Here is a 114,238-nt window from a genome sequence, read left to right on the forward strand (position 1 = left end):
AGATAGGTAGACAGACAGTTATTTAGCTTTGGTGGTTTCCTTAATAACTAATAGATTATATAAGCAAGAAAAGAGTTAAAGACCTGATTTTGTTTTCGGTTTCAGTAAAGAATATTTTTCCTTACATATGTAATCAGTTCATGAAATTACTAATTTAATTCTCCCATTCTTTGTATCTATTATTTCTCTTACATAAATACAATTAAATTCAAGTACATTATCAAATGTGTAAAACTTTTAATTTCAGAAATTAAGATGCTTTTGGTTTTATGTGGGAATTTTATTTTCTTTGTGTTAAGAATTGTTCTAAGTCTAGTATATTTTATTTTTACTGAATGGTTCTAGATTACTTGACTCTATGAAATTCTGACTTAGAGAATCTTCTAGGTGTCTTATTCAATTACATATAATTGACCTTTAATAGAAGACTTTGTTTTGTCTGGAACTAATACTATGTCATGTTTTTTACTTGTTTAGATCTATGTACTTATAAATTCAACCCAAACTTTCTACCAATTATCTAAAATCTTTTCTCAACATTAAAATGCTTGAAGTATATGATATACAGGAGGTATTCATACTTTGTCATATTTTTTACTTAGTTTTCTATGTGTTTATCATTGATCCAACCCAATTCTACCAATTGTCTAAAATCTCTTAAGACATTAAAACATGATATGCATTATGTTTGATCTTCTTGCACATGACTCTCCTAGATCTTTCTTATTTGCCTTGTACACCTGTATCAGAGTTATCACTTGAGAATCCCCCTTTACTATCTTCCTCAAGAGTCCCTTTAACCTTTCTCTTGTGTTGGATTTGTTGTTTCACGTATACCATTGTTTCCCCTTCTTGGTCCATTTTTGCTTTTCTTTTTCCTGGTTTTGGTGAAATGTATCCCACCAGTAGCTTTATGAGAAAAACTCCGGGAAGTGAATTTTTCTGAGAGCTTATGTGTTTGAAATGTCTTTATTCTACCCTTACACTTCGTAGTTTGGTTGGATATAGGGTTTTAAGTTGTAAAGAATTTACTTGAGAATTTTGAAGGCATTGCTCCATTGTCTTCTTTCCTTTTTATTTTTTTAAAGATTTTATTTATTCATGAGAGACACACACACAGAAAGAGAGAGAGGCAGAGACACAGGCAGAGGGAGAAGCAGGCTCCACGCAGGGAGCCTGACATGGGACTCAATCCCTGGTCTCCAGGATCACGCCCTGGGCTGAAGGTGGCACTAAACCACTGAGCCACCTGGGCTTCTCATCCTTTTTAAGCAAGTTCATTGAAGTGTGATTTACATTTAATAAAAAGCATCTCTTTTGGGGGGACGCCTGAGTGGCTCAGCAGTTGAGCGCTTGCCTTTGGCTCAGGTTGTGATCCCAGGGTCCCGGGATCGAATCCTACATCAAGCTCCTTGCATGGAACCTGCTTCTCCCTCTGCCTCTGTCTCTCTAGCTCGATCTTTCATGAATAAATAAAATCTTTTTTAAAAAATAAAAATCATCTTTTTTTTAAACAATTGCATTACTATCATAAGAATGTACTATAATTTATTTAACTCAACCTCTACTTAGGGGATTTAGGTTTTTAAAAATATATAATAAATAATGCAATGACTAATGCCCACGGGCATGAACTTTGTGCCCTTGCGATAATGCTTGGTTAGTATACATGTTTAGAATTGAGAATGTCCAGACCCACTTGGCTAGCCTTAGAATGTAATTAACTAGACTATCTTGGCTGTGTTCCAAGGCACTGCATCTGATGTTAAACAGTCTTTCAGCCTACTAACTCTGTTAAAGCCAGGATTTCCTGCCTCCTTTTCTGGTTAGTTCATGTGAGCTATGGTAAGGTGCTTTCTCAAGAATAGAAAGATAATGTTCTTTCAGAGCTAAAGAAAGTGTTTGTCGGGGATCCCTGGGTGGCTCAGCAGTTTCACGCCTGCCTTTGGCCCAAGGTGCGATCCTGGAGTCCCGGGATCGAGTCCCGCGTCAGGCTCCCAGCATGGAGCCTGCTTCTCCCTCTGCCTGTGTCTCTGCCTCTCTCTCTATCATAAATAAATAAAAATAAATCTTTAAATTAAAAAAAAGTGTTTGTCAAGCTTTCCAGAGCACTCTCCCTGTTTGACAGTTATACTTTTGATTAGTTCGAAGCCAATTTTCAAACAATTTTTGATTATCTAGCTGGATTAATCAGTTTGCTGTTTAACCATGGAGGCAGGTGAAGTGCATGCAGTGGTGGTGAAGTTGAGTAGATGGAAAATGTATGACCTTGAGATTTAATCTGAGCTCATGCGGTACGCATTTCACCATCATCTTTCCTACTCCCTCTGCCTTTGAATCAAATCCTCACCAAGTAGCTGTAGATCTTCAATCAGAAATAATTCCCAAATGGGGAATTATTACCCCTACTTGGATAAGAGTTGACTGTCATTTTGTTTAAACATGACTTGGGCTTATCCATGACCACTTTTCTCCTTCCCCTCTTATTAGTTCATCGATGTATCCCCAAATGCCTAGGCACAAAGACAGTGTTCAGTTTATCTTTGTAGACAGAATGTTGTTAAAAAGTTTACTGGATATATAGTAATCTTGGTTACTCTGTTAATATAAGCTTTACCTGAGAGATAAGCCACCTTCATTGTTCTGATAAAATCAAATTTCTGAGCCTACAATGCTATAGCATATAGACCATTGACTGTGGTGGATTCACCAACATACATATCTTTATAGGGTTCTTTCCATATTCTTACTACTATCAAATTGATATCCCTTCCTTATCTAGGAATGACACATACATAGTAATAATGAACACTAACATTTACCAAACTCTTACCATGTGCCAGGCACTGTGCTGGTACCTTATATGACCTATCTCATTTTGTTCTCATAGCAACAATTTGTGCAACAAACATTATGAGGTAGGTACAACTCTTTTTGCCATTTTACAGGTAAAAAGTTGGGTTTACCAGCTGGGTAAATTGACCTAAAAGCTATTAACTTTTGTGTTTTGATTTTATCTTTATATTTTATATGGTGGATGCAGCACTTCTTTTGATCAAGGTAACTTTACCAAATGATCATTCAATCCCAAAATGCTACACTTGATGTCGACGTTCATGCTACCAAAGAGGGTAACCCCTAGCCACATAAAGCTATTGAGCATTTGAAATGTGACATCTGAACAGAGATGTGCAGAAAGTAGAACATACACATTGTATTTTGAAGGCTTGGTATAAAAAAAGAATGAAAATTATCTCCAGTTTTATACTGATTATATGGTAAATGATGTTGGACATACTCTTTAGAAAATGTTAAAATTACTTTTTCTTTTCTTTTTTTTTTTTTTACATTTTTAAAAATAATCTCACATCCAACATAAGGCTTGAATTTATGACCTGCAGGTTGGGTTATATACTCTACCGATTGAATTAGCTAGGTGCCCTTTTCTTTTACATTTTCAAATGTGACAGCTAGAAAATTTAAAACTACATATGTGGTTTGCATATGTGGTTCACATACTTCTATTAGACAACGATTGTCTACCATATTTTATATATATTTATACTGGCCAACTCAGCACAAATTTTACTCAGGTTGAATCTGACAAAGAGCTCTGAGCTGAGCGCACCTGGCTAGCTCAGTTGGTATAGCATGAGACTCTTAATTTTAGAGTTGTGAGTTCAAACCCCACGTGGAGTGTAGAGATAGTTAAAAATAACATCTTTAAAAATAAAATGATTCTTGGTAAACTTCAGAGAGAGGCTACAATGTCTGCAATCAGGCTCCTGCACTGGCCACAGGTGCCTAATGACCAGAAACCTCCCTCAGAGCTCCTTTAGGCAGTTTCACTGCAGAAGGCTGTTGGGCAGTGTACCTCTCCATGAATGACTTTCCCATCAGCATCCCTCTGGGCTTTCCAGCTAAGTCCCAGCAGCAAGACAGTTCAACATCCAGTGAGCTATGCTCTACCTTCTGACATCTGGATCTCAACTCCAGAGGTAGGGAGGCCTTTTTCTTTAGCGCTCTATCTCAGCTTCTAAGGGTAGTGCCTGTCCTTGTTTCACTCTTCCTATAGTTGTTTCATTTTTACTGTTCAATCCTTCATTACCCCAATCCCTTACATTAAATGATTCCTGTTCAAATTATTGTGTGGTTCCTGTCTCACTGAAGCCTGATATACCAACTGGTTTTCCTAGATGTTTATATTTTATACTCTGCATGTTGTTATTCATGTAATAAACCACCAGGTTTTGGTACAGCAAGTGAAGTTTTCTTAATTTTGCAAATACTGAAGGCCTTTGCTTGCATCTTACAGATTTTAGCCTAAACTCAAGACATTGAAAAGAAAAAAGACATTGAGAAGAATCCAGAAGGGAGAATGTGTGTGATACTGCCTTTAAATCTATGTATAGTTGGGCACCCAGGTGGCCTGCCTCTCCCTCTGCCTATGTCTCCACCTCTCTCTCATGAATAAATAAAATCTTAAAAAAAAAAAATCTAGCAATAGTTAATCTCACTTTAAAAGCTATCTCCTTAATGCATATGAAATTTATTCAAAATTTTTAAATTGTTCAAAAATTTAACTGCTGAGGATTTTACTCAAATATATTCTCTCACAAGACTTCTAGAAAGGGAGTGGATCAGAAAAGAGCAGATTTGCTCTGATCAAGATTGTTGGAAAAAGGCTTACGGTTACCTTTTAAGTGAGTTAACCTAATGCTAAAATTATGTATGTGAATAGTATCTTAGATCTCTGTACTTTATGACATGTGATTAGCCCTTGGCTGTACATACAGGCCACAAATGAGTCAGGATTCCATTTAATGAAGACAAATTTTCTACAAAAGTCATCTTCCATTTATGCAATATCTTTTTAAAGGAATGCATTCCAACACTCAAGTTGTTGGAATTTTTATTACCGAAAAAAATATATACCTTTAACAAATTATCTGTGCTATAGTTTTCTCCTCTCCAAAATAAAGTCAAATTTGCCATCTCAAGTCTCCTGCAACTGTAAAAGCACAGTGTTCACAGTTTGCCATGATGTGCTCCCTCAAGGTCTATGTTCCCAGAAGTTTCTCTCCCCAGAGCCATCCTTAATTGGACAGTGCTTCTCTCTGAGGCTTCTTGCTTCCTGTCTCCTCTCCTGGGGAGCTGCTGCTTCCCTGAGGGCTGCTCTTCTGTGGCACAGGGACCATAAACCGTTTCTGCCCTGACTATGCCTTCTCCATCCTGAGGTGGCTGCATCTTATGCCACCCTCCCTTCCTCCCATTTGCTTAAGATAGTTACGTTCCTGAAATACCATTGACCACCTGGCATAATATGATATGCTTAACCCTCAGCCACCTATATAACATCTCTACTCTTAACTTAGGGAAGCTGGACCTTTTCCTGATAATTTTACCAGTTGTCTTTTTTTAAAGACCTCCCCTCTAAAGGACTTATTTTCTTTATATAACACTCAGGAGTTCAACAAACCATTGTAAGCATTTTTAAGGGCAAACCAAGTACTTTTTACATTTATTGGATGTTTATTTACAGAGCTCTATAAATATAAATTCTATCAGAATAGGACTTTTCTTGCCTCAGGGAACTACTAAAATTAGGCATATTCCCCACCCCATCCCCCAAGAAAATATCTCCAAAGACCTGGTCATAGCTTTTAGAATCCTGAGATCCTTGATATAAGAGGGATACAAAGGAGAGATTGGCAAAGAAATTCCTTTGAAGAGAGCTTTAAGTATTTAATCCAACCTTCTTGGAAAAGGGGATTGGTACCTTCTAGCTCTAAACCTGGTGAAGGAAACTTCAAAGGAACCACTCAGAGAACTTTGAAATGTGTTTCCTGCAACTGTTTTGGTGGCGTGCCAGGAGAGGCCTGCTGCACTTCAGAATTTGGTCAGGTCAGGAATGTGGCAATGTTTCCTGTGGACCAAATGTGCACCACACAGGGAAGACAGCAGGGGATAGTTTTGGATCCTGCCAATAGGGCCCTCAGGTACAGAGAACCCTATAAGAAAGAGTCTGGATACTAGGGGCAAGGAAGAAGTCACAAAAGACAATTGTGAAGTGAGATGGGAACTACAGGAGAGGGAACTCAGTAGGGCAATCTCCAAAGAGGTATTATAAGAGCCCAAGAGAGTAAAAGTCAGCTTAATCCTCTGCTAGGTCCAGGAGAGGAGTAAAATTGCAGCTTACAAGCCCCAGAGTGTACAGGTAAGCAAAGGGACCATACCTCCTCCTCCACTGCTGGCTTCTAGCCCAAAGGAAGCCCAAGCTGGAAGAAGGGAGTTAAGTCATTTTTGAGTTTTAACTTATTACACAGGATTGGATATTTTACTTATTGAAATAAAACTGTTTTAAAACTAATCACGACTAGAAATTACTGTTTATTATTTGTGAATGCTCTAAAAATATATGGATCAGACCAAGTCTTCATCCTGGGGCACTGGAGCATATTCCCACTGGGTAAAGGACACAAAAATAGTTATGTTTTTATCTCAATCTACATACCATGCCTATTCTACAAACCACTTGCATACACAGGAACCTTTTTTTCATTGAAATTTTCCTTGACAAAACATTGCTCTACCTTACTGTACAAGGAAGCTTTTATTTCACATTTCATTTTAGAGGAAGGGAGGGGCAAAGTGAGAGGAAGAAAGAATCTTAAGCAGGCTCCATGCCCTGTGCAGAGCCCCAAGCAGGGATTGATCTCACTACCCTGAAACCATGATCAGAGCAGAAATCAAGAGTCAAATGTTAAAAAAAAAAAAAAAAAAAAAAGTCAAATGTTGGGGATCCCTGGATGGCTCAGTGGTTTCATGCCTGCCTTTGGTCCTGGAGACCTGGGATTGAGTCCCACATCGGGCTCCCTGCATGGAGCCTGCTTCTTCCTCTGCCTAGGTCTCTGTGTGTCTCTCATGAATAAATAAATAAAATCTTAAAAAAAAAAAAAGTCATGTTTAACCAACTGATCCAAACAAGGCGCCATGCGTTAATTTTAACACTTTTTTAAGTTTTAAGTAATCTCTACAACCAGCATGAGGCTTAGACTCACAATCCCAAGATCAAGTCACATGCTCTACCAACTGAACCAGCCAGTACCCTATTACTTTGCTTTTCTTACATGAATGTACAGTATTACAAAATTTCAACATAAACTAAATTTTGCAACCAAACCAGAACTCAAAAAAGGCAGAATATAATCTCTGCCTGATGACTGTTCTTCTCTTTGTAGGAATGGCTCCTTACCATTTAGCTTTCTTAACCTTTTTTTTTTTTTTGAACCAAGAGTCCCCTACCTCCACATTCTCTATCACATCTTTGTTTTCACAGCACTTAACACTACCTGAAATTGCTTACTTGTTCAGTCACCCTCCAACACACACAAGCCAGCTGAAATCTGTCAGGGCAGTCCTTTTGTCATTTCCCACCTATCTCCTGGACCTGGAAGTGCTTCCAGCACACGGTCACTAAACTGGTATTTGGTTCAGGACAAGGGGCACTCTATTATCAATACAAATGAAAGGAAACTATAGAATTTTCAGGTAACCTTCGCAAAGCATTTTTTTTTAAACTCGTTCCTCATTACCTTATATGTGCTGAATCCTTAGAAAACTGGATTATCAATAGTTTACTGAGATAAACCTTACAAAAGTAAACACCAACCCAAATTATGCCAAAACTGGACATCTTTATTTTTAAAGATTTTATTTACTTGAAAGAGGAAAAGAAAAGTACATGATGGGAGAAGGGGCAGAGGCAGAAACCAGCTCCCTGCTTAGTAGGGAGCTGGATGCAGGGCTCCATCCCTGGACCCAGGGATCATGACCTCAGCCAAAGGTAGACATTCAACCAATTGAGCCACCCAGGCGCCCCTGAAGTCTTTTATAATCTTTATTCTCAAAATACAAAAACAAAAACAACCCTTCATTTTTCTTAACCACAGCCAGGTGATTGCCCCCTCAAATAAAACCTTCTTTGTATGACTCAACCCTGTCCTATTTCATGGGCTAATTCTGCAATCACTGGAATCAACATTAACTTCAACTATGTGTTTTTGTTCCCACTGTACCTCTAACAATGGCCTGGCATATAGCAGGTACATTACCACACACGTTTAACAAATAATGAACTACTCTCTCTAGTCTATGGGTATCTCCCCAAATCTTTCTCGGAGCTATTGTTTTTTTTGTGTGTGTATTTTCAAAGTTTCAACTGTCAAGAATGGTGACTGAAATTCCTCGTCAAGAAATTGCATCCTCTTCTCTCACCATCACTTCCTGTCTGTGTAAATTATCTTCACCATTCTAACCCTTAAAATTGGTTCCCTTTCACAACTCTATGTTTACTACTTCCCATGTAGAGCTCCAGCCCAATATTCTACTCCAACTGTCACCAGGTTTACTCAGTTCTTCCTAAGCACTTCCTCCGGATGTTCCACAGGCATTGCAACAAAACCCAACTTTAGTATTTCCCTCTTGCCTCCATTCTACTCCACTCCATCGCAGAGAAATGTACAAACCACCTCTTTGCCCTAGTCAGAAACCTATCATCCAAGAGTCCTCTTCCAGGCAATATTTTTGTTTATGTTACAGCAAAGGAAGCCTATGTTACAGAAGGAAATTCCAGTGGGGGTTGGGGGAATTGTAGCTTAAAAGCTCACTTTGATTCAAATTTCAGGTATTCTCATTAGAGACCTCCCCAAAGCAGCCAGCCCCACTGCCACTACCGTAAGTCCATGTCCTTATGATTTTCACAAACTGTTTCATATTTCAGAACCTGCTGCCTAATCTTCCAACTTCAAGACTTGTGACATCCACATCACTACTTTCTACATCTTGCTAATGACAACTAATTGTGCCACTGTGGGCTGGAAACCTTCAATGATTTATCATTTACCTTCAGGCGAAAGTCCAAACTCCTTAGCTATGATACTTCAAAACTTTCATGATTTATTCAGCTTGCCCGTCCAGATTCTTGCCAACCCTCCCTTTCTCCTGACAAACCACAGTATGTGATTGAAGGGCCAAGTAGAGCAGCCTGGGTGGCTCAGCGGTTAAGCACCATCTTCAGCACAGGGTGTGATCCTGGAGACCGGGGGGATCCAGTCTCATGTCTGGCTCCCTGCATGGAGCCTGCTTCTCCCTCTGCCTGGGTCTCGGTCTCTCTTTCTCGCTCTGTGTCTCTCATGAATAAATAAAATCTTTTAAAAAAAGATAAAGGGCCAAGTAAACAATACAAGATATGAAGCACTCGATTATTTCTGATCTCCTCTCAGCAACACATTGGTGATACTCATCTGGTCCTGAGTACCCTCTGCCCAATAAATCTCTCAGCTGTTCAGTAGGGCAACTGAGCTACAGGTGGATCAAGTGTACTTTTTACTCTCAATAGAATTAAGTGGGACATCTGCCAGCTTAGGATCCATTGCCCACACCTCAATCAACTCTTAGGACCTCATCAGATGCATCAGACGTGAACTTTCTGCAAACTAGGACTCAACTGAATCCACCCGTTTGCACTCTATTCTGAATGTGCTAACCCAGCCCCATCTCTTTCCCATTGCTTCTCCCTAGGCCTTAAAATCAGTTTAGCTGTTTAGGGTGGGTTCATTTGGCCCATGAGCCTTCTATGATCTGCAGGAATAATTACCATAGCACCAGAGTACTTTTCCAAACTTACTCTGTACTAAAGGCCACAGGCACTGGCAAATGAAGTAAGCTCACCTTACACTCAGTAAACACAGGCCCTTGTTAATGCATCCCTGCCCACCTGCCTCCTTTACCCTTCACACCAATGCTAAGTACAGCTGAATGCTAAGTACAGTTGAACCTTGAACAATGCAGATGTTGGAGCACCAACACCCCACAGTCAAATATCCACATGGAAGTTTCTACTCTTCAAAAACTTAAGTCTACTGTTGACTGTAAAATTTACAGGTTAACAGTTAACACACATTTTGTGTTCTTACAATAAAGCTAGATAAAATGTTAAAATCAGGAAAGTTTCTTATACTGCATTTACTGAAGGACTCGAGTTCAAACCTGTTGTTCAAGGGCCACCTGTGTATTAAAATTGCTGTTTTTGTAGGTCAAAAGCAATTTCATAAACTTTAATTACTAACTTTATGACTATGATAAAAGTAACTTCACTTGACTATGCTCATAAGCCCATGAAAATTACGATTAGCCCTCCAGTTTACAGTGAGCAGAGGCACAGAAGTTAGGAAGACCATACTAACAAATGACAACCAAATTCCAGGAACCAAGCTCTAACAATACATCCCTGAAGTAGGGCTGTTACTCTAGTCTCACAGCCAAAAGCGCTATTTGTTTAGCTCAGCAGCGGCTCCTGCACAAGTGAAGGTAAGCGGTGGTCTCGAGGAGTTAGGAACCGAAGAAAAAAGCAGGCTGTGTGCTGGCACCTAGGTGGCTGTCAGTTAAGCATCCCGCTCAATTTTAGATCAGGTCATAATCTCAGGTCTTGAGATCACTCAGTAGGGCATCTGCTTGATTTTCCCTCTGCCCCTCCTCCTACTCAGACATACCTGTGCTCACACTCTCAAATAAATCAATCTTAAAAAAAAAATCAAACAGGACAGGACTTAGCTTGGGAAAGCATTGTAGGGTGCAATAAAGGTAAGGTTGGCAGGGCACTGAAGATTATGAAGGATTATGAAGATCCTTTACAAGTCACTTTGTGATCAACAGGAAGCTGCAAATTAGTGCTTGGCCACTTTATTTTATGGGAACTGTTCTAACACTTGTGCTCTATCCACTTAATCTCTGTTCTCTCAGCAGTCCAACTATGTTGGCCTCGTCTCCTCACTGCAAAAAACTGGCAATAAATCACCAGAACTGGGAAAGTAAGGTGAAAAATTTCAGAGCCCTTGTAACAGAAAAAAAATAAATAAATGAGGGTTAAAGAAATTCTACTGGGGATCTATTTATTGTCTTTCATCTACAAATGTTTCTATGGCTTTCCTTTACTGTATACTCAATGCACTGTATTTGCAGGATGTCCCACACTTTCTCTTAACCCATCCCACTCGCATTTTTTACTCATAGCTAGCAAGTACTTCAGATACTCACTTAGCTGGCCATCTTAAATTACACACAAGCCTATATGCTAGATACCAAACAAGCATTTGAGACTAGAATGAGTTAAGACCACCTTTCCAAAACAACTCATGCAATTACTATCCTTCATGTTCTCAATGGTACTCCAAACGGTATCACACAGAAATGACGACCACTCCCCCAAATCATTAGACTATAGCAGGTGAATGTTACTAAAAGCAATTATGCTTTACTTACTCTACCATTTTAAAGTTTTACTTAAATCTTTTTCATTTACTCTACGTCCCACATGGGGCTCAAACTCATGACCCAGATATCAAGCTCCTCTGACCCAACCAGGTGCTTGTCTCTAACATCTTTAATACCCATATATAACATGAGCTCTGCTGTGCTAACTCATATTGCATTCTTTTCCCATCATCTTCCAGTGTTGTCTACTTTAAGGAATCCTGGGAATTCTGATTATTTCTTATCTTCTTAAACAGTATCACAACCCAGTTCAAAAAATTAGTGCTCTAGAAGAGTCACTTACCAAGTAAATCTAATATCAAGTTGTCCCATCTCCAATCCTATGGTAATTCACTGATATTACAAGGCTATTAAAAATACCTTAGCACACCAGATACTTTTTAAAACCAGAACGTTTATTTTGACTAATCGTTGAAATCCTTAAGATGAACTGGATGCTGCAACAGCTGCCCTCTTGGGCTTAGGTGTCGTTCCTTCACGGAATCCATGCCTGTATCATGTTAAAAATGAAAACCGTTATTTCAACAATACACACATTTCAAATTTTATTAATACAGAGTTCAATGAGCTTATCTCAGTTAAATGCTGAAATCAGTATCAAATTCATATGTTCAGACATTTATTTTTACAACATCACTGATAAGCTGCAACATTTCATTTACTTCTGCTTCAAGATACCCATTTTAGACATATACTTAACTGCAACTGGAGAAAAAGTCAACCATTTATTTGGTTGTACTGATCACTGGGCCAGTACTTCTCTCCTGCTTGTTAAAAAGACCCATTTGTGAAAATGGGTCCCCAGGCTGTCAGGCAGAGATCCTAAATACTTTCCTTTAGTCAAGGAGCATGTTTAATTGCAAACATTCTCTAAACTGCTTATCTACGCTTTGCATTTATCTCCTTTAATATATATACACACCCTAAGGAGAAAGTTACTGCTATCCCCCTTTTAAAGAGTTGTGAACTGAAGCACCAAAAGGTTTAGTCTGGCTTCAGTTTACACTCTTAAAGTCCTCCTACATGGCACTGACAGTCCCCTGACACTAAGCTCACACTACTGTATGATGCTTTTAAAGTGCAAAGAAGAAAGGTCACTCCAGCATGCAAACACATCTAGGGGTGTCTGTTGTGTTTACAAAGCCCCCAGATACCTTGTGAGGTTTTAAAATGAAAAAGTCTGGAATTGGGGCAAAGGCCAGGGCTTCAACTAAGCATCACATAGGACAGGACAGCCTCCCCAACAAAGAAGTATCTTCGTTGAGATTTAAATGACTGACACCCTCAAAAGGCAGTCTCTCTCCATTTAGGTTGGAGCTGAAATTCTGCATTTCTAACAACTCTAGAGACTTTAACAAGAGAGCAAGATCGCTTTATTTCTATACAAATGCCCCAACTCGGATGGTTTTCTATAGCAGACTTGCCTGAAACCACAAAAGTGAAGGCCGGACCTCAGGCCTCATTCACCACTACTGTCTTGACAAATTTTGCTGCGAGAGTGAGATGTGACCTATCCCTAAAAAACAGCATTAGTTTGGGGTGTCCAGCTCAAACCACACTCTAGACATTTATAGCTTATACTACTGCTCCTTGAGAGATCAACGAAATCTAGATTACCTCATCTGAAGGTTACAGTGGCAGCAGAAAAAAAAAAAAAAAAACTAAAACAAAAACCCCACAACCTTCCAACATGTCATCCCCACCAACCAGGGTAGTATCTTTATTTCACAGCAGATAAACGAGGCTGTTGTTCTCCAAGCTCACAGAACCAGTCAGACGATAGAAACACAAACACTGTACCTGAATCTGCGGTATACAATTTTTAGGTGCCTCATTCGACCGGTCCCAGTGGTATTCCGTCTCTTAGCCTTGGCACTCCAGTTATCTGAAACACAAATTGAGGCAAGGTTCTGATTTGCAACCCCCGCCCCTCCGCACGTACATTTTAGGCCCTGTGGTCAACACACTTGTTAGAGTGCCTTCCGTGTTTCTTCAACCCTCTTCACCCGCACCCAGATGCGCTTCTGCGTTAAGGCCCAACTAATGCCCGAAGCCGTGCCCGCGTTCCTACAACGCCGACGAGCGACGAAGGACACCCAGCCCAACACCTCACACGGTCGGCCTGCAAAGCGCTCCACTTACACTTTCTCTTCCGCTTGGCAGGGTAGCCACACTTGCCGCAGGTGGACTTCTGAAGGTGGTAGGCCTTAGAGCCACAGCGGCGGCACAACGTGTGCGTCTTATTGCGACGCTTTCCGAACGATGACGTCCCCTTCGTCTGCAAAGGGGAGACACAATTTTGAGATCTGGCGCTTTCTATACATCTCCCGACGTTTTCAGGAAAATAGACCACTGATTATAAATGAAAGACAAACAAAAAAAAAAAATTTCTTAAAGACAATCCGGGGCTGACACTGTGGCGGAAGTTCCTAACTTCTTAAAGTGCTACATCAATCAGAGAAACTACCAGCATTTCAGATTATCGAAAGCGTTCTGCAAGGGGTGCTCTATCGTGAAATCCGCTACGTTCTCTGAAGGAGACAGAAAAAATAGACAAGTCGGAGGTAGAAGTAACGAGGCGGTTTCCCTGCCTACCCGACCCCCGGCAACTAAGAGCTCCTCGCCAGGGCCCACCACCAAGGAGTTCCTTTGCGCACAGAGCCAAACGCTCCCAGCCCACGCTTCTCCCTTCAGTTCTCATCCGAGGGCAAGGCTTCTCCAAAGATCAAAAGAACCAAGGGATCTGGAGGGGCTCTTGCTCCACAGCCGTTAGGCTCAGCCTCCCCAGGGAGTTAGGAGCCATTCTTCTGGCTCCTGAGGGCCACCGCGTGCCCCTCTCCTGCCCCCCCCGCTCCCTCCCTCAGGAACCTTGCCGGCCCCCTAAGGATGGCAGGGAACGCGACGCAGAGGACGAGGATGGAAGGCGATCCAGACGAGCATTGGAACCGACTCACCATCTTGTTTCCGCGGCAGACCCCAAAGAGGCCGGAAGAAGAGGCACTTCCGCTATATCGTGCTCAGAAGCTTCCGCCCCAGGGAAGTACTTCCGGCGGGGCGCGGTGCACCGTCCTCAAACGTCCGTAGCGGCACCGTGGGTGGGGCCTAGGGGCGGAGGCGGAGCCAGGCAGGGCCAATAGGGGTTTCGGAGCCCGGCCGGCGGGAGGGCTCACAGCTTCCCGGCGTCGGAGTGGGCGTGTTCCGGCGACCCCCCCCACCCCCACCCCGGGCGGAGAGCAGCCCTGACGCCGGAGCTCGGTCCTGTGTGCTGGCGCTCCGGCCCTCCCGCCGCCTCGCGGGTTTGCGGCCGCCGACTGGCGGGAACCTGGGGATCCCCGAGCCGAGTGCGCGCTTCCGGCGTGTGGTGGAGCGCCGGGCGGGGGCCTGCGACGCGGCCCGGGAGAGGCCCGCTCCTCCAGGGCCCTCCTCCCCGGGCCGCGAGCTTCCGGCGGACGCTGGTTCTCCCGGCGGGGCGGGGCGGCGGCGGCGGCGGCGCGGCCTCGCCGCATCTTAAAGAGAAAGGCGAATAATGGTTTGGTTTGGTTTGGTTTCCTGACTGCAGTAAATTAGAGTCGAATGTTTTTAACTAATTCAATTGTGCAAGGGGTCACACGTGGAGCTTCTAGTTTGCTGCACCCCGATGCGAGGAAATGTGATCCGGCCCCTTTACGGAGGGCCTGGAAGCCTATACGTGAGCCCCTTGTAAATAGATTTTGTTTTAGATGTTATTTTTTTTAAGATTTTACTTATTTATGCATGAGAGAGAGAGGCAGAGACGCAGGCAGAGGGAGCAGCAGGCTCCGTGCGGGGAGCCCGACGTGGGACTCGATCCCGGGACTCCAGGATCATGGCCTGGGCCGAAGGCGGCGCTAAGCCCCTGAGCCGCCCGGGCTGCCCTCTGGTGCCGCTTTATGCCGGCAATTAACGATACTGCACACAAGATCTGTCGAGAAGGCCCACCGCTAGTTTAAGCGCTCTTCACCACGATTAAAACACACCTCACGGTTCCGGTCAGAAGGGAGATGGGCCTCGCTGGGCGGACATCAGGTGTGGGCAGGGCTGCGTTGTTTTCTTGGCGGTTCCGGAAGAGCTGCCGCCTTTTTCGGCTCCTGGAGGCTGTCAGCATGCCTGGCTTGTCGTCTCCTCGCCCCTCCAAGCCAGCAAGCCAGCAGGAGTCTCCTATCACACCCTCTGCCTCCCCCGACTTTTTTTTTTTTAAAAAGATTTTATTTATTCATAGAGAGAGAGAGGCAGAGACACAGGCAGAGGGAGAAGCAGGCTCCATGCAGGGAGCCCGACGTGGGACTAATTTTAAGGCCCTGTTAAGTTCAACCAGGAAGCCATTGGGCTAAGGGGACTAATGCGTTAGGGACCCACTAAGCACACAGGAACCTAGGCCCGAAAATTGTGGGACCCAGGAAATTTAACAAAATCCCCTACCCCTGGACAAGCAGAGCAGGACTGACTCCCTTTTGTGCTGCAGCCGCCTCGTGCCGACCTGCTTAGGGCACTGCCCCGCCCTAGTCAAGCCCAGGGCACACCCTAATCAGAAATGGGCTCAGTGATAGGCCAGTTCAAACGGACACTTTAGGGTAAAATGTAATTCAATCGGCCACCTGCGAGTGTCCGGACCGGCTTGACTGTGCAACTTTCTGCGTATCCCATTGGCCACTGGCCCCTATAAAGCTGCTACGCCTCTTAGTCTCGGGGTCCAAGCCCCTGCTCCCCTGTGTCGGGTACACTTGGACCCAGGCTCGAGCTTGTAAATAAACCCTCGTGTGTTTGCATCGGTGTCGGCTCCTTGGAAAATCAGAACGCTAAGGACAGGGCACCTGACTGGCTCAGCCAGAGGAACATGTGACTCTAGATCTGGGGTAGTGAGTTTGAGCCCCATGTTGGGTGTAGAGATTATTTAAATTAAAAAAAAAAAAAAAAACTTAAAGCCACTAAGGATGAGCAAATTACTAGGCTTAAAGTTACAGCCAATCAATTTTCTTTTTTGGTGCAGCCCCGGTGGATCAGCGGTTCAGCGCCGCCTTCAGCCCAGGGCATGATCCTGGAGACCCGGGATCGAGCCCCACGTTGGGCTCCCTATTAAAAACTCCAGCAAAGATCCAACAGATTGTGGCAAGCTGCCACGCATGCCAGTTAACAAATGCCTCCGCCCGTGGATCTAACCCGGGCACCGGGCTCCGAGGGGACCGCCCAGGAGCCTACTGGGAAGTGGACTTCACTGAGGTGAAACCTGGAAAATACGGGTATAGGTATTTACTAGTGTTAGTGGATACTTTTTCAGGATGGACAGAGGCATGTCCCACCAAACATGAAACAGCACAGACCGTGACCAAGAAACTGCTGGAAGACATCCTTACTGAGGTATGGTTTTCCTGTTAGAATTGGGTCAGACAATGGCCCAGGATTCGTCTCTAAGGTAACACGGGGAGTGGCACTAGTACTTGGGGCAGATTGGAAATTACATTGTGCATATAGGCCCCAGAGCTCAGGACAGGTAGAGAGGATGAACAGAACATTAAAGGAGACCTTAACTAAATTAGCCCTGGAGACTGGCGGGGACTGGGTGACTCTCCTCCCCTTTGCCCTATATAGGGTGAGGAACTCCCTATATAAGATGGGACTGACTCCCTACGAGATCATGTTCGGTCTTCCTCCACCTGTTATCCCCAATTTAAAACCTGAGGTGCTTGCTGAATTTGATGATCACCAACTTCTTTTCTCCCTCCAAATGTTACAACGAACCCATGAGCAGGTGTGGCCTAAGCTGAGGGCCCTCTATGAGACTGGGCCACCCCCAGACCCCCATCGATATCGGCCAGGTGACTGGGTGTACGTGCAGAGATACCAACACCAGACACTTCAACCTCGCTGGAAGGGACCTTACATCGTGATCCTGACCACTCCCACCGCTCTCAAGGTCGACGGGATTACTCCCTGGGTCCACTACACCCACGTCTGGCCAGCTGACCCACACGCCGTTCTCTACGGACTTTGTTCCAGAATGGAAAAGCCAACCGGACAAGGACAATCCCCTAAAGCTAAGACTGCGCCGTTCTCACTTATTTCCCACCTCCAAGACTCTCTAGTCCGAGGTTGTCCTTCAGAATAGAAGGAGATTAGAATTAGCCTTCTTACAACAAAGGGTTGGGGGGGTATGTGCTGCCTTTAAAGAGGTTGTCCTTCAAAATAGAAGGAGATTAGAATTAGCCTTCTTACAACAAAGGGTTGGGGGGGGGTTATGTGCTGCCTTTAATGTAAATAAGAGCGAGAAACAGCAACAAGGTTAGTAAAAATCCTGGTTTAATCATTCCCCTGGCTCACTCTGAGAGCAACCTGGACCCATGATTGGGTCCTGCATAGGATCCTCTGAAAAAGGGGGGAATGTGGGACCCAGAAAATTGAACAAAATCCCCTACCCCTGGACAAGCAGAGCAAGACTGACTCTATTTTGGGCTGCACCTGCCTTGCGCTGACCTGCTTATAACTTAGGGCACTGCCCCGCTCTAGTCAAAGACCAGGGCACACCCTAACCGGAGATCCGACTCAGCGGACCAGCGTGACTGTGCAACTTTCTGCGTATCCCATTGGCCACTGACCCCTATAAAGTTGCTAAGCCTCTTAGTCTCGGGGTCCAAGTCGCTGCTCCGCTGCTTCAGGTATACTTGGACCCAGGCTCGAGCTTGCAAATAAACCCTCGTGTGATTGCAACGGTGTCGCCCCGGCTCCTTGGCGGTTTCTCGGATTGCGATCTTGGGCACAACACCGATTGGAGCCTGCTTCTCCCTCTGCCTGTGTCTCTGCCTCTCTGTGTGTCTCATGAATAAATAAATGAAATATTTTTTTAAAATGCCAGGTTGGGAATGGATCAATTTTTGAAAGAGATGGTATATGCTATTCCTGGGTATTTGCTCTATGACATTTTGCCTTTCAGCAGAGAATAATGGAAACTACATAAATCCTGCATCTGTGATTCTGATGCAACTCAAGTCTCTTTACCAGAACTTGGCACTATTTTTTTTCCACCTACAATAAATGAAATTACTGCTGACTTTACTCTTCAAGACATCAAATAAATTTCTTAGCTGCAAACAAAATTTTTACTCCTGTGTCATTGATTTGATTTGGGGGGTATATTTTCAAATCTGCATCTTCCTGGCTACCCTTCCCCAGCTCCATCCCATTTGCATTTTAAGCTTGTGCAATGCAAATTTTCTGTTACCAAAGAACTGAATTTAAACTTCCTACGATTAAATTTCTTTGCTAAATATCTCATTTAAACTATCCCTTTCCTTCCCATCAACTTTGAAATCCCCCAGGGCAGGGTACTTTTGAGAGGGGAGGGTAGTTAGGGTGGAACAGTGGGGAGGAGATGGGGTTTGAGGAGCTTATGAAAATGACTTACCAACCAAGGTGAATAAAAAACAATTGGCAAACTTGCTGACATTGCCTGTCAAATTGTTATTAGCTGGGATGCATCTCAAAATTCATACTTTTGAGACACGTTTAAAACTCTTACCTAAATTAATTTTTTAAATTAACTTTTAATGCAAGGGTTTTCTTAATCTTTTCAACCTCAGGGACAGCAGAATTGAATTCATTGTTATCCTTGGTTTTTTTGTTTGTTTGTTTGTTTGTTTTTTAATTTTATTTAGGGGATCCCTGGGTGGCTCAGTGGTTTAGCGCCTGCCTTTGGCCCAGGGTGTGATCCTGGAGTCCCAGGATCAGATCCCTCATCGGGCTCCCTACATGGAGCCTGGTGTGTGTGTGGGTGTGGGTGTGTGGGTGTGTGTATGTGTGTGTGTCTCTCTCTCATGAATAAATAAAATCTTTAAATAAATAAATAAAAGCATGTAATACGGTGCTTTTAAAAAAGGGATTTTATTTATTTATTCATGAGAGACACAGAAAGAGGCAGAGAATAGACAGAGGGGAAAGCAGGCTCCCTGCAGGAAGCCTGATGCAGGACTCCATCCCTGGACCCTGGGATCATGAGCTGACCCAAAGGCAGACAATCACTGAGCCCCAGGTGCCCCTATACTTGGTTCCTAATGCATCTTAAGCTTTGGTCCATGCATGGCCTGCCTTTATTTACATATTTAATTATCTTTAATAATATAGTAAGCATCTGTAAATTCATCCCTGGATGATATCCTATATCTTAACTCCATGATCTTACTGTCCTCTCATCCCATCTTATCCCCAGCCTCTCCTGAACTTAGGTAACCATCCTTCTTAATTTCATATTCATTATTTCCTTACTTTTCATTGTACATAATTTTAAAAAGTATTTTATTTTTAAGTATTTTATTTTTACGTTAATTTTTATATCCAACATGGGGCTCAAACTTACAACCCCGAGATCAAGACTGCATGCTCTACTGACTGAGATAGCTAGGAATCCACACTTTTATAATTTTAATGACTGTATACTAAAATGTGTGTGTGCGTGTATTTTAGTTACATTCAATTTTTTAAAAGTGTCATGTGGTACATAATCTTTTGGAACTTAAAGTTTTCCTTTTATATTTTTATGACCATATTTGGGTCACTGAATTTCATTCTTTTTGAGTGGTGTGTACTGTTAGATGTTTACTACATGTAATACTACAGTTTATTCATCCAGTATCTTGTTGATAGTTATTTATATTGTTTTCAAGTTCTTGTGAACTATGTAAATAAAGACCAACTAGGAGTGCTTGGGTGGCTCAGTTGGTTAAGCAAACAACTCTTGGTTTCTGCTCAGGTCATGATCTTGGTGTCTTGGGGTCAACCCTGTGTCAGTCTCCATGCTTAGAGTAGTGTCTGCTTGGAATTCTCCCTCTGCCCCTTCTGCCTATGCACATACTCTCTCTCTCTCAGATAAATAAATAAATCTTAAAAAAAAAAAAAATGACCAACTAGATAACTTTTTAAAAAAATCAGGGGTGCCTGGGTGACTCAGTCAGTTAAGCATCCTACTCTTGATTTCAGCTGAGATCATGATCTCTGGGTCCTGAGATCAAGCTCTGCATAGGGCTTTGTGCTCAGCATGGAATCTGCTTGTCTCCCCTCTTGTATGCACATGTATTCACACTTTGTCTCTTTCTCTCTCTCAAATAAATAAAATACAATCTAAAAAAATAATAATAAAGTCTCTTAATAGAAACAAAAAATGTAAACTATTAAGATATAGTGTGTTTAAAGTAGGAATTATGAATCCCTCCATAATCATACCCCCAGAGATAACCAGTGTTATAATTGAGGTATCTCTCTCCTGACAGTCTTCTTTTTAAAAAAAATATACTTATATATACATTTATATATATATATATATGATACACATTTTAATTTTTTAAACAAAAGCGGGATCTGTAACTTTTTTTTTTTTAAGATTTTAATTTATTTATTCATGAAAGACACAGAAAGAGAGAGGCAGAGACACAGGCAGGGGGAGAAGCAGGCTCCATGCAGGGAGCCCGAAGCGGGACTGGATGCCAGGACCCGGGGATCACACCCAGCCAAAGGCAGATGCTCAACCGCTGAGCCACCCAGGCGCCCCACTTTCTTTTTTTTTTTTTTTCTTTTGGTCTTTCATAACAATATATCATGGATATTAGTAGTTGTCAAAATATATATACTTACTTCATCCTTTTATTTATGTTTTTATTTTTCTTTAAGTAAACTCTATCCCCCACTGTGGGGGTTGAACTCATGACCCTGAGATCAAGAGTCTTATGCTCTACTGAGTGAGCCAGCCAGGCACCCTGCTTCATCCTTTTAAATTGTTCTTTTCTGTTGAGGTATCAACGTTTATTCCACAAGTCCCTAATTTATGGAAATTTTTGTCATTTTAAATTATCTGCTATTATAAACAATGTTATCATGCAGATTCTTGCACATATTATATCTTTGGGCATTTGTCTGATCATTTCCTTAAGATAATTTCCTAGAAGTGAAATTGCTGAGTTAAATGACGTAAATTTGTATTATTATCTATCAGCATTTATTTGTTTATTGCTATGTATTGCCGGATTTCTCTCCAGAAACAGTTAATCAATTCACATTCTTATCACAAATAGAGCTCAGAGCAGAGAATACCTTGTCCAAACTGAAGTTCAAGAGATTCTGGGAGGAATTGACTCAGGCTAATCAAATGAGACAGACTCAGGTCTTCAATAGAGCAGCTCGGTAATCTACAGGGAGCCAGGCTGGGGGTGCTCAGGGTTAGATTCCCCCAATATCTTGGCTTGTTTGTATCCACTCCCTCCAATGCTAGGCATCTTTCATCTCTGCCAAACAGAATTACTCTTTGCTATTTTTTTGAAAAACTTGTATTTGTTTACTATTGGAATGATTTCATAATCCACTTCCTGGTCTAGAGGACACAAGAACAATGGCTGCGGGGAGTGTTCCTTCAGAGATCATAGAAAGGGAACGAAAAAGGTTACTTGAAATCCTCCAAAAAGATTCCGATTCTGTCTTAGATACATTAACCTCTCGGAGGCTGATTTCTGAGGAAGAGTATGAAACTCTGGAGAATATTACAGATCCTCTGAAGAAAAGTCGAAAGTTGTTAATTTTGGTACAGAAAAAGGGAGAGGTGAGCTGTCAGCATTTTCTCAAATGTTTACTTAGTACTTTTCCAGAGTCAGCTACCATTTGGGGCTTACAGCATGGTAAGTTGGATTTCTGTACTTTTCTTGGGGGGATGGGGAGCGTTAGAGGGACAAGGCAGATTTCCTGAAAGAAGAAAATTATTGCCTTTTGTTTTCCTTTGTTTATCTGCTGGAGATAATTTTCATTGAAATTTAATAAAGGGTTAAAGTGTCCAGGATTTTAAAAACAGGGAACTATATATTTTACTGGCTTAGGGGATTGATAATTTTTTGTTGAACCTGTATCCAAAACTCGCAGTTTTGTTTTGTTTTTTGTTTTTTTTTTAGTGCTATAATAACTGCTTATTATTCAGGAAGTAAATTCATGGATATTTAACAACCCCAATCTTGGAGTTAGTATAACCATCTTGGAAATATCAGAAAAATGGTTTTTAGCACATGTACATGGTGGATCAGTAACTTCATTTTTTCTGTGATAAGAGTGCCAGCAGAAACTTACTTTTTTGGAGCAATTAAAATGCTAATTCTTCAACATTTAAAGATAATTCATGTCAGATGAGGAAGTAGTTCCTCCAGAAGGGATTATTTAGCAATTCTGTAGATTACCACTAAAGGTGGGTATAACTCCTTTTTCTAAAAATATAAAAAATACTGAAGATTATTTTAAGAGATATTAGAGAAGTAGAGGCTCAGATAAAAAGATTAATGTTAATGGTCTCTAATGTAGAACACAACCCATATGCATAGAGAAATAGTTATTATTATTTCTAGGACTTGCTATTCCAAATTAGAGCTATTTGCTTCCTGATTACAAATTATTAGGATTAGATTTCATTAGCAATGGTCCTAGGAAATCTGAGTTGGTTTTGGGTCATAGTAAGTCCATAAGTAAGCACTATTCATAGGATACACTTTTTTTTTTAAGATTTTATTTATTTATTAGAGAACACGGGGGGGGGGGGTAGAGGGAGAAGTGGACTCCCCACTGAGCAGGAAGCCTGAGTTGAAGGCAGACACTTAACTGACTCAGCCACTCAGGCACCTGAATTCACATTTTCTGTTTCACTCATGTACTCTGAGTTTGCTATGAAGAACTCAAACTTGTGAGAAAGTTAGAAATGTGATCTGATTTTTTTCCAGTGACAGAATGACAGTTGACTTGTTATTTATGTGGGAGATGCTAGGTATTCTCATCCTCCAGTTTTGAAATAAAGAAGAGAGATGATGCTTTGAGGTTTTGGAAACTCAAGTTATTATAAAATTAATTTTTGTTAATTTGGAAAAATGAACTCCCCCCCAACTTTCTTGTTCTTTTCAGAATTTCTAAAGCATGAGAATATAGAATGTACTCAATCTATAACTGAAAGCAAGAATTCAGAAAACACTTTTTCCTCTAGAGAGAAACAGCCTGAGAGTCCTGAGATCACAGTGTCCTTTACAGAGAAAGAACACCATGATATGGGAATCTCTGAGTCCTTCAGGGACAAGAAGACTAGTCATAAAGGAACTGCTTGGGCCTCCAGGGAAAATGAAAAGGAAGACAACACACCCAAAGTCACATTGCCTGAATATGAGAACACTGAATATGAAATTCCAGCAACTATTGCTTATTTACAGGATGGACAGAACACTGAATATGAAATTTCCAGCAAACCTGAATATGAAATTCCAGCAACTATTGCTTATTTACAGGATGGACAGAGATACGAGGAGCCAGATGATTCATTATACTTAGGAAAAGAGGAATATCTAGAATCTGCTGGATACTCTGAAGATGCAGAGCCCACTGTGGAAGAAGAGGATTATAATGACTCAGAGCACAGTGTTTATGATGGCGAGGAGGATACTGCATATTCAGAAACCGCACACTTCTCAGATGAAGAACAGAGCTATGAAGATTCAGAAACTGGCATGTTATTGGAGGAAGAGGGGGAGGAGGCGGAGGAGGAGGAGAAAAGGATTGAAGGTATGGGAATGATATGTGATAATTAGTTGGCAACAACTTATTTTTTGGGTTTCCATGTCATAATGGGGAGAAGGGGTGAGGAAAGGCACCGATGTCAGCAGAAAAGCAGTTACTCAGAGATTCTTTATGCCTCCCTAACCTGGGAGTTCCTTAGAGGCAGGTATTGACAGAGAGGAATACCCAGGACCTACACAATGGTGGACAGTATACCCAAAAATAAATACTGATTGTCAGCTTATAGGTTTCTACAGTCACCTCCATGGTACGTATAAGTTGCTAACCACTAATTTTAGGTGTTATCTTCTATTGCTCAAATTGAGCCTCTTCTGTCCTATTAGTGCCTTTATGACCAATGAGATATGGAGGTTATAGGCCTAACTACTGAAGTGAAAATCAGAGAGGAGCCTGTGATGAATGGATAAGAGCCCAAAGTAGTGTTACTTGACTTGATCTAGTCATAAATTGTCATCTTGGTAAGGGAAATTAGATCAGTATCTTTAATTGGAATATTTCTGAATGAAAATTCAAAAACCAACAAATGCTTCATTTGGAGAGGTATTGTCCATGAAAATAAATATCACCAAGTACTGAGTAGAAGAGGGAAAGGTAACTATTCTCTCCCATTCAGTTCACATACTGGGGATTCATCATCTGGTCCTAGGTAGGAGAGAGTAATGTCCTCCTCATCACACTTTGTTTTAGTTTGCAAGGGCTGCTGGAGTGAAGTGCCACAAGTGGAGAGCTTCACCAGCAAACAACACAAATGTGTTATCTCAGTTTGGAGGCTAGAAGGGCGACATCAAGGTGTCTACAAGGTTGATTACTTGTGAAGGCTGTCAAGAAGAATCTGTTCCTAGTTTCTGGTGGTTTGCTGGAAATCTTTGGCATTCTTTGGCTCTTAAAAATATTGCTCTTATCCGCCTTCATCTTCACACCATGGTCTCCCTGAATGCATTTCTCTAGGTCCAAATTTTCCCTTTTATAGGACATTAGTCATAATGGATGGGGGCCCACCCTAATGACCTCATCCTTTTTTTTAAAGATTTTTATTTCCTTATTTGACATAGAGAGAGCACTAGCAGGGCATACCAGGCAAAGGGAGAGGGAGAAGCAGAAGCAGGCTCTCCGCTGAATAGAGAGCCTGATGTGGGGCTCCATCCCAGGGTCCCAGGATCATAACCTGAGCTGAAGGCAGACCTTTAACCAACTGAGCTACCCAGGTGCCCCCCTAATAACCTCATCTCAACTAATTTTATCTGCAATGACCCTATTTCCAAATAACATCACATCCTGAGGTACTGGGGTGAGGATTTCAACATATGAATTTGAGGGGTACATAATTTAACTCACAACACTAATCTTGTCCCATCTCTGTATCTTCCCAGTCCATAGTCATTTCTAGGCTTCATTCTTAATTTTTATTTATTTACATATTTCCCATATTGTATAGGGTTGACTTAATTATTATAGTATCATCATTATTCTGCAAAACCCCCTTTTGTCTGTTTATTACATTTTTATTCATTCTCCATTCCTCCATAGGTAACATTCTAATATTATGATGTGTTTCTTGCATGTTACTCTTTAGTTTGTATGATCTTGTTTTCTGTATCAGTTATTTATTGCAATAGTGCTGCATAACAAAGCATATCAAAACAATCAGAGTGTCTGTAGTTGGTTAGGCAGCTCTTATGGTCTTTCCTGGGTTTATTCATGTGTCTCTGGTCAGCTGGCTATAGGCTAGTCTGTCATCTCCTGGCAGACTAGTCTGGACTTATTCTCAGACTAGATGGGGCATATTCTTATGGTGAGGACAGAAGAGTATAAGAGAGAGAAGATGAGAGAGAGGGAGAGAGAGACAGAGAGGAGGAGGTGTAGGCTCAGAACTATCATGCCACCTATATTAGTTTCCTAGGGCTCACCAAAGTACTACAAAGGTACACCAAGGTACACAAAGTACACCAAGGGTGGTTTAGAACAATGGGAAATTTATTGTCTTACAGTTATGGAGGCCAGAGATCTGAAACCAAGGTGTTAGCAGGGTCATACCCTCTCTGCGGGCATTAGGAAAGGAGTTGGTCCAGTCTTATCTCCTTCTTCTCTGGTAGCCTCAGTTATTTCCTGGCTTATAGATGACCATCTAATATGTGTCTTCAAATCATTTTCCCTCTGTGCATGTCTCTGTTTTCAAATTTCCCCTCTTTGTAAGCCTATCAGTCATACTGGATGGGGTCCCAACCTAATGACCTCATGTTAACTTGACCTCTGTAAAGATTTTATTGACACATAAGGTCACATTTTGAGATACTGGGGACTTCAACACAATTTTTGTGTGTGTGGGGGGAAGGGGATAACCACAGTTCAACTCATAACACCATCACTTCTGCCACATTCTGTTGGTCAAAGTATGTCACAAAGACAGTACAAATTCAAGGGCTAGGGAAAAATAGATACCACTTCTTACAAAGTAATATTTCAGAAAGCCAAAACATATCCAGAAAGCCATTAACTGGGGCTATTTTTTTGCAATCAATCTAACACCTTTAGTAAAACACGTCAAAAAAAGTTTCAATAATAATGTAGTTATGATTTACTGTGTAATTCTAATAGCTAACCAATCCAATCTAGTTGACTGGAGACATGTGGCTGTCCTCTGTAATATTTATTTGTCTATACAGTTAAAGACTGAAAAAAAAAAATCCAAACTCATCTGATTTATTTTTTTAAAGGTTTTATTTATTCATTCATGAGAGAGAGAGAGAGAGACTGAGAGACAGAGAGAGAGACAGAGACAGAAGCAGAGACACAGGCAGGGGAGAAGCAGGCTCCATGCAGGGAGTCCGATGCGGGATTCGATCCCAGGACTCCAGGATCATGCCCTGAGCCAAAGGTAGGTGCTAAACTGCTGAGCCACCTGAGGATCCCCCCAAATTCATCTGATTTAAAGGAGAAGAGTCATCATGCTTTTTGTTATGCTAAATTTCATGACAAAAAAAATATCAGTGTCAAATCTGTGTCTCAGGAAGGCTTATGGTGTTGCTCTATGTGCCCTGCACTGTATAAGGTCAACTTGCATATGGACTGTATCAATCTACTCCCTTCACTTCCTCCTTATAGTTGAGTTCATCCAGTGGTAGGAACCCATAGATTTACCATTTCCTGTGCCCTTTCTCTCTTCTTGAGGGCCCAAGTTTTAATGTGATGTTTCCCGTTAGCCTGGGAATTTTATTTATTACTTCTTGTAGTGCAGATCTGCTGGTGGGAAATTCTTTTGGGTTTTGTTTATTGAAAAAATGTCTTTATTTTGCTTTCATTCCAGAAGGATATTTTTGCTAGCTATAGAATTATAGATTGGCCTTTTTTCTGTCTTCAGCACTTTATAGATGCCATTCCTTTGTGTTTTGGCTTCCATTGTTTCTGATGCTAAGTCTGCAGTTTTTTGGTTGTTGTTGTTATTGTTGTTTTATTTATTTTTTATTTTTTATTTTTTTTAAAGATTTTATTTATTTATTCATGAGAGACACACAGAGAGAGGCCGAGACACAGGTAGAGGGAGAAGCAGGCTCCATGCAGGGAGCCCGACGTGGGACTCGATCTTGGGATGAGATTATGCCCTGAGCCAAAGGCAGATGCTCAACCCCTGAGCCACCCAGGCGTCCCTGTTATTGTTGTTTTAAATCATTGTTCCCTGTAATGTCATTTTTATTCTTGCTGATTTCAAGATTTTTTTCTTAAAATTTTTTTAGCAGTTGACTCACATATAATTTTTTTTTTTGTTTTATCTTCCTTGGGGTTTGGAGAGTTTTATGAATCTGTAAAACTTTTATTTTAAACCAAATTTGGAAAATCTTCAGCCACTATTTATCCAAATAGTTCTTTCTGTTCTATTTGCTCCCTTCTCTCTGAGACTACAAGTACATGTATGTTAAAGTTTTTTTTTTTAAATATTTTTATTTTTATTTTTATTTTTTATTTATTTATGATAGTCACAGAGAGAGAGAGAGAGAGAGAGAGAGAGAGGCAGAGACATGGGCAGATGGAGAAGCAGGCTCCATGCACCGGGAGCCCGATGTGGGATTCGATCCCGGGTCTCCAGGATCGCGCCCTGGGCCAAAGGCAGGCGCCAAACCGCTGCGCCACCCAGGGATCCCTATGTTAAAGTTTTTGATATTGTTATGTGGGTTCCTAAGGCTTTATACATTTTTTATTTAATATTTTCCCTCTCTATCCATCAGATTGAATCATTTCAATTGCTAAATCTTTAAGTATACAGACTTACCTTCTGTAATTTCCAATCTGCAGTTAAGTCCCTCTACTGATTTTTAAAAATTTAGATATTGTGATTTTTAGTTCTAGAATTTCTATTTTGTTAATACTTTTTGCTTTATCCTGGAGATTTCTATTTAATCATTCATTATGAACTTATTTTATTTTACATTCTTAAGAGTAGTTAAGGCTTTAAAATTCTTACATGCTAGGGGCACCAAGGTGGCTCAATTGAATGTCCAACTCTTGATTTCAGCTCAGGGATGATCTCAGGGTCATGAGATTGAGCCCTGCATTGGATTCTGTGCTCAGTGGGAAATCTACTGGAGATTCTCTCTCTGTTTCTCTCTCCCTCTACCCAACCCCCCCCCCCGCCGCTCACATATATGGGCTCTCTCTCTTTCTCTCTAAAATAAATAAATCTTTAAAAAATAAAATAAAATTCTTACATACTAAATCCAATATCTGGGTCAGTCTCCATTGATAGAGTATTGGTTATATGTTCTATTTCTTCCTATGTTTGTTAACTTTGGATTGTGTCCTAACTATTGTGTTATCATGACAGGTTGTAGAGACTCTAGATTGTTAAATATCTCCAAAGAGTCTTAATTTTTTTTTTATCTGTTTTAGTTTCCAGTTAACCTAACTGGACTCAAATTCAAAATTTTCTTTTCAGTGGGTGGCAGCTAAAATCTCTGATCATTTTTTTTTTTTGCCTTAGATGGACAATTTTCATGAGTCTTAAATTTATAATAATGTATTGGGTTCTAGATAGTATTGCTTTTTAACTTTTTTCCCTTTTATCCAACTCTGTGCTTATTGACTGTATCATTGTTGCTGTGTATAAAACTTACTTTGTTGCTTCTTGGTGGTATCCCAAATGAGCTCCATAGTAGCCCTGTTATTACCTTGACAATACTAGGCATCTTGGCTTGGGCTGTGTGGGTACTGGTTTTTGTGCTGAAGAAACAGAGGATTGTTGTCCAAAGACAAAATAAGTGATAGGCAAGAGCAGACCTCAACTTCTCACTGTCTCCTCTGGACCTTTTGGTAGCCTCAACTACTCCCTCATCTTCTTACCCCAAAACATATTCCAACCAAGCAACTTTTAGACCACCCAAGGATTTTGTTGAGTTACCTTTGTTAATTCTTAAAATCTATACTTTTTGCTCACTTCTGTTGTTTCTTCCAGCCAATTAAAAAATATATATATATTTATTTTAGAGAGAGAGCACTGGAGGAGGAACAGAGTGAGAGAGAGAATCTCAAGCAGACTCTCCACTGAGCCCAGATCCCAATGCAGGACTCAATCCCACAGTTCTGAGATCACAACCTGAGCCAAAATCAAGAGTCAGATACTTAACCAACTGAGCCAATCAGGCAGCCTTCTTCCAGGTTATTTTTATAGGGGACCCAAGAATCTTATGCTAGTTCGCCATCTACCAGGAATAGAAAATGCTCTCTGGTCTTCCTTCTCTACCAAGCACTGTATCTGTATTCTCAAGAAGTGGTTGGGGGGGGGGAGGTAATATTAGAAAATAGGAGATCGGGAGAAATTAGGTACAACACATAAATTTTGAGAAAAGTTTAATGGAAATAAAATCTTACATTTCTCCAAACTTTAGCAAGAGATGTATTTAAAAAATAATTCAGTATAAACCTAGAAAATTCCTCATACATGTATATCATGAATCACTAACAACGTGTTTCATTGCTGTATATAAACAATCAAAAAATTGGAAAACCTAAGTGATCATCAGTAGACAATGGTTAAGTAAGTAATGGTCCATCTGAATGATGAAATATGATGGATTAGCTAAAATGAATTCAGTCAGTCTGTATATAAACTGATTTAGAAGAATTTGCAAAGTACCATTAAGTGAAAGAAGTTTAAGAATCATTTGTTTAGTATAATATAATTTATGTAAAAATAAAATAGCACCCACTAAACCAAACGATATATTTCTCTATATGCATGCATACTTATATCCTTGCATGTCATAAGGATGGGAAGCAAACATATGTAACATATTGAAATCTGTCAGAAGGAAAGTGGAATTGGCAGAGTGGCAAAAGGGAACTTTCACTTTATTTGTGTTGTTCCATCTTTTTACAATGAAAATGTTAATTATTTATTTACTTAATTTTAAAAGTCCGTGAAAGAAGCTTAGTCTCTGAATGTAACATTCACCGGGTATCTTTTTCCCTACAGAAAGAAAAAAAGTGTTTAAAGATGTCCTGTCATGTTTGAACATGGACAGGAGCAGAAAGCTTTTGCCAGATGTTGTTAAACAATTCTCCTTAGATCGAGGATGTATGTGGACACCTGAGACTCCAGGGGACTTAGCCTGGAATTTCCTGATGAAAGTTCAAGCTCTGGATGTGACAGCCAGAGATGCAATCCTCAGACACAAGGTTCCGGGTGAGGATGGCAAAGAGGAATTGCTGGCTGGAATAGAGAATTTGGAAGTTAGAGACATACAAACCATTAATCCATTGGATGTTCTTTGTGCCTCTATGCTCTGCTCAGACAGCTCTTTGCAGCGTGAAGTCATGTCAAACATGTACCAGTGCCAGTTTGCTCTTCCCCTGCTCCTGCCAGATGCAGAAAACAACAAAAGCATCTTAGTGCTAGGAGCCATGAAGGACATTGTGGAAAAGTGGTCAACACAGTCTTCAGGAGGGCCTAGAGGGGACACAGAAAAGTTTCTGAAGATGCCTGTCCTCTCCTTTGTGCGCCTAGGATACTGTAACTTCTCCAAGTCCAGAATCCTCAACAGACTGCTTGATCCTGCCCAACTGAAATCACACAAAATCTTTTTCCATCAGGATTTTACTGTCCCAGTGCTTCCCCGACAAATCTCTGATGGCCTGGTTGAGATAATGTGGCATTTTCCGGATAGCAATGGTCCAAAGAAAGACCTCAGTTTTTTCCAAAAGCCTGTTGCTCTGGCCAATCTTCGTGGAGACCTAGAAAGTTTTTGGACACAGTTTGGTTTTTTGGTGGAAGTTTCCTCAGCTGTGTTTTTTTTCACTGACTACCTAGGTGAGAAGGAATGGGACTTGCTAATGTTTTTAGGAGAAGCTGCCACTGAAAGATTCTACTTTGTTCTCAGTCCCCAAGCCCAGGAGAGTGAAGAGGTTCAGCTTTTCCAGAGGGTTCTAAATTTGAAGCCATCACAGCTACTCTTTTGGGAGGGGGAAGAAGCTGGAGAGAGAGGAAAGAATATGGAGCATCTTCAAACTGCTCTGCAAGAAGTGATGTCATCTTCACTCAGATGTGTGTCCATGGAGGACATGGGCTCCCTGGCCAGGGAGTTGGGAATCCAGGTAGACCAAGACTTTGAGAACGTTCAGGTAATTCATAGTTGCCCTAGTGAAAACTTGGCTAGAACAGCTAGAGATGAGAGACAACAAAGACACAGTCAACCAGAAAGCTCACCTGAAGCTCCAACTGAGATGCCTGTAAGAGAGCCTGGGGCTAGCTGGAATCTTCAGAATTTCCACCATACCCCAGTATTCTTGCCTCATCTGGAAAATTCCTGTCCTTTACCAACCAGAATTGGAGGTAACTTTAGCCATGTTCCTTTGAAAGCTCCCTGGGTTATGGGCTTCCACTTTGGGTCAGAGCAGAGGTCTAAGTGGTTCCGTCCCTGGCCCTTTCAGAAAATGAGGGCCATGGTCGAGGTGAAAGTTTTAGATTTCAGTACTTCCAACCGCAGAGGTTTTATTCACCTGAAAGATTTATGAAATTTTCAAGAACGGCTTGGAGACATCACATGAATACATTTGAGAGACCACTAAGACCTATGTTTCAGCATGTACAGGCCTGGCCTAAGAGACCACAGACAATGGGAGCTCTTGAAAGATCTGGGGCAGTGGTCTCCCATGTAGGGCACTTCCATTCCCTGGGTTTACAGCTAGTGGGAACAGTTGGGAAGCCACAGCTTAAGCATGCCTACGTCCAGAGGACACAACCAACTAGGGCAACTGGGAAACTTATGAAAACAACATCCCAAAATGAAGGTCTTTACCCTCAGGCCTCTCAACCAGCAGGAGTCATACAAAAGCCTTTAAGATCTGCTTCTCAGAAAGGAGCCAAACTGAAGACACAGGATGGACCTTCAAATCCAGCTTTCCAAATGGGATCCTATCCCAAGTCCAATAGCAAATGTTTATCCAGCTCTCAGTTCCCATCCAACCAGCCCAAGCCATCCCAAGTCAAGCAATCCCAATCTATGCCCTCTCAACCCAAACCCACTCAAGCAAAACCCACTCAGTACCGGCCTTCCCAAGCTAAACCCTCGCAGCCCAGACCCACTCAGCCCCACCCCTTCCAACCCAAACCCACTCAAACAAAACCCACTCAGCCCCAGCCCTCACAAGCTAAACCCTCTCAGCCCAGACCCACTCAGCCAAAGCCCTCCCAACCCAAACCCACTCAGCCCCAACCTTCACAAGCTAAACCTTCTCAGCCCAGACCCACTCAGCCCAAACCATGCCCACCCAAGCCCTCCCAATCTAAACCTTCTCAGCCCAGACCGACTCAACCCAAGTCATGTAGGACCAGTCCTTCACAGGCTAAGACATATAATCCAAGGGCAAGAAAACGTTAGTTTTCATAGTTGTTTCTAGAGAACTATGAGACAAATCCTTCACCCCGGCCATTGCTATCATACATTAACCTAAAGGAGAAAGGCAGTGATGATAAGAGATTATCATCATTAGCATGAAACAGAAAAAAAAAAAAGATATGCACAGCCTAACTGGTATCATTAAAATATCTGTAAGAATTGTGGGGATCCCTGGGTGGCGCAGCGGTTTGGCTCCTGCCTTTGGCCCAGGGTGCGATCCTGGAGACCCGGGATCGAATCCCACGTCGGGCTCCCGGTGCATGGAGCCTGCTTCTCCCTCTGCCTGTGTTTCTGCCTCTCTCTCTCTCTCTCTCTGTGACTATCATAAAATAAAAATAAAATTAAAAAAAAAAAGAATTGTGTTCACCAAAAGGAAAAATATGAAAAGAATTGAGAATAGAATCAAGCAGTAAATAAATTAACTGAATCCAACCTTGAGTATTAGGTAGTATATAACCTGAATTCAAGGAATGGGGCTGTTGAGATTACTCCATAAAATAAGGCTCACGCATCTTCAGTGTTGCAAGAAAAACTAGATGTTGGCTACTCCAGAGGTATCTTGGTCAAAACTTTTTGGTTCAGTATCAGCCACCAAGCAGATAATATTGTTTGTTTGGGATGTTTAAATCATTTTTACTTCTGATGACAGCTCCAATTTGCTTGGATAATGTAACTCATTTGGCCTTTACATGCAGAAATAATGAGCTAAAAACCAATGAAATAAATGATTTTGCACTAACTTGGGTATGATCTGTGAATGTTTTGTATATAAATTATTTGTAATAGTTAAGATAATTTGGCTTATTAAAAAATCTGCTATCCTCATGATTTCAAGTTAAAATATACAATTGAATTTTTAATTTTAGAGTTACAAAGCTTGTAGAAAGCACTGCAATGTTTAAGAGAACTTAAAATTCACAAAATTTACAATTTTACTTTATTAGATTTATTACTATCCTAAACATTTGGCTAAGTTCTGCCAGTTACAAGCATAAGTAAAAGGAATATATTAAACTTAGAATATTTAAGTTTAATTAAGTTTGTAAAAGATACCAAATATTAATAAAAGACCACTTCAAAGATTGATATTAAAATTCACTAGATTTAGAAATTAAATAATAAGATTCATAAGTTGGATTAAGACCTCTGGTTTTTGAACTCATGACTCTTATAAAATTAATACTAGTTTTAAATACTAAAATGGCCCCACATTGTCTTCATTGGGTTAATTTTTTTTTCTTTTTCAAGGATGCCAAGGAAAAAAATCATATTGATAAACAGATGAAAAACAATCTTTGAAAAGGAATAACTAATTTCTGAAAACATTCTCATACTACAATAGGCATCCTTCACTTATGCATGTTTTAAACAAGAAACTATTGAGTATTTAGAGGGTGTTAAATCTTTAAAGTTACTGTAAGGATGAAGAAAGAAAGGACTATGCATGTAGGTTTTTGTCTTTATCTTTTCTTTCTTTCTTTCTTTCTTTCTTTCTTTCTTTCTTTCTTTCTTTCTTTTTTTAGAGATTTATTTATTTATTTATTTATTTATTTATTTATTTATTTATGATAGACATAGAGAGAGAGAGAGAGAGAGAGAGAGAGAGAGAGAGAGGCAGAGACACAGGAGGAGGAAGAAGCAGGCTCCATGCCAGGAGCCCGACGTGGGACTCGATCCCGGGACTCCAGGACCGTGCCCTGGACCAAAGGCAGGTGCTAAACCGCTGAGCCACCCAGGGATCCCCTGTCTTTATCTTTTCAAGAGAAAAAGCATAACTAGTGTTCATAACTACAGAATCTTTGGTGTAAAAGTGGAGTTCCTCAGTGAAAATAATCTTCTTGTTGTTTAAACTTTTTAAATGAGCAATACTTAGTGATATTTTAAAAAACATTTTACTGAATCCTTCTTCAAGATTAGTTCCTGGAGAATTATTTGTCACCAACAGATTCTGTATCAGTCTGGGTCTCAACAATACCCATATGGCACATTCAATTTGGACACTTCGAGGAGAGTTTCATAAAGGAACTATTTTTAAAGGGCTGGACAAGATGTGAAAACAGAGCAAAAGAGAATGCAGTGTCATGGATCTAGTAAAAGTAAGGCACATTGCCCACCCTAAGATCCAAAGGGAGAGAGGGGGTAGTGCTTTCCCTAGTCAGAAGAGCTGTGTGGGAAGGATCTTGGGGCTGGTTGGTTGAGGGGGACAACAGGCTGCAGTGACCTGCAGGGAGCTGCCCAAGAGAGTATGTACTCCACAACTTGGATCCCCAGTGCATCCCCTTGGCCAAAGCCAACCAGAAACCAGAGAACAAGGGGTCCACCTAGGCAGTTTGTGTTGGCCAGTCTTAGGGTTCAAAGCAGGGTAGAAAGTGACTCTGGAGGGGCAAACAGGTGCTGCTTAGCAGATTCCTCCCTTTCCATCTCATTCTTCCTTTTTTCACCTTTCTGCCTTCTCTTGCATTTATTTCTTCAGTAGGAACTGAGAAGACATGGAAAGAGAATGAGAAATCCTGCTATGGTCATGAGATCCTATAAATCTGTTTCCTCTTTATTATAAAACTATAAGCTCATATATAGTTTCAAAAATGCAGAAGTAGGCAAAGAAGAAAATAAAATAAAAATAGTCTGTGATCTCATAACTCAGAATAATTGGTAATGTAGTCCTCTAACTCACTAATAACATTTTCATATATTTTTTCTATGTAAATACATTTACAGGGGCAGCCTGGGTGGCTCAGTGGCTTAGCGCTGCCTTCAGCCCAGGGTGTGATCCTAGAGCCCCGGGATTGAGTCCCTTGTTAGGCTCCCTGCATGGGGCCTACTTCTCCCTCTGCCTGTCTCTCTCTCTCTCTCTCTCTCTCTCTCTCTCTCTGTCTCTCATGAATAAATAAATAAAATATTAAAAAATAAAATATATATATATTTACAGGTATCAATCAGGGTTGAATGCGGCAAAATCAAACACAGTGTTGGGGCAGGTAATATAAACAGTATGAAATATTGGTTTTCCAGATGTCTTAAGAAAGTGTGAATTTAAGACATAAAATATAGTTTAAGGGCATCTTTATGTAATGCACAAGTTTGATTGTTTTAAGTCACACATGCTAAAACTCAGAACCATTTATTTTGTATTATTTACCAAACTGAGTGCATTCAATTTGAACCTGACTTTTTTTTGGTTGGTAGATTGAAGAGTCTACCCAATGACTTAACCTTTTTCAACACCTGAAAGTCCTTTCTTAAACACCTTAAATCAATTTTTATTTTATACAAGACTCCAAATAAAGATTACTTTTTTTTTCAACATTGGAAAAAGCATGTTCTTTGTTGAGATGCTTAAAAGGAGTATAGTTCAATGTGATACAGAGACTGGCATTAGGGGCAAAGCTGCCTCATAAATTGTACTAGCCCCAAAAAACTAGGTTTTACCCACATGCATGGTGACCTTCTGCATTTCCTTACGTCTTAGAATTTTTTATAGTCCCCTTTGTGACTAAGGTATAGGTTTCTTTTTATTTGCTATATAGGGTCCATGTAAGCAAAGTGTCTATTGGGGAGGATAAACATGACACTGACCGCCATGGATTCAGAAATCTGATTTAATGGGTGGCTCTAAGTGGTAATTGGTTAAGAGTAGTTTTCAGAGCTTGTTTGGATAAAGGCTGAGATACTATAGCAAAGGGCAGACAAAAATCTAGTGGCTTAAATAATATGCGAGCTAATTTTTCCTTCCTGTAACAATTCAGCCTGTCTAAGCTGGTGGAGCATCTCTTTTCAGGGTTAATCATGAGCTAAGTTCCTTCCATTTTGTTATTTCATCTCTTTGGACATTGTCCTTTTCTTCACGATTGAAGCCACTCTCTCATTTCCTTGATGCAATCTACAGAACGTGAGGAAAGCCAAATTCCAAAGAGACCAACCTGATTTAGGTTAGAGATGAGTTGGAAATTGCGTGCATCTTTCAATCACACCCCATTGGCTCAAACTTGGTAATATGGCCACATGTAGCTGTAAATGAGGTTGGGAAAGGTAGTCACCAGCTGAGTGGCCATGCATGCATCCAGGAAGAAGGAGAAAAGCAGCATTCTGCCAAAATATCATAGAACTTCAATATCAGAGAGAAGCCCAGAGGATGAAGATAGAGTCACCAGATTCAATCCTAAAATGCACATCAAATATTCATTCCTACCACCTCAATCATAATTTTTTCTCAGTTATTATAAAATATAAATTATTTTAGTGATGGAAAGGGGTAATAATTGCCTGAATTGCAAGGAGAATTTTGAGTGATTTTGCAGTGAAGATTTTTAGATTATATATTCTTTTCTTTTTATATAAATAAAATGTTGCTACTGTGATCTGGGTATTGCCTGGCCCTGAGCCTATATTATGCACAAGGGCCGAAATGTTTTCCATCATTCTATAATAGAAATATAAACTAGACTGTTCCCTAATCCAAGGTGTCAACATTCTATACACCCTATTGGTGAGTTTCCTTAAATTCTGAAACAGTGATTATATAATTTGAGCATGCCTAAAAATCACCAGAGGTGGTTTTTAAGGTTGCATATTATTAAATTTTCCCTTAGAGATTGATAAAGTCTAGGGTAAGCCTAAAGAATGGCTTTTTTTTTTTTTAAATGTCAGGATGCCCACTGACACTGAAGATCCTGAAGATCCTGGGGCCACATTTTGAAAACCCAGATCCCGCCTGGGCTGCAAACCTGTTTATTTGTGCTCAGAGAAAGACATTTTCATGTGGACCAGTAATTCAGTCTGGGATAATTTCCTTGCATTATCATTCTCATTAAAGTCATTATTCATCTCCTGCTGGAAAACTGTGCCCTAAAAAGCTGGTGTAATGAGGTGATAATGAGGTAAAAAGTTTTAGCCATTTAAGATTAGGACTGCTCTTTTCCACCTATAGGTTTCTACATCTAACACTTCCCATTTTGTTGGCAGGTTTTGTAGCTGATTAAATTTAAAAACACATCCTTTTATTTTTCAAACTGTGCTTCTTTCTCTTTTCTCCATGGCTAAGACTTGATTTTTTTTTTCCCCTCTTGAGCCTCAGCCCTTTCTTCCTCTTCCCCAATGTCACTGGTTTACATCATATTATTCTTTCACTAATGGCAGAATGACTTTGCTAGGGATTGATGCAGATGATTTTTGCCTTGGGTCTTACTTTGACACTCCCCTGTCTCTGGGTCTCGCAGGCCAGATCAATTTCTCTGGGTTGGCAAAAGCAGAGAGAAAGGAGAATAGATCAAGATACTGAGATGTTGTATGTGTCCTCCAGAGGGGCCTTTAGCCCTATTCCCCCAGTCATTGGTAAATTCCCCACTTCCACTTCAAGACTCAAGGGTGAGCAATACAACCCAAAGGGAGATTGGAATACTGTGAGCCTTTAATGTCTGTCCCCTTTCCCAAGATAGGACTGGGTTAAGGGATCAGATAAGAGAGAAGCAAATACTGTTAATAAAAAAGTATATTAATTAGTACTTCAAAAAAAATCAGTACTTAAAAAAAAAAAAGGTAAGGAAATTGGTTCTGACTTGATAAAATGCTCAAGACAGGCTCTGTTGTCCTCTCTTGAAACACACCCTGCCCAGGGCTTCCAGCACACCGCTCCTGGCTCTTCTCCAGCCAGTCCTCCTCCTTGCACCTCACTGATCCCCTGCCTGCCTTTAACTGCTGCCTTTCCTCAAGCAGCTCCTGGCATTCTTTTTTTTTTTTTTTAATTTATTTATGATAGAGAGAGAGAGAGAGAGAGAGAGAGAGAGAGAGAGAGAGGCAGAGACACAGGCAGAGGGAGAAGCAGGCTCCATGCACCGGGAGCCCGATGTGGGATTCGATTCCGGGTCTCCAGGATCACACCCCGGGCTGCAGGAGGCGCTAAACCGCTGCGCCACCGGGGCTGCCCTATTATTATTTTTTGGATTGTATTTATTTATTCATGAAAGACATAGACTGAGGGGATCCCTGGGTGGCTCAGCGGTTCAGCGCCTGCCTTTGGCCAGGGCCTGATCCAAGAGTCAGGAGATCGAGTCCCGCATTGGGCTCCCTGCATGGAGCCTGCTTCTCCCTCTGCCTGTGTCTCTGCCTCTCTCTCTATCATGAATAAATACATAAAATCTTTTAAAAAGGAAAGAAGAAAGAAAGAAAGAAAGAAAGAAAGAAAGAAAGAAAGAAAGAAAGAAAGAAAGAAAGAAAGAAAGAAAGAAAGAAAGAAAGAGGCCTAGGCAGAGGGAGAAGCAGGCTCCATGCAGGGGTGGGGAGCACCATGCGGGACTCGATCTTAGGCCCTGAGCCGACCTGGGCCAAAGCCAAAGGCTCAGCCACCGAGCCAGCCCCGCGTCCCTCGACTTACTTTTGGTGCTTTTAAGATAAGGAATGAGACGAACGTTTCTGAAACTAAGAGGAAGACCCGCCAGAGGGTTCTCAGCGGCCTCTTCACTGTGCGCCGCCGCGTTTGGCAGCAGCCGGGTCAGCGCCCCCCGGTGTCGGCCCTGGGCAGCCGGGCCCTCTGCTGCTGCTGAACCCGCCGCCGCTGCTTCCCGCCAGGGACTCGCACCGCAGGGACCCGAGAGCTGGGGGGGAAGGGGGGGTCCCCGGGGGGGGGAGGTCCGGGGGGGGGGACTCCAGCCGCCGCCGCCGTGTGGGCTCTGCGCGCACCTGGCGGAGACTTCAGAACCTCCGCCCCGCCCCCCTCGCCTTCCCGGCGCCCGCCCCCCCCGCCCCGCCCCCGCAACCGGAGCCCCCCCCCCCCGCCCCCAGCTCCGTTCTCCCTTTTGCTTCATAGACTCTTGCGCCCTCGAATCCTATCAGCGTTGTTTCTGGAAGGACTTGCACTGGCACAGTTCTTTAAGAAAAATGTTTCTTCTTTTTTCCAAATGTCTTTTTATTTTCTTTTTTTTTTTTTTGTAATGTCTAGGCGTTCTTGGACACACCGACTCCTCCCCCAAATAAAAATCTTTTTTTTTTTTAAAGATAAGGCTTTTCTTCGTTTCATCCTCCTCCCTTCCTCTCCTCCTCTTTTTCCATCCTTCCTTTTCCTTTTCCTCTTTTTTTTCTGACCGATCTTCCTTTTTTTCTTAAAAAAAATCCAAGATTACATAATATTTTTTAAAAATATTTTATTTATTTATTCATGAGAGACACACAGAGACACAGAGAGAGAGAGAGAGAGGCAGAGACACAGGCAGAGGGAGAAGCAGGCTCCACGCAGGGAGCCCGACGTGGGACTCGATCCAGGGTCTCCAGCATCAGGCCCTGGGCTGAAGGCGGCGCTAAACCCCTGAGCCACCAGGGCTGCCCAAGATTACATAATATTTGGAAAAAATTCAAACATTGTGGAAAATATATGTTGTATGAAGTCCTTCGTAATTCTACCCTCTGGAAAGCAGGACTTCTCAATATTGGTTGCACATTAGAATCATCTAGAGAGATTTTTTTGGTCTGCTGCCAGGCCCATAGCCCACGTCAGAGACACAGCACCCAGATAAGGGGCCTTAGGTAGCTCCAGTATGCAGTCACGGTTGAGAACCACTGCCCCAGGACTTTGCTACTCAAGTGTGGCCTGTGCACCAGTGGCACGAGCAACAGCATTCAGCGGGATCTCGGCTCGGCACCCTCTCTCTGCCGACTGAAACCTTCTCTGCGTTTTAACAAGATCCTTGGTATTTCATAGGCACAATAAAAATAAGAGAAGCGCCTTCTGTAGAGAAATCATTAAAAACAATAAGGAAAACTTTCTCTTTTTTTAATGGTGGCATGAACTCATTATTATAGACTGAGAGGAAAAAGCTTTTATAAAGGGGAAAAAATAGAAAGTGTAACACAGAATGTCATAATGGGTAGGGCAAGGTCCCAGAAGTGGTGGGAGGGATAGAGCTGACAGCCTGTTGGAAAAAGTGAACTTTGAAGAGGAAAGGGAATTTGTCATCTCATGACTCTGGGAAGAATTACAATAGACTTACAAGCAGATTTGAGGGCAGGGCAGCTGCTGCCTCCTGATGGCTTTTCTATTCTATTCTCCTCTAGGAAGAGAAGAGGTCGTCTGCTAAAAATGAATGGGACAAAGAAGACTAACAGCTATTCAACACTCGCTACGTGTCACACAGTATTGTGGGGTTTATTTTTTGTTTTTTATTTTAAAAAAAAAATCTTAAATTTTTTTTTTAAATTTATTTATGATAGTCACAGAGAGGAGAGAGAGAGAGAGAGAGAGAGAGAGAGAGAGAGGCAGAGACAGACACAGGCAGAGGGAGAAGCAGGCTCCATGCACCGGGAGCCTGACGTGGGATTCGATCCCGGGTCTCCAGGATCGCGCCCTGGGCCAAAGGCAGGCGCTAAACCGCTGCGCCACCCAGGGATCCCAGGACATTTATTTTTTAAAGAGAGATCTTCATTTTTATTATTTTTTAAAGATTTTATTTATTTACGTGACAGAGAGAGAAGAGAGAGTGCACAAGCTGGGGGAATAGCAGACAGAGGGAGGAGCAGGCTCCCCTCAGAGCAGGGAACCCAAAGCAAGGCTAGATCCCAGGACCCTGTGACCTGAGCCAAAGGCAGATGTGTAACTGCTTAATCGCCTGAGCCACCCAGGTGTCCCTGGAGAAGGATTTTTAAAAGTACTAAGCATAATGCTCATTGCATTCTTAGTGCCCAGTGTCCTGTCCACAATTATATATATCTATTTTTTTTTATTTATTAATTTATTTATTTATTCATGATAGACACAGAGAGAGGCAAAGACACAGGCAGAGGGAGAAGCAGGCTCCATGCAGGGAGCCCAATGTGGGACTCGAACCCGGGTCTCCAGGATCAGGCCCTGGGCCAAAGGTGGTGCTAAACCGCTGAGCCACCTGGGGCATTTATATTTTTTATCTTAGTTAGCCTGCACAACGGTTTGTGGGATGGGCATTGCTAGATGATTGTATCTACAGGAAACGTAGATTTAGAGAGTAAGGGATTTACCCAAAGGACTATAATTTGAGGCAGGAATCCTGAAATCCCCTGTTGGGTGCCCTTCCCACCCAGTCCCTGTTCCTCTTTCTTCTGTGTGAGGGCTCCTGTCCTCATTCCTTAGAGCCTTGTATTTCATGATCTTGTATTTTAAGGCAAGAAAAAATAAAAATGGGAACAATCATATATTTTCATCGTTGGAAGAAAAAATCCATATATTTTTAGATTTTCCCACTTAAGTAGTTGCGCTACAAAATTTACGAAAAACATCATTATGCTGCCACCTTCTGGATCTTTTGAAAGCTAACACACCCACAACAATACAAAAATTTAAAACCAGTTCTGTCCAGCTCTTTCTAATCCAGGGCTGACATATTAGACTTTGCATAATTAAAATTATTTCTTTAGTGAATTGGAAAATTTTTTTTGGCTAATTGGAAAAATTCTTTAACAATGTAATACCTACCAAATATGGAGGCTAAAGTTAGAAGTCAGTTATTTTTGTTTATAGGGGATGGAAACAAACCTACACAGTTAAAATTTACAAGTAATTCAGGAGCCACTTATTGGCCACTAATTTCAATCTTGTCCAACGATAGCTTTTTAAGAATAATGTTAATAGAGGTGGTGGGTAAAATGGCTATTCTATTGCTGATAGAAGTATAAATTATTACAGTCCTCTGGGAAGACAATTATACTGCTTCTATAAGAAATAAAAATAAAATATCTCTTGGCCCAATGAATTTACTTATGAATTCATCCTACACATATTCTTGTTGATGCATGCAAAGATGTATAAATGTGAAGAATGTACAATCTCACAGTGTTTATAAAGGACTAGAAAAATCCAGAAAACTTAAGTAAATGTGGTAATACACCTGTACAATGTAATTCTGTGAAGTTGGTTGAAAATAATGTTGTAGTTCTAAATATGCTGGCAATAATAACTGATTTTACAAGATATTTTTAAAAGAGGTTTTAAAAAAATATTTAGGCCCAGAACTGGAAGATACTATCAAAATAAGTACTCTTTTCCTATTTTATTTTTTACTAGCAGACATTTATGTAGTAGAATCTACATTTGGTTTTCTGCACCTAGAAGAATGATACACTCAGATCTTTAAGAATGGAACATGAGGCAGTAAAGTATAATCTTAGCTTCATAATCTGATACTATAAATAAGATAAAAATAATTTGAGTGTAAGTTATATTGTGTGGTTTCTACTTAGAAAAAAATTTAAACAAGTGGGAAGAAAATCTTGGTGCTCTGTGAGATCCATGTTATGAGGCTAAATTTATAGTGCAATGTCTTTTTTACTTACTCGTTATTTAATAATAAAATATTAAATAATTATAGTAATCATGGCCGATATTTATTGAGTCTTTTCTATGTGCTGAGTGATTCTCTAAGTGCTTAGCATGAGAGATGTCAGTTGACCCTGTCTAGATTCCGGAAAGACAGTGTAAAGATTACATTCCTTTCTATTTAATAAAATTGTGAGTAAAGAAAACTGAGTGATTTGGCAAAGGTCATATAGCCAGCAAGTGGTCAAATCAGGAATTGAGTCCAAATACTCTGAACTCATATGCAGTGCTCTTTCTATTATACCCAGATGGGTCAAAGGGAAAAAACCAGTGCAAATGCCTGTACTGAAATGCTTGATAACACATAAGAAGTTCTAAGCATGCTGCTGGGCTCATCGTAAGTACTCAGAAAATTACTGACCAACAAAAATACTGTTGTTGTTATTATTTTGTTGATAGGAAATAAGGGTAGGTATTTTTCCAAATGACACTAACAAACATCTTCCTCCACAGCTCTTCCACTGAAAATTCTCAATTGCATTGTAATGTTTTCATGCTAGTGCGCAGTGTGGACCCATGAGGGCGGGAGTTTCGTCTGTTCCGTTTACTGCTACACCCTGAGGCCTTGGGCACAGCTTAGACTAAAATACTCAGCAAATACTTAGTAACTAGATTGGGAAACCAGAAGTTTTTCCTCCTCCTCCTCCTCCTCCTCCTCCTCCTCCTCCTCCTCCTCCTCCTTCTTCTTCTTCTTCTTCTTCTTCTTCTTCTTCTTCTTCATTGTGACATTGTTGGATTACTATAGGTCTGCCATTCTGTATAATTTGTATGCTTTGGAGTAATGCTTCTCGAGTCTAAGTGGTTATGAAACTTCCTCGTTCAACGTATAGGTGCCAGAAAAAAGTAGATCACCAGAAATTTTCATTAAATATTTTTATGCCTTTGACAGAACATGAGAGACTCCTAACTCTGGGAAACGAACAAGGGGTAGTGGAAGGGGAGGTGAGCTGGGTGGTGAGGGGGCACTTGATGGGATGAGCACTGGGTGATATGCTATATGTTGGCAAATTGAACTCCAATTAAAAAAAAAATAAAAAACAACAACAAAAAAAATGTGTGTGCCTTGATGAATGCACCTCCACCGAAGATTTGGTTTGGGCCTCAAGACTGATGATGCCGTGCACATATCGAAAGGGTATAAAAATACATAATGAAGTTTCTGGGGATAGAATACCTCCTGGGTAGGATTCCTAGCTGGCCCAAGAATGGTATGAGAACAGGGAGAGAGGTTGGGTTGGGGTTTTATTGTGATTTAAGGATGAGACTGGGGTAAGATCTCTTCAGAGACACTGCACACACCACTTTCACTGGTATCTCCTTAGCCAGAGGTTAGCATCACGTCCTCGCCTAAATGTAAGGGAGGTTATAAAACTTAGTCTTTATTCCACATCATGTGTCCAGTTCAACATCAGAGTTCTATCACTACATAAGAAGGGGAGAATGAACATAATGGGACCAAAAACACTTTTGGATCCAATTACTGAATGACATTAAGTGGAATACATTAATTGTTTCAAGTCTTTTGTATATAGTTTACTACTCTTATAAATTCTAGTTAGTGTTCTGAAGGTTGCTATTTTTATAACTTACTTATGGGTTTTAATATGTTTCATAGCATACTAGGTAGGCTGGGGAGGTGAAGCTTAATAGAATAGAAAAGGAGGAGGACCTGGGTGACTCAGGTGGTTAAGTCCCCTGATTTCAGGTCAGGTCATGATCTCAGAGTTGTGAGATTGAGCCCCACATCGGGCTCTGTGCTGAGCCTGGAGCCTGCTTAAGATTCTTTCTCCCTTTCCTTCTGCCCTCACCCCCCGTTTTGAAAAAAAAAAAAAAAAGGAGAAAAGAAAACTAAGATTTATTTCTGGCAATATACCAGGCACCTGATTAGAGAGTTTCATTTATATTTTCTCATTTAGATAAGGCAAGAGAGATAAGCAAAAATAATTATTTTATCCATGGCCAATCATTGGTAAATGGTAAGGAAGGCAGTTTTTCTTTCATAACTCACTCTTTCCCTTTCTTTCTTTTTTATTTTTTTTTACTCTTTCCCTTTCAATAGGTCTTTTCTAAAATGTGCTCTGTGTGTCTATTATTTTACAACAGAATATCCAATATAGAACATAACTGAAAATATTCTGCTATGCAAAATGGTATGCAGGACTTAAGTATAAAGGGAAACATAATTTGTCCAAATAAATACTTAGACATAATTTGGGGTCTTATAAAATGGTTATTTCGATTATATGGTTCCTAAATCTGATAGTTTGGGCTGCCTCATCTCTGGACCTCAAGTAACAGTCATTCATTCCCTGCCCAAACAGAAATAACCAATATGTGGGAGCATCAGGGCTGGGAGTTGGGTGTGATCACACTTGGTTCCTTTTCCTAAAGTTTCCCTACCATCATAAAAATATGAGCTGGCTTGGGTAAAGACACCAGAATTTTCTCAAAGGAGAGTGGTTCACATGGTAAGTATGCTGAGTATTTTACATGAATTCCTTGGTTCCGATTTCTAGTTACACTGCAATTAGATGATTTTCTTTGATGTATTACACAGGACAAGCACAAGGGCTCTATAATATTGTGATTCATAATAAGAAATCTATATTTGGTCTTCTTCTGTTCCCTGGCACAGAGATCCTAAAACTCTTGGACTCTTCTGTGATGAAAGCCTTAAAGTTATGTCTTGTTATGTTAATGCAATGACTTTTAGACTCCACCTAAGGGTGAGGGCTGATTGCTAGTAGAACCAACCATGTGATTAGAGCGTTGGAACTTTCAACTCCACCCCCTGACCTCTAGAGAGGAGACAGGGACTGGAGGTTGAATCAATGGCCAATAATCTAATCAATCATGACAATGTCATGAAGCCTTTCTAAAAACTCAAAAGGACTGGGTTTAGAGACCTTCCCGGTTGGCGAACAGGTGGGGGTGCTGGAAGAGTGGTGCCATCTGGAAAGGGTATAGAAGCTCTGCATCCTTTCCTCATGCCTTCCTTCTCCTATGTATATCTTCTATCTGGCACTTCCTGAATTATAGACACTTTTATGATACATTGGTAATCTGGTAAATAAGACGTTTGTCTGAGATCTGTGAGCCACTCTAGTAAATAACAGAATATCATGTCTTTATTTTAAATGATGCCCGTGAAGAAAAATATTCATATAGGGGGGTCATACAAACCTTTACTTTATAATCAGTCAGTCATAAGTATAGGGAAAAACCTGGATTTGAGGTTGGCATCCTGGGTTGGAGGGGGTCATTGGAACCTCCAATTTGTAGTCAGTTGGTTGGAATGTAGATAACAGTCAAGGCTCGAAGCTGGAAGAGAAAGTGGGGTGGGAGCGGGGCAGTCTTGTAGGACCAAGCCCTCAGCCTATGGAATCTGGCACTATCTCCTTGTAGATAGTGTCAGAATTGAGTTGAATTCTTGGACACTCTGTTGAATTATTGGACACCCTGTTTGTATCTCAGAATTGCTTGGTGTTGTATGGAAAGAAAATCCTGGCCCCATTTTCCAAATGAGTTTCAGAACACTAACAGGACTTCATCCAGCCCTTGAGAATTTTGGATCATGCCCCTGGAAAAAGGCTCTTCCACCTGCATGTTTGGAAATCTTCTAGCAGTTGAGGGGCCCAGTATATGTGATGTCAGCTCCTTTGTGCCCATACTACAAAGTCAACTCCCGGCATATAGTATTGCAGGGGTAGGAAACCACCTTGGCTTTTCAATTCTGCTCACTTGGCAGATTTTCTAACATCACCTGCCAAATGGGTCCTGAGAAAATCTACTGGGTAAATGAAAGAGAGTGAAGTGGCTGCAGCTGCTCCACAAGAGATCACATTGCCAGCAAAATTTCTCTGGTGCTGTGTGTGCTTGCCTATTCTTCCTAAGAGCACCTGCTTGTAGTTACCCTGAAAGGCAAAGAGAAGGGCTTGAGCAAGGAAATATCTGCTGACCCTTGTTGTGGTGCCCTTCCTGAAGGAGAACACCTCTTGCTCTTTGGGAAAACGGGATATATACTCCATCTTGCCTTTGTACAAGGAGTCAGTAGCAATCTGTTGGCTTACACATTGCCTCCACCAGAGCAGCTTCACCCACTTGACTGGCCACTGCAGTCGTGGAGAGAGATGGCAGTGGTGATGCTGTTGTCAAGAAGCCCCAGGCAAAGTAGATGAAATGTTTAGTCACTGCAGCAGAATGGGCTGGAGGAGGAGGTGGGGCCAGAGTGGGCGCTCTGAGAGCCAGGAGTGTTGGCATCTCTGGCTCAGCTCCGCCACCACTGGGACTGAAAGGCTAATATGTTGCTTAATTTCTTTCTTATGTCTTTTCCTTGCTTTTTTTTTTTTGTCTTTTCTCTTTTCTCTTTCAGGTGGGACTTTTATGTGGCCCATTCTGGAGACGGATTATTTGAAGCAAAGGATAAATTGTTAAAGCTAAATTTTAGGCTTCATGACAGAGAAATATTTGGATAAAAGGAATCTGGAAAATAGACTTGGAACAAACGAGTGAAAATCGGCACGGGGGATTTTTTGTTGTTGTTGAAAGAGAAGTGACAAAAAGAGAGGGCCGAGACAGAGGCTAGGGCACATGGCAAAGTCTTTGCAACACGCTAGTGTTGCTGCTAACTCAGGAGAAACACTGATTTACTGTGTTGAATCTATCCTGGAAGAGTCAGGCTCAATAGCTCCTTTCACTACTTGGCAGCGTAATTCATCAGTGGCATTCTTGCCATATATTTTTGAAGGCTGCTCTTGGATGGAATATGAAATGCTTTAGGAACCAATTTTAGTTACAGGCAGCATCGTATTTTTTATATTCTTGCCAAAGGGACTTAGGGTGAACAGCAGGTCAATTTTATCTTTTTTTTTTTTTTTTTTTTTAACCAAAAGGGAACATCACTCAGCAGAGTACTTAGTGGTTATGAGAGTGAAAACCAGTTCCCTCAGCTTAAGGTGTAGGCAACATATTGGATTTGAAAGTATAATACACTTTCTTTCTTGAAATAGGTCTAATCAATATACTTTTTGTACTTTATCAGGATCATTCATTAATAATTGATGAAACCCTAGGCAAAGCTTTTCTTGAGAGGGCTAGAAACTCTGGCTGGAGTTACAGCCTTGGGATCTGGGGTTGTATTTATGAATGTTATTCTGCAAAATACTCTGAGCACTTACTATGAGCTCAAATGCAGAGCGCCACTGGGTCTCAGAACTTGTTTGGGGAAACATTTAAATATCTCTTTTGGTACAAGGGTCACATAATCACTCCGTCATGCAATGCTTAATTGTAAAAGGAATGGGGATTCTCTCTCACCGAGTGCAGGGTTGCTTCCAAGCAGAGTTTTTAAGGATAATGAAGGATGGCTCCTTAGGTTCTTATTGCGAGTAGACAGGATGAGATCTGGTCAACAAGGAGCAGAACTGGCTCAGTTAGGAGCATATAGAGTTCATCTGTGGTAACAGAGCGTAAGGCAGAGAGTACTGGAGCACAGATGCTGGTAGGCAGATGCACAGTGGGAACACGTGCAAATCCTCTTCTAATGCATTCCATTTTTTAATGAAATAAGCAAGGTGTTGGTTAAGAATGAACGTGAGAAAATAGATTTCAGAGGTAATGTGTGAGGGGAAAAGTGAATATGAAGTAGTTATCCACACGTGTTCCCGTGTAAGAAGTTTTGGATTTTTTTCTGCCTAAGTTACACTCACCAACTTTCCCCATTGCACCCACGACCTATTCCTACCATCCCAATGATCAATATTAAATAGAAGCCAGTGAAGAAAGATTGAATGACAAACCTGGCAAGATAAATGAGAGAGGAATGTCGTAGGGGACAGACATGCAAGACAAAGAATGGTTAAGCCCAGGATGGATTCTCCCAAGCCCTTATGGGGCTGAGAGAGAGCTGTTTCTGCCACTTAAAATCACTCATTTTCATGTTTATCCCAGGGCCTTGGAAGACACCAGTTTAGTTCCAGAGGTGAAAGTTAGGGCAGAGACTCCTTTCCTGCCTTGACTGCCTGACTGAGTATTGTAAATCAGTTTGCTCTGACAGGCATCCCAGGGAATCTGGAGATCAAAACGACTCAGTGTGACTCCAAAGTTATCATTCTTCTCTTCAGGGCTCCTGGAAGAGAAACGTGAAGTAGAATTTCTGCTACTGAGTTAGGAGTATAAAGAAGCAATGCGCTGCAACCAGAGGCGACACAGAGTACATTTGTTCTCTGGGAGTATGTGGAAGTTTTTTTTCTCGTGGTTCAGTTTGCTTGGTGAAGTGGAGATCAAGGTTATTACCACAGAGACAAATGCAAGTTCATAGGAGAGATTTTAAAAAAGGAAGTGTGAAATAGTCATAGTGAACAACTGAATGGACCGGGCAGTGTAGTGTGATTACTGCTTAATGGACCACCTGAAGTTTATGGTCATGAATTTAAAGTAAGACCAATCAGAAGCTACAGGAAGAGAATTGGACTGGATGTAACCAGGGTTGTGATTTGGTAAATAAACACACACACACACACACACACACACACATATGCTAGAGATAAATGATGGGATGAGATGGGAAGAGTTGACTAGGGTAGCTTCAATCAAAAGAATGCAAGAATTTCTACACTGAAATACTTGTGGATAACTATTTCATTCTTTTCCTCTCATACATTCAATTTCTCTTTTTTTCCCTCTCCCTCTCTTCACACACACACACACACACACACACACACACACACACAGTTTACGTATATTAATTATATGTAATAAAGGGGGAATAAAAGCATATACTTGTATTTTCTTATATTTGCATAAAAGAAATGCCAGAAAGATACACCCAAACTAACACAAATAGTTACTTATGCAAATGCTTACTAACAGGAGAGTAGAAGGACAGAGACAGAGTTTTTCCAATCCTTCACAAACTATAGTTCCCAAAAATAGTAGAGAGGGGAACATGTTCCAACTTACTCTACAAGGCCCTTATTACTCTGATATAGAAACTAGAGAAAGACATCACAGAAAAACATAGACTAATATCTCTTATTGGTATAGACACAAAATTCCTCAAGAGAAAACTAGCAAACAGTCTGGCAGCATATAAAAAGGGTTACATACCATGGCTAAATGGGGATTTATTCCAGGGATGCAAGAGTCATTCAATGTATGAACATTAACCATTTGTAATATATTAAAAGAATAAAGGACATAAACCACACAATCATCTTAAGATGCAGAAAAAGCTTCTGAAAAATTCCAGTGTCCTTTTATGATATAAACACTTAACAAAATAGGAGTAGAAAGGAACTTTCTCAACATTTATGAAAAACCCACAGCTAACATCACACTGAATATCAAAGGACAGAAAGCTTTCCTCCTAAGATAAGGAATAAGACAAGGATGTCTGCTTTCTACTTCTCTTCAATATTGCACTGAAGATTCTAGCCAAGGCAGTTAGGCAAGAAAAAGAAATGAAGGGCATCCAGATTGAAGTGAGGAAAAAGTAAAATTATTTCTCTTTGCAGATGATAAGTAGAAAATTATAAGGAATCCAACAGAAAACTATGAAAGTTCATCAAGGTTATGAGATATATGATTCATAAACAAAAATGATTGTATTTCTATAAACTAGCAATGAACAAAATGAAAATAAATTTTTTTGCAAATAAAAAATATTTTATTTGTTTATTTATTTATTTTTTATAAAAAATATTTTAAGTCCATTTACAAAAGCATTTAAAAGAATAAAATATTTAGGAATAAATCTGACCAAGAATTCAAGATTTGTATGCTGAAAACTTTAAACCATTGCTGAAAGAAATTAAAGAAGACCTAAATGAATAGAAAGACACACTGTATTCATGTATTGAATGGCTTAATACTGTTCAGGTGGTAACACTACCCAATGTCATCTACAGATTCATTGAAGTGGCACCTGAGTGGCTCAGTGGCTGAGTATCTGCCTTTGGCTCAGGTCATGATCCCAGGGTCCTGGGACTGAGTCCTGCATCAAGTTCCCTGCAGGGAACCTGCTTCTCCCTCTGCGTATGTCTCTGCCTCTCTTTCTGTGTCTTTCATGAATAAATACATAAAATCTTTTTAAAAAATTCAATGTAATCCCTATCAAAATCCCTGTGACCTTTGCTGTAACAATGGAAAGCTGATCTGAAAACTCACATGGAATTACAGGTAACTCTCAGCAATCATAATAACTTGAAAAGAAGAACAAAATTGGAAGACTCCTAATTCCTGATTATTGCAAAGCCACAGTACTCTAAACAGTGTGGTACTGGCATAAAGATAGAAATATAAAACAATGGAACAGGGGATCCCTGGGTGGCGCAGCGGTTTGGCGCCTGCCTTTGGCCCAGGGCGCAATCCTGGAGACCCAGGATCGAATCCCACATCGGGCTCCCTGCATGGAGCCTGCTTCTCCCTCTGCCTGTGTCTCTGCCTCTCTCTGTGTGTGTGTGTGACTATTATGAATAAATAAATAAAATCTTTAAAAAAAAAAACAATGGAATAAACTGAGAGTACAGAAATAGATTCATAAATCTATAGTCAATTGATTTTTTTAAATGTTTATTTATTTATTCATTTTTTAGAGAGAGCCAGCGAGCACATGTGTGATTGGGGGAAGGGCAGAGAGAGAAGGGGAAAGAGAGAGAGAGAGAGAGAGAGAGAGGAGACTCCCAAGCCGACTCTCTGCTGAGCACAGAGCCTGATGTGGGGCTTGATCTCACGACCCTGAGACCATGACTTAAGCTAAAATCAAGAGTCACATGCTTACCTGACTGAGCCACAGAATATTGTATATTCTGGAACACCCATAGACTATTATTCAGCCATAAAAGGAATGAGTTACTGATACATGCTACAAAATGGATAAACCTTGAAAACATTCTGCTAAGTGAAGAAGTCAGTCACAAAAAGGCACATATTATGCAAGTCCATTTGTATGAAATGTCCAGATGAGGCAAATCTACGAGTCAGAAAGTAGATTGGTGGTTTCCAGGAGCTAGAGGTTGTGGGCAATGGGAGGGTGACTGCTAATGGGTATGAAATTTCTTTGGGGAATAATGGAAATATTCTGGAATTAGATAGTCGTGATGGCTTCATATACATGTGAGTAATTTTTAAACCACTAAGTTATGCAGTATAAAAGGGTGAGTTTTATGTTGTGTGAATTAGATTCCAATAAACAAATATAGCAGACAGGCAATAAGGGAGCAAATGATTTGGAGGGTGTGGCTATACACTGACAACAAGGATTTCCATTCTCATGGGTCTGTTTAATGCAGTTCAAGAGTGTTGCTCAGTTTTCCCTGGGAAGAGAGACATTACTTCCTGTGTTTGGATAATTTTGAGGTTTCCTCTTGGTCTTTTCCTCCTTTGGTCTTGACGAGAGAAGCACTAACCTTTATTGATTCCACATTAAGCGTTGGATGTTGCGTCAAGGTCTTCCCAACTTTTTCCCTGAGTGGTGCTGTCTTCATTTTACCTGGACACAGGTTTTGGAAGACTTCTTTTTTTTTGACAGTAAAAGCATTTATTAACATAAATTGATTTCATTTTTTGCTTAATCCAAGTTATAATAATGCAACTCTCAAGGGGGCCTTCTCATTGGTCTGAACTGTTACTCACAATGCTAGTTGATATAATTTCATGTAAAGAAGAGGATCTTGATACTTTGATATGCCTGTACATTCTCATTAAATTAAATTACTTATTTTTTTTTTTACATTCTCATTTTAGATCATGTAAATTTCAATCAGTAAAATACCTCTTGGTCCTGGTGACTATCTTCACAGACCCATAAGAATCTAATGTCATGTAGTTGGTAATTTCCCTGGTCATTAATTATTAATCAGTTTACTTCTGATTGATTGCAAGTTGATTGTTCTCAGGAAGTCACTCAAGCTGTGTATCATTGGGGGATACTCTGGATAAATTGTTTTGCTAAAATTTTTCTTTGGCTTGTATCTGTTTATGGATTAAAAACTCATTTATTCATGGATGTGGAAGGTGTGGAGATCTATACGTACTTAAGATGTTTCAGTGTGCATTTTATAGATCTTAAATTTCATCAGCCTTAGAAAGAAAGTTTAATTATCTTTTATTTTTTTAAGGGAATTGAGGGTTAAAAGGCATACCTGGCTAGCTCAGTTGGAAGAGCATGTGGCTCTTGATCTTGGGGTCATGAGTCCAAGCCCCATATCGGGCATAGAGATTACTTAAAAAATAAAATCTTAAAAAAAAATTGAGAGTTAAGATGATAACACAGATAACAAGTGGTAAAACTTAAATTTGAGACAAAATTTGTTCTAAATCCTTTCTGGCAAGCCACGTTCTCCCAAGAAGCAGGCCTATACTAGCTGAAGCAGAAGAAGGAACGAGAAGAGAGTAAAACACCTCATCACATGCCTCTAAATACAAATGATCAGTGTACTTTATTTGTATGCTCACTATGAAATGAAGTAGCTTACATTTGTAAACATGATCACATCAAGATTGAGATTGAGGATATATATCAACAGTGCACTGAAGTGAAGATCTATGAATCACCAGATCAACTTGGCCTCCAGACCAATCTTTCAATCCTGGTATTCATCAAGTGTTCATGAAGATGCTTGTTTCTCTTACCGCAGTTGTATCCTCACAGTCTACCCCAGCTCCTTCAGGCAAATGAATAAACAAGCCAAGAAAAGTCAGAGAATCTTCAAGATGCTATTCTACAGCACTATGATATAAAAGAATGACAGCTAACAAAATAATTTTAAATTTCTTTTTTTAGAATAGGTAATGCATTCATCAATGTATTACAAATATAAGCTAGTATAAAGTAAAAGGTCTCCGTCCCATCTCTTTCTCTATCCTGTTTCCATCTTTCCACCTAGTGCCCTTCTCATATGCATGCCCTATGAGATAACAATTTTTTAGTTTCTTGTGTATTTTCCAGAGTTTCTTCATGCAAGTATAAACCAATATGAATATGCATTCCTTTTAACCCCAAAGTAATTGCTGCTCTGTATTTTTCCTTTTTCTCCTTAACAGTGTATTTTATAGATCTTTCCATAGGAGTGCATGGAGAACCTCTTCAGTTTTCTATAGGTACATAATGTTCCATTTAATGTGTATACTAGAATTTATTTAATGAATCCACTATTGATGCATGTTTGTATTGTTTCTTTCTTTTCTTTTTTTAAAGTATGCTCTGGGGATCCCTGGGTGGCGCAGCGGTTTGGCGCCTGCCTTTGACCCAGGGCGCGATCCTGGAGACCCGGGATGGAATCCCACGTCGGGCTCCCGGTGCATGGAGCCTGCTTCTCCCTCTGCCTGTGTCTCTGCCTCTCTCTCTCTCTGTGACTATCATAAATAAATAAAAATTAAAAACACAATTAAAAAAAAATAAAGTATGCTCTGTGCCCAGGTGAGGCTTGAACTCACCCGGAGATTGAGAGTCACATGCTCTACTGACTGAGCCAGCCAGGCACCTCTGTGTTGTTTCTAATTTTTTGTATTATAGCTCATATTTATTGGAGTAGGCTTACTATATTCCAGGCACAGTGCTAATTACTTTACCTGGATTTATTTCATAGAACAATCTTATGATTTAAATAATATTATTTCTACTTTTCAGATAAGGAAGCAAGAGGATTTAAGAGGTTGAACAGCTTGCCCAAGATTCAAATCTAGACTCTGGCTTTAGAACACATATTTGTACACAGATTAGTGCCTTAGGGCTTTCAGGAGAATTCTTACTTTTAAGCAGTTTCTAGTCATGTTATTATTTTTTCTAAGATTTTATTTATTTATTCATGGGAGACACACACAGAGAGAGAGGCAGAGACACAGGCAGAGGGAGAAGCAGGCTCCATGCAGGGAGTCCGACATGGGACTCGATCCCAGGACTCCAGGATCAGGCCCCAGGCCAAAGGCAGAGCTAAACCGCTGAGCCCCCGGGCTGCCCTCTAGTCATGTATTTATAACTGTTCTTCACTGTTTTCTAAAACTTTTTCATAAACGTTTGAAGAGTTGTATAATTCAGGATTTAATTTCTTGACCTATGGAACATGTAATGATAAATCTGATATCAAAGTATATCTGTGTAAAGAAAGCTTAAGGAGATAAAGCTTAAAATTGTGGCATAGACCGACATTTTCTGCAGGTGATTACTTTTTAATGTAGGGCTGTGATACGCTGAGCTCCTGATCTGGAAAAACAATGACAACAACAACAAACCAACTTTCTGCATAGATACCCCAAGTTTATCATGCAGATCGAAGAAATGACCTTGTCCTTTGCTATTCGCCCTTCCTCTGCAGGCCTTTACACAAAGCAGTTAAAGGATCATGAAAATCTTTGCATTTCCTGCTTCCTTCTCAGAGCTGTTTGACTTAATTCAAATTTGAACCAAATGAAATGTATCTTGGCTTTGCAGGCTACCGCAGCAATGTGCACTGCAGATAACTGAAAAACCCAAACGACAGAAACCCAAACAGATCCAGGCCTTCTCCTAAATTTAGCAGGTGCCTGCCACTATTGAAAACCTTGAAAATCGTGTCTTACCGCTTCCTGATTGTATTTTGATCCTTGCCATCTGCAGCCATCAGGGCCACCAGGGCCAAGGCAAGTCCAGTGCTATAGAGGGCAACAACTGTCCAAAAGGAAGTGTCATGCCCTGGAAATGCTTCTTCTTCTTTTTCTTTTCTTTTCTTTTTTTTCTTTTTTAAAGATTTTTAAATTTACTTATTTGAGACAGAGAAAGCACACAAATGGGGGTGGGGGCAGCAGAGGGAAAGGGAGAAGCAGGCTTTCCGCGGAGCAGGGAGCCCAATGCAGGGCTGGATCCCAGGACCCTGAGATCATGACCTGAGCCAAAGGCTGCCGCTTAACCAACTGAGCCACCCAGGTGCCCCTGGAAATATTTCTTAATCTATTTAAACCTTAAAACATTGTTCCTTGGGACTGGATACCAACAGAGAGTATTAATCTAGTGACCTCAATTTTTCTTTCTTTTTTTGTGAACCTCACTTTAAAATAATGCAGGCAGCCTCTCCTTTGCTGTTCGCCACTGCTCCCTTGTGGTGTATTCAATAAATGTCCATCTCTAAATTAAAAAAATAAAAAAATAAATAATACATAAACAGACAAAATAATGCACAAATCACAGTACTGAATGCAGTGCTACCAGCAGAGATGGGCATCTTATTAGGCATATGGTAAAGCACTTAACTGTCATTGTTTTGCTGAAAAATTCCTTTAGATAAAGTACTGCCTAGCAGCCGTTTTTCATTCTCAAACTATTCACACGATGACGCTTTAATGGAAAAAGAGATACAGCCTGGATTACTTATTAGCTTAACAAGCACTTGACTGGGAGACTAAGAGGATGCAACGTTTCTTTTTCCTGAGTAGTTTAACTCCAGCGCCTAAAGCTCTTGTACCAACCACTCAAGGGACTGCAGCATGCCTGCCACTAGGGGGTGCTGTTGCCTTTTGCTCCAATCTCTGGAAGTTTCAGTTCTGACCTCAGACTCAACAAGAGAGAAAAGGAGGCTTAATTCTTCCTCACCAAGTTCAGTCCTCTCATGCTCCTGGAGTCAGTGGAACAATTCAGAATAAAACGAGTGGCTAGCAAATGAAATAGGCTTGATAAGATGTTTGCAAATATCTCCCCAAGGTGGACCATAATAGCCTCTTGATATCATCACTGGTCTGTTTCATTAGGGTTTGAAGATGTTGAAGTTTTTGAGGTGCTACCAAGGGAAGTGAAGACTAATGGGTAATAGGGAGTGTGTCAGCAGGACAGAGGGAGAAGACTGAGGCCTTGCGGACCCCCTTCCGAAGTCTGGCAGCAATCTTCTTTCTTCTTCCATTGATCCAGTGTTGGCTCAGACACCGTTTGCTAGAGCATGTCTGCTCTATCAGTTTTGAAGGTTGTCAGAAATACAAGTTCTGGGTCACATGAATTTGCAAAACTCTGGTTTGAAAACGTTTTGAGAAATTTTACTTGGTGTGTAACTTTTAGAACATTTAATTTACAATGCACTGTGCAATGTGTTTTGTGAATCTAAGGCTGAACATTTGCTAGGGGTAGACACCCTAACAGTGGTTCTCAATGGAAGGGGATTGATTTGGTCTCCAGGGGACATTTGGTAATATCTGGAGACATTTTTGATTGTCATGACTAGGGAAGAGTATCACTGGCATCGAGGGGGTAGATAGCCAGGGGTATTACTGAGTGTCCTCCAATGCACAGGACAAGTGTCCCCTACCACCTCTACCAACAAAGAATGATCAATGCCCTAAAGGCCGGTAATTCACAGTTTGAGAAACTCTTCTCTATAATATATGCTTCCTACACATATTTAAACATAAAATTGGGCAGCCTGGGTGGCTCAGCAGTTTAGCGCTGCCTTCAGCCCAGGGCGTGATGGTGTCCCACTTTGGGCTCCCTGCATGGGGCCTGCTTCTCCCTCTGCCTGTGTCTTTGCCTCTCTCTCTCTCTCTCTCTCACTCTCTCTCTCAATCTGTGTGTGCGTGTCTCTCATGAATAAATAAATAAATAAAATATTTAAAAAAACGTAAAATTATTTTTTATTAGACACATCTTGTAGCACCAGACTAGAAAATATGTGGAGAAACTTTGTTTCTCCATAGTTTTCTGATTAGGTTTCAATTGCCCAGTAGTGTGGTTTTTTCCCTCAATATTCCTTCTCTTTGAGCACCACCTGTCTTTGTTGACTGACCTCTCTTTATGATTCTCTTAAATTGGTTTAACAGTACATTGTTTTGGTTTTCCTTCTCCTCTTTCTCTCCTTTTTGGCTCTTCTTCTTCCTTCTGCTCCCTGAGTTGTGGCAGGTCTTATGGTTTTATGCTTCACTGTGATCACTCTCTCATGACTTCGCTTATGTATTATCCTCGTGCCAGTGGCTCTATCTATATCCCTGTGAAAGGAAGTTCCTATATTTCTTTCCAGAAATATCTACATTTCTGTTATGTGTTGGTTGTTTTCTCCAAAATAAAATGTCCCCTCTCCAAAATCACCTCTTCCTCTTCAACTTCCCATTTCTCTCTTTCATTCATTTGTTATATTTCCCCCATATTCTCAGTCAGACATGAAACCATGTTTAATCACCAAGCCTTGTGAATTCTCTGGTCTTTTGTCCATCCCTTCTTGAATGAGGCCTGGTTACCCCTTGTCTGACTGCTGAAATAAATTCCAAATCATGTGTCCTCCTTCTGTTCCTTACCTATGTGGCCCACATACCACCACTGTTTCGATCATTTGGAAACATCATTTTGATTCTTTCTTTAAAACTTCCATTGAGTGAGTTCCTATTGTCCTTTGAATTAAGTTCACACAACGTATGCCAGCAGTCAAATCTCCCACCTGAGGGGAGTGGAGTAAGGTTCCCACCTGCACTTAAAGCTTTTGTTCTAATGGCTCCTCCACTGAAATGCCAACAGTTGAAGAAACACTATTCATGTGAGAGCAAAGATATGGAGATGGGAGACTGCAAAACACTTGGGGAAAGGAAGTTTTTGCAAACTTTTTAAATGTTCTCTGGGATATAGTCCCTGTGAGTTGCACAATTCAAGTTCTAAATCATTATAGGTATACTGCATGCATGTGTCATCCTCTAGACTAAGGATATTCTATACATGGGCTCATATGATCTTTATAGCATGTAAGGAATAAAAATAATAAAAGATATTGCTGTCAAAATCTATAGCCTATTATATTATGTGTCCTCAGTAAATATTTGTTGAATTAGAATAAACAAATAAATGAATGCATTCATGTATGAATGACAGGCTACCACAGCAGTGCTGTTGGTATCTACTTATTATATCCCCCCAGCAGTTTTCGCTACATGACAAAAGCAAATACCTGCAAATACTGCTGATACCTGCAACAGTCTTCCTGAAGGCCCTTTCCTGCCCTAACTACCAGGGCTGCTCAGCCTACCTCCAAGGCAAATTGGAAGTGTTAGAGAGTTGAGTCTAGGAGCCACCCTCAATCAGAGAGGGTATTGGTTGATATATTCACTTAGTTGGAATAGCTCTGAGAAGTGCTCTGCAGTGTCCCCCAGATTTCCACACTGGGACTGAGTTCTAATTGCCACAAGGCAAAGTACCTTTTACTGGTGACCTCTCCTTCCTTGTCTCCCTTTTCCATCCCTCAGCTATGATCACTTCTCAAATCAGAAAACCAAACAAAACCACACAAATAACCCAGCCAAAACCCAAATAAAAAAAAACAAAAGCCCCCCAACCCCCCTCAAAAAGCCTACTTGCAATCGATTTCCTGTCTCAGAATCTGCTTTCAGGGAAATGCAAATGAGTCCTTGAATGTAGAATTGTACATTGAGTACTTTTTTTTTTTTTTTAAAGATTTCATTTTTCTGTAATCTCCACACCCAACATAGGGCTTGAACTCACAACCCGAAGATCAAGACTCACACACACCACCAACCGAGTCACTCAGTCTCCTCTGCACAATGAGTTCTTAAGAAGAGTCCATAAACACTTGACGGGATGAGCACTGGGTGTTATTCTGTATGTTGGTAAATTGAACACCAATAAAAATTAATTTATTTAAAAAAAAAAAAAAAGAAGAGTCCATAACATCTGGAAATCATGCAACTGGAGTTGAATTAAAAAAAAAATCTTTCAGGAATTAGGGAGTCATCTTCTCTGTTGCAAAATCTCTCCCACACAAATCACTAATGATTTTAACAAAAGATGTGGAAAGTTTATCTCTGGAAGCCCAACACTAATTTATAAGAGGAAGATGGGGGCGGTCTCTATTATTCAAATTTTTAGGATAAAGAAAGAAATAAATCATTAAAACTGGAAAATATGTTTTTTTTGGAAAGTATTCACTAATGGAATGTTTAGTTATAAAATTACTCTCAACTCAAAATCCCTTTCCCACTTAACACTTGAGTCTCGCCTACTTATAATGCCCTAGCAGCAAGCGTCAGAATATTTGGCCAAACCATGTGAATCAAACCATAGCTTAGCTTCAGTAAAAAATCTGAACTCTTGCCCCTAAAATGCAGCTTTCCTGCAGTCTATGAAAGTGATGTTGAGAAATGCTAGAATCAATGCAAACCTGTGGGGAATGAGGATCTATAAGAACTAGGCAAGACAATAATGGGGGAGGAGATAATGGATGGACGGATGATGATGACCAATGATAGGAACTTTCCAACAGTGATCTCCAAAAAGGATTAAGGGAAGAACTTGGGGAAATTGGTGATGCTATTCAATGTTTGCAAAACATGATGCTGTTTTTGACCATTCTGTGAAAGTCAAACACGAGGAAATGAATGTAATACTGTGTTAGGCCGTGTGTGTGTGTGTGTGTGTGTGTGTGTGTGTGTGTATACACAACTATAGTATACTATATATATATATATATATGTATATATATATATATATATATATATATATATATATATAGTATAGTTGTATTGTTTTCCTTTTTTTTTTTTTTTGTTGGGGGGAGGAGTGGAGATTCCACTCCAGAATGTTCCACTTATATCCTGAGTGACAGAACTGCATTTATATATCACAGTGTTTAATCTCAAAGTTTGGTGTACAACACCCTTTAAGAGAATCATGAAAACAGCCGCTTAGTTTAGAAGACTGAAACAGGAAGGGGGTTTATCCCTTGCCTCACATAAAGTCTCCTTTGGTTGAAAATCATATAAACATTGAACTGAGAACATTTGCTGCCTTTCTTGATTTACAGATGTTTTCTTAGAACTATACTTCCAAACAGTTCCAGCTGGTTATAGCTAAGGCCTGTGTAAATTGATAAGATGCATCTGGCTTCAAAACATAGACTAAGTCCAGGGGCAGGCTCTTGGTGTCCCCAGAGAATCTGGTTGGGGTAGGAGCTAAGTCTTAGAACCACTTGCTCTGTTTATGAGTGCCAAGTTAATCCCCAGCAGGGAGAGAGAGAGGGAGCAGGCTGCTGGGCTCTTCCTGCTGTTGAAAATTCACTGGGCACTCACTGGAAGTTTTCTTCCTTTCTTCTGCCCTGAATGTTTTTCCAAACATGAAGGTAAGATAATAATTTCATTACTTTTGTGAACGAAGGAATCTCAAAAGGGAGAGAGGCTTAACCAAAATGACTCAAATAAGGAGAAGTCATGGGGAAATAGGAAAAACAAAGATCTGGGGGTAACTTAAAACAACAAAAAAATCCTTTTTAAAATATGTTTAACAATTCGGCCAAAGTGAATTCCATTTTTTGTTTGTTTGTTTTGTTTTGCAGTAAAATTACTGGTTCAGAGGTCTGGGAACCAGAGTTGGAGGCAATGTTTATGAAAGTCCTGAGAAAGCGATTAAGAAATACAATAATACCATTGTTATTTCTTAGGGAAAACTTCCTTCCAGTGTATTTTGTTTGTTTATTTGTTTGATTTGGGGCCATGCCATGAGCCCCCATGACTTGACTTATGTAAAAGTCCTGGAGTTTTAGAATTTGGAATCCTTGATGAAATATCAGGAATGTGAGAGTGGAGGATACAGATGGATGGAATGCAATTAAAGGTTTACCAAATATACTTGTTGGCCCCAATACAACATCGCCAAATGTTAGGAAAATTACGATTCAACCAGTGAGAGGACCAGAGACAGCAACTTCAACTTATTTTTGCATCACTTGTTATTAATTTGTGATTGTTCTATCTTGTCCATTTGTTAACATACTCTTTCTGAAGTTGGGAAATGATAACTGCTTCATTTTCAGGGACCCAGCTAGCAAATTTCAAGGCATTCTTTTGGTTAATAGATTCAGCTTATATAACTCATGAAGAGAACTGCCTTGTAATAAGCAGATCTTCACAGGTTATAATAAAGAGTACATATATGGGAAAGGTGTTGACAAAGGCAGGCCTAATGAGAAAAAAAAAGTATATTCCCTAAAAGTTGGTTGAATTTCTTTTAAAATGTGTTTTAAAAGCTGTTAAGAAAAAAAAAAAAAAGAAAAAAAAGAAAAGCTGTTAAGAATGTTAAGAGTGAATCTTTTCATGATGCCTGCTTTGGCTGAGAGTTGAAGGCCAAGAACAAAGAATGCTGCGTATCCCCACATTTTAGACTGAGATACTGGACAGGAAATGCAGTATTACAAAAAGGGAGCTTAGGGCCCCCTGGGTGGCTCAGTTGGTTAAATGGCGGACTCTTGATTTCAGCTCAGGTCATGATCTCAGGGTAATGAGATTAAGCCCTGCATCGGGCTTTGAGCTCAGTACGGTCTGCTTGTCCCTCTCCCTGACCCTGGCTCATGTACACTCTCTCTCAAAAAAAGAAAAAAAAAAGGTAGCTTTACTTCTGTCAGGTGACACTTTGAGTATACCTATCCTTAACACAAGATCAACCCCTTAGAGTACTGGAGATTTAGGGAATGATGTGGGAAACAAAGACCAAAGAAAAAATTAAGTTTTCTTACTGTCTATAGCCCATCGACAAGTCCTTGAAACAAATAGTGACCTTTCTCTAGAAACTCAGCTGCCTTGTTGTTGACAGTTTGCTGAGGGTAAAAGGCAATCTTAGCTTAACATTATCCTGACCCCCCAGGATTCTGTAAGTCTATTTTAGCATATAAAAATTCCTTTGGAAATTTCCTTTACTTTACTCCCATTCTCCCCCACCCCAAGATACATGTTAGCAATCGTCCTCCAAGCATATAGCCCAGTGATATATATCTGAAGGGTCTCATGACTAAGGTATTATTAGACAGTAGCTGGGCCCCCTAAAGGTCCGGGAAACCTTGGTTCCAAAATTCCTTAGATACTTACAATATCCTTATCTCTCTCCCAACTCAAAAGTATACAGTTAATTACCCATCACAACTCCAGTGCAGCTCCTTCTGCCCGTGGGTCCTGTCCTCCTGCTTTGATAAAACCACCTTTTTGCACTGTAGATGTCTCAAGAATTCTTTCTTGACCATTTGCTCTGAACCCCAACATTTCCATATCAGGGAATGATACTCTGGTCATATATGGGAAAATCTAAAGCCACAGGTTGGTTCACTGGTCTGCCTTTAGCAGAGTAAATCAACACAGCAGGGTTGGTTACATCCTGGACATCTAGAGTCTGACAGGATAAGGACATGTGCAAGTATCTTATAGACTCAAAGTGGACCTTTGGGAAGGAGCCAGACTTGGGTCTCCAGGGATTCTGCTTAACAAACTGCCTGCAGGATGAAGCAACCCCAACAGGTAGGATCCATAGGCGAAAGGACTCCCACGAGGCAAGCATTGGTGAGAATCCAGAGTCATGAACAAAGAGATTAATCATTTGTACCAGAGTACAGTGGTTGTAGATCTGCAATGGGGCGGGGGGGAGAGCATCCAAAGAACCACAAAAAGCGCAGTGGGAGATAAAGAATCAACTTTCAAACATCCTGGTTTCCCATCACGATCTCCAGCTGGCTCAGTCACACAAGACCCTTTTTGGCTCTTGCCCCTTTCATTCCTGCTGCTGTGACTTTGAAGAAGACAGAGGGAGCTTGGAGAGGTGAGGAAGAAAAGAAAAAGAACGAGAAAGAATTCTGAAGGAGACACCCTCTCACCCCTGTTATGAGCATGCAGGACCCTGGAGTAGGATAGTGAATTGATTGGATACTGAATTGAAATTTGACTACTAGATTGTTTCAGAATTTTTGTTTTCTGAAAATGTGAGTGTTAGTGCCTGGGAGTGACTAGTAAAGCCATGAAATAGGCTTTCCTACAGGCAGAAAAAATGAGTTGACATGGCAGAGAGTTAAAGACATCATTGAAAAAGGAAAAAAAAAACTTGTAGTTTTTAATTAAAAAACAAAACAACACAACAACCTTTAAAAGACACTGCTTTACAAACTTATTGAAAAGTCAGAAAAGTATTCACAACTTTTCCCACCACTGTTCACTCATTTCCAGGATGCCCACAGCTATTAGGGTTTTGGTCATGCCAATCAAAATAACAGGCTAAAAGCTTTGTAGAACAATAAAAAGCAGAAGTATGCAATTAGAATTTTACAACTGAAAGATACGTAAAAAGACGGTAAGTAGGGATCCCTGGGTGGTTCAGCGGTTTAGCGCCTGCCTTCGACCCAGGTCCTGATCCTGGGGTCCCAGGATCGAGTCCCATGTTGGGCTCCCTGCATGGAGCCTGCTTCTCCCTCTGCCTGTGTGTCTGCCTCTTTCTCACAGTCTCTCATGAATAAATAAATACAATCTTAAAAAAAAAAAAAGATGGTAAGTAATCCAGGAAGGAAAGTAGAAGGGTCTGGAAAAAATGTTGGGAAGCCACTTCACAACTATATGGAGAGAAAAAAAGCTTTGAGGGAGAAGAGAAAGAATATCAGCCTGTTAAAATCTGGGTAAGATGGCTTTAAGGACTGTTACACCGGGTTATAAATTGAATACATTTGATACTCTCAAAGAGTCTCCAGTAAAGATTTGAATTATATTCCTGGACACATTCAGTGGTCAAAGTATGGAAATACATAAAAGTAAAAATAAGATAATAGAAATCACCTATAATTTGATCCCAGAAAAATCCTATTAACCGTTGTTATATTTCTTTATAGATTTCTTTTTAAATATTTTTTTTTATTTATTCATGAAAGACACACAGAGAGAGGCAGAGACATGGTCAGAGGGAGAGGCAGGCTCCCTGCAGGGGAGGCCGGTGTGGGACTGGATCCCAGGACCTGGGGATCACGACCTGAGCCGAAGTCAGACACACAACCACTGAGCCACCCAGGTGACTCTCTAGATTTGTTTTTAATACATGTTTGATTTTTTGAACAAAATGTAACCCCATTTTACATACAATTTTGTGACCTGTCAGATCTTCAATATTTAGGCTGGTGCTTTCATGTAGAGACGATTACAGAAGGCCTCAGAGGTGTTTTAAACCTGAGCCACCTGCAGAACTAAGGGGCCTGGAGAGCCTCACTGCCCCTCTGGCTAGGGATGTGCTTTAACTTTGGGTTGACTCTTCATTTATGAAGCTTATTTCCCTTTTAACTCCTTACTCTTGGCTGGTCTGTCTTCTAGGCTTCTCCTATCTGGGTGTCCTTATGAGTGTGGAAGTTAGAGCGAAGGAGTGGAGAAAGGAATTAAAAGATCCCTAAAGAAATGTACTAATGGGTTAAATTTTCTGTTCGTTTGGCCATGATATTCCCAGGCCCCGAGTTGTCTTTACAGAAATGAACAGTAGGAGGTGAGCTCAACAGAACTGTATTAAACTTTTATTTAAAATGGAAGTTTAAAGGATAAGCAGAGTTGAGACTTGTCCATGGTAATTTTCTTCCTTATATTCCCAACTCACAAATCTTAACTTGTACAAATGTATTCACTTTCAACTCATTAAAGAAATGCAAACTTAAAGTAATGCTTTATTCCCTCCCCCTCAGGTAATAACTTTGTTCATCTTGGTGGGATTTACAGGAGATTTCCAAATTTTTTCAAGGTGAGAATGTTTTGGATTGTGTTGGAAATCATTAATTTTTTTATTTTTAGAAAGTTCTTTAGTATGGCCTGATTTTTATATTGCAGTCTGAACAACTTTATTCCTTCAATACTTTATCTTTCCACATTTTGAAAAAAGGCAATGATAGGAAAAGCTTGTTTTATCCTTATTCTTATTTTATTTTATTCCTTAAAAGGAAGAAACGTGAAGACTAAAAATACCTCAGGGTTTTCTTCTTGTCCCAGTACCATGATTTTACCTGCAATTCAGAGAAATGCACCAACCTTAGAATCGACACAACTTAGAGTACAATTTGATCTTTAAATGTTCTCATTGCAAAACATTTGGATTTTAAAGGTTGAGAGTTTTTTTTTCTTTTTTCCTTAATTGAAATATAGTTGATACACAATGTTATCTTGGTTTCAGGTATACAACATAGTGATTTGACAAGTCTATACCTTATGCTATGCTCCTATAAGGGTAGCTCCCATCTGGTTGAGAGCTTTCTTTGTTTTTAAGAGATTAGGTTTATTGACTGTTGAGACCTGGAAAAAAGCCAACATCTACCCATGGTCTTGTGCTTTCACTGTCAGTTTGATGGGATAGGACCGGGTCAGTTCACTTTATCAAGCTGTCAGAATATGTGTCAGGACCTGTGGTAGTGACAGGGGACATAAAGAGGATCAAAACGGTACCGAGAGTCCATTGGGTGAATCAGCTCTTGAAAGAGTTGGTTTCATTACAGATGTGCTAAGGGCTCTGGGAAAGGTCTTCATGGGGTATTATGGGAGAACAGAAGAGAGAAGGCCAAGGTAGCTTCCCTTCCTAAACCTTAGTGTGTGGGGGAAGGCCTCTGCCTGTCCCTGGGATACAACACAGGAAAATAGCAAGTTCAGATTGTTTAAGGGTCAAAAACACTGAGGCATTTGGATCATTGGTGCCATGTCAAGATGAAGACTAGCAAGATTGGCTCCATGAGAGCCTGTGAGGCACACATGCTACAGATGGGACCCCTTACTTTCAGCATCATCTCACAGGCTTAAGATAAGCACATATCACCTTGACTCCAGGTGTCTCCAAGGCTAGGAATGTGCTTGAAATTGAGACATCAGGAGTCTGAGTTCCTTTACCCCTTGTAAAATGTGCTTTTAGGTGAGGCATCCTTTAGGACTTAGCCATGTGATCTTCTTGACAGAGCTGGAGTTAAGTATCACATGAGAACCCACTCTCCATTTTTCATGTATTTTAATGGAGCGGAGTTATTTAAGCTCAAATTGACCCTACTTGGGTGTGTTCTTGAGAAGTAGCCTAAATGAACAGGGGGAGCATTTAGAAATAAATTTCTGACCCTCTAGTCTTTACCAGTTTTTAGTTTCTCACTTCTCATAAGGTCTTTTTAGAGCTTTTTGTCTTCTAGCTAAGAGTTTCTGTATAGTTCTTTAATTCATTATTCAGAATCTTTTCAAAGTCCCGAATACTTCCTCCGATATGTTCTCACCTACCCTCCCAAATGTGAACACTCAGTTATCTTTATTTTCACAACATATTATACTGTACACATTTCTGTCAAGAAATTGTTCAAATTAGATATATTATGGATTGTGTTTGTATTATTGTATTATGATTATATATCTTCATTTTTGTCCTCTACTCTATCAATAGTCAGTGACCCATCTCTTATTGTGTCTACAGCTCGGGTGTCTAAATAGTGTCTAGTACCTTATAGATGCTTAATAAATGTTAATCTCTATAAAAGTTGGTCCCTTCCACTTATATTTTTAAGTATCTCGGGATGCTTTTGGTGCCTCCTAAAAAATTGTGAAGCAATTTTTTTGAATTAATTTTGACTATTTTTTGTGTCCTCCTCTCTTATCTTTCTACCTGATTTACAACAATTTGACAGAGCTGCCTCGCCAGTCGATTGCCAGTGGGATACCTATGCCCCATGGTCAGAATGCAACGGGTGTACCAAGACTCAGGTAGGACCATACAAAAAATTTGTATTTATTGTTTATATGCAGAAATAGTTTACATATGGACAAATGATATTTTGACATGTTATTTTTTTTGTTTCTTAAAAATATATTTAGTAATTTTAAAGGGAGAAAAGTATGACTTTAATAATAATGTAATAATTTCTGCATTCTTATTTTTCTTGCAGGACTTTTCTAAATCTTACATTTGAGCCTAGAAATATACATAGAATAAAGCAATTCACTATTTAACTATTAGAGAAATTGAAGAGCATGAAATGAAGTTAGTAGGTAATTCAAAATCTGTTTTATACTTATTGGGTTCAACTTTTCTTGTTATTTTAAAACAAGCACTAACAAGTACACCATAGCTGCTTTGTTTTATCTAAGGAATACTGAACGACCATGAAAAGTGAAACATTTTGCACTTTTTAAAAAATATTTTGCTTTTAAGTAATCTCTACACCCATCATGGGCCTTGAACCTACAAACCTCAGATCAAGAGCTGCATGCTCCACTGACTGATCCAGGCAGGTACCCTATATTCCATTTTTTTTAAAGTAGTCTCCACACCCAGCATGGAGCCCAACATTGGGCTTGAACTCACGACTCTGATATCAAGACCTGAGCTAAGATCAAGAGCCAGGTGCTTAATTAAGCAGCTGAGACACTTGGACACCCCTCTACTATTTTATTTATTTTTTTATTTTTAAGATTTTACTTATTTATTTGAAACACAGAGCATGAGAGAAAGATAGAGCAGGGGGAAGGATAGAAGGATAGAAGGATAGAAGCAGAACCCCGCTGAGAAGAGAGCCTGATGTAGGACTTGATCATGACCTGAGCCAAAGGCAGACTCTTCACTGACTGAGCCATGTAGGCTTCCACAACTCTACTATTTTAAAGTTATACTTTTGGCATGAATTTTAACAGCTGTATTATTTTCCATTATATGACTATATCAGTCTTATTTATCCACTTTCCTGTTGTTTGAGATTTAGGTTATCTACATTTTCATTATTATAAATAAAACTTCAGTGAACATTTTTGTACATAGAAATCTGTCCTCTCACCTGGGTGGCTCAGCAGTTGAGTGTCTGCCTTTGGCTCAGGGCGTGATCTCGGAGAATCAGGATGGAGTCCCACATTGGGCTCCCTGCATGGAGCCTGCTTCTCCCTCTGCCTGTGTCTCTGCCTCTCTCTCTCTCTCTCTGTTTCTCATAAAAAAATAAATAAAATATTAAAAAAAAAAGAAATCTGTCCTCTGTTCTGATAATTTTCTCAGGATAAATTCCAAAAATATAATGTTTGTTTTAAAGGTTCTAAACATTTGAATGATTAAATATGTTTTTATTGAAATATAATTAACATATGACATTATATTAGTTTCAGGTACACAACATGGTTCTATATTTGCAGAATATTTTAAAGGTGGTTCAGCTTGAATAAAAATGTGTATTTAAAAATCACTTTTTAATTATTAAAATAACAGAACCATATTACAGAAGATAATTTGTGTTTTGAAACATCATCATAATCATCATTTTCGTCAAGCATTTAGTACCTACATGAGTGATATTTACAAAACAAGTTACACAAATGTAGAATTTGGCTTTGGGCAAATAAATGACTACTCTGATTACAAGCAAATGGGTACTTGAATAACAAGGCAAAAGTGAAACACCAAATAAGGAAAACTTTTTATAATTTAAGAATAAGAAAGAGATGGAAGGTATTTGCCATATTAATAATTTTTTTCTTTGCGAGAAGGTCATCATGCAATGATTACATCCCTAGATTATAATAACAAAATTTTCACCCAGAAAGAGACAAGTGAAAATGAAAATAGGGTCATAAGATCAGAATTTGTCAAGTGAGAATGAGACTGTCCACAGTGGGCAGCCATCAAAGTGATCCTCACATACAGAGAGAGGGAAACATTATTTAGACAACACAATCTGTGCTTTGGAACTTCACAAAAGGATAATTTAATAAGACACGTAAGAGAGAAATCTTCAACAATTAAATACAGAAACTAAAAACTTATTAAGGAACTGTACTGTGTTCCATTCCCCATATTCCTCCATGGCATCTCTACTTAGATCTAATGGAAGGTGCCAGTGTCAGGCCCAGGCTGACACAAAACTGCTCAAAGAGCAAATTGCAATACTGTGACCCTTTGTCTGAAAGAATCTCCATCTCTAACCTGGTTTAGGATGGATGAGGAGATTCAACCTTGGTGTGTGATGAGGGAAAGAAGTAGAAATGTGTTCACGTTTAGCCCAGAAGGCTGACCTATGGCCTGCAGAATTCCCATAAGGATCAAATATGTGCTGGTTGCTACATTCTTTTTTTTTTTTTTTTAAAAGATTTTATTTATTTATTTGAGAGAGAGCACAAGCAGGAGGAGAGGCAGACAGAGGGAGATGGAGAAGCAGACTCTCAGCTGAGCAGGGAGTCCAGTGCGGAGCTCAATCCCAAGACCCTGGGATCATGACTTGAGCTGAAGGCAGACACTTAACCAACTGAGCCATGTGGGTGCCTCTGGTTGCTACATTCTTAAAGGGTCTCATGACTGCCTGTTCATCTCACTGATAGTTAATAAGGAACCCAATGATAAGCACCAGAGAAATCCTGCAAAATGGTTTTATATGTAGAAACACACTTATGATCTGATACTCTGCACATCCGCTCTCCCTTGAGCACTAAGGATATAAGCACCAACATCTCAGGAATTATTTCTTGACCATTCCACTCCTGGCCCCACATCAGTTTGTATATCCTGTCTTCCCCATTAGTCTTTGCCATTAAAATTCTCTGGAATGCCAGATTCTGTTTATTTTTTTTTTAATAGGGAAAAGGTGAGTATAGGAAGAGGTTTGTATGATGTATCTGATTGCTGTTGGGGAGGGACAGGGTTTTGTGGATGTTTCTTTTTGTTTAAATATTAAATACATGCCTTCACACTGATTAAGTGACTTTTATGACGAATTAGTTGCTTCTTAGTTGGCTTGATGATTTCCTCTATTTTCCCATACTTTGTCTCCCAGAGATTTGCCTTTGGCGTATTTCCCATTTCAGAGGCCAATGATTTTGATTATCTAGTAGAATTCCATTGCAGAGGTAGCTTCACCTTTGGACTACCAAGATTTCTATACTGAAAATCTGACTTCCATGTTCACACATAACTCTCTCTAGATTGTTTTGCTTTGCCTTGCCTTCCTGAAGAAGGCTTAACATCCAACTAAAATCAATTCCACCACTTTTATAAAGGTTGTTCTAACTTTACTTCTCCTTAGCCCTGGTTCCCAAGATCCTTCTCTCCCTCTGGCAAAATTTGTGTCACCCTTCTAGTTAGCTCCTGGTACATAGCTTGAGCAAAAACATTAATCATCTTTATCAACTTATTTGCTTATATGTCTACTCAGAGAACTCTTTCAAGTTACTTTCTTAAAGATTCACTGATTTTTTTTTTTTACACTCAACCCTGAGAATAAATAAGTATATGGCTGGGAGTGCTTCATAAATAGTAATCCAAGAGTCAGTGTACTCAAGGACAAGTAGGTCTGTGGGTTTATTGATTTGGGAGGTTTTACATCTGTGCATCAGAACAATTTCCTGAACAATGTTTCTTCAATTGTATTAATTTCTCTCAGATTTTGTTTCTCAGGTAAAGGAAAGGAGATATTAAAAAGCACAATCTGTTTGTGTTTAGACTCACAGGAGGTCAGTTGCTGTTTATGGGCAGTATGGCGGCCATCCTTGTGTTGGAAGTGCATTTGAAACACAACCGTGTGAACCTACACGAGGATGTCCGACAGAAGAGGGATGTGGAGAGCGTTTCAGGTGTTTCTCAGGTATTTGTTTTCCATAGGTTTGGAAACTCCATGCAGAGTGTAAATTCAAAATGTTATTTGATTAACCTGCTCAGTATTTATTTGTTCAGTTTTACTGAATTTATATTGACATAAAATTAATTTTATTGGCTTATTACACACTCAGCTATCATTATTTCAAATGCAATATCATTATTTCATCTGGTAATAAAGGTGGAGATACTCTTTGCTTCTTTGAAAGGAAATATGGCTATTGACAGACCCAAACAGTTCTTGACATTGTATTTTTGTTGAAGATGTGAGAGTCTGGTATATCAAGATTGGGCAAAAACAATGTTACTGCCCAAGTTATTATTATATTTACCAGGAAAGTAACTCTAATTATCTAGTTAAGAAGCAGTACAGATCACTCCTATGTACAGGGTGATTGAAACATAATTTCAAGTTTTGGCACTATTATTTGACCTATTGTTTATGTAGCATTTGTGTAGTCAGATTAATTCAACAACCTTTGGCAAATAGTTATTATTCTTAATATGGTCCAGAAATAGTGGTGAGGATTGTGGATATATAAATGAAACACATAGCCTCTTCCTTCAAAAATATTAAAATTTACAGACAGAATAGTACATAAATAATCCCTATGTTAGAAGTACCCCTCGACAATACCTGTGGAACCCCTATTTTACTTTCAAAACCCAAATCAGATGACTCCTCTTTTAGGAAGCATTCCTTAGTTCCTCAACTGATAGAGATAATTAACAAGTCACTGCTCTGTGTTCCCCATGTACATCATACCATCTGTAATCTGGAGTATTTGTTGACGTGGTTATTTCTCTTGTGAACTCCTTGAGGATATGGATAATAGTCCTTTAATTTTTGCATCTGAAGTACCTGGTACATAGTAGACTCTCAACAAATGTTAGTTGCATTGGATTGAGTGAGACCACACTGGGGTGCATGAAATACCATCAGAACAGTTGTGTGTAATGCATACCATGAGGATGTATACGAAGGACATGCATTACAGCCTGTGGTATAGGGATGATTTCTAAGAAAAAAATAATGTTTAATTTGATTCTTGAAGGACAAGTACATGACAGGTACAGAAATCCTTCTAGGCTGAGAGAACTATAAGTGCAAGGTCAGAGGAGATGACAGAAAGCCTGGCCTTTTATTCATGTAGGTGTGATGAGGGCACAGGAAGCTGCTAGGAGAAGAGCTGGAGATGATGCTGGGGAGGTAGGCAAGGGTTAGATCATTTAGTACCCTTCAGTGCCTCCTTGGTGCCTGGGATGTACATCTACCATAACAATTACATAGTGGGATCTATGTCTATAATGATCTAAGTCTTTATAGCCCCTCCTACTAGATTGTAAGGTATATGAAAATCCCAGCTTACCATTTGTATTTGTACTCTAACATCTGGAAGAGTGCCTTGCACAGAAATGTTGGGTTTTAACCTTTTGACCCAGTTTCCATGTTCTCAAAAGCTTATACATCAAATCACCAAAAAACAAACAAACAGAGCCTTGCCATCTTGGTCAGTAATTACAAAAAATAAGCTGAAAGTTGAAGGGCAGGATGTCAATCTGTCTTCCCAGTGGTTGACACCTTTTGATTTTGGGAAGACTCAGACAAACAGCTTGATTATGGGTGAGAGCCTGGAATTTGAATTCAGTTTTTATTTTCCATTTTGTTTCTAGCTGAGATCAGAATCAATTTTGTGTGTTATGAGGACCAAAATAATCACCAGTCCTTTCCTGGACATCTTGAGGATTGATCTCAAAATCACTTTAGAATATTAGTGCAGTGTTGGGATCAGAGGCAAAATCTTTTTTTTTTTTTAAGATTTATTTATTTATTTTAGAGTGAGTGAGCAGGAGCAGGGGGACAGGCAGAGGGAAAGGGAGAGAATCTTCAAGCAGACTCCCTGCTGAACATGGAGCCCCATACCAGGCTCCAAATCATGACCCTGAGATCAAACCTGGCCCAAAACCAAGAGTTGGAAGCTCAACTGACTGAGCTGCCCAGGTGCCCTAGAGGCAAAATCTTTTTGATCCCAAGTAGTTTTTCCCTTCTTCCTCTGTTATTTTTTGTGGGGGCTTATCTTCTGTACAGGCCAGTGCATCAGCAAATCTTTGGTTTGCAATGGGGATTCTGACTGTGAAGAGGATAGTGCTGATGAAGACAAATGTGAGGACTCAGAAAGTAGACCTTCCTGTGACCTTGATCAACCTCCTCCCAACATAGAACTTACTGGAAATGGGTAAGGTACTGGGCAGCTTCCTGTGTATATTGATGGGTTATAGCTTTTCATTTGGTTTTGTTTTATTTTATGGTTTGGTAAGTATAATAACAAGTCATAATAGCTAAGCCTTTGGCTCAGAACTCTTTGCTATACCCTGAAACATTTAAAACAATTTTTAAAAAGTTTTATTTATTTAAGTAATCTCTACCCCTAATGTAAGGGCTTGAACTCACAACCCCAAGATCAAGAGTCACTGCTCCCCCAACTGAGCCAGCTAGGTGTGTGAGCACTTTTAATTCATAACTGTATATCTGAAAATATATCTGATAAATGTGGAGTGTCCAATTGTCCCTGGACTGTCCTGCTTTTAACACTGCAAGTCATATGTTCAGGAACACCCCTCAGACCTGGGAAAACCTAGATAGTTGGTCATCTTATGGAAAGGGAGAGAATGAAGAGGTAATAGAGTATGAACACAGAAAGAAGAGAGAAAGTGGTGTGTTGGAATATTTAGGCTTGAAAAATAATTGTCTAAGCCAGCTGGAAACTTTCATTTTCAGGTGAAGTTGGGACAATCCCATTTTGTCCTTTCAAAAAGAATTCTGAAAAACTTTTAAGGGTCAGATCCAAGTTGAGATATCAAGGCTTGAAAATAATTTGTTTTAGAGTGGTAGTTTGAGGTGGCTTTTCTATAATATTTTCAATTTCATTAGCAGAGAAATGGTAAAATTACTCTAAAGAGTATTACCATTCAGTAAGCTAAGAAGCAATTTAGTTGAAATTTGTCATACAAATTTCCTTCTCCTCAAGAGTAATCTTAATTGCACTGGTTTATCTATAGATTCAACTAAAAACCAGCTGTTGCCATTAGATACAAAAGGGCTGTGTGTTTACCAAACATGTTCTTAGGCTAAAGGGATGTTGGATTTCCCCAGCAATTAGTTTTCCCTATTATACTACCCAGGGGAGGCTGAATAATGTATGGTGTGCTTTAGGATACTGATCTCTTTATTTGAACTTTCTTGAAGAGATGCTTAACTGTAATATATTTCAAGATTTTCTAGAATTTCTTTTTTCAGCAAGGACTATTTCTGGTTTGTAACGGTCTTTTCTTCCTTCCTTCCTTCCTTCCTTCTTCTTCTTCTTCTTCTTCTTTTTTTTTAAATAGTTACAATGAACTCACTGGCCAGTTTAAGAACAAAGTCATCAACACTAAAAGTTTTGGTGGTCAATGCAGAAAAGTATTTAGTGGGGATGGAAATTTTTTCTATAGACTGAGTGGAAATATCCTTTCCTATACATTCCAGGTACTTAATTTCATTGATTTAATTTATTTTTAATCTGTGAATTATCGCCAGAGATCATTACTTATGTGATACTGATTTTTTGGTATTTGTTGAGAATTTATTTGTGGCCTAATATTTGGTCAGTTCTTACAAATGTTTTATATGGGCTTAAAAATGATATATATCTTTAACTCTGGGATTCAGGGCAGTGATACTTTTAATTTGTCTCATTTAGGTGTAAGTATTATTTTGCCTCATTTTCAAGGCCATGAGCCATATGGGCCCCAAACTAGATGGTCTGTTCCTGTATGGGTGTCATAACTCAAGGCCCTGGTCATGACTGGTTGTGGTAATCTCTTTACCACTGCCAAAGTGTCAGTGTCACTTAAAAATGCTTTCATTTTTAAATTGTGAAAGGGTATGAATAACATAAACATACAGTTTGAGGGAAACTATACAACAAATACTCATCTATGTCCACCAACCACCTTAAGAAATAGAATATTGCCAATGACCGACTTAGCGGTTCTCATCTACCTCTCAATGGTCACATCCTCCCCACTCTCGTTCCCCAAACACTAGCTTCTGTTTTGTATTAACCACTTCTTTGTTTTTCTGTATATGTTTATCTCATATGTCTTTGTCCCTGAATAAAAATGTGTGATTTAAAAAAAAAATTGTGATTTAGTTTTGCCTGCTTTTTTTTTTTTTTGGCCATTTTTATAAGTAAATCCTACTTATTCTTCTATGAATTTTTTTCACTCAAAATTATGGTTTTGAAATTTATTCATGCTGATGTAGATGACATTTTTATTGCTGGTTCCAATTTTTTCTTATGAAAATGCCTTGCACATTCTTGTGCATGAGTTCCATGCAAATGATCTAGAGTTTCTCTAGGGCGTACACCTGGTGCTTGAATTGCTGCCTTGCAGGTTATGTACAGGTTACACTCAGTAAAGCTTCCAAAATGTTTGTGTCATCAATTTAGACCCTGTCAGCAGTGTGGAATGGGGGCGGGGGGCGGCGGCTGTGCTCCATATCCTTGTCAACGTCTGTATTGCCAGAATTTTCCATTTTGCTTAGAGTCTCAGGGTTTCTGTTCCAGGTTTCTTCTTGCAAGCTGTTTCTGTCTTACTCACCGAAACTCATTCTTTCCATGATTTCTACACAAAATCCACTCACACAGATAGAGTTATGGCTTAAGGGGGAGAATCCTAAACATTTGAAGGGAATATAGAGGAGAAATTTTTTGTTGTAGTCATGCTAACACATTCAACAAAAACATTTTGACATCTCCATTTTAAAACATCTGTCCTTCTAGAAACTCAACAAATCAAAGCTTCTGTTCTCATCACATTTTGGTCTCTTTTCTCTTCTTTTAAGACCTCTTCTTTCACTCCCTTCCTCACTTCTTTCCAGAATTCCGAAAATCTCCAGTTCAGTACTTCTTATCTATTGTCCCCAATTTTGTAAATCAAAACTATTTGGATGTTCAGACAGAAGGGCTTTTGTTTACCAAAATTAACCCTCTTCAGAATGCAGTTTTGATCATCAACAGCATCCTCTTCTGACTTACAATAGAATAAGTTACATTTAAGAATTACTGCATCATTGGGTGGCTCAATCAGTTAAAAGACCGACTCTTAATTTCAACTCAGGTCATGATCTCATGGGTTGTGAGATGGAGCCCTGGGCTCTGTGTTCAGCAGGGGGGTCTGCTTGAGGTGCTTTCCCTCCCTCTGCCCTTCCCTGTCACTCTCTCTCTGAAATAAATAAATAAATAAATACATTATTTATTTGAGAGAGAAAGAGAGTGCATGCATGCGCGTGCATGAGTAAGGGGGAAGAGGAGAGGGAGAAGAGGGAGAGGGAGACATAGACTCCTCACTGAGCAGGGAGCCCAATGCAAGGCTCAATCCCAGGATCCCAGAACCCTGAGATTATGACCTGAGCTGAAGGCAGATGCTTGACTGACTAAGCCACGGAGGCACCCCAAATTAAATAAATCTTTAAAATAAAGGAATCATGGAAATGGAAAATGAAACTGATCTGAAAAAAAAAAAAGGTAGCTGCCAATTTTTGAATACCTACTGTGGCATCTGTACTGTTTTAGGCAATTTGTGTATGTTTAATCCTTATAACATATTTGGAAGGTAAGTGGTATTTTACTATTTTATATATGTAGAAGTTGAGGCTCAGAGGACTTCAGCTGACTTGCTCTAAATCACCAAATTAATAAGTAGCAGAGCTTGGATCCAATCTGCCATATTTCAGAGCCCTTCCTTTTTCTATTATATTTTTCTCTCCCAATATCTCGTATTTAATGGCTTTCTCAACTCTAAATTCTACATGGTGGGTGATATGTATTGTAATTTAACTGTTGGCCAGAAGGGAGAATGTAACATAGGCATATGTAGAAAGTTTTTTCCCTCTATTCCTAGGAGGATGTGGTGATAATTCTTTCATAATTATAAGAGGGATAATTGCATATATACTTTTTTGGGTCAAATTTAGAGAGTTACAGAGCAGAGAAAATAATGAGAGAATTCCTGACATAGTTGGAAGGTAGACATGCTGGAAGCCTGCAGCTTCTGAAGAAGAGAAATAATTTAATAATAGCACAATCCTGACATTCATTTCCTTCAGCATGGCTTGGTTTTTGGATTGACATCTGAAATGCCTTTCCAGTCCTTGAGTTGAAGGTGTTTGTCAGAGGTAAAGGAAAATTATAACCTGTTATTGAGTGAAGAATAGAGATGTTTTGAGAATCCAGCCTGAGGGAAGTGAGGTGGAAGCAATAGGCAATGAGTCAGTCACTGAAGTGCTAACCCAGTGTGTAGATGTGGGTGGTAAATGCTCTCTGCAGCTCACATAGACCCGAAACCAGTGGGTATTCAGCTACTTCTGAGTGGAAAATTACTTTTGGCTTGTTGGAACAGAAATATTAAAAAATAAAAACAAAACATCTTATAATCTTTGTTTCATTATTAACATTGTAGTTTATCTGGGGCAAACCTGGTTTCTTGATGACTAAGCCACTTTCTTTGATACCATGCACATTGTTCCCTCATACTTTTCTTTTTCTTTTTTTCCTCATACTTTTCATACCACAAGGAAGCCTTGGACACATAAGCATATTCTTCCTCCATGGTTTCTTAGAGAAGGTGCCACTTTGCTAGTTCAGCATGGAGGCTGATGAGACTGTTGTGTTCATTGTCAACTTGGAATGAGTTGCAGATGGAAGTAAGGATTAGGGTTGAGGAAATGAAGTATCTCCTGGATCCTCCTGTATTTAGTTTTGAATGTACTTCATTATATTTTGGAAAAGAGATCCTATGTGCATATCAAATAAATAACAAAATCACATTCTTTTTAAAAAGACTTATTTATGGGGACACCTGGATGATTGAGCATCTGCCTTTGGCTCAGGGCGTGATCCCAAGGTCAGTGATAGAGTCCCACACTGGGCTCCTGCAGAGAGCCTACTTCTCTCTGCTTATGTCTCTGCCTCTCTCTCAATCTGTCTCTCATGAATAAATAAATAAAATCTTTAAAAAAAAACCCAAAACATAATCTCTTGAAAAAAAAAAAGATTTATTTATTTTAGAGAGAAAGAGAGAGAGAGAGCATGAGCAGGGGGAGGGGCAGCAGGAGAGGGAGAAAATCTCAAGCGACATCCCACTGATCATGGAGCTCAGCTTGGGGCTGGATCCGATGATCCTGAGATCATGACCTGTACTGAAACCTAGAGTCAGATGCTCAACCAACTGAGTCACCCAGGTGCCCCAACAAAATCATATTCTAAAGACAATTCTAACTAATGCTTAATTATCTGATCTTCTGTTTCCTTTGTTGGTATGAGTCTAGATATCTGATATTTTTAAATCTACCTTGCTAACCAGGAATAATTTAAATGATGACTGAAATAACTCACATACATGAAGAGCCCTTTATATACTATTCATTGTTCTAGTGCTTAAAATGGATTTTCTTCTTTTTTTCTTTTTAAAATAAATATTTATTTATTTGAGAGAAAGAGAGAGAGTGAGAGAGTGAGCACATGTTAATGGGGAAAGGGGCAGAGGGAAAGGGAGAGAGAGAAGCAGACTCCTTGTTGACCTTCCGCTGAGCATGTAGCCTATCACAGGGCTGGATCCCAATGCCCTGAGATCATGACCTGACCTGAAACCAAGAGTTGAATGCTTCACCAACTGAGCCACCTAGGTGCAGATCTTTTTTTCTTTATAATTAATCTAAAAATGTAGGTACTGTCGTTTTTATTTTATAGTTGAGGAAACCGAGACAAAAAATGCTGAAGAATTCACCCACAATCATAGAGATAATAGATAACATGGAATCTGAACCCAAGAAATGTGTTTGCAGAGCCCTTGCAACATGCTTTACTTAGGTGGGGTTAGAATACATATTAGTTTGATAGGAATGAGCCAGTAGAGAAAGAACAATTGAAGCTGTGGGAGAGGGAATAAGCCATCAATTTAATACGTCTTTAGAAGAGGGAGGGGATGCAATAGAGATGAGACAGAATTAGCTTTAGCTGGAGGAGGGACACCTGTGGAGAAGAGGAGTAGAAGAAATGCAAATATGTTTGTGGATTTGTTAGCCAGAAGTTTAGGAGACCTCTGTCTGATAATGGGAATGTTTATGAAGAAAGAGGTGAAGATCAGGTTCTGAGAGTGAGGGGAGTGGTTCTAAGATTGGAGGACGGAGGTAGGTACAGAGATTTTGAAATAGATACTGCAGAGAATGAGAGAGAAAGAAAATGGAAATATGAGGCTTCTGCACTGCATTGAGGGTCCTCATGAGACTGGGAATCATGAGTGGACTGATGTGGTACCATATATAGTTATGTGATTTTTCTATCGTAGTGCTGAGCAGCTTGGCTGTGAGCATTGAACCAGAGTTGGGATTCTGCAGGACAAGCATGATGGCTGGGCATATCTAAGGCAAGGGAGTTAAGATCATTGGCGAGAGACTGGTTCAAGTCATGAACCATGAAGTCTTTCTGGAAAGGAAGGAAGTGGAAAAATGAAGGTGCTGAGAGAGAGAGAGAGAGAAAGAGAGAGAGAGGGAGAGAGAAAGAAGGGAAACTAAATGGAAAAACTTGTGTCTACAGAGTTGAATAATAGCTATGGTGATAATAGAATGAAAGTCAAAAGACTGAGAGGTGGCAGGGTATAGGACATTTGGATTTGTGATTTCAGAGGAAGGATCAGTCTGGGGTATGGTAAGTTGGATGGAGAGATTATTAATTAAGGGGCATTTAAGAAGATCACATTTTACCTTGGAAAAGATGACTCTTGTAGCTCTGTGTAGAGTAGCTGAGAGTGAGGTGATGCTGAACTAAAGCAGGTAAAGAGGCTTATTTGCATTAATCAAGAGTTTGAACTGCAGATCTGAAGATGAGGAAAAATAGGCTTTTTTTCCCTTTGCAGTGAAAGGAAGATAGATAGCTTCTCTTTCTTAAGAAAGATAAAAAGTAAATTCTGTGTCTATCTAAAACCAAATAGGATGGAGACACTATCTAGTGGCTGTAGAAATCTCTAATGGCACTTTTATTTATTTATTTAAAGATTTTATTTATTTATTCATGAGACACACACACACACACACACACAGAGAGAGAGAGAGAGAGAGAGAGAGAGAGGCAGAGACACAGGCAGAGGAAGGAGCAGGCCCCATGCAGGGAGCCCGACATGGGACTTGATCCATGGGACTTGATCCCGGGTCTCCAGGATCACACCCAGGGCTGAAGGTGGCACTAAACTGCTGCGCCACCAGGGCTGCCCTAATGGCACTTTCATTATTGTCTTCTTTGCAGTCAATAATAATACATATATTTTCCATCTCAGTTTGAGCTGAATTTTTGCATTTGACTTTTAAACAAACCAGTTTCACAATGTAATGAAAATAATGCTCTAACAAAAGATATGAATAAATCTATCTTTTCTTATTTTCCAGCATGTTCTTAGTGTGCATGTGTAATTTTGATGGGCAGTGATAAAAGTTATATAGTATGGCATTTTGCTGAATTTCTTTACCTTCTTCTTCTTCTTCTTCTTCTTCTTTCTTCTTCTTCTTCTTCTTTCTTCTTCTCCTTCTCCTCCTTCTTCTTCTTCTTCCTCTTCTTCTGTAGGTTCCCTGTCCAGCATGGAACCCAGTGTGGGGCTTGAATTCACAACCCTGAGATCATGACCTGAGTTGAGAGCAAGAGTCGGAGGCTCAACTGACCGAGCCACTCAGTCAGCCAAGTCAATTTCTTTCTGGTCTTTTTTGACTAGGAAATATACTTGCATGGTTGTAATTAACAGGATTATCACATTTATACCTACTTTCTCATTTAACATGAATAGTTTTCTTCACAGGCATCATTTAAAATGGCTACATGATATTCCGTCATTTTCACTCCTTTTAGGTGTATGTTTAAAGTGTATGATATCCATCATTTTAATGTTCCCTGTGCTTATTTATACTTTGATTGATCTCAAACATAGATGTTATGGATATATGCCAAGAACACAAATGCTTGTGGAAGGACAGTTAGTGATTTGACTATTTATACAAAGCAGAAACTGTGAGAGGGAGTCATCTTGCATGTCTTGCTTTATTTTCATGGTGACTGGCATTTGTTAGCAAATTAATTGCCTATGATTTTAAAAAATCTAGAGATTTTTGTGTCATGATTCAGATTTCTCTCTTTTCTTAAAAATATAATCTGTCAATGCTAGAACTTATGGTTACGTATGGTAACTGTATGATGGATTTGAATGTTGGTGTCTCTTTTGACAGTGTGAGTTCACTTCATCACCCTGCCTTCCACTGTATGCCTCCAACATTTATATTACTTGCTAGCCCCCGTGGGCGTTTTATTTTGACACTTGATCTAGGACAAAATAAGGGATAAATAAATGATTGTCTTTTTCATCAGTGCTGGAGCTGTCACTTCTCTCTTAGCCACATCTGACGATCCTGTTGTCTGCTTCAAAATTCTTTTGGGATGGCCTTTTCTTCTGCCATCTATCATAGGAAAAAAATTTGCATCTCTGTTCCCTTCTATTAGATGAAAAATCAAGAACCATAGTGCTATTCAGTTTTCTGTTAGTATAATTTTGTTGATTTTCTAATTTCTGGGATAACAGTTGACACTAAAAGAAAGTGGGGGATGTTGGTACACAAATGTGTTCTGTGAATCACTTGGGATTGCCATTATTAATACCATATCTCCTTCTTAACAAAGAGGAATTATAGAATGGACTCTATTCCTTGTATTCATATGGCTCCGGTTGTAATGAGGGCCACAGTCATTACGTGTCAATGAAGAGCTTTGCCATTTTTGGAGAAGACTGTGAAGAAAGTATCCATGTTAAAGGGTCTGTGGCAAAAGATATTTGGTTATATCCAAGGCCTTAACTTGGTCACAGAAAAATTTTTCATTTTCTTTATAGGTGAAAATAAATAATGATTTTAATTATGAATTTTACAACAGTAGTTGGTCTTATGTAAAACATACCTCAGCTGAATATACATCATCTAGTAAGGAATCCTCCTTGTTCAGTTCTTCATCATCTTCGTCATATAATCGTATTTCACATACCAGTAAAACCCACGAGAACAAGGTTAGTATGAAATATTAGTTGACTTTTTCATATTTTAGTGCTTAAATATTTCTAACATTAACAAAAGTGTACTTACCAAATGGATTATCTTCTTCAAAGAGACAATGTAATATATTTCTTTAAAAGGTAAGATTGTATCATGTTATTTCTCTTGGATAATATATTTGTTTATACTTTTTCTTTTTTCTTTCTTTCTTTCTTTTTCTTTTTCTTTTTTTTTTAAAGTAGACTCCATATTCAGTGTGGAACTCAAACTCAGGACCAAGATTAAGAGTCACATACTCTGCTGACTGAGCCAGTCAGGCACCCCTATCCTTTTTATTTTCTTATTAAAGTATTTGTTCTTATTTGAAACTCTTAGAAAAGCATTACTTTCAAATCTATTAGTTAAAATTTTTAAAAATTTTGAATTCATGATTACTATACATGGTTATATAAATGTTATATGAAGTTTAAAGATCCAATTAATATGTACTTCCTAAATACTAATACTAGAGTCTTTCTTAGAAGGTGCATGAAACTAAAAGATTTTAAAATACTTTATTACTTTTGAGATACTAAAATTTTTATCTGAGGAAGTTAAAAGATTTATTTTTAGATACTTTGTTGTTTTGAGATACTAAAACCTTTATCTTGGCCAACCTGAACAGTTGAGATAGATTATACTAATTGATGTACATCTACTGCTGAAGAATTTTTCAAGCTTATCATCATTTAAAAACTGTATTTCCCCCTTCAGTTTTGAAGTCAGTAACTTGATTAATAAATTGCAGAGTGGTATAAAGGAATAGTGATTTTATTTGTTTTATGACTAACAAGCTGACTATGGAGATAGGAGATGTATTATCTTTATACTGTATTGTTCACAGAAGTGAGGATTTGGCATAAAGTACATCTGTTTGGACATCATTACAAGATGCTTAGGAAGTGTTCAAAGGCCTCATTGTGACCACTACTGGGTATTTACCCAAAGGATACAGACACTAATCCAAAAAGACAGATGCACTCCTATGCTTATTGCAGCATTATTTACAATAGCCAAATTATGGAGGCAGCCCAAATGTCTATTGATAGATAAATGGATACAGAAGATGTAATTTACACAATGGAATATTACTCATCCAGAAAGAAGAATGAAACAACAATGTGGAAGGATCCAGACAGTATAATGTTAAGTGAAATAAGTCAGTCAGAGAAAGGCAAATGCCATATGATTTTGCTCATATGTGGGATTTTTAAAAAAGATTTTATTTATTTGACAGAGAGCTCAAAAGAGCACAAGTAGGGGAAGCAGCAGAGGGAGAAGGAGAGGGATGTGGGGATTGACTCCAGGACCCTGGGATCATAATCTGAGAGAGCCGAAGACAGACTCTTAACCAACTGAGCCCCCCAGGTACCCCTAATATGTGGAATCTAAGAATACAAATGAATGAGCAACAACAGAAAAGAGACAAACCAAAAAGCACACTCTTAATTATAGAGAACAAACTGATGATTACCAGAGGGGAAGTAGATGGGGGATGGATGAAATAGGTGATGGGGATGAAGAAGTGCACTTGTGATGAGCACTGGGTGATGTATGGAAGTGTTGGATCACTATATTATACATGTCCAACTAATATAACACTGTATGTTAATTACACTAAAATAAAAAAAAAAGCCCTCATTATGAAGTGAGAGACCTCAGGATGGGATATAAATTATATGGTCACCTTACCTATAAGTCACTATTAATGTGTACTCCCTAGGGAAACACCATTTTATATACTTATTTGTGAAATTAATGAAGTTGATTCTCTTTTTCTAGTTGAGGTTGTAACAACTTGGTTTTGAGATTTTCAAGTCAGATATGCAAGAAATTACCATGTTATCACTCAGAGATTACTCCTATTTGGGATTCCAAAAATTCCTTAGATTGCCTCAAGTGAGTGGGCCCACAAAAGACCTCATCATGCATCAAAAATAGAAATTCATATAGTCTGGTTGGAGGTGGAAGCTGATGGAGACACTGGACAGGGAACTAATTCAACTTATCTCCAACCTAAAACTCTTTTTACTTTCTTCTTCCCATAGAATCATCAGTTGCTGATTGTCCAGAACACTGTGGAAGTGGCTCAGTTTGTCAATAATAATCCGGAATTTTTACACCTTGCTGAACCGTTCTGGAAGGAACTCTCCCTCCTTCCCCCTCTATATGATTACAGTGCCTACCGAAGATTAATCGACCAGTATGGGACACATTATCTGCAGTCTGGGTCCCTAGGAGGAGAGTACAAAGTTGTATTTTATGTAGACTCGCATAAACTCAAACAAAGCGGTAGAGTATTAAAAAATTATTAAATACAATCATTGTAGGGATTTTAGAGGGGGAAATGGCATGTAGTTAGCTTGAACTTTCAGGGCTTTAAAATACGACAAATAGAATTAAATTGCAAAGGAATCCAAAATGGTAAGAATCCATTATATTCTACTCATAATCTTTAGGCTCTAAGAAAAGCCTGCCTATTCTTTTGGATAGTACCCTGAAATGTGAAATAGTTATTATCATTTATCTCCAGAGGGTATTGATTGGAGTTTTGGAATACTTTTTAACCTTTTCCATTTCTCAGGTTGAGTAATATTCTTTGAGGAAAAGTTAATGAAGAATTATATTTCAGAAATCAAAATGTTTTATTTTTTTATTTTTTATTATTTATTTATTATTTTTTTTGTCAAAATGTTTTAAAGAAGCATTTTGTTTACCTCTGTTAATTATCACTCACATTCCTTTAAAAAAAAAATCTGCTCTGGATATCACAGGTTTGTTTACTACCTAATTCTTGTAATAATAGCTTAAATTTACTGGATGGGTTTCTTACAACAGGCAAGTTAGATATGTTAGCAACGATCCTCACTACTGCCCAGTGAGGTGGCCAGTACAATTCTGGTCTTACAGATGGAGAAATGGAGACTCAGTGTTACGATGAGACTCATCCAAGGGCATATAGATTGTAAGGAGGTCTAATTGGCTCCAAAGTCAGCTGAACTTTTTCTTATGTTATGTTGTTGCTAGAATTGTTGCCAATTTTTGTTACAATCAGTGCATGCCACTCAGTTCATGATTTTTTGATCTTATAGTTAGAGGAGAGTCCTTACCAGGTGTCCCCATGTGGGAGGGGAGAGAGTGGTGTCTCAGTGTCCAATATTTTTCTCCAAAGATCTTTTGGCTCTGGTTTATTAATATTCCAAGTCAAACCTGCTCCTTCCCAACTTTTTCCTTACATCGATGTCCAAACTTCCTTCTCCGTTCCTGATCATTTCTTCAGAATCTTTCTATTCAGGCAGGCCTTGGAGGAGGGTAAGACTTATTACATGAGATTCAGAGGAGATCTTGTAACCTTCCTTTGTAGGTGAACTATAATATTTTTCTATGTCCATTGGGTTATTTTTTTTCCCCCATTTGGCTTAACTTTTTACTGATAAGCCTTAACTAGAATTTGAACTTTTTTAACTTCCCTGGTTGGAAATGAATGTACAACACAATTTTGTTTTTGTTTTTTAAAGCAACAACAAAGGCAGTATTTCTTTGGAAAATTAATCCAGCACGTGGCTTGATATAAACTCAGTTTCACTGCTTCCCCCTTTTTTCCTTAGTACTTAAAAGAAATGGAGAGAATTTTTAAAAGCTTTCCAAGTTGGTCAAAGTAAGTTTTGAGTAAAAATTTTACTCTTGAGCAGTTTCTGTTCTTCCAAAAAGTTCTAATTGAAATATAATCAAAACTGCTTAAGTATAACCTTGTTCTTAAAGAAATACTGAGTTTATTACAGTATAGTTAGCAAAATTATATGAGAAAAATATATTTCCACACTTTATTATTTCCTATCCTTCTTTAAAAAAATGTATTGCCAAACTCCACTTGATAATGAGTAGAAATTGTTACATTCTAAGGTTATGAGTGGTGGGAAGGAAATGTTGGAAACCAGAGACAGTAAAGATATTAAAATGGAGAGATTGAGGCAGTAGACCTAGGGTTTTAGGAATCAATTATTGTAGAACCAGAACCCAGCTTTTGGGGTTTCCAGTAGGTGGATGGGGACCATTACATGTCTACTTTTAATGATTTGCTTTATGCCTGAGTAGCTGACCAAATGGGCCAACGATATCACTCTTTGGGGTGTTCAGTTTCTGCTCCTTCCACTGTTTTCATGTAGAAATCATCCCAATCTTCTCCCCTCTCTGATCAAAAATGATTGGAACCAAAATTTGCATTTGAAAGTAAGTTTCAGACATATGACGCTTCTTCATTCCTAAGTATATGCATGTATCTATTATTTTGTTTAAAAACAAAAATCAAATTTTCCTTTTTCTGATCCTTGACCCTTCTAGAGCACTTGAAAATGTCCCTATCATATTTCTCTTGATTAGATAGCCACAATAGTAGGACATAACCTCTTATCTCCATTCTCATACCTGGCTGTATTTCAAAAGGGCTCTTTAATAAATGCAGAAATTAAACACTTTTAAAACTTTCTCCTCAGGTCTTGGTTCAGGAGATATGAAGGAATGTACTGCTTCAATGTTCAATTTTTTATTTTATACATCATCAGAGAACAAATGCAAAAAGCTGGAAGATGTCTTAAAATCAGATTCAGGTAAATAAGAGGGGAAATTTGCATTAAAGCCTAATCTCTATCCCTCTTTTGTGGTTAATTCCTGACCTCTAAGGGCCTGTGAGATTTTAGCAGTGTTCTATTTTTTAAATGTATCTCATTATTTTTGCCTCTGATCTCTCTTTCATATGTCATGGCGGGGGGATGTTATACAGAGTGGAAAGCTTACTGGGTACATCCTGTGCACTGTAAATATGTCCTCAGTGTGTACCAACTTTCTCCCATACAATGACATTGGCAATCAGGCCTAGAAAAAAGACACCAGCAGGAGAAGATTCAATTCTATTTTGACATGGATGCTCAGTGCATTTTTTGGTGCATGCTGCTGCTGCTGCTGGAGGGTGAGGGAGTGGGGAAGGTGATGTGTTATTCTTTGAGGGATTGAAAAAAGAATTAGAAAAATAAACTGATTTAAATTCTGTCTAGATGCCATGTTAAGGAATTTGGATTTCATTCTGATGACATGGGATGCTGTTAAAGGATTTAATATAGGGAGTGATTAAATGAAAGATTACAAAGGAAGTTTTAGAGAAAGAAGAGAGACTGAGAAGGGACAATCTGATAGGATAAGAACCAGAAAACACCTATCTGGTTGGCTCATTCAGTATAGCATGCAACTCTTGAATTCAGGGTCATTGAGTTTGAGCCCCACGCTGGGTAGGGAGCCTACTTAAAAAAAAGGAAAAAAGAAAGAAAAAAACAGTAAAAGCTTGGAAAAATCAGTAAGATTAAAAGTAAAGAAGGAGAGGTCAACAGAGAGAAATTCTTAGAGAGAAGTTAAGAGAAGGACCGGAGACTCTTCATTGAATTTGGTGATTACAACATATTTGCCTTACAATAAAGAGATTCTCAGTGTGGTAGCAATGGACTGAGGGTGCTAGAGTTTGAATTGTCCTGGGGTGATGGCAGAAATTGGGGCAAAGGTGAATTGACTGATCCAGGTGCCAGAGTTCTTACCAAGGAAGTAGGGAGTCTCAAGATACTAGCAGATGACTGCAGGAAGGGGGGAGACAGAAGAGTGAAACCAGGTTTATTTACTCATTCACTTCCTTCACCAGTTGTTTATGGAGCCTGTGGTATGCAGTGGGATTTGTTCTAAGCATTGGGATACGAGCAGTGACATGCCTGAGAAAATGCCTGTCTTCCTGGAACTGGCATGACAAAGGAGGAGGACAGGTCTTTGAAAGAGATAGAAATATAGTGATCTGGAAATAGAAATGAGAGTGGGAGATTTGAGAAGATGTAGACATCAGTTACCAACTGGGCTCGTGACTGGAGGCTGCTTGCTGACTTTATGTAATTTGGTGTTTAACACGTAGCATTTACTTTGTGCCCAACACAATTTTAAGTGGTTTACAAAAATTAGCCAATACATTCCTCTGACCTAAGAGTTAGGTATTATTCATATTCCCATTATACAGACAGGGACACTGAGTCACAGAAAGGTCGCCCAAGATCGCAGTTGGTAAGGGTCAGACATGAGATTCAAAGGCATGACATCTGGCTTCACAGTCCTCATTGTCACACCAGTCCATTGTCTGGAGGAAGAGGGCCAGCTGGAGCAGGGAGCTCACTGAGGTGTGAAGAGAGTGGCTACAGGCTTAAAAATAAAATTAAAACTGGTTTCTTGGGGATCCCTGGGTGGCTCAGCAGTTTGGCACCTGCCTTTGGCCCAGGGCGCGATCCTGGAGTCCCAGGATCGAGTCCCACATCAGGCTCCTTGCATGGAGCCTGCTTCTCCCTCCTCCTGTGTCTCTGCCTCTCTCTCTCTCTCTCTCTCTCTCTCTCTCTAGGTCTATCATAAATCTTTAAAAAAAATAAAACTGGTTTCTTAGAATCTGTAATTCATAAACAGGTGTGCCAGTGAAGGCAGTGATTTCTCCAACTTTAGTATACATCGAGACTATGGGGGAAACTTGTTAAAATACTGACTCCAGGGCTTTCCTCCTAGCTGTTCTCTCATAGATGTTGGAGCTCAGAAATGTGTAGTCACTCCACGTGTTCTGGTTCAGGTCGTGGAGGAACTGAACATTGTGATTCACTGCCTTCTATGGGAGACTGTTTGCATATTAAGGGCAGAGCTAACAATGAAGATGAGGAAGCACTCAGCTAACTTATTAAAAACGTCAAGCTTTAATAATTTCTGATAAATGTGTACAGTTTTGAATTTGAAAAATTTTATGAAATTGCAAAATTAGTTAAAAGAAATGAATGGGGGCAGCCTGGGTGGCTCAGCGGTTTAGCACCGCCTTCAGCCCAGGGTGTCATCCTGGAGACCCAGGATTGAGTCACACATCAGGCTCCCTGCATGGGGCCTGCTTCTCCCTCTGCCTGTGTCTCTGCCTCTCTCTCTCTGTGTCTCTTGTGAATAAATAAATAAAATCTTAAAAAGAAAAGAAATGAATGGAAAATCACCCCAAATCTGGTCTGCAAGTTAGGAATTTCTAGTGTAAAAATCAATTACAAATGGAGGCAAAAATATTTCTGAACATACAAGGCACATAAATGCAGAAAAGAATTCAATTTAAAAAAAACGAAAAGAATTCAATTAATATTCACTGTTTAGAACACTTTGCACGTGTTAATGTATGCCTGTTAATAGTTTTTTTCTTATTGTTAGTATTCCAGAACTCCCCTCTTATTTTATTATGAAAACTTTCCAACACACAGAAAGAACATAGTAATAAATACCCATATACTCACCTCTTATATGTATGATTATTATGACATTTTGCTATATAGTCTACATTTAATATTTATAATGTGGATTATCTAATAACATAAATATTATGTATTTAAAATATTTGTAATCTTATTTGAAAAATTTGGAAGTAAATTTCATGATGCTTCATCCCAAAATATATGCATATATTTTCTAAGAAGCTTGGCAGTCTCCTATATAACATAATGCTCTTATAATACCAAGAACATTAAGAATATGAACAATAGGGCAGCCCGGGTGGCTCAGCGGTTTAGCGCTGCCTTCAGCCCAGGGTGTCATCATTGAGACCCGGGATTGAGTCCCATGTGAGGCTCCCTGCATGGAGCCTGCTTCTCCCCCTGCCTGTGTCTCTGCCTCTCTCTCTCTCTCTCTCTCTCTCTCTCTCTCTGTGTGTCTCTCATGAATAAATAAATATAATCTTAAAAAATATGAACAACAATTCCCTGATATCATCTACTGTCGGGTAATGATTGTGTTTTTTCTTTTTTTTTTTTTAAAGATTTTATTTATTTATTTATTTATTTATTTTAAGATTTATTTATTTATTTATTTATTTATTTATTTATTTATTTGAGAGAGACAGAGCAAACGGAGAGATAGCAAGAGAATCCCAAGCTGACTCTGCACTGAGCACAGAGTCTGACTTGGGGCTGGATCCCACAATGCTGAGATCATGACGAGAGCTGAAAACAAGAGTTGAACTTTCCATCCACTGAGCCAGTCAGGTGCCCCTTCTTTTTTCCTCTAATAGATATTTTTAAGAGTAGTTTTAGGTTTACAGCACAACTGAGCAAAAAGGGACAAGGGATTTCTGTACACTCCTGTCAGAAACTAAGGCCTCTCCACTGTCCATTCCCCACCACAATGGAATATTTGTTCCAGCTGGTGAACCTACATTGACACATCATGATCACCCGGAGTCCATAGTTTATGTTAGAGTTCAGCCTTGGTGTTGTACATTCTTTGGGTGTGGACAGATGTCTAATACCATATATCCACCATGTAGTATCATACTGAGCAATTTCCCGGCTCTAAACATCCAACGTGCTCCACCTATGTACTCCTCCTCCCATCCACTACTGTTGGCAATCATGGGTTTTCTTACTCATGGGTCTTCTTACTGTCTCCATAGTTCTTCCTTTCCCAGAATATAAAAAAGCTGGATGGATTGTGTTTTGGTACTTGATAGACTTTTCACTTTTATAGTCTCCTTTTGGTTTTGTTTGAGCATCCTGATCTAATTTATCTGATTTCTCCTTGCGTAGGAACTCAGGGCAATATGGTGCAAGGGGACCCGTATGTCAGGGGGGGAAGTTTAGACTTTGTGGCTGGCCTCAGTAAGCTGCAGCTGGACAATCCTGCTGGAAACAAAGGGCGGTATGCTTCCTGGGCAGAATCTGTGACTCGTCTTCCCCAAGTCATAAAACAAAAGGTATGTCCTGCTCTGTTGAAAGCAGCACAAGGCAGGCATGTTTATTCGCACTGGGAAAATGAGATTAAATCAAGGTGGTTAAACAGAGACAGCCCTCATTAGCATTTTCTGTCTCCCAATTATGTTTTGTATGGTGCAGTGAATGCATACATAATAATGAGAAACAGAGGCTTCATTATCTTGTATGTCCATATTTCAATTGTAAAGGTTAAATGTCTTGTAAATCCCAAGAGAAATTAATAACAAAATTTGCATCGTAAGCTTTTGACCTAAATTTGATTATGTTTTCCTTGGTCTCTACTTCAGAAGAATAGATTCTCGTAAGAGGAAAGCATTTAGGCATGTCTGCTGTCTCATCAGGTCATCTTTTCCTTCTCTGGCATGGCGGAGACATATACATCAAGATAAAACAAATTCGGCCGGCAGAATTTTAGGATGTTTTGTGGATGCAGTCACTTCTTTTATAATGCAACATATGTGCTCCTAAAAATCAGAGAGCTAGGCAGGATTGCACAAATAAACACTCTCTGATTTTTAGGAGCACATATGTGTGGGGAAAATGGGGTTAAGGATGTAAAACTAAAAAACTTGATCTTTGACGCTCATTAAAAAAAAAAAAAGACAGGCATCAGTGAAAACCACAGTGCAGTTTTATATGTGTTCAATTGTTAAGGAGTGCATATGCTGCACTAATGGGGCGCGATTCCTGGAAAAAGACTTGCAGCTTGCTGGAGGAAGAAAGGGCTAGAGCCTTTGGATGATCGTAGAAACTGCTAGATGATAGTTGTAGCACCAGACATGGACCGGTGTAGTTCATTACACAGACACTGAACTGGATGGATGTTTGGAGTGTGTGTTTGTGTGCATTTTGTATATTCCTATCTCAGGTCAGTTGTGTCCACTTTTCTGGGTTCACCTGGTTTTTCTTGTGGATGAAATTGTATGTAAGAAAATGCAAAATCTGCAATGTACTCAGAGTGGTTCCTAATACATCTGTCTCCATGGAACAAATGCACATTTTTAAAAAAGATTTTATTTGTTCATGAGAGACAGAGAGAGAGAGAGACAGAGAGAGAGAGAGAGAGAGGCAGAGACGCAGGCAGAAGGAGAAGCAGGCTCCCTGCAGGGAACCCGGTGTGGGACTCGATCCCCGATCCCGGAATCAGGCCCTGAGCTGAAAGCAGAGGCTCAACCACTGAGCCACCCGGGCGTCCCAACAAATTCACATTTTCAAAACAAATGCTGTAGCAGAACTGATTCTATAGTCTATTCCATATCATGGGAGTCAAGCAGTGTCCCAGGTGAAACTTGACCTGGATACATTTTATAAAGCCCCAAATCACACCAGCTCCTTGAGCACCCTCCTAACACCACACACACCCACTTGCCTCTGAATAAGGGTGGAGGGAGGAGGGTAGTTTTTCCGAGGAGGTCTTATCACAGAGCACCACCACCGATATTCACGATGACCTACTTTCAATGCCAGTGCCCCATAACAAATCTTGGAAAATTCGAAATCGTGGATTAGGAGGAAACAGACATTCCTTCTCATTCTCAACTCTGCTCTTCTCCACATCAGACTGTAACTGTCACAGCTGTGCTAACTTATTATAGGTAGGTGTCCGCACAATGCCATCCAGTCAATTATTTCAAGCTGCAATGTAAGGCCAGGCAGAGATGGAGGGGAACATGGCTGAGTCTTGACTCGCAGTGGTGTGCTGCAGCCAGTGCGGACGGGCCTTCACAAGAGCCAGATGGTGCATAGGTCTTCCCAACTCCGTGGTCATTGGCATCACAGTGGCAACCTGAAATTGGCCATGAGGAAAGTTCTTCTACTGCAGAAATTGGCAAATGCTACAAAGTGGAACATTTTTTTTTTCCCTTAGGAGCGCAGATTGTTAAAGCTTAGCCAGCACCTCTAGGGTTTCCAAGTTGCTTTTCATCGGACATGTTCAACACAGAGCAATTATGTCTATCTGTTTTAAATTTCTTCAGGGAAAAATAGTCACAATCTCCACTAAGAGACATGCTAAGTCTCCTGGAGTCAGGATATTTCATTGTAAATTTATTTGAACTGGCTTCTTCACTGTAATTTAAGTGTGTTTCCTTGTCTTCTGTCCCCTGCAAGGGTGGAAATGTACTGCCTTCAAAATAATCTTTCAGTAACTAGAAAATGAATGTCCTGTTGGTTTTGAAAAATTTCATGTGAGTTATAAAATAATTCCTTCCCTATTCATTCCTATTTGTCCCTTTGCCTTGCAAAGAAAGTGAATTTCTTTCTTTTTATTTGAACAAGAAATAATTGGAATTAACATTAAGAGTAGCTTTTCGTTTTATCTTAATGGGGATTGAGCCTAAATGCCAGAAAAAAAGTATTCTTGCCTAAAACCCTGATTACTGACCATGATATCTTTATCTGTATAGCTGACACCTTTGTATGAGCTGGTAAAGGAAGTACCTTGTGCCTCTGTGAAAAGACTATACCTGAAGCGAGCTCTTGAGGAATATCTGGATGAATTTGACCCCTGCCATTGCCGACCTTGCCAAAATGGTGGCATTGCCACTGTTGAGGGGACCCAATGTCAGTGCCATTGCAAACCATATACATTTGGTGTGGCTTGTGAGCAAGGATTCCTTGTAGGAAATGAAGCAGGTCAGTGTGCTGAATTTTTGCTAGTTATTGCTGGACACAGAGAAAAGGGAAATACTCTTTCCATCTGGCTCCTGAGGTTGTGCTTCTTTGAGTATGGGGATTTTAATTTAGTATCACCCTTCTTATTCCACTTCTGGGTCCTAGCTACTGGGTCAAGGTCCTCTGCTGTCTCTGTTTTCCCATCTTTCTATTTTTTAAGATTTATTTATTTATTTGAGAGATGGGGGTGGGGACCAGCAGAGGGAGAGGAAGAGAGAGAGAGAGAGAGAGAGAGAGAGAGAGAATCCCAAGCAGATTTCTCACTGAGCATGGAGCCAATGTGGGGCTTGATCTCATGACCCTTGAGATCATGACCTGAGCTGAAATTAAGAGTTGGACACTTAGGGTGCCCAGGTGACTCAGTCGGTTAAGCATCTCCCTTTGGCTCAGGTCATGATCCTGGGGTTCTGGGATGGAGCTCTGAGCCTGTTGGGCTCCCTGCTCAGCAGGGAATCTGCTTCTCCCCCTGCCCCTTCCCTGCTCATGTCACTCTCTCCCTCTCAAATAAATAGATAAAATCTTAAAAAAAAAAAAAAAAAAAAAAGCTCAACCGACTGAGCCACCCAGGGGTCTCTCCATTGTCCTGTCTTAATTTGCAGACCCACCCTGGCCTCCATTCTCCATTGGAATAGGTTAATGCTTAAAACACCTCTGTCCTAGAGTCATGTCCTTAAGGATTTATTGTAACATAGGTCTGTGGAGCTTGTGTATGCATAGCTTAGCCTTTCTGACAGCAAGCTCTTTGAAATATCTCTTTCTATTTTGTATTGTGTTCCATCAATCAATTGTTCACAAATGCTTTTGAACATCTGCTGAATGTGTTCAACTGAATTCTTGGTACTATAAGCACTTTTGTACAGATCTATGTGAGAATGACTTCATGAGTAGACAAAGCATGAGGTAATGTTGTATTAATTTATATATCTCTCTCCTCTAGAAAGTTCATTGCTTAAGGTCAGAACTGTGATTCCTTTTTTTTTATTCCCGGAGCCCAACAGAGCTTGATTCATAGAAGTCACTTAATAAATGTTTAATGAATGAATGAATACATGATGACTAAACTATAGTTGCTTATAGACAAGCATCAAGAAGGCATCCTTACCTCTAATTCTCTTCCCAAGTGGCCTGTCTGATAAATTGAAATTCCACCACTTTGATTTCATTTCTTCATGGCTTGGATTTCCTGTAATTTGATAAAATGGAAGCTCCCCCTGCTGGTTGGGGTAGCCATCAATATACCAAGCTGTTATCACCCTCTGTTGGTATGCTCAGGGAACTACTTTATTAACTCAATTGCTGATTATGTAAGAAAGCATAAAGGAACTCATGGGAAAATATTACCAAATTAGTTTATTTTTGGTGTGTGTGATACTGAAGAGTGGCTGCCGAGTGGAGGGGAGAGGGTAAATAGAGGGGTGCAGGCTACACAGTAGAAATAGCTACAGTGCAGGAAACACATCCATCATCAGGAAGTAATGCTTTGGGGCTTGGTTTCTGAGATCAGTTTCTAACTAGGAAAGCCAAGTTCTTAGAATACAGTGCAAGATCTCTCTTGCCTCCCCCAAGGAATATGTTGGGGGAAAATAGTAAAAGCACTGTTAGTGGTGAATTGGCCCTGAGTTGGAAGATGGCCAGGCTGGGCCAAGTAAGTGCCTGCAGATTGAAGGATGTTGACAGGAGGCAACAGCATTTCTCCTATGTATGCACTTCCTCATTTTGTGCAGTGCCAGCTCTGAGGTCGGCGGTCTGGAATACCCGGTAGATTATGTCCTTCTCATGCCCAATCACTGCTTCTACAATAGAAATGTTCACAGTAGAAACTGCTGTAATGAGAGGAGCCCAGACCCAGCCATAAGACCATGTTGCTGTCTGGACGTGTCTCTTGGCAGCTGTTTTAGCACTGGGCATGATATTTAACCACCTTGTCTCAGATTCCATATGTATCAACAGAGAATGGGTGACAGATCTCCTGCCCATCTGGATTCATTCTTGTGAGAAGTAAACGAAGGGTTGAATGTATGTAAAAGTGCTCTGAAACAGTTGCAAAATAATAAACAAATTTAAGATATTATTATTGCAAGAGATTCGGTAATGCAGCCTTAACATGGACAAACCTAGACGATGTGCAGAGATATTCTGGTCATTGTAGAAGATGTCCTGAAGGTAGTGAGTGCCCAGATTGTCCCCTCTGCCAACAACTGCCTGAGCAGGAAGCTCAGCACTAAACTCTGAAATCTTCTCCAAGTGCTTTCTGAACAGCCTCTCTCTTACCTTACAGGAGGGGTGGATGGGGGTTGGAGTTGCTGGTCCTCTTGGACCCCCTGTGTTCAAGGGAAGAAAACAAGGCACCGAGAATGCAATAACCCACCACCCAGTGAGGGTGGGCAATCCTGTATTGGAGAACCACGGGAAAGCAGCCCCTGTGAGGATGAGGAGCTGCAGCATTTGAGGTAATGGCCACCAGGGTTCCTGGCAATTGCAGAGAGCACAGCGCCCTCTGCAGTAAGCGATTTGCAGCGACTAAAGATTCAGAAATTAATTATCAGTGACTCCTTTGCCCTTGGCAGTGGGGTCAGATGAAGGAGGGAGACGTGTGTGTGTGTGTGTGTGTGTGTGTGTGTGTGTGTGTGGTCCACTAGCACTTGTGTGTTTCACATTTTCCTGACTGAGTAACTCAGAGGCCGCCTGGCCAAGGGAGTCGGAGCAGCTGTGGCATCAAGCAGATCTGCTCCCTACCAGCTGGGTGATAGAGAGAGCATGACTGTAGGAGCCTAGCTGACTACAGCATGAATGCAGCCCTGACATTTATTACTTTATAACCTTGGACAAGTCATTCAGCCTTTCTGAGCCTTTGTTTTCTTTCTTAGCTCATAAGGTCACTGTGAATGTGAACTGAGATAATGCACATTCGTGGAGCAACTGCCAGGGTGCCTACCACATAGTAAATGCTCAATCAAAACTAATTACTATTTTTGTGTACCTCTCTTGCAGGATCACTAACTGTTATTGCCTTACTTAAAAAAAAAATTTATTTATTTGAGAGAACCATCCAGCAAGAGAGAGAAGTGGGGAGACGTGGGTGGGAGGCACAGAGGGAGAGGGAGAAGCAAACTCCCTGCTGAGCTGGGAGCCAGATGTGGGGCTTGACCCCCAGGGAATCCAAGATCATGACCTGAGGGGAAGGCAGACACTTAAGTGAGTCACTCAGGTGCCCCTGTTATTATCTTATTTTTTTTAAAAGATTTTATTTATTCATGAGAGACAGACAGAGAGAGAGAGAGAGAGAGAGAGAGAGAGAGGCAGAGACACAGGCAGAGGGAGAAGCAGGCTCCATGCATGGGACTCCATCCCCGGTCTCCAGGATCACACCCTGGGCTGAAGGCTGCCCTACCTTATTTTTTAATACAGATTTAATTCTGTTAAGGGCGTTTCAAATCCAGACAGCAGGAGAAAAAGCAGGTCTGAGACAGGTGACCTCTAGAAATCATATAAAGTAGGTGTGTTGACCAATGACTTATTTCCTTTTCTTTCTTCTTTGTTCTTCATACTGCTGACTTACTAGCTATGTTTTGGAAGCTTGAGTTCATGTTTGAGTTCTCTACTACAGGACATGATCAGATATCGATTTTGAAAATGGCAATTGCATCAGTGTATTTATGTGAACGGAGTCCCTTCAGATGTACATGAAAAATTCAGTGTGCTGCAAAATATTTATCATACTGTGGAAATCCATCACATTAATTATGTTTGTTTCCTTTACTTTTCAGATTGATTGAACCACATTGTTTTCCTTTGTCATTGGTTCCAAAAGAATTCTGTCCATCACCTCCTGCCTTGAAAGATGGATTTGTTCAAGTTGGTTATGAAAGATACATTGCTTTCCTTTACATATACTCTCTGCTCCAAGTACTCTCTCTTACTGATGTCATAATCTGTTTCCTTCTTCCATATGAAACAGAGCTAAAAATAGTTTATATGTGCATCTTCCTTTTAGTGGTGAGGGTTTTAGTTTGTGACTTTTCTTCTTTGGCCCAAGGTGATTAGAATTCTGCAGAAGGCAGTAGATCTTCTGTGGTAAGGTAAATCAATACTGCTGCCCAGTGAAATTAGAAATGTAATCATGCCAGAGGGCTGCTGAACATTTCCATTCTGGACGCTAAAATAGGAATCCATAAGCAAGATCTTCAACAAAGAGAATTTTATTCTTGCCACTGAAAAATGTCCTTTTTAAAAAAGATTTTATTATTTATTTATTTGAGAGAGAAAAAGAGTGAGTGAGTGAAAGAGAGAGAGAGAGAGAGAGAGAAAGAGTGTACATGCCAGGGGCAGAGGGAGAGAGGGAGACAGAGTCCCTGCTGAGTATGGAGCCCCATGCTCATGATCTGAGCCGAAGGCAGATGTCCAACTGACTGAGCCAACTAGGCACCCTGAAAACATGTCTTTAAATTTTTTTTTCATAAATATGGGGTTTGGGATGAAATATTGGGTTTATTCCAGAAGCCAGTAAGACATTTTGCCAGTGTTGGTGAGATATGGGTCATGATACTTTGAGCAATTTTCTTCTTCAGGAAGGAACACAAGTCATCTACCACTTGTCGTTCTAGGGGATTTTTTTTTTTTTTTTTTTACTTTGGGGCCATATTAATGCATATTTTTCTTGCTGCTTGTTATGATGAGACTTTGGCCCCAAAGCCCCAGTGAAGTGTCTTCCTGGCTCACATAGGAGATACTGTGCAGCAGGACCCTCTCAGTATGGTCAGCCTTGCTTTCTCTATGAAGGATTTGCCCCTCAAATTCCAGGACCTTAAACATACACTCACTGACATTTTGCTGAAGATTCTCCAAATACAGGTACTGTTGGGAAATGGAAAAAGTGTGTGTGTGTGTGTGTGGAGAGAGAGAGAGAGAGAGAGAGAGAGAGGAGAATAAATCCAGCAGCTCTAACAGTCAGATGTTCCAATACAGCTCCTGCAATCCATGAAATTCCTGAAGGCTTGGAGAGCAATGCCAAGCAAACTTGTATAGTTAGCAAATTCTGAACTGCTGTCCCAAACTCCTGGGTTTGGAACCCCTGACTCCTGAACACTGCGCCACAGATGGGCTACAACATAGTCACCCAGGGAACTTAACAACAGAGATTGCTGCTTGCCCCTCATCTTTCTTTCTTTATTCTTCTTCCTCATTCTGTATGTTTAGGGTAAAGCCTGAGAACTGTCTTTTTTTAAAAGTATTTATTTATTTATTTATTTATTTATTTATTTATTTATTTATGAGAGAGAAAGAGAAAGAGAGAGAGAGAACACAGAGAAGGGGCAGAGGGATAGGGACAAGCAAACTCCCCCCTGAGCAGGGGACTTGACATGGGGCTCCATCCCAGGACTGTGAGATCATGACCTGAACTGAAGTCACACACTTAACCAACTGAGCCCCCCAGGCGCCCCCCACCCCCCTTTTTTTGAATTGCTACTAGTGGTTCTGATACAGAGTCAAGTTTGGGCACTGTTGAGCCCAATTTCCCCTTATAGCAGTCCCCTTTGCAAGGCAAAGGAAGGCCTAGGGACTTAAAGCAAATCAAGTATCCTTCCCCATTTTCTTCAAACCTTGGTAGTAACCTGGGCCCTCTGTTTCCTCCCAACTCCCATGATGGAGCCAACTTGGGCCAGGACTGACAGCAAGAAGAAAATGGCACCATGGAATTTTGTTCTACTGCTGGGAATGTAACAGGTCCAGCTTTCAGCCCTCCCCCAGGTCGATGTTCTTCACACCACCCCTGGGGTGGCAGAGAACCTGAAGGATAAGGAAAGGACGAAGAGAAGAGCATGATTACATCCTTCAGTCTCAGACTTCAAATTCTTCCTTGCTTCACTGTGAAATCTCACCTCCTGGCATCTTGGGCTAATGCCATGTCCCTGAATCTGGCCCAGCCCCAGAAGCACTGCCCTTACAGGGTGGGGGCTGGAGGGTGGGATGAGAGAAGATCAGCACTATGGTTTCCCTAAAAGTCATCAGTGAGAAACCTTAACTCTCATGAATGTGCTGATAGGGTTTGAACATTCCTATCTGTTCTTACTGGCTCTTATTAGGCAGTATTGCCAATGAACAGCCCATGACATCTCTCTAAAAAGAACTGACTGACAAGTACTTTTCCAAAATCTGATAAGAAAGTGTATTTTCCTCAAAAGTAGGGGGAAAGAAGTGACTTGGGCAGTGTCCACTAAAGTTATTTTAGTAAAATGCTTAGTATAGTGCTTGGTGTTTCGGGGATAATCAATAAATTATAGGATAGTGGTGTTAATGGGTTTATTTCAACTAATGGTAGTGCAAGGGTTGGGTAGGACCATCCAGGGAAAAATGTTTTTAAAGACAATTTTCTAAATTAGTTATTTGAACTTAGTTTGCCTGATGATTAAAAGAAGACATGATTTATAGGCCAAATATATCTGGAGAAATGTCCTGTTAATGCAAAATAGACATACTTTTTTCTCTCTATCTCTCTTTTGTTTCTGTTTAGGATGAAGGTGCCATGTTTCCTGTTGGGACTAATGTAGTATACACTTGCAATGAAGGATATTCTCTTATTGGAGACCCTGTAGCCAGATGTGGAGATGATTTACAGTGGCTTGTTGGGGAAATGCGTTGTCAAAGTGAGTGGCCTTGGCTGTAGCATATAACTTAAGATGAGAGAATAATGTGGAAGAGAATCAAGATGAATCATTGCTCACTGTGTGGCCCGTGTCTTGACCTCCCTTTCCAGAGAGGCTCATATGCTCCTCTTCAAGTTTCAGTTGTGTCTTGAAAAAGCCCTCAGCAGTCTCTAGTTGATAGTGCTCCTGTTGGGAAGGCACATTTTACTGCACTCCAAGTCTCACTGTTTCTGGTTGAAAATCTTATGTTTGGCTACTTTTGAGAATTTCTATTTTTTTTCCCGGTCCTTGTGTTTCAGAAGCACCTCCACTGTGATGTCCCTAGGTGTGATTTTCTTTGTCTTTACCCTGGCTGATATTCGAAGCACTTCTTGAATCTGTTATTTAATGTCTTTTGCCAATTTTAGGAAATTCTTGGCCACTCTGTCCTCATTGCCTTTGTCCCATTCTTGCTCACTTCTCCTCGTGAAACACAGATGATGTACTTTTTAGATTGTGTATATTATGTATATTTTTTTCTTTGTTTTACATAATTTTCCCTCTCTCTCTGTTTCATTCTAAATATTTTCTATTGGTCTACCTTCCAGTTTATTAATTCTCTGTACAGTTGTATTAATCTGCTTTTAAGAACTCTGTTGAGTTCTTAATTTCATTTTCCAATCCTAGGTATTTCATTTATCCACTTTTCTATATTTTCTTATTCTCTGTTGAGGTTCTGCACCTTGTCATTTAATTTTTTCCCAACTTGTTAATAACAGTTTTTTCAAGGTCCGTGGCTGTTAATCCCATAATCTGGACCTGCTGTGGGCAGGTTGTTATTGTCTTCTGGGAGGATTTTGGTTAATTCTTGGCCTTTTAAATGTTAGATTAGTTTTGATTAAATGCTAGACTTTATGTGTAAAGAAATAAGGGAACAATTTGAGGTTTTGGATGACGGTCTCTTCCTCTAGAAAAGATTTGATTTTTGTTTCTGGCAAGCAGTGAGGCTGTTTTATGTCCTGTTTACTTTTATTCCTAGTGTGTAGCCATTAAGGGATCTCAATAGAAAGTCTGGGATTTCTCCCTAGGTTCTCCTTTGTGATGGGACTAGACTCTAACTCTTAGTTCCCTAACCCTATAAGACTCTTAAAAACTCTATCCATTTTTCAGCCTCTGAGCTGCAGTTCCTCCTTAGTTTAGCAGACTTCCAGCATTTTTTTTCAAACTACAAATACATCAAGGAGAAAGGTATTACCAAACGTTGTAGACTTGTATCTTGTCACATCCCCAGCAGCTCACAACATACTTGGCTAAATATAGACACTTAGTAGATGTTGTTTTTGAATTAATGAATGAATGGAGTTTCTGATGGAAATGGTACAGAAACAGAGCAATATTTTGTAGAATACTGTCCAAAGTCCATTAGAGAGGTTGCCAAGATTTTTTTTTTGAATCATAAATTCTGATTTGCTTCCCATAACTCTGCATATTTCTCATTTTTCTCTTTGCTGTTTTCTCAAGTAGAAGATTTGAGATAATGAATGTAATCGAGTGAGAAAGACTAGAGATGGGAAACCAAAGATATTTAATACTTGCATGGTTGCAAGATTAAAGGTGGTTCTTTAAGACTTTCAGATAGTAAAAATATCTAATTGGATGTATGCTTAATGATATGCAAATGAACAGAGTTCCTGGGAAAATTCTGGTGGGACTTCAAGACCAAAAAGATAAGTGGCAGCTGTGAAAAGTCTGGTTTTGACAGCAGCCTGGGCTTTGGGATTCTGTTTATAAAGATGATTCATTTTAAATTGTCACATAGCTTTGAGGGCCGGGATGGAGAATGGGGATTGTTTTGGTCTTTAGTCTTTCATTGGTCAATTACATGCTAGGCACCATGGGACATGTCTTTCAGGGCATCCTAGGAGTGAACTTACCTCTTCCTCTTTGTCTTCTAATATGAAAAAAAGCAGAGCATGTATATTAGCATTATTGGAAGCTATCATTTAAGAAAAGATGACTTAGGAAAGCAATGATCCTTGTATTCTGTTTTCTTTTATTTTTAGAAATTGCCTGTGTTCTACCTCCATTGAAGGATGGCATACAGAGTCATCCCCACAAACCTTTCTATGGAGTTGGTGAAAAGGTGACCATTTCCTGTTCAGGTGGCATGTCCTTAGAAGGTCCTTCAGCGTTTCTCTGTGGATCCAGCCTTAAGTGGAGTCCTGATATGAAGAACGTTCAGTGTGTGAAAAAAGGTGAATAGCTCATAGATCTGTCCAAGGACACCTGCACTCAGGTGAGTGAGGCTCCTTGTGGTGGTCCTTTATGGCCCTGGATGGACATACTGTGAATCATTCCTTCCCTCTTTGCCCTTCTACAGGAAGGTCAGTTCATAGACTGGGTAACGGTTTTTTTTTCACATGACACAGATAGACTCATGGAATGCAAGGCAAGGCAAGAATTCTGGTGATTCTGAAACAAACTTAAATCCTTCTTATTGAAAATTAGCTTTGTATCCATTTTGGTGCCAACAATATAAAGGCTTTTTCAAAAATAATTTCTGTTTTTTTCCTAAAGTTTTTAAAGGTACTTTTATTAAATACAGAGTTGAAATGAAAATTTATAAAAAATTCTATATGTTTCATTCCTGGGCTTTCAGAGAGTTTATTAGCATTATTGAAATAGAAATTTTAAAAGCGTTTACATTTAACACTGCAAAGCAGAAGTTATTGAAAGCAAAGTGCTGGGGTTTATGAAGTTGGTCTTAATAGTGGAAATCCAAAAATCCAGTATTTTTGAACACCAGGCAAATTAAAATGGTCTTTTAAGAAGCTACAATAAGAAGAGATTTAGAAAGCAAACTATTTCTTTTTAGGGGTATTTAAGGTAGGATGGGTTTGTTTTTAAAATAGCCTCCAGTTTCTTCTTTGTTTACATTTTAAACATATTTTAAAAATAAATGGAAAATACATATTTGTGACAATTAAAAGACAGGAAGGAAGGAAAACTCACTTATATTCCATTTTATGTGGTATTCTTATTTTCTGGTGTATGACTTTTAATTCAATGCTAAGATTTGCCTTTTTTAGTGAGGATGAAGTACTAGAATCTGTGAGTGATACTGTCAGATGAATTAGATGGTTACAACTGAAGGGAGGGCAGGCTGCACAGAGCCCTCTGTGGCTGATGGTGGACATAGGCTGTTGGTGTTAAATATAGACCCTGATGACAGAAAGGGAGGGCAGCGTGGCCAGCAGAGTGCCCACCACATTGGTTCCATGTTCATTAGCTGTCAAAGGTCCACAGCAGAGACAAGTGCTTTGTTTTCTACTGCACTGAAGCATAAATATGAATTTATCAGGGATATTTGAAGTTATGGGCCTGTACCAGGAATTCTGAAATTAAAGAGAACAATGTACACTTGATGAGGTTGCTCTTTTATTCCAAATGAGATATTATATACTTGTCTTTCTAAAATGTCTGCTTTTGTAGCACAATTCAGTATGAATTTTCCCCTACTCAGTAGCAAATTCTATTAAAGTTTTAATTAAGGATATTTTTCAGGCCTGTGTGTTTTTTTGAAGACATGATGAATAATAATAGTAACTTCCCTTAAAATAAGCCTATTACAGGTGAAAAAAAAGAAACCCGGTTTGTCAGCCTCCAAAACTGATGTTTTAAAATACCTGCTGTATCAGGAGTCTTTTTATTTTTATTGTAGTAAAACAGACATTACATTTACCATTTTAGCCATTTTTAAATGAACAGTTCAGTGCATTAAGTACATTCCCATTATTGTGCAACCATCATCACCATCCATCTCTGGAACTTTCTCATCTTCCCAGTCTGAAACTCTCTACTTATTAAACACTAATCACCCATTTCTCCCTTCTTCCATCAGAATGCAGTCTCATAAACATATATGAAGATAACACAACTATGTTTTTGTTTTTTTTTTTTTTTAAGATTTTACTTATTCATTCATGAGAGAGAGAGAGAGGGGCAGAGACATAGGCAGAAGGAGAAGCAGGCTGCCTGCAAAAAGTCTGATGCAGGACTCAATCCCAGGACCCTGGGATAACGACCTGAGCCAAAGGCAGACGCTCAACCACTGAGCCACTCAGGTGCCCAACAAAGCTATGTTCTTAAATACAAAGGTCTTTCATCTAGTTGATTCTACCAGTGATTTTTCATAAAGAAATTATAATAACTTCTAGAAAACATTTAAAATCTAAAATTTCATTCTTATGAATGGTTAGTAAATAAAGTTTTAAAAAATGTCTTTTGTAGTTTTATTGAGAAATCATTGATGTAGATCACTGTAGATGCTCAAGGTGTACATCATAATGGTTTGATTTACATCTATTGTGAAATGCTTACCACATCAGGTCCAGTTAACATCCATCATCTCACTACAGTACAATTAAGAAAAAAGAAAATTTCTCCCTGTGATGAGAAATCTCAGGATCCACTCTCCCAAAAATCTACCTATATATCATAGAGCGATGTTAAGTATCGTCTTCGTGTTGCACGTTACATCCTCAGTACCCATCTATCTTATAACTGGAATTTTGGATCCTTTGACCATCTTCCTTTCATCCTCCCACCTTTGTCTTTGGCAAATAAACTTCTGCATAATGCAGAACTCATTTATATGACTTTATCATTGAACCTTGGTTTTGGTACATTTAGATTAGACTTTCTCAACCTTAACACTATTAGAATTTTGGACTGGTAATTCTTTGTTGTGGGAATCTGTCCTGTGCATTGTAAGATGTTTAGCAGCATCCCAGGTCTTTACTTACTAGATACCTGTAAGTAAATAACCAAAAATGTCTCTGGACATTGGTGAATTGCCCCTGGTTGAGAAGCACTGTTCTAAATAACACCATCTTTTTGTTGTTGTTATTGTTGTTGTTGCTACTTTAGCAGAGGGGGTGCAGAGGGACAGGGAGAGGGAGAGGGAGAGAATCTGCTAAATAAGGCGGCCTGAGGCAGGGCTTGATCTCACGACCCTGAGATCATGAGGTGAAATCAAGAGTTGGATGCTTAACCGACTAAGCCACCCAGGTGCCCCCTAGATAACACCATCTTTAAAAACATCTTATTTCGGAATAATATTAGTTTTCAGAAAAGTTGCAAATATAGTTTCCATATACCCTTTACCATGTTCTTATAATATAAACATCTCATATACCTTGACATAATTTAGTGGGTTAACTAAGACGCTAATATTAGCGTAATACTATTGACTAAACTCCAGATTTTATTTATAGATCACTGGTTTTTTTCACTATATCCAATTCAGGATCCAATTCAGAATACTACATTGCATTTAGGATAAACTTTGAAAGGGAAGTGTTTAAAGAATGAGTATTCATTACAGATGTTGCTGGACATGGAAGGCTATGCTTCACATTGTGGCCATTTTTACAAGTTATGAATTGTTCATGAGATTTTACTGTCATGTCTAAAGCCCTTAAGTTTTCCCAAGTGAGGAAGTAATGCATAGTTTGTGCCTCCGTAAAAATATGCTCTTCAGATAAACTACCTTTATAGATATATGCCACACAGAACTAGTTTTATGTTGGGAAAATATACGTCCCTGAATTTCATTGTCATGAAGTTGGCAGGAGGTGGAAAAAACAGGATGTTTTAGGTCATTCACCTTGTAATCAGGGATGACTGAGGGGATGGCAGTCAAATTAAACTCTTGTAAGCTGGACCTAAGGTGTTTTCTTATAAAAATAGGAAGATGGTTGATTTTGAGCAGTTTGTAGAAAACACAAAGCAACGGAAAGGGTTTAATTAATGTAAATATCTCTAGATATTTACTCACCATTGAAGGGAGACCAGTTAGACATTTACATGTGAGAGGTTATCATAGATCTTGGGGTACCAGGGAGTTCTCCATGTGCAGGTCACATTGTGTTGCTTTCTGTTCCACTACAGACAGAGTGGGCAAATGCATTCCAAACAACAATTTATAAATACCAACTTCTTGATGAAAGGGAGCCTGCTCCACTGGCCTTGAATTCAGACAAACATGGACTTAAATCCCGGCTTGGCCGATCTATTAAACGTGTGAACTAGCACCAGTTTCTTAACTTTTCTGGCCCTTAGTTTCTTTAACCTGAAGTGGGCATTTATTAAGGAGGATTAACTATCACAATAGTAAATGCTCACACAGTAGGAAGTGCTAACAATGACATTATTTGTAGGGTTCTCCTAGGAACACTCTGTCTTCCGTAAAATGCTTCAAAAAGCTTTGTTTTTTGACTGTACAAATTTGTGGCAGTTGAAAATATTACAGAAACCCGGTTCAACAATTAAAATAACATTTTGTTTACCACAGAGAAGCTCTTGTAATGATTGTATGTCCCTCATCCTTTTCTTCCAGATGCTCCTTTGATACCAGCAGGGCCTAAATGTCAGCGCTGGGAGAAACTGCAGAATTCAAGATGTGTTTGTAAAATGCCCTATGAATGTGGGTAAGCTCTTCTTTGCTTGCCTCTCTCTGTTTTATTTTATTCAAGATTTTTTAAAAAATGTGTTGGTGGATGCTAGTCTCTGTTAGTTGGAAGGTGTTGCTGACCAAGGGTTAAGGATAGTTGTTTGCGTTTTAACCTGGTCCATCTGCTGTCTGGGTCACGGGGGCTGACAATCAGCGGTGTTAAAGCCGTGTTCTATTCCGTCTAGAGAAAGGCTGAAGGACTCAGACACTGCTTGTTTTATACACGAGATGGAGGAAAATGAAAACACTGTCACTTGAGAATTTAGAGCTTGAGGAGATTAGGGTTGAAATTCCCTTGAAATATAAACTCTCAATGCAATGTACCAACAGATACAAGTGCTGCTTTTCCCATTCTTGAAATGTCTGTGCCTCTAGATGTGCATTGTAAGAATGGCACCCAACTTGAAATCTCTCCGCTGTAGGTGGACTTCTGAAGTAGGTACTAGATGTCTGTGATCTGGTCCTAGGTGGATACAGATGGTATGATTGCATTAGGACAAGAAGAGGTTTCCTAGTGGGACTGTTTACAGAAGTGTGGGCAGCGTGAAGGAAACTGATGCCACGAGGCAGTACTTCTGGACTGCTAACAGCCAGGCTACATATCTGTGCCCAGGCCTGGAGTGATGAGAGGGGCTCTTATGCAAAGCTGGAGACAGAGAAGACTCTGTGCAGGTGGGAGCTGAGGAAGAGCTTAGTCTCCCATTTTAGGGACCTCAGAGATACCCCCTTGCAGTGAGCCAGGGCACTAAACATCCCTCCAATCTCCTGCCATTGATCAAACGCACCCAAAGCCAGAGGATAGGAAGTCCGTGGATGTGGCTCATAGTGTCAGCCTTCTTGGCAGCAGGGGGAGAGTGGAGAGTGAATCTGGAGAGGCAAATGGGAGATACTTGGGCCCCCAGATTTACTGGTCATCTTTAAGGTTAAGAATCAAAACACAAATGTACTGACTAATCATAGTTGACCTTTGAACAACCCAGAAGTTGGGGTGCTGAACCCCCTGCACAGTCAAAAGTCCACATATAACTTTTGACTCCTCCAAAATTTAACTGCTATTGACCGGAAGCCTTACCAATAACATAAATATTTTCTATGTTATAGGTGTCATATGCTGTATTCTTAAAATAATCTAGAGAGAAGAAAATGCTATTAAGAAAATTATAAGGAAGAGAAAATACATTTATAGTACTGTCTATATCAAAACAAAGCCTGTAAAAGTGGACCTATGGTGCAGTTCAAACCAGTGTTGCTGGAAGGTCAACTGTACTTGACTCATATCCAACTCCTTGAGCGCCAACAGTGGGCAATGGTGATTTTGGTGGTATCTTATAAGAAGAAGTGACTTCTTGTGAGAAAAATACACCTGAATAGTGTAAATGGCAGTGGTTGTCCAACCAGAATGTTCCGACTGTGGCGTTAGTTCTTTATGAATCATTGTTGACTTTGATTCACTTTCATCCTCTTTCTAACTTCTCTGATTCATTTAGTTCCTCTGCAGCCTACTGTCTGTAGACACGGAGTGAGCTTTCTATCAGATACTGATAACAAGGTGGCTTTGCAAGGTCTCTGCTCTTTAGGCTGTTCTGAGTAGTTTGATTTAAAGCTTAAATAAGCAGATAAAAGAAAGATATAAGGATTTGATGTAAATAACTCCAAGGAAATTTAGCTCTTGGTCATTGAAGAAAATATTAGAACTAAATATATATAAAAATAAATATAGGCTCTATCTACCATACAAAAATACTTTGTTGTTTAAGGGTTCACTATAGTAATGCCTTCCTTATCCATCAACATTCTGAAAGATGCTTGTTTTTATCAGTGACATTTCTAAAAAGCTGAATCTCACCATTTTAGCACCCATGCTTAAGGAACAAAAAGTAATAAATTTTCATAGAAATATTCCTAAATGATTTTGTAAACACAGATACTTTAAAAAATCCCATTGACAAATATGATTTCATCTTCCCTTGAGGATTTGATCATCCTGTGTTGGACAATGCCGTATCATGGACATGAACTCTGAGGGCTCCTGGGCTGGGAGGACCTAATTTCTCCTGCAGTCAATGGTCCCACTGGACTAGTCTCTGAGTGTGTGATCTTTGCTGATTTTGTCTCCTTCCTACTTGTCAACCCCCCGGCTTCCTGAGCAGACCTTGCCTTCTCTTCTAATTTGCTGTATCTGAGCTGCTCTAGATGAAACTAGATCAACACCAGGTATCTACGTGTGTAAAAATTGTGAGCCAATAAAGAGCAAAGTATGTTCATTTCGAAGATCTGAGGAGGGTGCGCCCCAGTCAAGAAGGAAATTTGAGTTTCTGCTTCATCTTTTTGCTGTGGCTGGTAACATCTGAGGCACGGAGCTCCGAGCCTCTCCTTTCACTTCTCATCTTCCACTTTTGAGAATGAACATCTTCTAAATAATGGAATTTAAAACATTTGTTTCAGGTCCTCCTTGGATGTATGTGCTCGAGATGAGAGAAGCAAAAGGATACTGCCTCTGACAGTGTGCAAGATGCATGTTCTCCACTGTCAGGGCCGAAATTACACCCTTGCTGGTAGTGACAGCTGTACTCTGCCGGCCGCCACCGAGAAAGCTTGCGGGGCCTGTCCACTCTGGGGAAAATGTGATGGTAAGGGGCATTTCGTAATTGTAACGGGGACAACGCTGAGGCAGTCGTACTGAGGTTTTAAAAACTGTAGTTTCTAGTTTAGCAGCAAGTCCAAGCAGATCCCTGAGGATGTGAAAGTCCCAGGCTGGTCTAAGGGTAACTGTCCTTGCCCACAGCCTTTCCTGGGGAGCTGGGGGATCAAGTACCTAAGAGGACAAAAACCCACCATCGATGCTCTGAATGTCCTCCCAAACACTGACGGTTCCCAGTCTCCCTTCATGATTTTTGCTCTGTCCTTGTCTTACCCGTTTTATGTACTCATTAAAAAAAAAAAATAGATTCACCTAAAAATAACTATTTTTTAAGAAGAAAATTTCATTATCACTTTCTTAAAAGGAGATATCACTTGCCATAAATATTAGGCAACTACAAAAATACATATAATGACACAAAGTAAGGTTGCAGATGCTAGCCAGATGCTGCTGGCAGCTTGAGGGATGCTGCTTCTTTGGGATAAAGGGAGTCTAGCAAGTGTTAAGGAGGTGGTAAAAGTGCCTAAAAGCATTATCAGTGCTAAGGTGACACTTCCTCCTAGAAGTAATTAGAATAATTTGAAGAAGAGAAAAAGGAGTGATTTTTTTTTTTCAAGTTGTGGTTCAAGGTTTGCCAGTGCTATGTCCGACTAGCGCTTACCATGACCTTGAACAGCGGCACCCTTGGCGTGGCCTACCTCCCGCAGGTTTAGCTACTTCACCAAGGGGGAAAGCCCGGGCGGCTGGCGCCAAGTCATTGCTCTCAGTTTCCCCTTCTATAAATTTGGGAGCTGGACTGTGTGATCTGTGAGACCTCTGCCAGCATCCCAGGCCCTCCTTTGGACCTGTACCCGCCAGGCCCTTCCCCCCTCACTCCTGGACACTTTGCCACACCAGCCACGACGCACTGAACTCTCCCCGTTGGGTCACGTTGGGAGTGGCAGTCACCCCTGGCTGGCTGACCTTGTCACTCCGTTTGGAGACACCTGGCTGGTCTAACTCCAGCCCGGCACCTGCAGCGCACATGGTGGAATCGTCCCCAACTCATTTCTGGCTTGTTTTCACGGGACATGTGGCCCTTTGAGTCTTAGGCCCCATCTCTCAAAGCGGGTCGAATATGCTTTTCTTTGCCTCTGAGCCCCGCAGCGACTTGGTCCCTTCTGAGGCCCTTATGCGACCAGGGGTTGGGGGAGGCTCCGTTTCCGGCTTCCCTAGACAGCGGCACAGGGGAGCGGGGCACTGGGGAGCCCCCGACTTGGAGAGAGCTGGCCCACCTGGGGACCACATGGGGACCACCTGGGACCACCTGGGGATCACATGGGGACCACCTGGGGACCACCTGGGGACCACATGGGGACCACCTGGGACCACCTGGGGACCACATGGGGACCACACATGGGCCCACAGGGCCGTGCCAGCCTCAGGCCCTGCTTATTCGGGGCGGAGCAAAATGCCGTCCTTCCCCGCCTCCTGCTTTCCCGGGCGGCGGGAGCTCCTGAGATCTCCGGGAGCGCCCCGCGGCCCCAGCTCCACCACGTGCCTCTAAGCCTCCGTCGTCTCTTTCCCAGCCGCGAGCGGCCGATGCGTCTGCAGGGAAGCCTCCGAGTGCGAGGACGAGGACCAGGACCGCGGCTTTGCGGTGTGCGCGCAGGTGGACGGCGCCCTGCAGACCGTGAGCGAGTGCGCGGCGGGCGCGCTCCGGTGCCGCGGGCAGAGCGTCACGGTCACGGGCACGCGGCCCTGCGCGCCGCCGCCGGGGGCCCCGCCGCCGCACCAGCCCCTGGGCCGAGGCCCGCCGCCCGCGCTGCGCTAACCCGCGGGAGCCGGCCCCCCCCCCCCGCCCCGGCCCCTGCGCTGCGCTGCCCCCCCCCCCGCGCCCCGCCGGGCACCCCAGCGCGGCCCGTGGCTCCGCCCACCGCGAGCCGGATGCTCCGCCCCTTCGTTAAGATGCCAGCCCGCGGGGGATGCCAGGATCGAGTCCCGCGTCCGGCTCCCTGCGTGGCGCCTGCTTCTCCCTCTGCCTGTGTCTCTGCCTCTCTCTCTCTCTCTCTCTCTCTCTCTCTCTCTCTCTCTCTCTCTCTGTGTGTGTGTGTCTCTCATGAATGAATAAGTAAATCTTTAAAAAAATATAAAATCTTAAAAAAAAAAAAAGCCAGTCTGCACGAGCAGCACACCTGACCCCTTGCACGAACCGTGTGCTCTTGGACAAACTGCTAATGTGTCTGAACCGTGACTTTTTTAAATCTGAAAATTAGGGGCTTAGCCCAGAGGAAGGCGACTACCCCCGCCCTTTGATTCCCTCGAGTATGATTGACCCCCCCCATGATCGACCCCACCCACCGGGGGCCGGAACACCCAGGCTGTACACGTGGATCAGGAAAACTGGAAGGTCAGAGAGGTTGGCTTGCTTCCCCCAGTGAAGCTGAATAAGGCAAAGGGCGCCTTGAATGGAAAAAGGCAGATCCGGCCATCCCACCCCAAGCGGCCACCTCAGCTGCTCGATGAGGACTCAAGCACCACATGCAGGGATCCCTAAATCTTGTCGGGAGATGCACCCCCTGGAAAGTCTGAACCACTGTGCTGTAGTCACTGGCGCCTTCTGCCTTCTTGTCTGACGACAAAGACAATCCCATCTTCTCTCTGGGGCTTTTCTTTAGTATGTGTCAAGCACAAGAAATGCAATTTGTGTGCTTTCTCCCCCCTTTCTTTTGTAGGAGGCATCAGTTCTGGCCTGAGCTATTGAGAGATTGTGTATTTGACAGAACGGTTTTCTTGCATATGAATACATGCTTGGATTTTTCAGGGGGCCATACAGGTACATCAATTGGAGACATTGGCCTTCTATTTATTCCTTTTTCAATGTTTCATCAAAACAAAAAAGCAGCTGTGGGAGATGAAATGAGTGGGCTTAAATGGAATTTAAAATATGCTTTTATATACACATAATATCTGTGTACTTTTCTGGTACTGATAAATACATTTCAACAAAACCTTAGTTAAAATGACAATGATTAAAATCTCATTAAAGATACTAGTCTCTGGAATTTTTTTCACCTGTATTGTGAATCTTTCCATGAAGAATGGCTAATGTGTTCTTTTTAAATATATCTTTATTTTTTAAACTATTTTATTGAGGTATGATTGGCATGTAAAAAGCTATACATATTTATTGTATACAACTTGATGAGTTTGGGGATAAGTAGACACCAACCAAGACCATAAACACATCCATCACCTCCGAAAGTTTTCCCCTATCTCTCTTATTATCATTGTTGTTGTCATTTACTTATTTATTTATTTATATGGTAAGAACACAGCATAAGATCTTTTTTCATAGAAAATTTCCTTGGAGATTTTATTTATTTATTTTACAAAGAGAGAGAGAGAGAGAGAGAGAGAGAGAGAGAGAGAGCACTCGAACAGTGGGAGGAACAGAGGGGAAGAGAGAGGGAGAAGACCTCCAGCAAACTGTGCACTATGCACACACCAAGTACAGAGCCTGATGCGGGGCTCCATCCCACCACATGACCTGAGCCAAAGAGTTGGACACTTAACCAACTGGAGCCACCCAGGTGGCCCCCTTCTTAGAAAATTTTAAGTATTTGGGGGATCCCTGGGTGGCTCAGCGGTTTAGCGCCTGCCTTTGACCCAGGGTGCGGTCCTGGAGTCCCGGGATCGAGTCCCACATCGGGCTCCTGGCATGGAGCCTGCTTCTCCCTCTGCCTGTGTCTCTGCCTCTCTCTCTCTCTATGTCTATCATGAATAAATAAAAAAAATTAAAAAAAATTAAAAAAAAGAAAATTTTAAGTATTTGTTAAAGTATTATTAGCTATAGGTATTATAGTTAACACGTAGCTACAGCAATGCTGTATAGTGAATCTCCAGAACTTGTTCATCTTGTGTAACTAAACCTTGGTACACTTTGGCCATCACATCCCCATATACCCCCTCTCCTCAGCCCCTGACAGCCACCATTCTACTCTCTTCTTTATGAATGTGACTATTTTAGGTTATACACATAAGGGAGATTATATAGTATTTCTTTCTTTCTTTGCTTTATTTCATTTAGCATGGTGTCCAGCAGGTCCATTCATGTAGGATGTTCCTCTTTTTTTTTTTTAAGCCCAAATAACATTGCATTGTATATATACACCACATTTTCTTTATTCCTTTTTCCATGGATGGACACTTAGGTGTTTCTATATCTTGGCTATTGCGAAATACGTCTTTAAGATCCTGATTTTGATTCCTTTGGATATTTGCTCAAAAGTGGAATTGCTGGATTATATGGTAGTTTTATTACTTTTTGAGGAACCTCCATACTATTTTCCACAATAGCTGTACCAGTGTGTTCTTACCTAAAAGCCAGGTCT

General features: G+C 40.2%; 3 protein-coding genes and 1 non-coding gene across 6 annotated transcripts; 2 read left to right on the top strand and 2 right to left on the bottom strand.

Annotated features, from left to right (window-relative positions):
- Positions 1–11,689: 11,689 nt before the first annotated feature.
- On the bottom strand, positions 11,690–16,684 carry RPL37 (ribosomal protein L37). 2 transcript variants are annotated; one of them, XM_055325860.1, is made up of 4 exons: positions 14,289–14,444; positions 13,477–13,612; positions 13,135–13,219; positions 11,690–11,824 (listed from the first exon to the last, which is right to left on the bottom strand). In XM_055325860.1, the coding sequence occupies exons 1-4, from the start codon at positions 14,289–14,291 to the stop codon at positions 11,755–11,757; spliced, it is 294 nt and encodes a 97-aa protein (XP_055181835.1). In that variant the 5' UTR covers positions 14,292–14,444; the 3' UTR covers positions 11,690–11,754. The 2 variants fall into 2 exon arrangements, 1 of the variants encoding a protein (XP_055181835.1); XR_008664444.1 differs by lacking the exons at positions 11,690–11,824; positions 13,135–13,219 and adding an exon at positions 15,330–16,684 and having other exon boundaries at positions 14,289–14,840.
- Positions 11,901–11,980, bottom strand: LOC129510029 (small nucleolar RNA SNORD72). The gene has a single exon (XR_008664486.1). It is a non-coding gene; the product is annotated as a small nucleolar RNA SNORD72 (small nucleolar RNA).
- Positions 16,685–21,533: 4,849 nt separating the features above from the next.
- Positions 21,534–34,238, top strand: CARD6 (caspase recruitment domain family member 6). Its single transcript, XM_055325852.1, is given in 4 exon segments — positions 21,534–22,001; positions 23,260–23,907; positions 30,386–31,849; positions 31,852–34,238. Coding segments are annotated over 4 exon segments (3,333 nt in total). The 5' UTR covers positions 21,534–21,718; the 3' UTR covers positions 32,790–34,238.
- Positions 34,239–61,088: 26,850 nt separating this feature from the next.
- On the top strand, positions 61,089–112,896 carry C7 (complement C7). 2 transcript variants are annotated; one of them, XM_055325353.1, is made up of 18 exons: positions 61,089–61,211; positions 65,556–65,611; positions 67,515–67,590; positions 71,300–71,441; positions 73,542–73,689; positions 74,840–74,978; positions 82,421–82,591; positions 84,665–84,908; positions 87,110–87,223; positions 91,229–91,395; positions 93,820–94,048; positions 96,366–96,537; positions 97,855–97,942; positions 100,599–100,731; positions 102,774–102,965; positions 107,111–107,201; positions 109,670–109,854; positions 111,434–112,896. In XM_055325353.1, exons 1-18 carry the CDS (start codon positions 61,206–61,208, stop codon positions 111,676–111,678), a joined length of 2,598 nt encoding a protein of 865 aa, XP_055181328.1. In that variant the 5' UTR covers positions 61,089–61,205; the 3' UTR covers positions 111,679–112,896. The 2 variants fall into 2 exon arrangements, with proteins under 2 accessions (XP_055181328.1, XP_055181329.1); XM_055325354.1 differs by lacking the exons at positions 91,229–91,395; positions 93,820–94,048.
- Positions 112,897–114,238: the final 1,342 nt, after the last annotated feature.

Source organism: Nyctereutes procyonoides, unplaced genomic scaffold (assembly GCF_905146905.1).
Source record: "Nyctereutes procyonoides isolate TBG_1078 unplaced genomic scaffold, NYPRO_anot_genome, whole genome shotgun sequence".
NCBI lineage: Eukaryota > Metazoa > Chordata > Mammalia > Carnivora > Canidae > Nyctereutes > Nyctereutes procyonoides.

Bases quoted from the DNA above. Each gene is read 5' to 3' on its own strand.
- RPL37 (XM_055325860.1), bottom strand. The intron at 13,220-13,476 runs GTAAGTGGAGCG...TTTGTGTTTCAG, and splicing joins TGCCAAGCGGAAGAGAAAGT to ATAACTGGAGTGCCAAGGCT. The intron at 11,825-13,134 runs GTACAGTGTTTG...AACATGATACAG, and splicing joins ATTGTATACCGCAGATTCAG to GCATGGATTCCGTGAAGGAA.
- C7 (XM_055325353.1), top strand. The intron at 73,690-74,839 runs GTAAGGTACTGG...TTTTTTAAATAG, and splicing joins ATAGAACTTACTGGAAATGG to TTACAATGAACTCACTGGCC. The intron at 87,224-91,228 runs GTAAATAAGAGG...CTCCTTGCGTAG, and splicing joins TGTCTTAAAATCAGATTCAG to GAACTCAGGGCAATATGGTG.